The following is a 144179-nucleotide window of genomic DNA, read 5'->3' on the forward strand; positions in this document are numbered from 1 at the left end:
ATCATATCAAAGACCGAGTACATCGAGATGAAATACTACATTTAGTAAAGAATTATAAGCCAAATAAAATTTTAAAAAAATCTGCTTTGAAGATAAGGATAGTGCTGACAGATCAACTTCCAATTCATTGCGCGCCGTGTCGTTTCCCTTCCCCCGCAGAGCAGCGTGAAATTGATAAACATATTTCGGAATGATTAGATAATCAAAGGATATGCCTTTATCCATTTTTTTGCAGCAATTCCACTTTCTGTTTAATGGACTTCGAAACATACTTTCGCTTTGTAGATTCTTTACATATTAGTAAATATATATCGGAAATTCTATTTGACATAATCGGAAGTTCAAGCTTAATTTTATAAAATTGCTCTAACAGTCTGCAAAAAATAATAAGCAGGATCCAATTCGAAGATTAAAGAACAACGCAATCTGCAACAATCACTGAAATAGATAATTAGATAATTTTAGCTTATACATTAAACGCGCATGCGTAAACGTATTATGCGCATGCGCACATGTATATTTGCAGCCGTAAAGGTCTTACGCGCACGCGTAAACGCCTATGTGCATGCGTGAACGCGACGCATGCGCAGAAAGTTTTTAGTCTTGAGGTCCGGATTATGGGTGTCCGAATTATTGACTGTAATTGCCAGTTTTCAGAAGTTATAATTCAGTGTAGTGTAATATTTAATTTATCTTTCACATTAAAACTTCAAAAATAATGAGTATCCTTTTTTATATCTTTATTTCATTTTGATTTTTATAATAATTAAGAGATAGAAGTCTTCAAAGGAATATAACTGCAATTTGTTTTAAAATTTGTTAAGATCTATAAAGAAGGCAATACAAGAACATGTCATATATGCATAAGAATTTTGGTCCTTGTTCAGTAGCAAGAGGTTTAAAAAAGGAAGAGAACGTTCTGACTAGCTTCCCAATGTAATCTATATATCTTCAAGATTTTGCCATCAAGTAACTTCCTGAATTCTAAAAATTATGTCACCTGTACTTCACAAGGTGACTAGTCCTGAGTTTTAGACACCATACACCAGTGGCGTAGCGGCAGGGGGCAAAGGGGTGCATGATGCCCCGGGCGCCGCTCGTAGAGGGGCGCCAAATGGTGTCCAAACAAGATTTTCCGGAAAATTTCAGTTTTTATTTTGTTCGATTTCTGGAAAATATATTTAAAACTAATAACTATTGTAATATAATTAATTATTTATTTTCTTGATTTGTCTGATAAAATGTGTAATAAAATGTTTGCAGTACATCAACCAAAACGTTCTTTCTGACCATTTTATTTCTCCAAAGTAGAGACATATTTTTATTTTTTTACACGAAATGCACGCATATCTCTCGCTTTTTATTTTAAAACGATAATACGACCTTCTCCCGAATTTCTCAAACATATCTAGTTTCCAAAATCCGATTCCATAATCTGGAAATGACATTTTGGGAAAATCCTAACGCTTCCGCTACAATGGATTGCATTTGACTCTCCTGTAAACGACTGATGGCCTTCTAGTCTACTGTTTCTACTAAGTCATCTTGCTGAGACATCGGACTGACTGCTGCAAACAGTCAACTCTTGTCAATTGTTTTTAATTTCCTACTACAAAAGGAATGCTGCAGGTCGCTTTTCACTCCTTATCTTAAACTCATAGTTTTCGACGTCACAGACTAAATTTGCATATTCCCAACTTTTTAAACGTTATAATTTCCCTTTGTAATCTCTTCTATTGCCTTTTGTTCAAAAAGGTTATCGATTATATGGTTTTCATTCCGAACCCACAATATCCCCTAATTGTTTTGAGCAGTGAATGTTACTTCATGACGTTACTCCGCAGTAGAAAGAAACGGAACCTAAAATTCCACTACAGATCTATAGAGAAAATGTTTTTCCAAACCTAAGAGTCGCACTTTAAATACTACTTACTATTTCGTTATTAAATGCTAGATATGAACGTTCGTTCAGCAAATTAAAATAAATTTTCACATATTTACAATCAACGATGGGCCAAGATCCCCTAAGTCATGTAGCATTTTTAAGTGTGGAAAGAGAAAAATTTGAAAGGATCGACTTTGATGAAGTAAATGATAAATTTGCTTCATCCAAGGTAAGAAAAATGTATACATAGTAATTAATTGTATTCATGTATTATATTATTATTAATAAATATAAGTGCCCATGTCGAGGTGCACGTGATTGAAGCGAGATGAGAGCAAATTAAAATTTTTAAGTTGGCTGGTGGTGTGTCTGACAATTTTAGATCTTTGGCACTCCAAGCACAAACGTGTCCGGTTGGCTATGTCCTTTTGCGTGCTAGGCCATACGAAACGTTGCTGTATCAGTTTCCTCGAAGCCTTGATGCCAGGATGTGACAGACGATGTAACTGACTAAAAATGTCATGGCGAAACCTGGAGGGAACATAAAGTCGAAATCTTGAATCCTGAACATCACAATAAAGTGATTTTCCAGGTGACAGCTGCATAGGCTGCAAGTTGAGATTGGTGGAAGATTTGCTTTTCAAGAGGGTTTGTAGTTCTGAATCCCGGTGTTGTTCATCCGCAAGGGCAGCAAAGTTTATTGGCGAAGGAACGGCTAGTTGTTCAATACGAGACAAGGTGTCTGCAACAATATTCTGCGAACCCTCAATATAACGGATATCTTTTGATATATATTGCTCGTAGCATATGTCGAAAATATTTCACAGCTTCATAAATTCCTAATAATTCGCGATCGTTAGTGCTGTATCTGGTTTGTGCTGGTGAGAGTTTTTTAGAAAAATATGAAAGTAGTCTCCATAATTCTTGATATTTCTGTTGTAAAACTGCTCCTATACCTGTTGTTGATGCATCATCGTGTAGAGGCATTAGGTTATTTTTTTGGAAGCAGAAGATATGAAAAACATGCAACAGCCTTCGCCGGGAATCGAACCGCGGATCTCTGGAGTACCGGCCCAGCGTGCAGAACCACTACACCACAAAGGCACGCTAGGAAAGCGGGAGAAATACCTTATAAACGTAGAGTGATAATTGTTTAGATGCGGAAGGATACTGCAAATTTGGTGCTGAAATTAAATCATTTTTGGAACGCTTCGCGAGATTCTGTGATCCAGGTTATAACACGTTTATCGTTTTTCTTGCTTCCAACCGAAAAAGAATTTAGAGGTGCTTTTGTATGGTCGCTGCATGAGGTAAGAAACGTCGATAAAAATTGAGCATGGCAAGATTCTTAAGTCCTTCACTGAAGATGGTTCGGGTATATCGTGGATAGCGGTGACTCTATCTGGAAGGGGTCGAACGCCATCAGCGGAAATTTCATGACCAAGAAAGGATACTCTTGGTTGGCCAAAAACGCATTTGGAAGGATTAAGACTGACATCGTACCTTTGAAAACGTTCAAAAACTGTTCTCAAATGTGATAGGTGTTCTTGCTCTGAAGAGGACGTCATCAAAATAAGGTACACAAAAGTCGAGGCAGATTAACACCTGATTCATGAAGCGTTAAAACGTTTGAGCAGCATTGCAGCAGTTTTTGGAATATCAGCTGGGTGATACGCCCGCTCAAGATCAAGGGTTGTAAAAATAGCTTTTCCGTCTGAAACTTGCATACAGTCTTGAATGTGCGGGACTGGGTAACGATCAGGAATTGTAGCTGCATTTAACCGACGATATTGGCCACACGTGCGCCAGTTACCATTTCGTTTCCGAACTAGATGGAGCGGACTGGCCCATTAACTTTCTGAACGACGGCAAATTCCCTGTTCCATCATGTATTGAAATTCCTCTTTGGCGGCTTTAAGCTTGTCCGGAGGTAAGCGTCTTGGTTTAGCTACAATTGGAGGTCCGGTCGTTTCAATATAATGTAGTACATCGTGTTTGGATTCGGAACTACCCATAACTGGGCGCGTGTTTGTAGAGAATTCTCTGAGAAGTTGACGCCATGGGGAGTTACCCGAAATCAGTTTAATGCTCAAATCTTGACTATTGTGAATTACTCCCGGATAAGTTAAGTTGGTTGTGGAATATATCAAACGGCGATTCTTAAGATCGACAAGCAAAGACAATTTTTGAAAAACGTCAGCGCCACTAATAGGACTTGAAACAGTAGGACTTGAAATGAATGGCCATTGGATGTTGCGGCGCAATCCTAAATCAACAGATATCAGGCGTTCACCAAAAATTTGAATAGGAGTTCCATTTTCTACATAAAGTTATAGCTTGGTAAGGCCCTTTTGTTCGTGAAAATGTGGTGGAACGACAGAAACATCAGTCCCGGTGTCTACAAGAAACCTTAAGCCCGAATTCTTTTCGACACAGTGGGTGGCATTTGTTTGCCTTGTTTCCAAATTTGTGGTGGTAAAAACAAATAGCCGTGTTACGAATACCCGGCTTTCATAACGTTTCCTCAGTGGGCTACGACGTGTATTTCGACCACGGGATGTGGAGCGGTTACGCTGAAAAGGTTCAGCTTGGATGGCTACTAACTGAGCAACCTGTTTGGACAAATCATCAATTTGAGCCTGTAACGCCACAGTACCTGGACCAGGAACCTGCACTGCGTGTATTTGCGCTGGAATGGCCAACTTGTGAATTTTATCAGCGATTTCGGGAAGATTTTTAAGTGGCTCCCTGCTGGCCGCTAAAATGGTTTGCATGTTAGATGGGAGTCTATGTATCCATAATGTTTCAAGAATGTTATCCGTTAGCTTACCGGTGGCTAAGTCTGACATTTTAGACAGCAATTGAGAAGGCCTCCTATCACCCAATCGTAAATCGTGCAACAACTGCTTGATTCTGTCTATGATTCTTCACAAACAGAAATTAATATTTTTTAAAGATTTGTATTTGTCCGTCGCCGGTGAATTCAAAATTATTTCACGAGCTGATTGCAGTACCTCTGATTCTAACACGGAGATCGTTGTATAAAATTGAGTTTCGTCGGCAGTAATGTGACTTAACTGCGCATCCAATTGAATGAACCATAACGATGGGTCTCGGCGACAAAAAGGTGATGGCTTAACTGCCACTCGCGCCAATTGTGAAGCAGCATCGTTGTCAACCACTTTATATCAATCAAATACGCACAATAATAATATGTATAGAAAAATAATCAATATGTTTATAGTGACACAGTTTCTTGGTACTTGAAATCAGAGAAATTGGCGGCTCAAATGCTGTACACGATACATATATCCACTGAAATTATGACAGAAATATGTTGACTCACCGGAATGCTGCACAACTCTTTAAATGACAGGTGAAATGTCTTACTTCATCACACTGGATAACTTACTGCTGCTCAGAATTTTGACATATGAACTCCATATTCGTGCAACATTGAAGGTTGCTATTCGTAATAAGTACGTGTCACCAATTATGATAGTACAATTTTTTGAGACAGATCATTAAATAATTATAACAGTTGAATAGAATAAATATTATTTTGTTCTTTGTTGCTATGGGTTACCAGACTGGCAGAGTTGAGTTGTAGTAGGCAAGTTGCTACATATCTATTTATCTATAATGTATATTAAACTTTTAATTGTTTAAAACCTGCACTTTTTAAAAACACTTATAACACCTTTTGAACTAATTCTAGATCATCGTATGTCTGATTTTTCCTAATCCAAGGATAGTGTAGTTAGGTAGTGACTATTTTTAATATATTTTTGAGTATTTTATTGCAGATTCAGCATTTTATTATTATTTGCATTATTTTCTTATTACGAATATATTCTATACATTATATTGCTGAAATTTTTTATTGTGGGGGGGGCGCCGAAAAGGTATTTTGCCCCGGGCGCCAGTCATGCTTGCTACGCCACTGCCATACACTGACAATACTGAAAGAGAATTGTCATTTCATTAAGCTCCAGACTTTGAATGCTGTTTTCAACTTTGAATTAACAATTTATTTTATTAATTTGATCTGAAGTGTATGAAATTGGGAAAATTTATCTTATATTAAAATAAAAAAAGAAAAACAATATTTTTATTTGCATGCATATAAGACCTGGGCAGTTTGGAAACATACACTAAAGTTTTAGCATTTTCCTAAAATATGATTAAGTAAAAATAACCTCGACTTGACAATATTCTGATTTAATGAACAATTTCATGAATTATGTCACACTTGGATTACTATTACTTGTTTGAAATGATATTTTTGCATCCTTAATTGACAAACTTAATGACTAGAGCACATGGAATTAAAAAAAAAATTACTGAATTTAATTCAGTGAACTTTTCATTAAGTCACTCGGGGGCAAAATTAAGAGAATTTGCAAATTATGTTTATTTTTAAGAAAAGTTGTGAATCTAAGGTACTAATTATGCGCCAAAGAATTATGCAAATATTCAGAGTCGAATACATAATCGTACATGTGCGTATCTGCGGAGCTATGATCGTGAAAAGAATGTCAGCGCACGAGGGGTTTTCAACAATTCATTACAATACTGGATATTAATCTGCATTGTGATTGCACCTGTATATATTTGTGTGTTTGATACCTCCTTTTTTAATATCTAAATTGTATTACACTTCATTTGCATTCTTATTTCATTGCCCCTTTGCTGTGTATATCAGAGACTTCGAGGATTTTTTCATCCCTCCATTTCATGTGTTCTATAACGACTAGTTGGCACCACATTACAGTAAATCACCTATCTGCATGTTGTAAAATTTTTTATCACCAGTCCGGACTAACGTCCACTTGTGCGATGGAATCAAAGAGTTAAATGCAATGGTAGCCACAGTAATTTGCTATAGAGTTTCGCCTATTACGGTATGTATGTATAAAGCCAATGGCCTAGAAGAGTTCTCCCAGATTCGACCAGTTAGTTACATGCCTGTTTCAAAGCCACGCTCGGCGATTAACGGTAGATTGTCGCCAGATCAATCAGAAGCGCAGGTAGTTAAAGAGCTCAATGTGACACCCAGTGTCGTCAGCAATTTATTGAAACAGTTTCAGGACTTTGAAAAGTTCGACCAAGATCCACAACCAAGGTCCAAAGCCGACCAAAATCCGCAACGACGATTGAAGCTCACCATTTGCCTCTTTCAGCGCTGCGACACAGAACTGATACAGATTCACAACTCTCACCTGAGCTATATGCTGACGCTGAAATCCGAGTTTCACGGTTTACAGTTATCTGAAGGCTTCATGAGATAGGGCTGTATGCCAAAAGACCTGCTATTTGCGTTCCGCTCACTTCAATACACAGACTTCAGTGCGTGCTTTTTACACGAGCTGAGATATGCCTGACCATTGATTCTTATTGTGTCTGCATTTGGAAAGAGCCTGGAACACGATACCATCCCTCCCTCATCATAGGAAAGGATCATTACGATGGTGGAGGTGTAATAGTAGGTAATAGTAGGGTAGGTATTATGCTGAACGGCCCCACACCCACTTCATGTGTTTGACAAAGGCTTTCTGATTTCTATGAGGTATAGAGAGGCAATCTTAGATCGTATGTTTCAGGAGCGCAGTTGGTCCGGTGTTCCTGTTAATGGATGACAAAGCTCGTCCACATAGGGCTCAGCTGGTCAACAGTAACCTGGAAAGTGAGGATATTTGCCACCTGGCTAAACAACGCAACACCTAACTGAAATAATATATCCCTATAAAGCATGTCTGGGACGCTCTTAGGACGGCAATTTTCCCCCTCCAAGAACCATCCTGGAGTTGAAAACTGTCTTGTTGCAGGAATGAGACCGACTGCCATAGGGGCTCTTCATCTGCGTCCTGTCTAGTATGCCGTCACGCTACATGACCTGTCTGGCTGTAGAAAAGACCATAACTCATATTAGATCTTAGAGAGATGTTAATTTATTTTACCGATGTTTATTTAGAGCTTTATTGATAATCATGAGACATAAAATGACTTGGAATGTCACATTCCTTTCTCTGTTATAAATGCATATTCATAGTGTAATTTTAAAATAATTCATATTCAGCGATTTTAAGTGATTTACAATAAATTTGACAGATGAACTCCTGTGTAAATAGAAAGTTTAAGAAACATTAATGAAGTTCTCCTGTATTTATGTCTTTATTCTAAACAACGCAACACCTAACTGAAATAATATATCGTTAGTTTCGCTTTCAGTTTCAGCACAGTTCTAAAAAATTAAGTTATTTCAACTTTTTAAAAAAATTAACAGTATTCAGGATCTTACCTGTTTTTGAGGTGATCCTCTCTACTTCTCAAGGTTCCATATGATTTCGATCTTGTGCGAAAGTGATTTTCAGTACCGATATTAGTCTTAGAAATATTTTATTCTTTTCGGAGATGAACGCAACTAGAGAGTTTACTGCATTTAGTTTTATTCCGTCACAAATAAGGTGATGAACGGTTTCATCACGTTTAAATATTTGTGAATGATCTCATGTTATACCCTGTTAATTAAATAAAGGGAAACTTTTTTAAAATTATTTCGTGTGATATTTGAATATGATGCAAATGTTATGCCATTTTTTAATCATATTTAAAGACAATATCCACATTTTTTTTTTTTTTAAAGCTAACTTTTAACATTTACCGTTATTGAATCTAAGAATCTCTAGAAACTATGCATTTTCGTCTCACACAAATATAATAAATAATGTAACTTTTCAATAACAGACTGACAATACTTTTTATAAATTTTAAATAAGTTTGAATAATTCGTACATTTATCAGTTAACCAGATTTTTAAATCGCTATAATTTAAACACTTTTTTTTTTAATATGCTTGGCACTTTTTTCATTTTTGGCATTGCGAACTTGGTATATAACATTATTCGAATTATCGAAAACAGTTTTAAAAAATTATATTTGAGAATGCAGTTCATGATATAAAGAATTATCGCATTTGGCCTTTGCCTGTTTTCATGACTAGCACGTCCAGCTGTCATGAAGACCAAACATTAGCTTATTCTTGCTGACTTTTTATGGCAGTTTATGTAGCACCGATGTGCGTAATAAAAAAACTGCCTATTAAATTATTCATAAGTCAAATGAAACAGTTTACACAGTTCTTTTTAAGGTGTACAAATATTAAACTATGCACGATTAGCTAAAAAATTATTTAATTTAGTAACTGAGTTTGTACATGCACTTTAACACATTGACTGCCATCATCGATGTTTCATAGCGGCCTTACTTTTCAAAGCCATGCTCATCGAATGTGACTCAAATTTTGTATTGTTTGAAGCTGTGTGAGTCATCGGTGCTTCACAAATGGATCAATTTATATGGTTAAAATTATTTCTACATTCAGGAAGTTGTTCGTATTCTTGGTTTCGGCTTCTGGAATCTTTTTTTCATGGATTATTACCTGATTTTAATATAGATTTTGCTGCAATAAGTAATCATTATTTATGAAGTAAAACAACGAAGTTATAATTAAATGGGATTGTATTGTTTATTGAAAGAATACAAGACTAGCGATATTTTTTAAGATGTGTACACATTCACTAAGTTATTTATATTTGGTTATGTATTATGTTTTATTATTTGTATTGTAATACAGTATTTGTCTAATTTTACCAATTTTTCCTATTGATACATAGAACTCTTGTGTTAATTTACAATGAACTGAAATGTAATAAATTTATTGTTTAAAATATAAATAGGATTTATATTTTAAACCTGTATATATTTATTAAATATTCATAAAAATATATTCAGATTAGGTACTGAACTGATTTTTAAGATAAAGGCGACACGAAACCACTATAATTTAAAAAATGATCCGACAGACTATTTTACCAGATTTTGCTGTGGCACTGTGTTAAATAAAGATTACACACCCACGTGTTAAATATTCTTTTCAAGTACCCTAAAAAACTTTGATTTTAGAAAATATCAATTAAGTCCGTGAAGTATTAGCAAGTTTGTTATATATATAATACCGCTGCCATGGCTGAAGCCATGGCATGCGAATCCCCAAGAGCAAAATAATGATATATTTCATTATTTCGCTCTTATTATCCATTAAAATGGGGGTCTCGCCTCAACCAGAGGTTCATTGTAGCCCAAATAAGTCTGTAGAGTTCCAAAAAAAGGTGAATTTGAAGATTTGATAATGTCCTTATTCTTCAGAAACACAATTTGGGTACAGTAAAATTAAATAATCATGCTAGAAAATTAATTTCTTTAAAGTTGCACAGTAAACACCACGTGATGCGAGGTGGCCAATAGCGAGTGAAGGAAGTCATAAGACTGCGAACTAAAATTTTCACTGAAAGCAAAGTCTTTGTTTTAAAAAACACTACACAGTACTAAATAAATTCTTGGTTAAATGAAAATAATAAGTAAGAAATATAAGTTGCAATCAAAGTCCATAAGCTTTGTCAGAGTTTAGTCCATAACGTAAACTGATCTTGAGTAATGAAAAGTAATAAGATACGTAAAATAAGTAGAAATAAAAGATATACACTGTACACTACCACCATAATGCATTATGATGTATAGTTCGCCGTCTTTTATCTGTGGGTTCTTTAATGGCTAGGTATTGTGAGTTTTTCAGTTTTTCAAAGAAGTTGTGGGCTGTAGTTAGTATTTGATCATGAATCGGGAGAATCTTTAAATCCTTATGGATTTGCGCCTTCCGCACAAACCAAGGTGCATTTGTTACGCTACGGAGAATCTTATTATGTAAGACGTTTCTTTTCTAGCGTTCAGTTTATCCGACAGTTGCTCATGCAGGAACTGCATAGAGTAGAATTGGTCTGATGAGGGTGATATAAAGATTTCTCTTAGTATTCAGATTTAATTTAGATTTCCTTCCAAGCAGGGAGTAAAGAGACATAAATGATGCATTAGCTTTATTGATGGTATACTGGATATGGTCCTTGAAATTTAAAGCTTTGTCGATGTACACTCCTAGGTATTTATATGAGCTTGCTACTGAACAGGTGAATTATCTATTTTAATATTGGAATTAACTGGAAAATTTTTTCTGTATCTGCGATATAAAACAACACAACATTTATCTGCGTTAAGTTTAATTTTCCAAATTTCACAGTATTTGTTGATTAGATTAGCTTGCATTTGGAGTTTGTCAAGACCATTTTGTGGATTTCTAGAGCTGGTTAAGATAACTGTATTGCCCGCATATTTATAAATACTTGAGTGTAGTGGGACAGGCATGTCATTTATAAAAATATTAAAATATTTCGGTCCTAAAACAGACCCTTGAGGGACGCCTCGGAAAGTCTCTTTCTTGATGAGTGAATTTCCCCGCATCTTTACTTGAATCGTGTGACGGTAGAGATAAGAGTAGGTAAGTTTAATGAAGCTATTGGGCAGAAGGAAATTTGACAATTTGTGGAGTAAGCCAAGCATGCCAGACTCGGTCAAATGCCTTCTCAAAATCGAGAAAGTATGCTACTACTCCATTCTTTTTTCTAAATTCTTGGGTGATAAACTTTACCAGGTGGAGTATCTGATGAGTAGTACAGTGTCCCTTTCGGAAACCAAATTGGTTCCTATCAATGCCAGTTTGGTAAGTCTTGTACTGATGACACGTTCAAAATCTTTGCAGAGAGCCGGTAATAGGCTGATGGGTCTATAATTTTTGGCATATTTAAGGTCTTTTCCAGGTTTCAAGATGCTAATAATTACTGAATGCTTCCACTGAGAGGGAAAATAGCAGTGACGAATGCATGCGTTGAAAATATTGGTGATAAGTACTATACATCTGTTAAGCAGTGCTTGTAGCCCTTCATTTGAGATATTATCTATTCATTTGAGATATTATCTATCAACAAACGTAAGCCTTGGCTTTACGTTTGTTGATAATTTAGTGGTTTTATTATGGCTTTTAATTATGATAGCATTTTCGCCTCCTCTGTTGTGGGGTTTATCCTCTCTGATGATCTGATAGCCATGAATTCTGAATCTGTCACAAGCTCGAAGATGTGTTTCATTGACTAACATGACATCAATGTCATGTTTTTGGAGGTCGGAGATCGGAGATCATCATTCGTTAAGTGGTGTTCAATCCGAAGGCCTTTACCACTACATGTTTATCCATCCCCTAAGGACCTGTAAAAGTTATTTTTGGAGGTAAGAGATGAGCTGAGGTTGTTGCTTACGGATACCGTTAGCATTGAAGAAATTAATTTTTATAAAGCTTTTGCTAGCTGAAATAAGATTAGGAATATTATAAATCGGCTTAAATTTCATAATCAATATTTGACAGATAATCAAAAACGGCCATGCCGACCTCTAGTTTTTCAAATATTCCTTTAGCATTTTTAAAATTTTAGAAGAAATCTTTAATTTGTAACTTTAACCTCTCATAAAATCCTAATTGGCTAGTTTTTGATCCTTTCGGTTGGTTTTCATCTCTGGATGGCTGTTGCCAGGCAGGACTACGTTTAGAGATCTCCTTCGGATTGAGCGCCGGGAATTCATTTTTGTCGTAATGGAATTGACTCTTCGTCGCTTCTATTTTGGCTTTAATTTCTTCAATCTGTTTCTGTATATTAAATGAGTGCTTAGGGCAACCTTTAAAAGAAGAAATGTGATCTGCTCTGCAGAGGGCACAGACTGGAGGTTTATCTTTATCATTTTTTGTTTGGGAGCAAGTATAGGACTCGTGAGGTTTTGCACATTTTAAACAGTATGCTTTGTATTTGCGGCGATCCCGTGTATGCCCGTACCGCTGGCACTTATGGCATTGCATGGGGCCAGGGCGAGATTTGTAAGGTTTCCACGAACACGTCGAGTCCTCTTAATTCCTTTATGTCATATATAGCTTTACCTTCTTTATTGCGGGTGCATTCAGCTAAGTATACAGGTAAATGGATAATTTTCCCCTCAATAACATGAGTGATTTGACGGTTTTTTGGATGGGTATTTCCATTTCTTTTATTTCAGATTTGATACGTTCAATATTAGCAGTCTTTGGCAGTTTCTCGATTATAGCTTTAATGGGTTTCTCGGTGTTCATTTTAAAAGTATGGTAGGGAAGTTCAAGTTTATCTAAAAAATCAGTGAGCATTCTGTAATGTTCAGAGTCGTAAACTCTGATGGTAAGAGTTCCACCGGATAAATTTCCGCGGAATTTTTTGATTTGTAACTTTTCTTCAATAGCATCTTTTAATTTGTCCCAGTCGCCTGCAAAGTCGGCTAGGAGGGGAATATGCCCTTTTGTTGGGGCTATAAAATCACCCTGCTCGTTAGTAGAATCCCTATTGTCTTTGAGATTTAATTCCTGGAATTTGTTTTTCTGTGCTGGCTCATTAACCTCTGCGTTTGAAAGAGTGCGTTTATGTGTTATGCGAGGTGTAGTAAAACCTTCTTTATCCATTATGTTTTTCTTACGCTTAATTTTAGCGTTAGTAGATTCGATAGATTTATTAGTTTCCATAGTAGCTGGGAGTAATTAGTGGGTTCATCCTCAGTTTGAGTTCAATAACGTACTGGCTTAGTGCTGCGATTTGATTTTTGAGATCATTAAGATAAGCTAATTATTCCTCGGACTGATTGGGAACATCTCTAAGTGAGTAATATTCGTCCTCTAGTTTTTGCATAATAAGCGTAAGATTACATGGATGTAATTCTATAGTATGATTTAAACACCATTGTTCGGTCCTTCTGAAAGCCTCCTCTCTCTCCATGATAATCTGTTGATCCGTTCACCTAACCAAATGGCTAAAGATTGAATGAAAAACATACTTCTGGGACTTAATAGCCCTTCTGCGCTGTTACATTTATTTTGTGCTCCAGAAAAATCTTGTTTACAAGCATTTTACATTATAACATAAAACTCAACTTGTGTTAAGAATCACTGAACTGTTGTCTCATCGTACGTACCAGGACCACCAGTATGTCTGATTGCGATCAATTTCCCCCTTTCAATCTTCCACGAGATTTTCCTTCTCCTGAATGAACTACAACAAGTGCCACTTCAGCATTACCAGATAGAGCCTGGTATGTCATACCGAAGGTATCATATTTTGCCAAAAAAATAACGTTCTGCTCAATTTATTTGCAAAATAAGATGGAAAGGTGGGAAAGAGCACATGTGGTGTAATTTTCTTTAATTACCCTAAAGAAATCACCAGTGGCGTAAGGGGGAACATCTGTCCCCGGGCGCAGCATCCAAAGGGCACCAAATTCATGCTACGAAATTTTTTAATGAAATGTTTTCCATTTTTGGCACACCGAAAGGGGCGCAAATTCTTCAGTTGTCCCCGGGCGCTGGAAACTCTAGCTACGCCCCTGGAAATCACATATAGTGCAGTCAAATTGTCTTTCTACTATGACATTAATGTAAATTATTTTAAGATATGAAGTCTAACATATCGTATGTCTTTAAAAGTTCTTATGCCTTATGTAACTGCCAGCCATTTAGACATATATACTTGCACTTACAAACATGTTCTGAATAAGACAAATATTCATGTTTTTGTATTTTTAAATTTAAAATCAGTTTTAACTCATGAAATTATAAAACCTATGAAATTAATTTTGTAACACTTGCATTCTTTGATTTTATTTCCAAATATCAGTTAATAATAATCAGTAGAATGACTTTTCTTTCACATGTACTATTGTTCATTATTTTGAAAAAAAAAAAAAAAAAAAATAAAGTCTAAGAGTTTTTGGTTAAAAAAAGATATTTAAAATGTTTTGAAAATGAACTCATATAAGTATTCGAATACTTTGAAGAAAGAGTCAATAAAAAATAAATAAATAAAATAACGGGACATTCAATACTCATAATGGTTAGATATCGTTTAGCTAAAGTTACACTTTTCACATGCATTTATCTATATTTTTTGAGTAACTGTTGTTCCATTCCTTCACAAGAATAGCTTTAAACAGAACTTTTGAAGAAATGTTACATTTACTTATTCTTTTCTCCAACTCACTCAATACATGTTCAATTTGATTTAAGTCTGAAGACTAAATGAAGGAAGAAGTTGTGATAACTTCCGGACAGTTGTATGAAAACCACATGTGAACATTTAGGGCTGCATGTTTAGAATCATTATCCTGATAAAACATGAATGTATTTTGCATTCCAATTTTCTTGCAGATGCTTTCAAATTTTCATAATAGTTATATACTGATCTATATAATTTTCCACTATAAATGATACAAGATTCTAGTAAAATTTGCTGCCTTTGATATCTAGAATACTTGAGAATTGTGTAGCGACTCTTCATTGACTTCTAAAAGTCTAGAGCGACAAGTCCAAAGTAGGGTTTAAATATCCTTTTATTTAACTTGAGACCATTTACAGTTGGCCAATCCTGGGCTTACATGAAGTCTCCACTTGGGCTTTAACTTAAAATAGAAAATAAGAAACTAATGCTAACTAACTAAAAACTAGAAAAAGCTGTACAGAAATAACTAACGGAGTTGGCCTTTAATTAAACCTCACTGGATACTAACAGGCATGTAACAATACGGCTGAACGTAGTAAGATTTAGCTTAAAGGCAATGACGTGGCCAGAAAGGAAGACATGCATTACTAAGCTTTTCCACAGAAGTAACTTCCGTAGAAGAAAAAAAAATTTACGTGGTCATTATTTTACCCTGAGACTTCTTATTAAATACTGGTTCCACCTCGTTTATATAAAACGGGATTTTGAAAATTCATTTTGGTAGGGAGTTGTAGGTGAGAAACAAGAAAATACAGGAAAGCTGTTTAAAATAAAAAATAAAAAAATAAATAAATAAAAAATAAAATTTAAAAAAAACTACAAACGTAAATTTTCCATTCCAGGAGCAGCGAGAAATATACAAACCATTTTGCTTCCAACTTCATGCTTAACAGTATGCAGAACCATATTTAGACTTAATAAGGTCCTAAGCTATTTGAGATATGGCGCTCTTTATAAGTCTGTTATACAGTACAAAATCCGTAATCCGGACTCGTCGGGACTTTGGTTATTCCGGATTATAGATCATCAATTTAAATCTGGTATGATGGCATGCAGAAATTATAGAATTAAAAATATGAAACCGTAATTTATGGAATAAAGAGCAATTATGATCTAATCCATATCAAAATTTACAAAAAAAAAAAGCTTAATACTTATTTGTTTACTTTAGTAAACATTTCTTTCAATGTAAGTTGTTTAAGTTGCTTCGTTTTTTGTGCTAATACTTTCTCTATAATTCTATAAACAGACATAATTTCTTGTTCATTTACAAGGTTCCACTGTTCAAGTCCTGTAATTGCTGTGTCGAGAATACCGGCTAACTTGTCAATCGAAATTTTTTCGTTTTCAATAACATTCTTTGTTACTTTCTTCGCTATCGGAAGTGCGTGTGGGTAGAAGCTTTACTGGCTTTAAGCGCATGCGTAAGTTTGTGGCTTTGAGGTCCGGATTATAGATCATTCCGGATAATGGACGTCCGGATTACGGACTTTGCACTGTAATATATTTTAATATTATTTATACTATATCTTAATTTTTGGGCCCCCACCCAAGAAAGTGGGGGCCCTCAGCTATAGCTCGTGTAGCTTATACATAAATCCAACCCTGACAGTATGCAGTAAGATTTTAAGCTAAAAAAATTTTAATTAGGAAACACTCCTACAGAACAGCAAGCAGCAGATTGCTTTCAAAGTTATGAAATCTGACATAAAAAAGTGTAGATTAATCTATACAATATGTTCAACAAAACAGTAAACTACCTGCAGAAAGTCTGCACTCATAGCATTCTACACAGAGCTTCAAGTAAAATCAGGAAGGCAAAACAAACTAATAGAAATTGATGAAAGCTTTTTTACAAAGCAGGTTGAACACTGATTTTTTGTTAAATAAAGATGTGTCAGGTTTTCAGAGTTCCACAGGAACAACTAACAGAAATTTGGTAGCATCTCCCTAACTTTCACAGTCGATGAGATAATATGTAAGTACTGCAGAATGTTTTAGTGAAGAAATTGAATAGCCACAAAATATAATAACTACTACTGAAATATAAATGAATTTTTCTATAAAAAATAAACCTTTATTTATTCCCCCCCCTTTTTTTAAGCCTCAGGTTCTTAAAATACCATTTGAACTTTACCTACAACCAAGAACTAGCAAGTCTACTCTAGGAACAGGATTTAAAAATTTAAAAACCTTGCTCCACAGAACATCCCAGCTGGTTTTTTTTTTTTTTTCTTGAAATAAAATACCAAGTATTTTCCTGTGATAAGAGATAACATATCATCATCACAGTCATTAAAATAACTCTGATTTTTTTTTTCTATTATGTCATTCACATTTAATGATTTGAGCTTAACTTAATTGCAAAACAAATATTAGATACTTATGCTTCATAAAACGGAACTCTTAGTATCTAAGCCTGAATTTAAACCAAAGTTTTCCTAAAATACCTACACACTAATGATTTAAAAAATACTGATAATTCTTATATTGATTTAAGAATGTATAAAATGGAAAATTTATTGGAATACTGAATGCATAATTCACTTCAATACATAATTTATCTTCTTTTAATATGTTACATTATTCCAAAAATTCATATATACAGTTTCATTTTTTAAAAGTATGTACTATACTTAAGAAAGATCTCTCAAATGATGTTGAATTTTAATGATGGCTGTTACATTTTTCAGTCAGTTGTACACTTCTATCAGAAGCAAAAATGTTTTATTCACTACATTCTGCCCTTTTGTAGTTCTTTGAATACTGTATATATATTAATAAAAGAATTTGAAGGACCAAAGTCCACAGCTATCCTATAACAGTTAATATGCATGTATGACACAAGCTCTTGATCATCCAAGGTGACCTTGGTGTATATTACTTTGAATAATCAGTCTATCATATAAAAAAAGCTGAAATTTATTAATTCTTGAAACTATTTTTAGCATAAAGAATATCAAAATTTTCTCAGTATCTTGCAGAGAAGATCACCCACCCTGTGAAATTCCTAAACAAATATGAAGTTAACTGAATAATATTACTACAAACTGAACATAAATTTTAGAAGTTTTTTCCCACCAAAATATACTAAGGAATGGGTACTTGCCATTTTATTTACCATGTTCAGATTCTAGGCACCTAAATAAATGTAATGAATTAATAGAAAAATCAAATTAAAATTCAGTTCAAATTTACATGGACTAGATTATTGAACTATTTGAAATTCAATTCTGTTGTAAAATATATTAGCATTTAATTCTTATATTCTTTGGCTAATTACATTTTTTAAATCTTCATATAAAAATTTAGAAATGAATACAGATTAAGACAACTCTGACCAAATGAAATTTAATAGCATGAATAAAATGTAACAAGAAAAAAGTACAATTCAAATGAAATAGAATTTAAAAATTCTGAAAATCATTAGAGATTGAGGGAATGGAATTTACCTAATTTAAGTTTAATGAATTAAATACATTCCATTTATTTCTGAGAAACATTTTCCTTTGTTAAGACTAAAAATTAAAAAAAGGAGAGTAGGCAGCAATGAATTATTAGTCTTCAATATCAAAATGTCCTAATTTCCATACTGGCTTTAGTTATCTATTAAATGAAAGTCCACAGGAGACATTCAGATAAATTTCTAAAATTACTACACTCAAAAGTCTTTAATCCGGACTCCTCGGGACTTTGGCGATTCCAGATTACAGATCATCAATTTAAATCTGGTAAGATGGCATGCAGAAAATATAAAATTAAAAATATGAAAACTTAATTTATGAAATAAAGAGCAATTATGATCTAAAGGGTATCAAAATATACAAAAAAACTTAATATTTATTTGTTTACTTTATTAAACATTTCTTTCAATGCGTGCATGAGTAAAGAATACATTACGCATAGTCGAAATTAGAAAATTGCAATCAGAAAACTATTTGATGTTTATCCGTAAAATAATGACGAGAAATTTGATTTAAATCATATCAAAAACGGAGTACATTGAGATGAAATACTACATTTAGTAAGAAATTATAAGCCGAATAAAATAAAAACATCTGCCCTGAATATAAGGATAGTGCTGAAAGATCAACTTCCAGTTCGTTGCGCGCAATGATGTTCCTCCGCCCCCCCCCGCAGAGCAGTGTAAAATTGATAAACAGATTTCGGAATGGTTAGAGAAACAAAGGATATGCCTTCATCCATTTTTTGCAGCAATTCCACTTTTCGTTTGATGGACATCAAAACATGCTTTCGCTTTGTAGATCCTTTGGCAGCTCAGAATTGGAAATTCTTTTTGACACAATCTAAAGTTCAAGCTTACTTTTATAAAATTGCTCTAACAGTCCACAAAAAATAATAAGCTGGATCCAATTAGAAGATTAAGGAACAACGCAATCTGCAACATTAACTGAAATAGATAATTAGATAATTTTAGCTTAGCTTATACCGTCCGTTATACATTAAACGCGCATGCATAAACGCATATGCGCATGCGCAGAAAGTTTGTAGCTTTGAGGTCCAGATTATAGATCATTCCAGATTAAAGACTTTTGACTGTATTCTTATAATAGAAAAAAGGTGGTCACTATGCTGCAGAAAAGTTTCTCGAGCAGAAAGGTGATGATAAAGAAAAGCTAATTTATTTTATGAACTTGAGCATACTCTCTATAGCCACACTTGGAAATTTTCATTTTTGGGGGGTTAAAAATCTATTATCACCTGTGCTATTAAAACGAAAGGTAAAGTTCAATAGGAAAATTTTTCACAGATAACAGCAAGTTTAACGAATTAATCAAATGAAAGAAAATCCAGATTGACTTAAAATTTACACACATGCTCAAACATTCATACCCAGAATTAAAAAAAAAAAAAAAAAAAAATTTGTCAATAACGAAATTCTGAATTTAGTTTCAGTATTGCATGATAATCAAAACCAACACTTAAATGTCACTAACATATTTAATGAACTTTTGTCATTATGCAGAATGATACTGGCACAGCTATAACACATGATTTTTACTTGAAAGAAATGCTCAAATTACTCAATTTTTTTTAGTATGATTAGTCTTCATACTAAAAAAATGCTGGATAAATAGCTCAACCACCATACTCAAATAAAAACTGCTATTGATTGGAAACTTGCCTTTACTAGAAAATCCACGAGCATAGCCTTTACACTTTAATATCATAAATTACATAAAATAAATAAAACTATTAAAACTAAATTCCATATTTATTCAAATTGATAGGACCATCTGCTACTACTTTTTTTTTATCCTAAAAACAAATAATTATTAAATGATATGCATGGCTGGAAATTTATGAATACAGCAAATGAATAATTAATAAATTCATTTCAATCTTTATGCTCTTTAATAAATTGATTTCACATTTTGTTCCAATTGATCGATTTACTAGGAGAAAATTTAAATTATGGACATATCCCATATAATTAGCAGAATTCAGTAGTTAAGGCCAAACATTTCGCCAATCTGTTTAAGCCTTGAATTTACCAATAATGATACTATAATTAAGGCCTTTTTACGAAAAGTTAACTTCTATGCAATCAAATAAAGCATGTTAACCTTTAGAACAAGGCACAGAAGTCAACCTTGAAATCTGAAAAATAGCAAGACTTCTGGGAGAAAGTAGAGATGCTTTTACGCTGCGTGGCAACATTAAAAATATATTGATTTATAGATATATTTTAATGCCTTTATTTTTTAAATTGCTTCCAAATGAATTCGTTCTTAATTATATCCAAAAAATTAAAGATTAAAATTGCGATTTAAAAAGCCTACTAGACTTTTCGAGAAATGAAATACTCAGCAGAGAATTGCACAGCTTATGATAATTATAATTCTGAAGAGAAATTCTTGCAATTAGAAAAGCCACTACCTTTCAAATTGAAACCTTTTCCCGACTGCGATATTTTAAGTTTAGAAATGAAAAGGCAGATGTTATTTATGTCTGGATAAAAGGTACAGAGTTAAAAACTGCAATCAAAAAGTAAAATTAGCTTCTATAATTAACAAACATTCGAAAGTGAATTGTTGGGCATTAAAATAACACAAACAAGAACTAAGTATTATACTTATTCAAAAAAGGTACAAAGAACACTATATAGACTAAATAAAAATAATATTCACAGGAAAAGTGCACAGGGCTCTACTCTTATATGCGCCTTCAGTTCACCAAATGTGGCGATATGTGTTCTGCGCTGGTTTTTGGCGCGATTGCGTGTTGTATGGCAACTCTTTTGCTGGAGTGTTTTAATTGCTCGTTGGTTCGTGTCGTGCGTGTTTTAAAACGGCCTATGTTGCAATGAGAGACGTGGTTGCAAGAGGGTCTGGGAGGTTATTTTTAGTGGCTGTGCATGATAGAAGTAAGGAAACGCTGATGTATTAAAGAGTGGATTGATCCTTGTGCAACTTTTTTTCGGATGGCCGTAAATCTTACAAGGATTTAGGAAAAGAAGGTTTTTGAACCTTTATTTACGAACATTTATTTGTATGAATTTTCTGGATAGTGTGTCTGGTTGTCATATAAATACGATAATGATTACGTGGCGGCATTAAAATGGTATTTCTGCTGTTCGAAAAAGCCTTCATTCATGGTAAGTGCATTTTATTTTATTCTTAATGTTATGTTCATTGTTTTTTGAATTGTTTGAAAATTATTTTAGTTTATTTAATTGATGAGTGCATAGTGCCTAGATTGCGCAATTCGTAGATGTTTCTTTAATTTGAAACAGAACGCTATGTACATGGTATTCTTTGAAATTTATTGTTGTTGTGTTAATTTATTAAAGCGAGGTGTGCGTAGTTCGTAGATTCTTTCGCTGCCTAGATTGTGCAATTCGGAGATGCTTTTCAAAGTTAAAACATATCACTGTGTGCAAGGATTCTTGTAAAATATTTTTGGTTAGAAACTTTACGTTTTTGCTTTCTAATTTTTTTTGGGGGGGGGGAGGAGTTTTAGCTTAAATTGTGTGTTCAAAATGTGGTTTTTGCATATGCGAAAACCTCGTTTTTAGAAACATTTTAGGCTTAAAGTTCGAAATGTAGACCAAAAAACTTAGAAAGTAATATGGCACCGTGAAGTTTCTCGCCAAAAATTATTGGCGAGAAATTTGGCTACCTCAGGGTGCATATAAGAGTAGTTCCGAAAGTGAATTTTTGGGCATTAAAATAACACAAATAAGAACTAAGTATCATACTTATTCAAAAAAGGTACAAAGAGCAAATTCTATATAGACTAAATAAAAATAATATTCACAGGAAAAGTGCACAGCAAAAATGGATGAGAAAAATACACATGTAAGAATAAATTTTCAAACTGATACATTTTCAAAAGAACTGCATGACGAACAGCAACAACGAACTAGCTGCACACAGAAATGGCATTTTTCTTGAATCATTAAATTTGGCACATAATCAGATAAAATAAATATTTTCACACGTAAAAAGCAGACTTTTATCCTACAATATAAAAAAAATTCAGTAATTAAGATCAGAAAATCTTTTACCAATCTGTTAGGCCAAGAACTTACCCGCATTAGTTTTAATGAATATTCTCAACAAATCGCATCTCAATCTGTCAAATAAACTGTGTTAATATGCAAAACAAGCTTTTAAATAATACAAACAAGAATTGACATATTTATTCAAAAGAGGCATAAAGAAGAACAATTTTTACGCAAACTAAGTAAAGGCACATATACTTGAAATTTTCTCAAAAATTTACAAGCAAAAACTTGATGAATCTCTACATGAGCTAAAGAAAATATCGCATTCAACTTGAAATGAGTTCAGTCAGAAATTTACCAGCAAAATAAAAAGAGACATGGAGGGAAAAAAAAGAATTAATTTTTATATCTACTAAAAAAATGCAGAATGAGCAACAGCAACACAAAACAAAGTAGACAATTAAAAATAGCAATTTTAATGAATCGATCATTAATAATGAAATTCTGGGCATATACCACATAATCAGAGATAAAGCACAAATTTTCATACATAAACAGCAGATTTTATCCTACAGTATGATTCAGTAATTAAGAGCAGGTAATATTTTACCAATTTGCTAGACCAAGATCTTACCATCATTGGTTCTAATGTATTTTTCAACAAACAGCATTACACATCTGTCAAATAAACTGCATTAATCTGCAAAACAACACATTAAATTAATACAACTAATTAACATATTGGCTCAAAAAAGGCATAACGAAGAGCAACTTCTACACAAATTCAGTAAAAATGGCACATTTACTTGAAATATCCTCAATTAAAAGTTTACTATTAAAGCTTTTACGTGTGTTAGAATTTTCGTGGTTACTTAAAAAAAATGGAAACAGTAATCTCTACGCGACTTAAATGAAAATGGCACATTTATCTAAAAACACGGTAATCGTAATCGGCCAGAAATCTACCAGCACATAAAACAGAAAATGAGAATGAAAAAATATACGCATGCAAAAATTACTTTTCATATTTAATAATAAATATAAGATATAAAGCAAACACTTACCAGAGAAATAGAAACCTTGGTTATTTGACGAATAACCTGAAATTTGCCATTGCGCGCATCTAAAAACAAACAACTTCAAATTAATCAAGCAAAATGTGTAAATTTGGAAAACAAGGTATTAAAAATTTATGGTAGAATTTTAGCATACTTACGGATCAAAAACAGACCACTCTTCAGTCTTCAACCACAGTTCCAGAAATAAGAATGTGCCGATGACGCCAAATTACTTGGCGAGAAAGTTAGTAGATCTTCATGCAACCCAGAGAATCTCGTAACTCCTCCCATTTTTACCCTTTTTTTCTCGTGAAGATAACCTGTCAACAACGAATTCTCACCTTGTCTGTCTGTGATGATAGTTCTATGGTATTGCGCTTATCTGCCATAAATATGATTGAGCCAGATAAACTACTGATGTCAGTGGTATTCTGGCTATAAGTTATCAGTCATCCAGTCTATATATAATACTTGCGTGTAGTCTTTTCTTCATTAAATATATTTAGTTAAAGGAAAGGGTCTTTATTGGGTCAAAATAATACAAGAACCACCGATTATGGATTATGACGAAAGTTATTCCATATGTGTAAAGTATACAAAATATCATTTAAACAAAAAGCTAGTTTAAACATGCATATGCGTATTCACACAAGTGAGAAACCTTATATGTGTGAAGTATGTAAGAAATCATTTAATCGGAAAGCTTATTTAAACAAGCATGTGCTTATTCACACAGGTAAAAAACCTTTTATGTGTGAAGTATGTAACAAATCATTTAATGTGAAAGGTAATTTCAACATTCATATACGTATTCACACAGGAGAGAAACCTTATGTTTGTGAGGTATGTAAGAAATCATTTAATCAAAAATCTAATTTAAACACGCATATGCATATTCACACAGGAGAGAAACCTTATATGTGTGAAGTATGTAAGAAGACATTTACTATAAAAGCTCATTTAAACCTGCATATGCGTATCCATACAGGAGAGAAACCTTATATGTGTGAAGTATGTAAGAAGACGTTTAGTGAAAATAGTAGTTTAAAAACGCATATGTTTATTCACACAGGTGAGAAACCTTATATGTGTGAAGTATGTAAGAAGACGTTTAGTCAAAACAGTAGGTTCAAAAAGCATATGTTTATTCACACAGGTAAGAAACCTTATATGTGTGAAGTATGTGAGAAGACGTTTAGTGAAAATAGGAATTTAAAAAACCATATGCTTATTCACACAGGTGAGAAACCTTATATCTGTGAAGTATGTAAGAAATCATTTAAACAAAAAGCTTGTTTATACAGGCATAAGCGTATTCACACAGGTGAGAAACCTTATATCTGTGAAGTATGCAAGAAGACGTTTAGTGAAAATAGTAATTTAAAAAAGCATATGCTTATTCATACAGGTGAGAAACCATACATGTGTGTAGTATGTAAGAAGTCATTTAATCGAAAAACTGATTTAAACATGCATATGCGTATTTACACAGGTGAGAAACCTTATATGTGTGAAGTATGTAAGAAGCCATTCAGTGAAAAAGGTTATTTAAAGCAGCATATGCTTATTCACACTGGTGGAAAACCTTATATGTGTGAAGTATGTAAGAAATCATTTAATAGAAAAAATAATTTAAATAGGCATATGCTTATTCACACAGTAGAGACACATTATATGTGTGAAGTATGTAAGAAAGCATTTAGTTATAAGTATAATTTAAACAGGCATATGCTTATTCACACAGGGAAACGTTATGTTTGTGAAGCATGCAAGAAGCCATTTAGTCGAAAGTGTAGTTTAAATAACCATATGCTTATTCACACAGGAGAGGAACATGCTTATTCACACAGGTGAGAAACCAAATATGTGTGAAGTATGCAAGAAGGCGTTTAGTGAAAATAGTAGTTTAAAAAAGCATATGCTTATTCACACAAGTGAGAAACCTTATATCTGTGAAGTATGTAAGAAGTCATTTAAACAAAAAGCTTGTTTAAACAAGCATTTGCATATTCACACAGGTGAGAAACCTTTATATGTGTGAAGTATGTAAGAAGTCGTTTAGTGATAAAAGTAATTTAACGCAGCATATGCTTATTCACACTGGTGAGAAACCTTATGAAGTATGTAAGAAATCATTTAATAGAACCTTGTATGTGTGAAGTGTGTAATAAGACATTTAGTGACAAGTCTAGTTTAAAAAGCATGTGCTTATTCACCCAGGTCAGAAACCTTATATGTGTTAAGCATGTAAAAAGACATTTAATGTAACCAGTACTTTAAAAAAGGTAGGTGAAAGTGCAGAATCACCCACTTCTTAGCGCATTTTTAAGAATTGCACCTACTCACTATCCATGTACACATCGACCTATTTTCACTTAAAAAAAAAAAAAATCCCAGAATTGCACAAAAAAAAAAAAAAAAAAAGGCATTCTGTACTCCCTTGACTTTATCCATGTACACATCAACCTATTTTCACTTAAAAAGTCAAAGAAAATTGACAAACCTCCAATTCTTGCTCTTGTAAAAAAGGCCAAACAAATAAGTGGGCGATTCTGTACTTTAGCCAAAAGGCATATGCAGAGTCGTAGCTAGGGTTTTCAGCGCCCAGGGACAACTGAAGATTTCACGCCCCCTAGTGCTTGCCAAGGATGGAAAATATTTAATTCTAAAATGTCGTAACATCAATTTGGCGCCCCTTGGATTCTGCGTCCGGGGACATATGCCTCCCTTGCCCCCGTCTAGCTATGCCCCTAGGTATATGCTTATTCACACAAGTCAGAAACCCCATATGTATGAAGTATGTAAGAAGACATTTAGTGTAAAGGGTAGTTTAATTAGGCATATGTGCATTCACACAGATGGAAAGGGGAAAGTGTGGAATCGCCCGCTACTTGGCGCACATCGACCTATTTTCACTTTAAAACAATCCCAGAATTGCACAAAAATGGCATTGCACACCCCCTTGACTTTATCCATGTACACATCCACCTATTTTCACTTAAAAAGTCAAAGAAAATTGACAAAAATCCAATTCTTCTTGCTCTTGTAAAAAAGGCCAAACAAATAAGTGGGCGATTCTGCACTTCACTTGGGGGAAAACCTTATATGTGTGAAATATGTGAGAAATCATTTTTTGAAAAAACTTACTTAAACATCCATGTGCATAATCTTATGTGTGGGGAGTATGTAAGAAGTTATTTAATCGAAAAGCTGATTTAAACATGTACATGCGTATTCACACAGGAAAGAAACCTTATGTGTATGAGGTATGTAAGAAATCATTTATTCAAAAAGCTCATTTAAACATGCATATGTGTATTCACACAAGAGAGAGCCTTCATATATGTGAAGTATGTAAGAATATGCTTAGTGAAAAGGGTACTTTTTCATTTTTCCAGCACAGGCGATAAAGCCACCAAAAATGGTACAACCGATGCCAAACTTAATATCCTCGCTGGTAACTTTTCAAGCTAAAACATAGAAAAGGCAAAGTCAAGGGTTAAGTCTATCAAAAGCTATCAAAGTAAAGCACTGCGATTTTAAATAATATCTGAGTAAGTTATTCGTGCGAATTGAAATAATTCTTGCATTAACTTGTATTGCATATATAGATTTAACCTGAAATTAATGTAGATAATTATTGACAGAATTAGATTCTTGTAGTGTAGTTTATGTGAGATGAGATCACTTAGGGTCACATGATATGAACCAGCGAATCAGGATGTTGTACCATGAAAGCATAGTAAATTTTTAAAATAATGTCTTTTTAAAGTTATTGTCTTTATTTATTACCATTTTACAAAATGTTCAACGATATTAAAATGTTTCTGTTTTCAAAATAAAAAAATTCTTAGAATTAACATTTGTTAACATGTTTTACGTGTATAATGTATTGTTGCCAATAAAGTCTGCTTGGGGTGATCTGCGCCAGCGAAACAGAAAAGTACCTTGAAAAGCATAGTTTTAAGAAGCATATGCATATTCACTCAGGAGAGAAATCTTGTACGAATGAAATCCGTATAATCAAAAAAGTCATTTAAGTATACATATGAATATTCACACAGAGAAACCTTATATGTGCGAAGTATATAACATGTTTACTCAAATGGGTAGTTTAGCAATCATATGTTTATTCACACTGACGAGAAAATTTGTGTGTGTTGTACAAAAATATTCTTTCATTTTTATAAAGAGTATATGGATATCAACATCAGAGATAAATGTTACGTGTTAGGAGTTAACAGGTCACTTAGGGCAATGAAGAAGTTGAAGAAACATATCTCTTACCTGTACAGAAGAGAAACCTGCTGTGTTTTGAACATATGTTAGAAGCAACTTCTCTGTGCAACTTGAAAACCTCAGTATTTGAGGTCAAGTCTGGATTTTTCTCACCAGTTGACAGAATTTAAATACAGCAAAATTGTTAGAATTTAGAGTGGCAAATCTGAATAGTATAAAGCCTACTGGTGACCCTGTGAGAGAAGCATGATTTCTCATTTCATGAAAATAAATTATGAGCCATTTATTTGTTTCCTCAAGATGAAATATTTTTCAAGATATTTTTACATGATAATAAGTGTTTAGTGTTTATATCTGCTGTATAATGAAGTGTGAATAAGAACTTCGAAAACTGAAATTCTAAAAGGTGGCTAAATGTTTTATCTAATACACAAGCTGTAAATTATATGTGTTTTGTGTTAAACTTAACTGTTTCTGAATTTCATGTAGTATGAATTACAACTGTGCCATTACAGATAGAATTGTTATTCTTGGTGCATCTCATGAATAATCTATGAGGTATTTCCCCTCATCGTAACAAAGTACTGAAGTATAATATCTATCCAGCTGCAGTATCAAATGTGTCAGTGTATAACATTCCCAAAATTAGTGCAGTGTTCCACAGTAGTGTTAGGCGAAATGAAATTTCAGACATTTTCAGTCAAATCTTGGTCATACCAAGTTGAACAATCCCAGGTGCATATAAGAAAAAATTTGGGAAACATGATTTCTCTGCAGGTATAAAATCTATATAATAGATATTTATTTTAAAAACTGTTTTATATTTTTTCATGTAATAGTGAAAGAAAGCTAAAATAATTCATTTTTATTTCCCACTGTCATATTTTAAGATGAAATTATTTTCCATTTTGGGAACTTTGGAAAATTTTGACTCTGAAAAATTAAAGGAATATTTTGGCTTTGAAAAATAAAATACAGTCAAAAGTCGTTAATCCGGACTCGTCGGGACTCCCGCGATTCCGGATTATAGATCATCAGTTTAAATCTGGTAAGATGGCATGCAGAAATTATAAAATAAAAAATATGAAAACGTAATTTATGAAATAAAGAACAATTATAATCTAAAGGGTATCAAAATTTACAAAAAAAAAAAAAAAAAAAAAAAAAAAAAGCTTAATATTTATTTGTTTACTTTATTAAACATTTCTTTCAATGTAAGTTGTTTAATTTGCTTCTTTTCATGTGATAATACTTTCTCTTTAATTCTATAAACAGACACAATTTCTTGTTCAGTTACAGAGTTCCGCTGTTCAAGTCCTATAATTGCTGTGTCGAGAATACCGACTAATTTGTCAATCGAAATTTTTTCATTTTCAATAACTTCTGTGTCACTTTCTTCACTATCGGAAGCAAATTATAATGACGAGGAATTTGATTTAAATCGTATGAAAGACGGAATACATCGAGATGAAATACTACATTTAGTAAGCAATTATAAGCCAAATAAAATGAAAACAGCTGCCCTGAAGATAAGGATAGTGCTGACAGATCAACTTCCAATTTATAACGCGCCATGGCGTTGAAAGCATCTGCCCTGAAGATACGGATAGTGCTGACAGATCAACTTCCAATTCATTGCGCGCCATCCCCCCCATCCCCCACCACAGAGCAGCGTGAAATTGATAAACAGATTTTGGAATGGTTAGGTCATTTTTTGCAGCAATTCCACTTTTGTTTAATAGACTTCGAAACATACGTTCGCTTTGGTAGATCCTTTACATATTAGTAAATATATATCAGAAATTCTATTTGACATAAGCGAAAGTTCAAGCTTACTTTTATAAAATTGCTCTAACAGTCTGCAAAAAATAATAAGCCGGATCCAATTCGAAGATTAAGGAACAACGCAATCAGCAACATTAACTGAATTAGATAATTTTAGCTTAGCTTATACCGTTCGTTATACATTAAACGCGCATGCGTAAACGTATTTTGCGCACACACCTATTCGCAGCCGTAAAGGTCTTACGCGCATGCATCAAGGTGACGCATGCGCAGAAATTTTGTAGCTTTGAAGTCCGTATTATAGATCATTCCAGATTATGGGTGTCCGAATTAACGACTTTTGACTGTAATATAATAAATGCTATAAAGCACATATTATAAAAAAAACGAACAAGTTAATAATGATATAATTGGTAGATTTCAGCTAGGTGCTTTGGAAAGTAGGGAAGTTTCAGAAGCAAAACCAAAAAAGTTACTGTAATTATTTTAAGATTATTTTCATTTCTTTTTAATATTTGCTCATGATAACTATATCCTGTATAATTGTTTCTGTATATTTGAATGTGTATCAGTTTTCTCGGCTACAATGTAGAATTGGGTGCCCTTTTGATTAGTGGCAAATTTTGTTCTGTTTTGCCGATGAGATCCCCATTTCTGTTTACCATGATAGTTTTAACTTTATTTTAGCTTCCTCATTTTTTTAAAGTGAAAATAGAATGAATTGTACATGAACAAATTTAAGGCAGTGCACAATGCCTAGGTTGTGCAACTCTCTGGTAGTTTTTTTAAGTGGACATAGATCAATGTGTACATGGATACCGAGTAAATGCAATTCTTTGACTTCTTATTATGGTTTTGTGTAGCAGCCACCTTGAAATTGTGACTTCTTGGTGCCGATGTTGGTGTCAAAAAAGAATCTCTAAAAATGAAAAAAAAAGGGGGGAGGGGACCCAATTGTAAACTTTTACCATTTTGCCATTTTCTCTATAAAATTCAGTCTACACTTTTCTGATTTCTCTTCTTTTTTTTCTTTTTTCAAAATTCAAAAATATTCTTTCTGTTTCCTCAATAAACATTTGTAGAGATGCTTTTTCTTTTTGATTTTAGAACTTGTATCCTCAGGCTTTGAAGGCATTATACATGGGCATATAATTCCTAAAAGGTGTGACAAAATGGCTAAGTCTTCTTATTGGTATTATCATTTAACCTTTAACTGCTGTGACAGTTTTTTCGACGTAATAACTGTGAACAGTCTCACAGACCGCTTTTAAGAAACACGTGAAAATACATACTTTTATGCCTTTTTAAGGAATTATGCATATTTATGGAATTCTAATTCATTTAAATCAATATATTTTAAACATAAATGATTTGATTTTATGCAGTTAAATTCTTATAAAAATATGACTATTTTCTTCACTTTAAGGAAAAAAGTATTTAAAGAACAAAGATTTTAATAAACATACATGAAAATGTGGGACTTTATTAAGTAATACTGTCAATTAAACCATAATTCTACAAGAGTGAATTCAATTATTAATAAATAATAAATTAGTATATCTTTGTTTACAAGAATGAATCATACGATGATATACAGTCAAAACACATTTTTTGAGAGCACTGAAGACACACTGGTTCCTTGCATTCCAAGCATTTGTATGTTGTTTTTCTGCTCTTACAAGGTGGGCACAGATTACATGTTTTTCTTTCTTCTAATTTCGCTTCTAATTCTGATAAATCCATTTCCTTAATTCCCTTCTGTCCAAGGATTCTTCTAATTGATATCTTCAGTTCCCTTGGCAAGAAAGCGAAACTTATCCAAACTTTCAGATGTGGTTTAATAAACTGATTAGCTAATAAAAGCATTTTTTTTTTTTTCTTTTCAGTTTTGTAGCATCAGGATATGACTGGAACAATATGTATGAACATAAATTCTAAGTATTTTTGTAGGATGTTTCAGACCTCAAAAGCTTTGATATTACTTTTCTCGTTATTACTTTCTCGGAAGCTGAACTATTGTGTTATATTTTGGTGTTCGTACTGCCCGACTTGCGTTCACGTCGCGTTCACGCATGCGCATAGGCGTTTACGCGTGCGCGTAAGACCTTTACGGCTGTGAATATGCGTGTGCGCATGCGCATAATACGTTTACGCGTGCGCGTTTAATGTATAACGAACGCTATAAGCTGATCTAAATTTTTTTAATTCAGTTAATGTTGCAGATTGCGTTGTTCCTTAATTTTCGAATTCGATCCGGCTTATTATTTTTTTGCAGACTGTTACAGCAATTTTATAAAAGTAAGCTTGAACTTTCGATTATGTCAAATAGAATTTCCGATATATATTTACTAATATGTGAAGGATCTACAAAGCGAAAGTATGTTTCGAAGTCCATTAAACAGAAAGTGGAATTGCTGCAAAAAATGGATAAAGGCATATCATTTGATTATCTAATCATTCCGAAATATGTTTATCAATTTCACGCTGCTCTGCGGGGGGAGGGAAACGACGGGGCGCGTTATAAATTGGAAGTTGATCTTTCAGCACTATCCTTATCTTGAGGGCAGATGTTTTTATTTTATTTGGCTTATAATTCTTTACTAAATGTAGTATTTCATCTCGATGTACTCCGTCTTTGATATGATTTAAATCAAGTGTCTCGTCATTATAATTCGCTTCCGATAGTGAAGAAAGTGACTCTGAGGTTATTGAAAACGAAAAAAATTTGTTTCACAAATTAGTCGGTATTCTCGACACAGCAATTATAGGACTTGAACAGCGGAACTTTATAACTAAACAAGAAATTATGTCTGTTTAATAGAATTAAAGAGAAAGTATTATCACATGAAACGAAGCAACTTGAACAACTTACATTGAAAGAAATGTTTAATAAAGTAAACAAATAAATATTAAGCTATTTCTTTTTGTAAATTTTGATACCCTTTAGATCATAATTTTTCTTTATTTCATAAATTACGGTTTCATATTTTTAATTTTATAATTTCTGCATGCCATCTTACCAGATTTAAACTGATGATCTTTAATCCTGAAAAATCGGTAATCCGGAATCGCCGAAGTCCCGACGAGTCCGGATTAACGACTTTTGACTGTATTAAGGTATATCAGTTAAATGGATGTCTCAGTGCTCTACATATTGCAATCACAAGGCATTTTTCCTCCTTGTACAATCTCATACCTGGTACTGCATAAGTTGTTATTTGCTAGCGAATGTACTGTAAAGAGCAGACATAGGTTATTTTTTTAACAAGATATATTGTTACTTACATAGTGGAGATAATAATGCATATGAAAATGTGTGTGAAATCATATTTTTGCATTGTTTCCTGAGGAATGGAATTACAGTTTCCCTTCTAAAATTTCATAATTATATTTACATAATTATACATTCATTTATGTAATTATATTTATCCACTGTTTCACAATTGTTGAAAAACAATGCCATTTTTTGTAATAACTGAGGTAGACATGTTTAACAAAATGACAGCATATATTAACCCGCGATCACGCGATCCTGTTATCTCATACCCGGGGGATATTCTTTGACCCTTATCTCCAAACCCCTTTCTTGGAAATAGGCAAAACCTTTTGTAGCTGAATTCAAGGTGACATTCTTGAAGCTGGGAAATCCGTGGAGTGATTCTTCGAATACTTTTCTAGAAATTGTACCGTTTGGGTATGTGACACTCGAGCGCCTTCTCTCGTCTCAGATTTTCATGCTAACTTTCTTAGTTATTCAGCATGGCGCGACATCTAAGTTATGATATAGAAATGGAAAGGTTGAAAAATATGCTAGACATTTCAACAGATGATGAATCGTTTAGCGAAGTTGAGGAAGAATTAATAGATGAAGATCGTAATTCATCAATTGACAGTGTTACAGATACTGAATTAGCGAATTAGAAAATCAATCAAATTATGATATGTCCTACTATCACTTATGCACAATGATAATAAAATTGATGAAACCACTGGAGTACTAAAAAAGCCGGAGATTATTTCATTTTATAATCTAACCAAAGGAGCAGTTGATGTTGTAGATGAAATGGGAGCAGCATATTCTACAGCTAGAGTATCGAAACCGTGACCTATGGTAAATTTTTTCTCAATTTTAAATGTTGTAGCAATCAATGCAATAATTTTACTTTCTACAAAAGAACCACCAACTCGGTTTAGAAACAGGTGTTCTTTTCTCATATCATTAGGGCTGAAGTTAGTAGAAAATTGCTCAAATCAACGGCAGCAATAAATCATACTCCCTTTGAAACTAAAAGAAAAGATAATTTCACGAGATTGCAGCATGAAACCACCATCTAAAAAGATGAAAAATATTTAAAGAAGATGCGCTGAGTGCCTTAAGGACAGAAAGACACAGTTTCTGTGCGAGAAAAGTAATATCAGTATTTGTATGAAGCATATGTGTTAAAGCTGTCAGAGATGTGAAAAATAATTGTAAGTTAAGTACTTCATTTATTATATTCTTTAAAAATATTCTAAAGTTCATTGTTTTCTATGTTAAGCTACATTTATAATCATAATTATATCATTAAAGCAATTTAAAACGTGAATTGCTTTCGGGTATGACATACCCAGTGTGCTTTCTCGTGTTCGTAAGTTTGGCACACGTGCTCGCGGGTAAATAAAGATCCTGATTTATCATAATTATGCAGAATTTCACAGGTATTACAACATGGTAAAACAGAATAAGCAAGAAAAAACAGACATTTTGCATATAGCTGTTTTCAAGAATTACAAAAAATTCTTATTCTTCTCAAATTAAGGACAGATATGAATTTCTCAGTGTAATTTCCTTAAACTGTAAGGCATATTTGGCATATTATACGTGCTATTCACTAAATTGTCAAGCACAACTTCAAGGATTCTGTCTTTCTCATCTATCAGATCAAATATGAGTTCTTGTACAATTTGAAGAGTACTCTTTGAAGTACTCTTTGAAGAATATGACATTTAGGTCTTACTCATTATCTTCCCTTGCTAGTGTTTGAGACACTTCAGCTAATCCATGGTGGTGGGTACTGTCATTCATTTTTAAAATGAGCATACTTTTGGAATTTCGTGCGCTTATTAAATTCATACAGTCTCGTGCGCTGGAGATAAAAATGTTTTTCTTTCCATACAGTGTTGCCATTGCTCGCTTTGAAATCATTAAGTTTGTTAATGAAAAATTTGTTAAAGTGTTACAAAATTTGGAATCGATAATAAAACAAATTCAAATTAAGGCTTCCAGATGTCAGTATTCGGTGGAAGATTACTTTATTCAAAATTTTGTGGCTCCCGGTATTGTTGTTTTATCACAATGCAAGAAACATACATTTATTAAAATTCTTCATCATATTTCTTTATATATAACACAGGGCGATAATATTTGGTGGCAACAATTGGAAAAGTAAACCGACATTTAACGTTTTCAATGCAAAATGCCAAAACGAAATGAATAGCCCTTCTATGCTAATACTCTTTGGGTTAAAAATAAGTTTCTTTGTTAAAAAAATGTACAAAAAGAAGTAGTTGTAGGATTTGCTTTAAATATGCAAAAATATATGAAAGAAATTCGTGTTTTAATGAGATCTATGTGCTTATGTTTTGCTGCATAACAAATGAAATCTTAGTGTAGTATTTGATACTGCTCGACATAAAGCATGTTAAACATTTAATAATATTGCATTAACTGTGCATTAAAGGAAAAAAAAAATCACCTGACATAAGTATGTGGTGCTGAATGGCAGAAGAACATTCAAATATTGTCGAAAATTCAGTTCCAGCTCCGGTTCAGAATACAGTCAAGTATTTTTGTGGAAACTCTAGTTCTAAATTTTAGTCACTCAAGAGCTCAATAAGTTCCTCTTAGTACAGCACAAAGTCTTTAATCCGTACTCGTTGGGACGTCGGCGATTCCAGGTTAGGAGTTTTTCCGGATTATAGATCATCAATTTAAATTTGGTAAGATGGCATGCAGAAATTATAAAATTTAAAATATGAAAATGTAATTTATAAAATAAAGAGCAATTATGATCTAAAGGGTATCAAAATTTACAAAAAAAGCTTAATATTTATTTGTTTACTTTATTAAACATTTCTTTCAATGTAAGTTGTTGAAGTTGCTTCGTTTTTTGTGCTAATACTTTCTCTTTAATTCTATAAACAGACATAATTTCAAGTTCAGTTTCAGTGTTCAAATCCTGTAATTGCTGTGTCGAGAATACCGACTGGTCAATCGAAATTTTTTCGTTTTCAATAACCTCTCTGTCACTTTCTTCACTATCGGAAGCGGTACATCGAAATATGCTTTCGCTTTGTAGATCCTCTGGCAGCTCCAGAATCGGAAACTCTTTTTGACATAATCAAAAGTTCAAGCTTACTTTTTATAAAATTGCACTAACAGTCTGCAAAAAATAATAAGCAGAATCCAATTAGAAGATTAAGGAACAACGCAATCTGCAACATTAATTGAAATAGATAATTTTAGCCTAGCTTATACCGTCCGTTGTACATTAAACGCGCATATGCGCATGCATAAAGGTATTATGCGTTTACGCATGCGCAGAAAGTTTGTAGCTTTGAGGTCTGGATTATGCACGTCCGGATTAAAGACTTGTACTGTATTTATATAGTAAATGTTTAATCTCATTAAAGTTGGTCAAAATATTCTTTTTTTTAATCCAAGTTACCTTTTTGAAATCAAAATTTCATAAAAGGTATTAGGAAACTGCATTTCTGTGTTTTTTAAGTCATCTACAGTAAATTTTGCAGTTACTTTTTCTTTTTTCAATAATAAAATTGTTAACAGAGGAAAGTGTTTCGAATGAAACATTTTCTGTCCTATTCTCCCAAATATTGATCATTTTAGTAAAAACAATTTTATTATTTGATATATATATTGCTAACGTTTCCTCAAAGAGACAAGCTGAAATAATTTAGTAACTCATAATTATCTGAAAAAATGAAGTAATCAGAAATAAAGTATCTGACAAAATGTAAAGTAAAATGGAAAGAGAAGAAGAACATTAGAATAATTTACACTTTCTTGGGTCATATGTTACAAAAGACTCTGATTAAAATTGTAAAAATACATCTATGGGAATATATGCATTTTTTTCTCAAATCAATTCCTATTTTTCCTTTTCTATGGATTCTCTTTTGACAAGTTTCACTAAGTGCATAGGAGAACAATTTTTCCAAACGATTGTTAGAAGATATATAGAAGAAAGTCTGTGTGTTTGTTCGTTTGTAAATAACCAGTCGTTACTATACGTATTGTCGCCAAACTTTCTACAGTTCTTTTCTGGTCCTGCAAGAGACTATGTCCACTTTTTCCAAAAAAGAAGCTAAAATCAGAGATACTAATTAAAAATGCTAATTTTCACCTTCATTTTTGAGAAGTCGCAACAGTTCTGATATCAGCAACAATGGCAATAGGGATATATCAGCAATAATGGCTGCATGCCATTGTTCCTGATATAATGAGAGAATTAGTTTTTTTCCTATCGAAATTTTTATGTGGGTTCCATATCACTTAAAATAATAATGTATTTGTTTTTATTTTTGCTGACCCAAATGGCAATTCCATAGGGTATATCTACTATATGATTCTATGATCATGTAGTTAGTTGTGGTACATGTATTGAATATTACTTTGCTCCTTTGGCATTTTTTATGCTTAACAATAACACAGTATATTCCTTATGACGTGTAATATACTATTACAGAGTTACCAACTCCCGATTTTCGACCGCTCTCCCGCCAACCCGATTTACAATATATTTCTCCCGACTTTTTGTTATTGTTAAAATTTTTCACGATTTTTATAGAACTTGGCCTAATACTTCGTTATATGAACAAAAAAAAAAAAAAAAAAAAAAGTGATTTTGGATGTCTGAAAGCAATTGAATTTTCTCTAGATTATATCTAAAACAAAACCTCGCGAATCAGATGAGAATTTCTGCTTTGTGAGGGAGAGCATACGTCGTTCTACAGTGGGCATCGACCTCCACTGCGTGTCATCTGGCATATATTAGCCAATGAGCACAAAGCAAGCTAAAGGCTGTTATGTGGATGTTTTTTAGTTATTTCGTTTATCTTGTCCTGAGTCGTGTGAGTACACGTGCCTTCGGGAAATAGTTTTAGAAATTCTTTCGTTATGTCTGCGAGAAAGGTGAAATACTCCTGTACGTTTCAAAAACCGTACACAATTGACGTTCCTTCCATTATTTCCTCAAGGAAATGTAATTAATTTGCGATGTGTACCGCCTGTCGTTGCGATTTTTCGATTTCGCATGGTGGAAGGGCAGATGTTCTCAATCATGTGCGTACACAAAAACACAAGAACAACATGAGTTGTTTTGAAAAAACGAAAAATTTTTCTTCGGAAGCAAAGGACCAAAAAGTTATTAATGCAGAATGTCTGTTCTTTGACTTTTTACTGGAGCACAACCTGCCACTGAATGCATCGGATCACGCTGCAGCTTTATTTCTAAAAATGTTTCCCGATTGTGAAATCGCTAAGAAATACTCAAGTGCAAGGACCAAAACAGATGCAATTTATTAAAGAAATATCTTCAGTTATTGATTGCATTAAAACAGCTCCGTTCTGTCTCTCTGCGGATGGAAGCAATAATAATGATTCAAAACTGTATCCAATTGTTTCTTTTTTTAATCCAGAGTCTTCAGAAATTGAGTGCAGTTTACTTTCTGTCCCCACTTTAGAAGGACATTCGACAGGCTTTAATATAGCACAGCTAATTATTAAAACTTTAAAAGAAAATGCGGTCCCTCTGGATAATTGCTTAGCACGGTGCCGATAATGCACCAGTAATGGTAGGCTTGAAGACTGGTGTTGCAGGCATCTTAAGAAAAGAAAATTCGGATTTGCAGATTATGAAGTGGACCTGTCACCTCTTAAATTTAGCAGCTGAAAAAGGGGGAGCTTCTTTACCAATAAATGTGGATGAACACGTTGATATTTATTATTATCTTGAAAGGAGTTATAAAAAAGGAAGGAAAAATTGAAACAGTTCCAACAGCTGCATAATACTGAAATGAGAAAAATTTTGAAACATGTGGTGTACACGCTGGCTGGCTTTAAAGAAATGCTTATCTAGAATCCTCGATCAATGGAACCCACTTCTTGCATTTTTTTAAAGAAGAAGTAAATGCTTCGAGAGTTAAGATAAAAGGCTCTCTTAAAAGTTATAAAATACATAAATTAAATGGAGATGTAATTACAACTTCCATTGTTAAAAATAGGTTTGAGTAAAATAAAGTAATTTCTGCACCATTCAGCAATTCAGCTGGCAGTTCTCAAAATATTACTGCAAAATACAAGTGTAAAGCTGATACAAATTTCTCTCAAAATAAAAAAAAAATTGCTCAACACACGAAACATTTTCCGATTATTGTAAGTTTATCTAAGCACGAGTCTGCCACTGTTCATAACATTCTGAATACGAAAGCAAAATCTGCCACTGTTCACAACATTTTGAATACGAAAGCAAAATCTGCCACTGTTCATAACATTTGTACGAAAACTGATTAAAGTGTCTTTTTTTTTTTTTTTTTTTTTCCTTAAATGATGCAAGTAATAAAAATGTTTTTTATATATAAGGTATTTTTGTGTTGCTTGCATTTAAGAATTAGTTACTATTTAAAGTTAATTCATTATTAAAAACTATATTTTTATCATTTAAAAGTCTTTTTAACATTGTGGAAAATCTCCGATTTCTTAAAAAAAACTCTCCTGATTTTTAAGTATCATAGGTTGGCAAATATGCTATTATACGAATTTTCAAGTGATGTCTTGAGTAAAATAATACATAACTCTCAATATAACAACTGGCATCGGGTACTTCTGCTACTATATTAATATACAATGCTCGAAATTGAAAATGCAACACCAAGAAGGAGTGGTCAGAAATTTATGCACATTTTAGAGTAGACGCATGTCACTGAGTCATGCAAATGATGTGAAAGGCGCAGCTCTGCGACGTACGTGAAGTAAGATATAAGGGAAGAAACATGCAGAGTAGGTAATATTCGTGTCGTTATTTCTGCCAGACGAATTATCGAAGAAAGTTGGTTTTTTGTCCCGGAGGATACGTGTAATAAGAGAGAATGCCAGGCCGCCGTCAACGAAGGCAATTCTAGCAGATAGACGATTTTATGAGGGGTATGGTGATCGGACTGAGAAGGGCGGGTTGGTTCTTACGTCAAATCGCAGCTGATACCCACATAGTTTTGAGCACGGTGCATTAGCTATGGCAAACATGGTTGGAACAAGGAAATGTGGGAAGAAGAAGGGGTACAGGTGCACCAGAGTGATGCGTGGATTGACGCATCAGCCGACAAGCTGTGGCGGTCCCGCAAGTCTCTTGTATCGCGATTCTGCAGCATGTGCAAGATACCCTGGATGTTCCTGTGTCGACCAGAACCATTTCCCATCGATTGGTTGAATGTTGCCTGCACTCACAGCGTCCGTTAAGAAGACTGCCATTGACTCCAAAGCATAGACGCCGACGTTTAGAATGGTGTCGTACTGGAGCGATGTGGATGACAGAATGGCGAAACATCGTGTTCTCAAATGAGTCACGCTTCTGTTTATCGAGTGACAGTCACCGAATACGTGTGTGGCGTCGACGTGGAGACAGATGTAATCCGACAGTAACTGTGGAACGCCCCACTGTGCGACTACATGGCATAATGGTTCGGGGCGCTATTGCCTACGATTCCGGGTCACCTCTAGTTCATATTCAGGGCACTATGACGACCCAACGATACTTTGATAACGTACTGTGGCCGGTGGCAATCCCCTACCTTCAGGGGCTGCCTAGTGCAATTTTTGAGCAGGCTAACGCCCGACCATTCAGTGCTCGCATCTGCCAACACGTTCTGCAAGGTATAGAGATGCTTCCCTGGCCACCGTACTCTCCTGACCTGTCACCAATCGAACATGTGTGGGATGTGATTGGGCGTCGTTTGCAGATTCTGCCCCTGCCTCGTTCAGAAGACGAATTGTGGCAAACGGTTGAAAGGGAATGAAGAGCCATCCCTCAAGACACCCACACTCATATTGACTCTATGCCTAGACGTGTTTCTTCGTGCATTGCTGTCCGCTGTGGTCCTACATCCTACTGAGCCGACGCCGTTCTCGCTCTGTATTCTGACTATCATTTTGAAATAAAGATCGCTTATTGCTGCTTGCTATCTCTGTCTTTTTTCCAAATTTCATCACTTTCTGACCACTCCTTCTTGGTGTTGCATTTTCAATCTCAAGCAGTGTAAAACAGAATTTGCATTTAGCTAAAAATAATGCATTAGATAAAACTTAAAAACTTTTCCAGTGTTCATCCCTACTTAAATATTTTAAGTGTTAATTTCATGCAGTATGAGATTTTTTCAACAGATCTTTCTGTAGGTAAGCAGATCTTTCTGTAGGTTGTATATATTTGTGCAAAATATTTCTCAAAGTAAAACTTGTTCATTCAGATACAAAATTTGTTGTTTGTATTCTTCTGAAGGGTACATATTTCATTTTGGTATATACTCAAAAAATATGCAAAGAAACTGACTGGTCTTGGACTAGGGGGAAATGCTGTAACACATGTTTTTAGTCTGGTGGAAGTTCCCTCAAATCATTGACATGTATTTTGACATCTATTTTATGTTCCATTCGTTATTGTCAGAATTGAATGAGCTGAAATTTATGCCATTTGAATAATTTATGAGAGCAAGTTTGGAAATTGTCTCATTGTACCTCTAAAGAAAATCATAAAAGAAGGGCATGAAAATATGTGACACCACATTTCATAAGGAGTATGCTATTTGTAGTAGTTCAGTGGAATCACAGTCCCGTTGTAACTATGGAAACTAACTTGTCATTGATCCACTTTCCGTGGCCAAGAGATACTCAGGGGAAAAAGTGCCTTTAAAGCAAACTAAACCCATACTAAATTACAACAATCATATGGGTGGCTTGAACCTTATGAACAGTTTTGTTGTGCTGTGTGCTTTGTTCAAGCACAAGCAGAAGGTAAGAAAGGTGGTGGCCTATTTTGACGAATTCACATAGTTGAATCAAATGCATGGAAACTATAATATTGATGGATATAATATGCTGAATATGTTTGTCGACCATTTTTCTCTCATGATTTAGCCTGAAGCAAGACAAAAAAGGATCCAGCAAACCACGCTATTGAGAAAAGTTGAACAATCAAAAGAAAGAGATGCAAACACTATGATAGTCAAACGATAGATGGTTGTAATAAATGTAATGTGCTTTTGTATAGCAAAGGTTTCAAAGATTTCAGTATGAATAAATATAATATGATCAGTATAATATGATTTCAAAGGAAAGTAATTAAACAATTTTTTTTCATTTAATTAAATGGAACTCGAGAATTATTCAAAATGTTATTCACCAGTCTCTTTTAAATGTTCTGTTTCAGCTTGTTTTTAATCTATTTAGAAATATGCATCCTTAACTTCCACCCAAATTTTGCTTATCATATAGGTAAATATCCTTAAAGAGCACATAATTTCTAGTGAACCTTAACAAATTTTAATTACAGTTTTGTGCTTCTCATAACTTTAATTCAGAATGCTATTGTGTTGTCTTCCATGTTTAAAAATGAATTAAAAATATGTATACACAAATTTGGATAATTTCTTGACTTTAATTGTTGGCTTTATGTTCTGTTCGGTTCTGAAAATTCAAATAAAATTTCAGAAGTAACATTATTTTGTAGTTCTAGATATTTTCTTACTTGTATTTACAGTTTGCAAAAGAAATGGCATTATGATGATTAGTATAAAGAAGTGTTGTGAAAATCAGCTGAAGTTCCACAAGAACAGAAGTCATGCAACATGAAACATTTGAAGATTAAATTTGAGAGATCCCTTGCAAAGGCAACATTTTGTAGTAAATTCCTTCCAAGTCACTCTTGCATGCAAATTGTTTATTGCATATAACATTTTTGTGTGAATTTTCATGAGAGTAAATAAGCAGATATATTGCTAAATGACCTTTGAATTTAAATGAACTGCTATATTTAGCACATGTTTATGATGTCTCACCAGTGTGGGTAAAAATATGTTTCAAACAGACGTTTAACTGTGAATAACTAGTTACAAATATTACATTTGTGTCATTTGTCATTCTTATGGATCAATATTTGTCTTTTTAATGCACTTAGTGTGCAGATGATTTATAAACATTGCATATATATAGTTTGTCCCCAGTGTGTTAAACATGTTTATTTTAATGATGCCTGCATGCAACTTGTTCATGTGGTTTCATTTTAGTATACTTAGGATGTGAATTTTAATATGACTTTTGAGTATAAATGGCATGAGCATACTCATGTTACCTGTATGAAAAGCAATATCTGCCTTTAACCTACTTGTATGTGCAAATAACTTACTATAGATACCAATCTTATGATTTCTTATTTCATTTGAATTAAAAATATGAAAAATGTTTTTCTAGAGTGCCATTCCAATAAAACTGACATTTATGTATACCAGTAGTATTCAACTTTATCACAGTGTGACCTCATAAAAATGCAAACAACCTCCAAAAAATTTTACTATCCAAATGAGAGTTCCAATGACATTGCTTCGAATTAGAAATTGGTTAGAAAAATCTTTGTGAAAAAATTATTTTCCAATTTTTGTTAATGAATTTGCTCCTATTTATCTCAAATCGACAAAAATAAAAAATTAAAATTTGAAAGTTTTCAGATTTTAAATTACGTTGAAAGGGGCATTTTTTTGTCTGTTACCTTTATTTATTATTTATTTATTAAATATCATGTTCTTCACACTTAAACCATAAAATTCAGTTCAAGAGCAATATTGCAAAATAGTTTTAAATTGAACATATCTTTAGAATTTCCGATACAGAGTCTCGCACGCTGGAGCTAAAAATGTTTTTCTGTACAACATTGCCAGTGCGCTTTGAAATCCTTGAGTTTGTTAATTAAAAATTCGGTAAAGTTTTACAAAATATGAAATCGATTATAAAACAAATTCCAAATTTCAAATTTGGGCTTCCACATGCCCGTATTTGCAGTAAGGTTTACATCGTTCAAAATTCAATGGCTCTGTGTTATGTACCATTGTTTTATCACAATGTGAGAAATATACATACATTTATGCAGATTTTTCATTATTTAATTTCTTCCAATATAATGCAGGATTCTAACATTTGGTGGCAACAGTTGGGAAAATGAAAGGGGCATTTATAGTGAACCAACGCAAGATCGCAAAATGAAAACAATAGTCCTTCAGGGACAAAGCCCCTTTGGTCTAATAACCTTAGTAGAGACCAGCGTATTGAAATATAAAAAAATGACTATTTTGAAACATGAGAGCATGCTGTGTGTACTCTTGCTATTTGAAAAATTCATCCAAATCTATGCAAGCATTTTGCATTGAATAATAAGTATAAGTGTTTTATTAGTCAACTTGTAAGTTGGATTTTTTTAGACTGGACATTTGTGATTGTTATCAAACATCAGTTATAATCTCTAATAGTTTTTTTTTTTTTTAATGTTTTCTATTTTTGCATACTGACACTTTACGGTCTTTTCCATTGCCGTAAACAGTAAAATATATTATTAGAAAAGGCATTTTGTCTCTTAAGCATAATGTGTGAATCCTTTTTTCACATCTTCATAGCTCTCCACTGATTGGATAGAAGTAGTTGTTGACATGAACTAAACAGAGGCATTTTCAATCATATTAACATTTCTCTCTTCTATATTTAAAACAAATAACTTGAAATTATGTTTACCTTTTCTTTCCAATAACAGCTTGCAATATGCCCATTTAAACAAATAATAACGCACATTTCTCACATACGATTTTTATAAGAAGGGCAGGGCCAGATTGAAGCACAGATGACCGAGGCAGTTACCTGGCTATTTAAAGGTATACTGTATTTACTCACATATTCTTCCCCACTCCCCAGCTTTTTGTGGAGCAATTCATAATGACAGCGATGAAGCTGTACACTCCGACGTTAATTTCCCCCTCACCCGCGCTAACTGTCATTGGACTTGATCCAAAAAAAAGGAGAAACATTCTCTCCTTGTATGACTCACTTCTCGCGTTATGCAATGGATAGTAAACAACGCTTGTAATCATCGATATATTTTTTTTCTTCATATACCTAATAAATATGTTATTTTGTGTTTGTTAATATAATGATCGTGTTCCTTACATCGGCAGCTTGGATTACACTTTATTAAGGAAAGAACTTTAATTCTGTTTTATTCATCTGCTCGTCTCGATTTAGCGAAGTTGTAACAGTAAACAAAAATGAACCACGAATACCTTCAACATTTTTATCTTTTCAGAATATCATCTAAAGACTTCTGATTGATTGTAGCAATGTAACATGTATGCATTAATAAATTATTTTGTGTAAATGAATGAAAAAAATAAGCAACAAACGCTTAAAGAAAAGGTACGAATGTAAAAAGGGAATTAAAACATACTGTTTACACATTAGGTAGAGATTTCATCACCAAATGTAAATATACAACCAAAATTAGCATAAAATGCAATCCTGGAGTCATACCACAGTTGCTAAAAAAGGGTCATGCTGGACCTAGGCATCAACTTGCAAGCAGCGATACCATTATCTTAGTTGCGTGTCCAGCCTCAGCCTTGAAGGTTTAACAAGATCATCTTGAAAAATTGAGCTGGAGGTACTTTGGATAAAAAGGAGGAAGCACAAAGCCACCTAAAAGGCTTTTAAATTTATCATAAAAATCATTCTGAGATGATAAACAATAGTCATTGCTTAAAATTGCAGCTGAGAAAGTTATAAAAATCTTGGATAGTAAGACATTTCACAGTATTTACAAAATTATAATGCAGAAAGAAAAGAAACTTGGATGAACAGTTGTACGAAAAAGCTTGTTTAAATATGCATGAGTAAAAATATAAGAAAAGTGAGAGAAAAAAGTAGGACTCGAACTTTGGATCTAAAAGTTCAGAGGCGAGAACTTTTTCTATTGCTCTAAGAGAGTGCAGAGAAAAGTTGAAAAGCAGTGTAGTCATTCAGACTTCATGAATTTTGTGCTTTCTAGGAAACTGTTGATGATTTTCATGAGGTAAGAAAATTATAATTTATCATTTTGGGGACAATGCCAGGATGCATACTTTTTCGGAGGCTTTATTGATGTCGAGGAAGCAGCCAGTGACATACATTCTATAAAAAACAAAAAAAAAATTAACACACCAAGAAGGAGTCGTCTGGTGGAGACAAAAATTGTTGGATAGGAAAATTATATACAGAATAGAAAATTATTAAAATTTCAGAACAATTGAATGATTTATTTCAGAGTTACAAAGTAACAAGCTTAATAAGGTGTTGACCCAACTCTAGCCAAGGCCAGCTAGATATCTACAGGCCTGCTCCACCGATTTGTGACGTCACAAGCAAAAGCAATCATTTCCATGGTAGATATGAGTGACTGTTTCATTTATCTCGTCCATAGCTTTTTACTTCAAACACAAAAGTGAAGTTCATTTTTACAACTAATATTTTGAATTTTAGGATTAATAACTTACTATATTATATCGTAATGATATTTAAATAGTTTTCTACCAATTTATCAAACAAAAGATAAAATAAGACTAGCGGGCAAGCCCGCCAGCTGAGCGGGCTGAAGCCCGCTTTTCATTGTTCAATGTTCATGAGTTCCCATGTTCAATTTCAAAATTCGTAAGTTGGACCGAACTATCAGTGTTGAGCGGTTTTGCGCGGACGTCCCCCGCTTTATTCACGTATGCATCGAGAAGATACTGCATACATGATACACATGCGTAAAATCACGAAAACACCCATGGAACCAGCGTGTTCGCTGGGATTCGAAAGCTGGACCGAACTACCAGTGTTGAGCGGTTGTGCGCAGGCTGCGCCCGCTATATTTACACATGCATCCAGAAGATACTGCATACACGATACACATGCGTAAAATCACGAAAGTACCCATGGAGCCAACCCGTTCGCCGTTATTCGAATGTTGGACCGAACTACCGGTGTTCAGTAGTTTATTATTCACATATGCATCCAGAAGATACCGTATACACGATACACATGCGGAAAATCACGAAAACAGCCATGCTGCCAGGCCACTCGCCTTTATTCGAAACTTAGACCGAACTACCAGTGTTCAGCGGTTTTTTCCGGGCTTGCGTTATTGACGTATGCATCCACAAGATACTGCCTACACGCTACACATGCCGAAAATCACGAAAATACCCATGCAGTCAGCTCCTGCGCCGGGATTGCAAAGTTGGACCGAACTACCAGTGTTTAGCGGTTTTGCGCCGGCTGCGCCCACTTTATTCACGTATGCATCCAGAAGATACTGCATACACGACACACATGCGTAAAATCACGAAAACACCCATGGAACCAGCTTGTTCGCTGGGATTCGAAAGTTGGACCGAACTACCAGTGTTCAGCAAATTTAGCGAAACTGATTAAAATAAACTGAAACGTATCTGAATTTTTATATGGAAATAAAATTTGGAAAATTAAATGCACACAAAATTATTTATAAAATTTATACAATATGTTCATGAATATGAACTAAACACAAAATGTTTTTTATTTCGCAATAAAAGGAAAATATGTTTACTCTCAGATTAATTTATATTTCTTAAATTAAGCAAACTAATTTATACTACTTGAATATTAAAAAAACATATATAGTATTTCATAACAAAATTATTATCAACATATTAATTCTAATATAATAAAATATTGCTTTATAATTATGTTTTTCTGTGCAATGATATCGAAGCAAAATTTCTTTTCTTTATGCCCATAAAGATTTTTCAATATTTCAATCCGAGATCCTAAGATGCTTTTTAATAATAAATACAGGTGAACATTAAGTGAAATACAAAAATCTTTTTAATATGTTATGTTAGTTAATACATCTTAAGTTTAATCTACATATTGAAAAAAGTTTGATTCTAAAGATGTTTTTATTATCCAGTAAATCTTATAACATATCCAAAAATATATTTCAAATTCTCCTAAAATCACAGCAAGATCATAACTATGAATCATTTCCGATGAGCATGATATCATGCTCTAAAAATTCTTATGAAAGGAAGAACATCTAATTAAATATCATTTATTTGATGATAGAGAAGAGTAAAACACACACACAACATTATTCAATGAGAAATCCTGCAAGTCATTACGATATTACAAGATACTAATTAGCAAGTTGAAATTATTAGTTCACGTCTGCAATTAGTTGTCATTTGAATTTTTTAAAAATCAATGACAAAAAAGATTCGTTATTGTAGCATCTGATGAGAGATCCACAAAAATAAACGAATTAGCAAGTTTCTATGACTCAATGCTATTACAGTATCATCTATATCGCTTTGTATGCCAGCATGGATATAGTTAGTTTACAGATGCTTATTATTTAATTAATTTAGGTATTTTTTCCCTTTCTTTTAAGAATATTTAAACTCTTTGTACACCACATACTACTACATAAGGCTTACAGAAGCACGGGAGGGGGGACAAAATAACATAAAGCAAAATAAAGTTACAAATTCATATATGAAATAAATATACAAAAAGAAGAGAATGTTCATTTTTGTCTTGAACAAACACATGGAGAAAGGTAGGAAACTTAATGTTTTAAGAATTTAACTGAAAAATGAGTTCTTTAATAAGCTTTCAGCAGAAGGATAATAGATGTTCAACATTTTGCCTTCCCCAAAGTTAAAGGAATGCAACTGTGTATCAGGTAGCCCATATCTCAACTTTGTTCCTTGAAGAAAGATTTAAGCATTCTTCAAGCAGTGTCGCTGTGGTGTTAACTTAGACATTTGTAGCTAGGTGCATGACAGAAGGTGACATCAACACCTTTATTATTAAGATACTTCAGAACTGCTTGAGAAGTGACAATTAATTTATTACACAAGATATTCATAAGAGAATATACGGATGAAAGGAATCTGTGCAAATACCAAAGTTATGATCAGATAATCCACGTAACTGATTCGCAAATACACAGTAATTCAGCTTGGGAAACATTGTTTCATTGGCAGTTTTTTATAGAGTTTAGAACCGTGATTAAAAACAACTAGTCCATCATTAATTTTACAAAATATCCTAAAACTCTGAGATTAATTTGTATTGCTTAATTTATTAGATTGATTTATATTGCTTAAACATTAAAAAGACAATGTAGTATTTCATAACAAAATTAATATCAATATATTAAATTTAATAAAATTTTGCTTTACGATTATAATTTTATATTCAAAACTATTGAAGCAAAATGAGCTTTTTTTTTTTTTCTTACTCAAAAAGGCTTTTTAGCTATCAGTCCAAGATCCAAAGATACGTTTTAATTATAAACATACAAGTGAACATTTAGTGAAATATAGGAAAATTAAAGTTTGATTCTAAAGATGTTTTAAAGCAGAAAAATTATAAATCTTGTAGATATTCCAAAAATATATTATAAATTTCTCTAAAAATCAAAGCAAGATCGTAACTATGCAATCAATCCAAATGAACATTATAAAAATTCTTAAAGAGAAAACATCTGATTGAATTTACACTGTAAATTTATTTAATGACAGTCAAAGAGAAAAACGTCCATGCAGTATTAAGCAATAAGCAATAAAAGAATATGTTTTTACCTTGTCTTAATTTCATGGTTCTTAGAGACTTTTTGATTTTACCACCCCTTTAGAACAGAAAATCTTGCATAATTTCTAGATCATTATAGCAATGTACATACTTATATTATTAAATCAAACTGTGTCATGCAAGTAAGCCAGTTTGATTTAATAATATTTGAGAAATGAATTGTCGCCTTAAAATGTACTCTATGAAAACATTATTCTTAGTTTAATTTATGTAGTGCATCATATGCTTTGCTTTAATCAAACAACCTAATAATCATTTTGAAATGATAATGAAAATTATCACATCTGTTCTGCCGGCTAACTTAAAGCAAAATTGGCAATGCCAATTTTTTTATTGTTTGAATGTAGTTTTTATATATGAAATGTAATCAAATAATGTTCAAATTAGATTTCAAAACAATATTAAATTATATATGAATGAAATGAGAGAAATGACAATACACACACACATATATACAAAAAATCCATTTATTTGGTGGAAAAAATAGCCACAAGAGAGTCACTATTTAAAGCTTCTAAATTTTATTCTAATTAATGTAAAAGAATCTGTATGTGCAAACTGCATTTCGAAGAGCATTTTATTGATACATTTTACAGTCATACTGTCAGAGTAGAGGAAACAAAAATTTCATGAGGCAAATCATTACATAAACCTGAAGCAATACTTACCATATTTAGCAAATTCTTACGCTTTTCAGAACTACAATGATCAGCTTTGATCACTGAAATAGTGAAAGACCTTAATCGCATTTATTGCATCAATTATTTGACATTGTCATACAATAACTAATTTTTATAAGTTATGGTAATAATATGCTGTTAACAGGGCGGTGAAATAGTGGGACCTAACTAGGGTCGTGTGGTCACAGAGACCGTGTCTCATTATGATTCATATAAAAAGTGCTAATAAAAATATTAAAATGCTGTTTTACCTATACATTCTATAAACACTTATCTCCAAACAGAAAAGAAAAAAATCGTTTTACAAATGAATCAATCAACAAAAAGAACATCTTTTCTGCAACATGAACTTTTCTATGAAACATCACTTGCAAATGTATATTATGCAAAATAATCCAGAATAACTATTAGTCTTATGAATAATAATTATTTTCCATTAATATAACATATGATAGATACTTCCTCTTCATAAGCTTCACAGCCTTTTACAGGCCAAGTCTGTATCTCCAAGTTTCCTCCACCTGATCACGTTCAGTGCAATAGCCCTCCAATTAACCTTAAATCCTTCTCGACATCATCTATCCATCTAGCGGGTGGTCCTTCTCTTCGTCTTACTCCCTCAATTCTCGAAAAGGTTACCTTTTTCATGCATCATCATATCTAAATACACGGCCCAGCTATCTGATACAAGATGCTTTTACCATTCTCACAATATCAGTTTCACCATATTTCCTATATTTTCCATATATTTCATGATTATAGAGCAGTGATCGCCAAACCGTCGATCATGAGTTACTAGTAGCTCGTGGGGAGATTTTTGGTAGATCGCCTTAACGCTCTAGTTGGCTAACCTTGATTCCTCCACTGAGCTGACACTGACGATAACTGCTTATTTCACCAGCACAATTGCCATTGTCAGCCTGATCTCATAGTTGATTGTATAAGCGTGAGATTGTGCATGTTATGCTTTTCGTGTGTACGTTAGACATTTTCTAACTTATATAGTTTGATTTATGCATTGATACCAAGCTAGGTTTATTTTAACGATGACCCGTTCAGGAAAAAAGCAAAACACTTATCACTTTCATTCAAAATGGAAAACCGATTACTTCTTTACCCAGATAAAGGAAAAAATGTGTATGTTGACTGTGGCATGCAAGTGTATCAGTTAGTAAGAAACAGTGAATTAAAAAAATGCTTACAAGATTTCAATTGCTTGTCAAATTACCTTTTTTATAGAGATTAATGGTGAAGAGTTGTCTACTTGTCTTATGGAGCATTTTGATTTTCAAGAGGCAAATGCTGGAGTTGGAGCTGGTTGATTTTCAAGGTGATACATCTGTAAAATCGCTTTCTTTATATTATAAGTAGTTATCTCTTCTTCTCCATCTCTATCCAAAAGCAGACCCTTAAAATACTCATGCCAACAACCCAGAACAGGAGGTTCGAGAGGTATGTGGTTCGAGTACCGGTGAGGGCAAAGCTCATTTTTCGTGTCTCCTGCTTCAAACCTAATAGCCTAATAGCTAATAGCTTTACAGTGTAAAGCTATTAATAACCTAATAGCTTTACAGTGGCGCCCAAACTAAAAACACGTGGTGGAGGATGATTCTCCATCACCAGGATTTGACAACTGGGTCCCCTAATCCCTAGTGTCCTTTAAAAGGGGGATTATATAAGGTATTTCTCCCGCTTTTCTAGCATGCCTTCATGGTGTCGTGCTCAGCACGCTTGGCACATAATCGAAAGGCCTGTGGTTCGAGTTCCGGCCAGGGAATTGCTCATTTTTCATGTCTCCTGCTTTGAAATAACCTAATGTCTGTACAACTTACACCGATTTGTTTAGTACACAAATAGCTTTTCAAAGTTTCTCTGATACCCAGAAACAGATACCTTTACTGCTGGGTTCTCGGACACATAGAGGTAACGGGTAACGAGCTGGCAGACACCACAGGAAAGTCTGCCGTGGGACTGTCTAAATCAGCTTGTTACTTTGAGAGATATTAAAGTGATTATCAAGGGTAAAATCTTGAGTCTGTGGTAAGGGCGTACAAGTGAATAATAAAATGAGAAGCATAATGCCGATAATTAAGGGACTCAAAGAATAATCAGCAGGAGGAAAGTGAACCAGTATATTCCAGTTGTAATATTACTCAGATTTTGCAAGAAATGCTCACGTTTTGATAGACTTCAGGAAATACTATTTCAGTTTCTCAGGTACTTCACTCGACTTTTTATTGGAATACCAATTGGATATCAATGAAAGTTTCCCGCCACCGCAAATATCGTTTGAGCAAATAGTTCGCGTTGGCATGTTTAATCATAATTCAGAAGTCAAACAACAAAAATCAGCGTTATATTTACAAAATTTTCACAGGACTAGTTTCGATGGTTTTACCGAACCACCATCTTCAGCTGCAAAACCGCAAATGAACAAGATAGGAAATAATGATTAGATAAGATAAGAAAACCTGGACAAGAATAAGCAAGTGGCGCCATCTGTTGGTGAAACCAGAACTAAAACATAATTTCTTTAAAGGCCGAAGGCAAATTTGGATTGGAATTAGGATCGTTAACTAGAACAGAAAGATTTTTATGAATGTGAAATGCCTCTAGAAAATCCAGTTCTCCAATGGAAGATGTTTTTTGAATAAGTTTAGCAGCAGAAAAATTGAAAGTGTGATTTTCGGACCAACAATGTTGAGCAACAGAAGACTTCTGTGTTTCCTTTTTTCTAACATATGCCTCATGTTCTTTGACGCGAAATTTTAAGGCTCTCTTAGTTTGGCCAATGTAAATTAAACCACACTGGCAAGGAATCCTATAAATACCCCAGGAATTCATATCCGGAATGGGGTCCTTGAGTATAGAAGTCCGAATTTTATTGATGGGAGAATAAACAACCCGAAAGTTAAATTTCTGCAAAATATGTGCAACTTTATAGCTAATTGATGGAAAGAAGGGAATGACAACCGAATTTTTATAATCTCCTAAAATAAGAGTGTGGCTTTTAGTGTGTTGAGATGAGAATTTTGTAACTGCTTGATTAATAATGTTGGGTGAAAAGCCCCTGTCAATAGCTATTGCTTTTAAATAATTTAGTTCTTCATCAAGGGCTAGTTTGGAGGAGCAAACTTGAAGAGCACGGAAAACATAGGAATAAAATGAAGCTAACTTTTGTTTAGTCGGATGACATGATTTAAAGTGTGGTGGAGGGCAAACCGTTGTTGTTTATTCTCCCATCAATAAAATTCGGACTTCTATACTCAAGGACCCCATTCCGGATATGAATTCCTGGGGTATTTATAGGATTCCTTGCCAGTGTGGTTTAATTTACATTGGCCAAACTAAGAGAGCCTTAAAATTTCGCGTCAAAGAACATGAGGCATATGTTAGAAAAAAGGAAACACAGAAGTTTTCTGTTGCTCAAGATTGTTCGTCCGAAAATCACACTTTCAATTTTTCTGCTGCTAAAATTATTCAAAAAACATCTTCCATTGGAGAACTGGATTTTCTAGAGGCATTTCACATTCATAAAAATCTTTCTGTTCTAGTTAACGATCCTAATTCCAATCCAAATTTGCCTTCGGCTTTTAGAGAAATTATGTTTTAGTTCTGGTTTCGCCAACAGATGGAGCCACTTGCTTATTCTTGTCCAGGCTTTCTTATCTTATCTAATCATTATTTCCTATCTTGTTCATTTGCGGTTTTGCAGCTGAAGATGGTGGTTCGGTAAAACCATCGAAACTAGTCCTGTGAAAATTTTGTAAATATAACGCTGATTTTTGTTGTTTGACTTCTGAATTAGTATTTATTCGGCGTGTTATTGTGTCTTAATGTTTAATCATATTTTGTGAAACGATTTTTGGCATTTGAAAGAAAGAGACTTGATTTAGAACACTGAGTTGTGAAATATGTAAAAAAAATATCGTAATTATTAAGTACAAAGTGTTTGAAATGGAACTACTACGCTATCAGATTAAAACTATCATTTACTTCCAGTTTTAAAAAGTAACAAAAAGTCAGCTACTGAATGATCATATGACATTCTGTAGCTGACTTTTTGTTATCACTTTGAAGGTCAGTACTGGATTTATATATAAGCTGAACAAGCTATAGCTTAGAGTCCTCCAAAAAATTGTCATAAATCCCATATAAAAAAACTGACTGATATTCCTCATAAAAGGCCCCATATCTCAAATAGCTTAGGCTCTCGTCAAATCTAAATTCGGTGATGCCGAAGGTTTGGTACCGAAATTTCAAAAACAAGCATACGATATTCAAGAGGCAGAGCACTCGAGCCGGCCTACTGATGCTGATGAGGCCGGCCAGCGAGAATATATGGAAGAAGATAAGTATGCAACCAATCGAGAGCTTGTTAAGGAGTAAGTGCCATGTCCATTGGTCGCAGTATGCATCTCATACACTTGATGTAAAAGTTCACTCGCTGGGTGTGCCGCATGAGATGATTCAAGCAGATAAGGACAGACGTGTTTGGAACTGCACTAATCAGCTCTAAAATCAATGCAAGAATAAAATTCTGGACCGGATGCAAAAAATGACATATTTATTTCTGTCTATCATCCTACCTGTTAAACTCAATTCCTTCAAAAATTTCGGTACTGTTCTGTTCTTAGGACCAGATTCAGAAATGTACACATGAATGTATGTGTGTATACATATACATTTCTGAATCCAGTCCCGGTAACAGAACAGTACCAAAATTTCTTTATAAAACACAGCTGTTACTAATAAATTAAGGTGACCAGACGTCCCGCTTTTGGTGGGACAGTCCCGATTTTTAACAGCTTGTCCAGCGGCTTTTTCAAAGTCCCGATTTTGAGGAAGAACGCACGACAAGCTAGGAAATATATTAAAACAAGAACTTAATTGGAATGTGCAAAAATCATTCGATCATATTACTCCAAATTTCCCATATAGTAATATTTTTGTAAACGATCTTTTTAATCAGACATCATTATTAAAAAATATATTGTAAAGGAAAAGGTTAAATCTTGGACATCAGTGAAAATCACAGTAGAAAACAAATGGTTAGAAATATTTCATCATTTTGAAACCAACCATGTTCCATACAACAACGCACTAAAAACTTTAGAATACCCCAGGAACTAATGCTGTGACTGAGCGCTTTTTTCCTACGGTAAATCAAGTGTGGACATCAGAAAAATCACAATTAATTGTTGAGACTTTGAAAGCCATTTTATGTGTGAAATATAATTTAACAAATTCTTGTGAAAACATTTATGACCTTTCAAACAACGACAGCAATTTACTAAGCAAAATTCACTCAAACAAGAAATATGCCAAAGAATAAAATAATACTACACATAATTTCTTTTAATGTATTTGTAAATTGTACTCGTCAAGTTATTTCGTTATTTTCGCAGGATTTCAAGATTTTTATATGATCCTGGATTTACATTCTATGTGGATTATGTGATTTATCTTCGGTTTACGTGCTGTGCAGAATTAGTGCTCCTATTTCTCGTGATTCTGTGTATTATTTTGTGATCAATCTTGTGCAAAATTTTATTTCGTGTGCATGGAGGGAAATGAATTCCCCCCACTTCCCATTAATGAGAGTACAGTGCTGGCTGAAAAAAAAAAATGTTTGATCACCCTAACAGACGATATGATCAAATACGGAAATTCTTTACTTAAGGATAACTGGCTTGACCTTCTTGCTAAGGACTAGTACACGGCTGATGATATTATATGTGTTATAAGTAACATGGAGGCTATAAAAGCCGATATAAAGTCACGCGGCGAGATGTGTGCTATGCTTCTTAAGGATTTCAAAGATGAACTGGAACAAACTACTGTTAACAGAACTTTGAGGTGCATCGTGCTCTAGCGGAAGGATTAATTCAAGTTATTAAAGGTAAGTACGAGAGTTTTAGTACCGTAAATTCTAAATTTAGTAATTTTCCTCGTAGGGAGTATTTAAATATGAAAATTAATTATGATTGCTTAATTGTTAATAGTGCTAATTGTTCTAATCAAATGACTGCTGAAAATAATGATAAAATTGATATGGCTAAACCTAAGCTCAAGGGGCCATCTAAAAATGACTAAACGCTCAATTAACGACGATAGAGATGAGGACGGTTTTAATCTGCCAAAGAATACCGCCTGACTCAGTAAACTCATCAAATGTATTGCTGATGTTCCTTTGGCAAATAAAGTTTGAAAAATTAAGTATTAATGATGTTAACTCTAATAATGGTAATGATAATGATGTACAAGTAATTATTGAAAATGATACTGACATGGATGTTACTGTTAATGTAAAATCTAGTAAGCCTAAACCAATAATGAGCCCGGCATTAAATACAGTGAGTTTATGAAAGAAGATGTGAAATGTGAATTTGCGGACAAGGTGAATGGGAATTTTCTAAAGACTTTTCCAGACACAGAAGACGACCACCGAAATATTACTCGATGTCTAGATCCCCCAAAAATTAATCATTATGTGATCCTGTCAAAAATGGGCAAACCAATTAAAGTCGTGCTCAGAGGTATGTCCATCGATTCTCCAATTCAGGACATACAAGAAGAACTCGTTCGTCTAGGATATAAAATGCGTCGTGTGGCGCAAATGCACCGAATCCAAACTAGAAGCCCCATGCCCTTGTTCCAAATTCATATTCAGAATACCCCAGGGCCAGATAAAATTTATATTACCAAATTCCTTGGTTTTTATGTTTCTGTAAAAGTGTATCAGGTAAGTGGAAGTGTTGTGCAGTGTCACAACTGGCAACACTTCCATCATTCCTCGGACAATTGTAAACTGAGGCCAAGGTGTGTTAAATGAGCCTGAGCCCATAAAACAGAAAATTGTTCCAGTAAATTTATTGAAAAATGACGTTGCTGCAACTGTTTACAAGAGGGTCAGAAAGACATCGGAAAAATCGATTTCGCGTAAGAAAGTATGTCCGTGAACGTCATCTACATGAACAAAATGGACAAGTAAAGTTATCACAAGGGAATAGTATAGTTAAGTGGTAAAGATGCGTCCTTTATTCCAACAAGGTGATTCACAGCGCCGTTGCATTGACTGTCGAACATTTTCAAAAACGCCTGGCATATCACGGACAGTTCCTACGGCAGCCACTATTTGTGCAACAAGGTCCATGTCACTGTCGACGAGAATCTCCTACACATGTTCTTTCATGGCCCCGCACAAAAAGAAATCCGTGGGCGATAAATCAAGTGACCTGGGTGGCCAAGTGGTCGGTCAACTTCTGTCGATCCATTCAGCTTCGATGTTCGGTTTAGGTAATAACGCACATTAGTTGTGCTAGCGATTGGAGCCCCATCTTGTTGATATCACATATCTCGGCGTCTCAAAAAAGACTAGATATTTCCAGCCGTTCATTCTGCGCGATACAAGTAAGGTCCCAATAAACAGTCACCGATGATTCCAGCCCCCACATTTATCACAAAACGATATTGCATAGCTTGGCGTTTCATACTATACGGGTTGTCGCAAGCCCTCACGTATGAATTGTATGTATTGAACACACCTTCACGAGTGAATGGAGCTTCATCTGTAAAAATGATAGAAGCTTGAAAACTTGGGCACATGGTTCTTTCTGCATGAACTGCTGAGCAAATACCATACTCTTCGGTAATCTCTAGGATGCAGTAGCTGCAACCTTTGCAGATGGTAAGGATGCACACATTCCTCGAGCAGTATCAGCCAAACTGCTCAGTGAGACATCCCAAGCTTCTGGGCAACAGTTCGTGTGCTAATTTCCGAAATATCTTCGACGGACTGCAGGACTTGTTCTACGACGTTGACCATCCGCGCCAGTCGTCTTCTCCCCATATCCTGCCTGTTGCTGCGCAGTGAATCAAATTAACGCAGACTGCGATGCCCACGCACAAACATTTGATGATGCGGTATTCCTCTGTTGGGTATCGATCTAAGACTCTAGAGCCTTATATAGGTACAGTCGGTCACAAAAGTATTCGAACACCGGTACCCATTCAGAAAATTTACTTTTCCGTTGAGAAACAAAATTGTCTCCAGAGTCTATCTTGGTTCGATAGAAAAAAAAACAAAAGGATGGCTCATGTCCAAAATTGGCTAGGTGCATGAAACAAAATACAACATGACCTATCTGGGTGAGATGGGAAACAAAATGGCTGCTCACGTAATCCATTATTGCGCTCATAGAAAAAGCAAAGTGTAGCTGCGGCTCATCTCGGTTCGCGAAGAGTGAAAACCCAAAACGGTCTGCAGTGTCTATCTTTGTTGAATGAGAAAACAAAAGGATGGCTCATGTCCAGTTTATTTAGGTGTAGGAAAAAATATAACGTGACCTATCTGGATGAGATGTCTCCAGCGATCCAGTATAGACTTTTTCCCCATCTGCAATAGGTGACATCTATAAACAATTCCATTGAAATCTCCTCGAAATATAAGAAACAGCTAGCTCGTGAAATTGTAAAGTATTCCCAAAGAATTCCACTTCTTGAAGAAGGAAAAACACCCTAGCTGCAGATGAGGTAGAGAGAGAAAAAGCATGTTGCACCATGGAGAGCCCGCACGGTTCTGAACAGAAAACGTGGAATGCTTTTATAGAAAAGAGTTGAAAGTGAAAGTAAAAGCCGATTGGAAATTTTTCAATTGGTTGCCGACTGGGAAAAAATTTTCAGAGCTCAGAAAAAAAATCTGAGATGTAAAAAAAAAAAAAAAAAAAAAAAAAATCTTTTTGTTAACTTTATCATGTCTTCTAGACATGATAAAAATTAACCCTACCCCCCTTTTGTGTGGGAATGTTGTCTCCCTGTTTCTAAAAATAGACCATGACTCATTCTAGGAATTATATGTTTTAGAAAGGATGAGTCATAGTCTTTGGGTTTCTCCATTCCAAAGTAAACAAAGTGAAGACATCAAATTAATAGAAAAAAAAGGAAGAATTTTTTTTCTTTTCTTTTTTTTTTTTTATAGCTCTGGAAATATTTTTCCCATTCAACAGCCAAGAAATATTTCCAGCCAATACAATTTCATTTTTACTTTCACTTTCAATTCATTTCTTATATCTATAAAAACATTTCATATTTCTGTTCAGATCAGTGGGGGTTGTTCAAGATGCAGCAACTCTACTCCATCCCACAACCAGGAAAAAAAGATGTTCTTTCATGAGATGTTCTTTTGGCTTTCGAAAACAATGATGACATGATGATTGTAATACATTTCGGTTCTCATGTCCCATGCTTGAACTCAGAATTATTTCCAGAACTCTGAAAATTTTTCCTAGTCAGCTCGATAGCCCAGCTTTCGTATATTTATTTTTTAAGCCACTCGAGTTTCGACTTCCCATCCGTGTGTGCTGTGCTTTCAACCTGGAGACACATTATCTGAGCTCTAAGAAAATGTTTCCCAGCCCACTCAATCCCTGAAATGGATTAAAAAAAAATCTTTCATACATTTTTAAAGCTCAAGAGTGTTAGGTGTCATGGAAAGAACCTTTTTTTTCCCTGAGCTCTAAGAAAATGTTTCCCAGCAGACTCAATCGCTGAAATGGATTAAAAATAAATTCTTTCATACATTTTTAAACCTCAAGAGTGTTAGCTGTCATGGAAAGAGCCTTTTTTTCCCCTGAGCTCTAAGAAAATGTTTCCCAGCAGACTCAATCGCTGAAATGGATTAAAAATAAATTCTTTCATACATTTTTAAAGCTTAAGCGTGTTAGCTGTAATGGAAAGAGCCTTTTTTCCCCTGAGCTCTGAGAAAATGTTTCCCAGCAGACTCAGTCGCTGAAATGGATTAAAAATAAATTCTTTCATACATTTTTAAAGCTTAAGCGTGTTAGCTGTCATGGAAAGAGCCTTTTTTTCCCTTGAGCTCTGAGAAAATGTTTCCCAGCAGACTCAATGGCTGAAATGGATTAAAAATAAATTCTTTCATACATTTTTAAAGCTTAAGCGTGTTAGTTGTCATGGAAAGAGCCTTTTTTTCCCCTGAGCTCCAAGAAAATGTTTCCCAGTCCACTCAATCGCTGAAATGGATTAAAAATAAATTCTTTCAAATATTTTTAAAGCTCAAGCGTGTTAGCTGTCATAGAAAGGGCCTTTTTTTCCCAGCCCACTCAATCGTTGAAATGGATTAAAAATAACTTCTTTCATACATTTTTAAAGCTCAAGCGTGTTAGCTGTCATAGAGCTGCAGATGAGGTAGAGAGAGAAAAAGCATGTTGCACCATGTAGAGCCCACACGGTTCTGAACAGAAAACGTGGAATACTTTTATAGAAAAGAGTTGAAAGTGAAAGTAAAAGCCGATTGGAAAGTTTTCACTTGGTTGCCGACTGGGAAAAAATTTTCAGAGCTCAGAAAAAAATTATGAGATGTAAAATAAAAAAAAAAAAAAAAACTTTTTATTAATTTTTATCATGTCTTCTAGACATGATAAAAATTAACCCTACCCCCCTTTTGTGTATGAATGTTGTCTCACTGTTTCTAAAAATAGACCATGACTCATTCTAGGAATTATATGTTTTAGAAAGGATGAGTCATGGTCTTTGGGTTTCTTCATTCCAAAGTAAACAAAGTGAAGACATCAAATTAAATTAATAGAAAAAAAGAAAGAGGTTTTTTTTTTTTTTTTTTTTTTTTTTTTAAGTTTTGGAAATTTTTTTCCATTCGACAGCCAAGAAATATTTCCAGCCAACACGATTTCATTTTTACTTTCACTTTCAATTCATTTCTTATATCTATAAAAACATTCCACATTTCTGTTCAGATCAGTGTGGGTTGTGGACGATGCAACATCTCTACCTCATCTCACAACCAGGAAGAAAAGATGTTGTTTCATGAGGAATTGTTTTGTCATTCGAAAACCACGATGGCGTGATGATTGTAATATATTTCTGTTCTAATCCGTGGGGTTTGTGGAAAATACATTCTCGGTACGCAATCCCCCACCCAGGAAGAACAGAAAATGTTTTAAAAGGAATACTTTGGCCTGACTTTTGAAAAAAACAATGATCACAGGGCTGTTGGGATAAGATTGAGAACCCATGATGATGTTGTGCGATGGGGCTAATCGTTTTTACTTAAACGGATCTTCTTCTAAACATCCAAGGTATGATTGTTTCCCTAGATGCAAGAAAACAATACTTTTTTTCTTTTTTACAAGAAAAGTATCCTCAATAATGTTACTGAAAAGATTAAAGCGATATTTTGTCATGGAACTATTAGACCGCTCGTCTATAGTCATGTTGCACCTTGGACAGCCCGCACGGTTCTGAACAGAAAACGTGGAATACTTATATAGAAAAGAGTTGAAAGTGAAAGTAAATCGCGTTGGCTGGAAACATTTCTGTTGCTGTCGACTGGGAAAAAAATTCTCAGAGCTCAGAAAAAAATTCTGAGATATATAAAAAAAAAAAAATCTTTTTGTTAATTTTTATCATGTCTTCTAGACATGATAAAAATTAACTCTACCCCCTTTTATCTGGGAATGTTGTCTCACCCTTTCTAAAAATAGACCATGTATACCAATATACTACAAACGGACTTGAACGTGTGTTCTCAGTATGTAGCTATACAAATTTGAAGGTAAAATTAAAAAAAAAGACATCTTTTTGGGGAAAAGGGAGTAAATTTGTATAGGAATATACTACAAACGGAATTTAAGGCCTGTTTTCAGTAAATAGCTATACAAATTGGGAGGTAAAAAAAATAAAAAAAAGACATCTTTTTTTTTCGGAGGAGGGAAGGCAGTGAATTTGTATAGGAATATACTACAAACGGACTTTAAAGCCTGTTTTCAGCATATAGCTATACAAATTGGAATGTAAAAAAAATAAAAAAAAGACATCTTTTTTTTTCGGGGGGGAAGGTAGTGAATTTGTATAGGAATATACTACAAACGGACTTTAAAGCCTGTTTTCAGCATATAGCTATACAAATTGGAAGGTAAAAAAAAATTAAAAAAAAGACATCATTTTTTTTCGGGAAATTAAGTGAATTTGTATAGGAATATACTACAAACTGACTTTAAAGCCTGTTTTCAGCATATAGCTATACAAATTGGAAGGTAAAAAAAAATTAAAAAAAAGACATCATTTTTTTTCGGGAAATTAAGTGAATTTGTATAGGAATATACTACAAACTGACTTTAATGCCTGTTTTCAGTATATAGCTATACAAATTGGAAGGTAAAAAAAAAATAAAAAAAAGATATCTTTTTTGGGGAAAAGGAGTGAATTTGTATAGAAATATACTACAAGAACATCAATAAAAGAACATCATGGGTCCAAGAATTGAAACTGAAAGTCCAAAAACGAAATGTTAACGACTGGGAAGAAAATTTTCAAAGCTGAAAAAAGATTTAAAAAAAAAAAAAGACTTCCTTTTTCTTTCTTAATTTGATGTCTTCATTCTTTTGACCTTGTAGAAATAAAAAAAGTGAAGACATCAAATTAAGAAAGAAAAAAAGGAAGGGTTTTTTTTTTTTTTTTTTTTTTTTAATGTGTTAAAATTTTTCCAGAGCTCTGAGAATTTTTCCCACTCGGTTTCTAGAAGCAACTCGTTAATGTATTTAAACCACTCGCGTTTCAGTTTCAGATCAGTCTGTGCTGTGAACTCAACGTGGATACACGCTTCTCACTCTCCTGGGAAGAGCTTCTGTGAAGGTATGTGAACATTTTTTTCTTACTCTTTTGTATTTCATAGACTACAAATATTTATTGAGTCACCCATTTTATAGAAATGTATTCTTATTTCCTTTCAATACTTTGAGGTAGGGTAATATTTTTCCCCGTGCTACTGTTTTTGCTTTTCAAGGCTAGAAATGTTTTACTCAATAGCTGTTTTTATAGAAAACATGCTATTATTTCGTATACTGATATATTTTGTGAAACTTTAACAAATCCTTTTCAACAAAGCAAGATCTCGTGATCCACAGCTGGCTAGACCCGTCAGTGTAATCGGATCACGATTGTTCCATCATATACTGATATATTTTGTGAAACTTTAACAAATTCCTTTCAAGAAGCCAAGATCTCGTGATCCACAGCTGGCTAGACACGTCAGTGTAATCGGATCACGATTGTTCCATCCTATACTGATATATTTTGTGAAACTTTAACAAATTCCTTTCAAGAAGCCAAGATCTCGTGATCCACAGCTGGCTAGACTCGTCAGTGTTATCGGATCATGATTGTTCCATCCTATACTGATATATTTTGTGAAACTTTAACAAATTCCTTTCAAGAAGCCAAGATCTCGTGATCCACAGCTGGCTAGACTCGTCAGTGTAACCGGATCACTATTGTTCCATCATATACTGATATATTTTGTGAAACTTCTTTAACAAATGATTTTCAAGAAGGCAAGATCTCGTGATCCACAGCTGAGTAGACTTGTCAGAATTAACGGATCACGATTGTTCCATTGTATACTGATATATTTTGTGAAACTTCTTTAACAAATGACTTTCAAGAAGGCAAGATCTCGTGATCCACAGCTGACTAGACCCGTCAGAATTAACGGATCACGATAGTTCCATTGTATACTAATATATTTTGTGAAACTTTAACAAATCCTTTTCAAAAAAGGCAAGGTCTTGTGATCCACAGCTGACTAGACTTGTCAGAATTAACGGATCACGATTGTTCCTTTGTATACTGATATATTTTGTGAAACTTCTTTAACAAATGACTTTCAAGAAGGCAAGATCTCGTGATCCACAGCTGACTAGACCCGTCAGAATTAACGGATCACGATAGTTCCATTGTATACTAATATATTTTGTGAAACTTTAACAAATCCTTTTCAAAAAAGGCAAGGTCTTCTGATCCACAGCTGACTCCATCAGTCAGGATAACGGATCAGGATGGTTCCATCTTATACTGATATATATTTTGTGAAACGTTAACAAATGACTTTCAAGAAGGCAAGATCATGTGATTCAATAGAATTGTTCAATCGTATACTGGTATATTCTGATAAAACAACAGAATGATCCAATTTTGAATACGATCCCAATATGTTTTTATAAAATCCATTTCATATTTTGTTAAACGTGAACGACTGACTTTCAAGCTGGCTGCATGGGTGTTTTTTTTTCGTGGTTTTTCCCCATGTGTAACGTGAATACGAGCCAGTTTCCCTTCCAAAGTCCTCCACGAAGGCATTTCTTAAGGCAAATAGCCCTCAAATGCTTTACCGTCATCCGAATCGACTTGACCTCTCTCCAACTTCCACGGTGTCATTTGAACGATCGAGTCGGCTGTTGGAAAAAAATGTCTGACAGCTGAAAACAATACCTCCACACACCTTCACAAAACCTCTTTCCAGGAGGAAGAAGAGTGTATTCAGCTCCAGTGCACAGCACAGACTGATTTAAAGCTGAAACGCGAGTGGTTTAAATAGATGAGAAACCTCTATAGAAATAATTTGGATATATCTGGTTTTGTGAATCAAGCCGACTGGGAAAATAATTCTCAGAGCTCAGAAAAAAATTCTAAGATGTAAAAAAAAAAAAAAAAAAAAAAAAAAAAAAAATTCTTTTTGTTAGTTTTTATCATGTCTTCTAGACATGATAAAAATTAACTCCCTTCTCTTTTTGTCTGGGAATGTTGTCTCACTATTTCTAAAAATAGACAATGACTCATTCTTTCTAAAGAATAGAATTCCAAGAAAAGATTGGATGAGTCATGGTCTATTTTTAGAAAGTGGGAGACAAAATTCCCATACAAAAGGGGGGTGAGTTAGATAAAAATTAACAAAAAGTTTTTTTTTTTTTTTTTTTTTTTTTTTACATCTCAGAATTTTTTTCTGAGCTCTGAAAATATTTTCCCAGCCGATCTCATTTCGTTTTTCGACTTTCACTTTCAACTCTTCTCTTTTCTATAAAAGTATTTCGAGTTTCTGTTCAGAACACTGTGGGCTGTTGAAAAGGCAACACGTCTCCCTCTCTACATTAATTGGGAATCCAAGATGTTCTAAAAAAGAATTCTTTGAGAATCTCTTAACCTTTCTGAACTTTAGACGAGCTAGCTGGATATTTCTTCATTTCTTTTTCAAGTATGGGTTCAAAGGATTCTTTTAAATAGTTGCAAGTAAGACGTTGTATTATTTTCTGTTGATCATGAATCTATTAAAAAATTTCAATGCCTAATTTTAGGGCTACCTATACCCGGCATGATTCATATGTTTTACTCTACGTTTTAGATAAGACCCTCTCTTAAAAACATGATTTTCCTATTCAAAGTTGAAATGAGTTTCCAAAAGCATGATCCTTTTAAAAAAAACATGTGTGTTTGTGTAGGTGTCGTGGGACGGTTAGCTTTCTTTCTTACGAGATAGTCATCTCCACGAGATGTGTTTTGGATATCTTCTCCACCCTCTCGTGGTCACTGAAATCTCGTGATGGCTCAAATGAAAAGGGTTCGTTTATTTTGACTCACAACCACGTTATATTTTTTTGGATATCTCCTCCAACGACTCGTGGAACTCTTTTCCCTGAAATGAGGTATGTTTAGCAGCGCACGCCCTCTGAAGTGAAGCTCGGAATACTTTGACAAATCCTCTCGAGTGGATTCTGAAACCATTTTTAAAGGATCTCAGAGAAACACCCATGAAGACGATACCAACGTGTCGTTTTTCAGAAACCATGAAGGTGGCTCATGGTGAGAGATGAGGTGGTAAAATAGTTTTTTTTTCTTAGAAAGTTGAAAAAAATGAAGAGTAGTAAGACACAGTCTCTTTTTTCGAAACTGAGTAGGAGGGTCATTTTGAGATGAGCTGGAAAATATTTTCTGAGAGATTTGAAAAAAAAATTTTAAAAATAAAAAATATATTATATAATATATATATTATATAATATATATTATAAATACATTTTTATCATGTCTTCAGACATAACAAAAATGAACGACATCTCTCTTTTTTTCTTTGAAACCTCTCTCAACCTATCTCGTTCTGTTTCTCAAGTAACATTGCTTTCCTGAAAAGCTAATTTCTTTAGACACCTAAGACAACAGGTAGAGACATACTTCGAACCAAAAAGAGAGTAGAGATCCTTTTGAATAATGTCGAATAGACAAAACACGAGTAGCCATTTCAGTTCTATGCTTTTTCCTAGGGACGATCCACGAAGGGTCCTGTTTTGTTCACGACCCGTGGTTCACCCATGAATTAAACACGTAGGCTCGAAACATCTCTACCTCCACGGTGCAGTTTGAAAGGAAGGTGACCCACCCATCACCCCAGCTATGAAATGAAACGTCAAAACAGTGCACCCGTTCTAGAATAAGAATCCTTGTAGACATTTGGGGGCTCTACAGCACAGACTCAACAGAAACAAAACGATAAAAACTTCCATAGATCCCAGAGAGTGGATGCTTAAAAATAAGGTGATGTCTCGTCGATCAAATCAGCTGTAAATAAATGTCTAAGAGCTGTGAAGAATGGATGGTCTACCTTCACAAAAGCTCTTTCTAGGAGGGAAAAGTGTGTATCCAAGCAGAATACACAGCACAGACTGATGTTAAGTCGAAACTCGAGTGATTTCAATACACAAGTATGAATTCGTTCTAATAATCCTTTAGATAGGTCTCATTTGACTCATCGAGTCGAGGGGGAAAACATTGACGTGTTGCCTTTCCAACAGCCCACACTGTTCTGAACTGAAACGTAGAATGCTTTTATAGATAAGAGAAGAATTGAAAGTGAAAGTAAAAAACGAAATCGGATCAGCTGTGAAAATTTCTGAGCCGGGAAAATGTTTCCCATTTGAAAAGCTAGGACCCCTCGTTTGGATTTCATCAACGGACATTGAAAGATATTTTCCCATGACGATATCTCTCTATCCCACACCTTCTTCTAAAGTGAAGTTAAAGAGATTTTTCATACCGGGTTTTCAATTTTCACCTCAAATCATACCGTTGACGACGTGTGACACCCAAACCGTGACATAAATTTCAGTTTCCATGACAGCTAAGGGTCTTGAGGTTTAAACAAATGTATGAAAGAATTTATTTTTGATCCGTTTCAGCGATTGAGTGGGCTGGGAAAAAAAGGCTCTTTCCATGACAGCTAACACGCTTGAGCTTTAAACATGTATGAAAGAATTTATTTTTAATCCATTTCAGCGATTGAGTGGGCTGGGGAAAAAAAGGCTCTTTCTATAACAGCTAACACGATTGAGCTTTAAAAATGTATGAAAGAATTTGTTTTTAATCGATTTCAGCGATTGAGTGGGCTGGGGAAAAAAAGGTTCTTTCCATGACAGCTAACACGCTTGAGCTATAAAAATGTATGAAACAATTTATTTTAAATCCATTTCATCCATGACAGCTAACACGTTTGAGCTTTAAAAATGTATGAAACAATTTATTTTAAATCCATTTCAGCGATTGAGTGGGCTGGGGAAAAAAAGGTTCTTTCCATGACAGCTAACACGCTTGAGCTTTAAACATGTATGAAAGAATTTATTTTTAATCCATTTCAGCGATTGAGTGGGCTGGGAAAAAAAAGGCCCTTTCCATGACAGCTAACACGCTTGAGCTTTAAAAATGTATGAAACAATTTATTTTAAATCCATTTCATCCATGACAGCTAACACGCTTGAGCTTTAAAAATGTATGAAACATGTCTAGAAGACATGATAAAAATTAACAAAAAGTTTTTTTTTTTTTTTTTTTTACATCTCAAATTTTTTTTTCTTAGCTTTGAAAAATTTTTCCCAGTCGGCAACCAAGTGAAAATTCTACAGCCAAGACGATTTGGCTTTTACTTTCACTTTCATCGCTTTTCTATAAAAGTATTCCACGTTTTCTATTCAGAACCGTGCGGGCTATCCAAGGTGCAGCATGCTTTTTCTCTTTCTCTATCTCATCTGGACCTAGGACCACTCTTCTAGAAAGAGCTTCTGTGAACACAAGTTTCTTTCTTTCCACTTTTTAATGTCTCACAGAATAGAAATCATTAATACGTTTAGGGGAAAATGTTTCCTGTTTGAAAAGCTAGGGTTTTCGTTTGGATTTCATCAGCAACCGTTTATCAGGTTCTAGCGAAATTGGATGGTCCATCCATGGATCAGAATTTCCCATCTGTAATTTGGATGGATCAAGATTTCAACATAGTTTAAGAAAAAGCCTTCAATCCTATTTGAAAGGAGATGTCATGATATTGAAAAACATTTTTCCATGACGGACATTGAAAGACATTTTCCCATGACGGACATTGAAAGACATTGAAAGACATTTTTCCATGACGAAATCTCTCTATCCCACAGCTTCTTCTAAAGTGAACTTAAAGAGATTTTTCATACCGGGTTTTCAATTTTCACCTCAAACCATACCGTTGACGACGTGTGAGACACAAACCATGACATAAATTTCAGTTTCTATGACAGCTAACACTCTTGAGGTTTAAAAATGTATGAAAGAATTTGTTTTTAATCCATTTCAGCGATTGAGTAGGCTGGGGAAAAAAAAGGCCCTTTTCATGAGAGCTAACATGCTTGAGCTTTAAAAATATAGGAACGAATTTATTTTTAATCCATTTCAGCGATTGAGTGGGCTGGAAAACATTTTCTTAGAGCTCAGGGAAAAAAAGGTTCTTTCCATGACAGCTAACACGCTTGAGCTTTAAAAATGTATGAAAGAATTTTTTTAATCCATTTCAGCGATTGAGTGGGCTGGGAAACATTTTCTTAGAGCTCAGGGAATGTGTGTCTAGGTTGAATGCACAGCACACACGGATGGGAAGTCGAAACTCGAGTGGCTTAAAAAATAAATATACGAAATTTGGTTCATCGAGCTGACTAGGAAAAATTCTCAGAGTTCTGGAAATAATTCTGAGTTCAATCATGGGACATGGAGAACACAAATGTATTACAATCATCATGTCATCATTGTTTTCGAAAGCCAAAAAATTCCTCATGAAAGAACATCTTTTCTTCGTGGTTGTGGGATGGAGTAGAGATGTTGCATCTTGAACAACCCACACTGATCTGAACAGAAACATGAAATGTTTTTATAGATATAAGAAATGAATTGAAAGTGAAAGTAAAAATGAAATTGTATTGGCTGGAAATAATTCTTGGCTGTTCAATGGAAAAAATATTTCCAAAGCTGAAAAAAAAAATAAAAACTCTTCCTTTTTTCTATTAAATTGATGTCTTCACTTTGTTTACTTTGGAATGGAGAAACCCAAAGACCATGACTCATCCTTTCTTAAACATATAATTCCTAGAATGAGTCATGGTCCATTTTTAGAAACAGTGAGACAACATTCATACACAAAAGGGGGCTGGGTTAATTTTTATCATGTCTAGAAGACATGATAAAAATTAACAAAAAGGTTTTTTTTTTTTTTTTTTTTTTTACATCTCATAATTTTTTTCTGAGCTCTGAAAATTTTTTCCCAGTCGGCAACCAAGTGAAAACTTTCCAATCGGCTTTTACTTTCACTTTCAACTCTTTTCTATAAAAGTATTCCACGTTTTCTGTTCAGAACCGTGTGGGCTCTCCATGGTGCAACATGCTTTTTCTCTCTCTACCTCATCTCCAGCTCCATGACAGCTAACACGCTTGAGCTTTAAAAATGTATGAAAGAATTTATTTTTAATCCATTTCAGCGATTGAGTGGACTGGGAAACATTTTCTTAGAGCTCAGGGGAAAAAAAGGTTCTTTCCATGAGAACTAACACGCTTAAGCTTTAAAAATGTATGAAAGAATTTATTTTTAATCCATTTCAGCGATTGAGTCTGGTGGGAAACATTTTCTCAGAGCTCAGGGGAAAAAAAGGCTCTTTCCATGACAGCTAACACGCTTAAGCTTTAAAAATGTATGAAAGAATTTATTTTGAATCCATTTCAGCGATTGAGTCTGCTGGGAAACATTTTTTCAGAGCTCAGGGGAAAAAAGGCTCTTTCCGTGACAGCTAACACGCTTAAGCTTTAAAAATGTATGAAAGAATTTATTTTTAATCCATTTCAGCGATTGAGTCTGCTGGCAAACATTTTCTTAGAGCTCAGGGGAAAAAAAGGCTCTTTCCATGACAGCTAACACTCTTGAGGTTTAAAAATGTATGAAAGAATTTATTTTTAATCCATTTCAGCGATTGAGTCTGCTGGGAAACATTTTGTTAGAGCTCAGGGAAAAAAAAGGCTCTTTCCATGACAGCTAACACTCTTGAGCTTTAAAAATGTATGAAAGAATTTATTTTTAATCCATTTCAGCCATTGAGTCTGCTAGGAAACATTTTCTTAGAGCTCAGGGGAAAAAAAGGCTGTTTCCATGACAGCTAACACTCTTGAGGTTTAAAAATGTATGAAAGAATTTATTTTTAATCCATTTCAGCGATTGAGTCTGCTGGGAAACATTTTCTTAGAGCTCAGGGAAAAAAAAGGCTCTTTCCATGACAGCTAACACTCTTGAGCTTTAAAAATGTATGAAAGAATTTATTTTTAATCCATTTCAGCGATTGAGTCTGCTGGGAAACATTTTCTTAGAGCTCAGGGGAAAAAAAGGCTCTTTCCATGACAGCTAACACTCTTGAGGTTTAAAAATGTATGAAAGAATTTATTTTTAATCCATTTCAGCGATTGAGTCTGCTGGGAAACATTTTCTTAGAGCTCAGGGAAAAAAAAGGCTCTTTCCATGACAGCTAACACTCTTGAGCTTTAAAAATATATGAAAGAATTTATTTTTAATCCATTTCAGCGATTGAGTCTGCTGGGAAACATTTTCTTAGAGCTCAGGGAAAAAAAAGGCTCTTTCCATGACAGCTAACACTCTTGAGCTTTAAAAATATAGGAACGAATTTATTTTTAATCCATTTCAGCGATTGAGTCTGCTGGGAAACATTTTCTTAGAGCTCAGGGAAAAAAAAGGTTCTTTCCATGACACCTAACACTCTTGAGCTTTAAAAATGTATGAAAGAATTTTTTTTAATCCATTTCAGGGATTGAGTGCGCTGGGAAACATTTTCTTAGAGCTCAGGGAATGTGTCTCCAGGATGAATGCACAGCACACACGGTGGGAAGTCGAAACTCGAGTGGCTTAAAAAATAAATATACGAAAGCTGGTTTATCGAGCTGACTAGGAAAAATTTTCAGAGTTCTGGAAATAATTCTGAGTTCAAGCATGGGACATGAGAACCGAAATGTATTACAATCATCATGTCATCATTGTTTTCGAAAGCCAAAAGAACATCTCATGAAAGAACATCTTTTTTTCCTGGTTGTGGGATGGAGTAGAGTTGCTGCATCTTGAACAACCCCCACTGATCTGAACAGAAATATGAAATGTTTTTATAGATATAAGAAATGAATTGAAAGTGAAAGTAAAAATGAAATTGTATTGGCTGGAAATATTTCTTGGCTGTTGAATGGGAAAAATATTTCCCGAGCTATAAAAAAAAAAAAAAAAAAAAAAAAAAAAAAACCTCTTTCTTTTTTTTTATTAATTTGATGTCTTCACTTTGTTTACTTTGGAAAGGAGAAACCCAAAGACTATGACTCATTCTTTCTAAAACATATAATTCCTAGAATGAGTCATGGTCTATTTTTAGAAACAGTGAGACAATATTCCCACACAAAAGGGGGGGTAGGGTTAATTTTTATCATGTCTAGAAGACATGATAAAAATTAACAAAAAGTTTTTTTTTTTTTTTTTTACATCTCAGATTTTTTTTCTGAGCTCTGAAAATTTTTTCCCAGTCGGCAACCAATTGAAAAATTTCCAATCGGCTTTTACTTTCACTTTCAACTCTTTTCTATAAAAGCATTCCACGTTTTCTGTTCAGAACCGTGCGGGCTCTCCATGGTGCAACATGCTTTTTCTCTCTCTACCTCATCTGCAGCTAGGGTGTTTTTCCTTCTTCAAGAAGTGGAATTCTTTGGGAATACTTTACAATTTCACGAGCTAGCTGTTTCTTATATTTCGAGGAGATTTCAATGGAATTGTTTATAGATGTCACCTATTGCAGATGGGGAAAAAGTCTATACTGGATCGCTGGAGACATCTCATCCAGATAGGTCACGTTATATTTTTTTCCCACACCTAAATAAACTGGACATGAGCCATCCTTTTGTTTTCTCATTCAACAAAGATAGACACTGCAGACCGTTTTGGGTTTTCACTCTTCGCGAACCGAGATGAGCCGCAGCTACACTTTGCTTTTTCTATGAGCGCAATAATGGATTACGTGAGCAGCCATTTTGTTTCCCATCTCACCCAGATATGTCATGTTGTATTTTGTTTCATGCACCTAGCCAATTTTGGACATGAGCCATCCTTTTCTTTTTTTTTCTATCGAACCAAGATAGACTCTGGAGACAATTTTGTTTCTCAACGGAAAAGTAAATTTTCTGAATGAGTACCGGTGTTCGAATACTTTTGTGACCGACTGTCTGATTATATTATTACAACCACGAAATCTCGAAATGGATGGGTTTTACAGTTGACTACGGTAAGACGCAGGGAGACCTGTCATCCCTAGCTCCTCCTAGGAATTCTGAAGATACTATTACAACTCTAAAATCTCAAAAATGATAGGATTTACAATTGACATCGAGTCCCGAAACCAATCGAGCTGACCCTAGAGAGATTGGAAAGGAAGATGGATTCGATGGGAGGGAGATTATTCTTCTTTCGGGATGGAAACAATATTCGTACTACTTTTCTTTCAAGAGGGAAAGGGGCATCCAATCCGACAACCTGTTGAGTGGACCCTAGAGAGGTTGAAAAGGCAGACAGATTCGACTGGGGTCGGTTTCGGATTAAAAAGAAGAGCCGTTCCGCTTTTCTTCCAACATGGAAAAGGGTATCTAGTCTCACAACTTACAAACGCATCTTCTTTCAAAAAGTTAGAAAGGATTTTAAAATAGGTTGGAAACTATTTTCTTCTTCAAAATTCGGAAAAAACAACAACATACGCTTGGGTTCCAAAAAACAGTTAAAGAAGGCTAAATGAACAGCCCGTCTAAAGTGAAATTCCGAAGAGAATAAATGGGTAAGGACTCATCCATCGAGTTGGCTGGGCAATGGTTTTTTTAGAAATTGAAACGGTCCACAAATAAACAACGTGGTAAACAATATCAACAAAATGGTAAAGCAAATCTATTGAGCTGGTCTCTCAAATCTCACCCCGCAAAATATTTTAAACGTAAACGAGTCAACAGCATAGTAAATACCATCAATAGAATAGGATAATAACATCGGCTAGAAGGGGAAAAACCTGTCAGAGAAGCAAAAACACAAAAGAGTGGAAGAAAAAACGTTAACATACCTTCACAGAACCTTTTTCCAGGAGAGATAGAAGCGTGTATCCACGTTGAGTGCCCCGCACAGACTGATTGGAAGCTGAAACACGAGTGGTTTAAATACCTAAGTGAAAGTTCTTTCTAGAAACAATTTGGAAGTCTTATTTTGATCATCGAGTCGACTGGGAAAAAATTCTCAGAGCTCAGAAAAAAAAAAAAAACTTTTTGTTAATTTTTATCATGTCTTCTAGACATGATAAAAATTAACTACCCTCTTTTTTCTGGGAATGTTGTCTCCCACTTTCTAAAAATAGACCATGACTCATCCTTTCTTAAGAATACAATTCCAAGAAAAGAATGGGTTGGGATCTATTTTTAGAAACGGTGAGACAACATTCCCAGACAAAAAAGGGGGGTAGTTAATTTTTATCATGTCTAGAAGACATGATAAAAATTAACAAAAAGTTTTTTTATTTTTTTTTATTTTTTTCATCTCAGAATTTTTTTTTTCTCAGCTCTGAGAATTTTTTCCCAGTCCACTCGATGATCAAAACAAGACTTCCAAATTGTTTCTAGAAAGAACTCTCACTTAGCTATTTAAACCACTCCAGTTTCAGCTTCAGATCAGTCTGTGCTGGGCAGTCCACCTGGATATAGGCTTTTGGATACAAGAATGGTTTTTCTCAACTCGCAGAAATTTGTTTCCAGCCGACTCGTTTTCACTTTCCCATTCAACTCGTCTCTTATCTATAAAAACATTCCGAGTTTCAATTCAGTTCGGAACGGGCTGTTGGAGATGCAACACAAGATCCTTGTTATTGATAACAATATTCAGATTTCCAATCTATGCGTGCTGTTCAAGGTGGAACATAACGGTTTGAATCTCTTCAACTTAAAGAAGATGACGTATTCCATCCTTTTCAAATCTTTGATTACAAGTGGGGTAAGTTTATGCCTTTCCTTCATACTGTCCAGCTTTACTATTTATTTGTCATTACATAAGTGATTTGCTTGACCATTTACATGATTTATTATTAAACATAGCAAGCTAGCCATTATAAAAACTATGCCCCCCTTCATGGTATTTATCTTTCAGACATATATATTATTGATTAAGTTATTTCTTTATCAATATCTCCTGATCCTGGCACCCATTCAAAAAATCATTAATAATAATTTAATATCATTAATACAATTTTGAAACCTTCTAGTATAAACCTTTTTTATCAATTTTTAGTAAAATAAGAAAGATCCTAAATTCCTTACCTTTTAAATCTAGTGTGTCTCATAGGACAAACCGGTTTGTCCTATGAGACACACTAGATTTAAAAGGTAAGGAGTTTAGGATTTCTTTTATTTTACGGTCAATGAAATTTTAAAAGTTTTATGGAATTCTTATATTTTTTTAATCAATTTAATTTTTAGGTACCAAAATAGGATTAGATTAAAAAATATAAGACGAAGTGAAAAATAATAGATAATTATTAATAATGAAGGGTAGGAATCAAGATGAATACTGAGGAATCTACAACATTATCTGAAAGGAAAAGAAAAAGAAAAGCATATTTGAAACATTATTGGTCACTGTAACGAGTAAAAGAAGCAAATCGATGGAGAAAACGAGAAAGGCGAAAAGATCCAAACGTCCGATTCAAAGAAAATGAATACCAACGAATGAGATGATGAAAATGTCGGGATAATGGTCTTCTTAAACATAGACATAAGCCTGACAACACAGTATTCAAACAATGTCCGACAATGGAGGAATGTCAAAACATTATTAAACGTATGAATGTTTCGGAACGAACACGAGCTAAGTATGAATTTTATTTTAATGAATCTATGAATGGTATCGAAAACATGGTGACGGTATAAAGTATTATTATAAAACAGCATTAGACCAATATGAAAAGTATCTGACTGAGGAAAAGAGGAAATCGTATAATAAAATAAAAAATAAAATCGTGTTTTTGTATCGTTTGCTCGGTGAAAAAAGGGAGCGCCCGAAACAAATTCATATTAAAAGGTGTTAAGGTCCTCTTCTTACATTAAATGACCTAAAAAAACTTAGAAAAATAGTTATAGATCGTTATGAATATGAAGAGATGCCTTTATTTATTCTTGTCATTCTTGAAACTGACTTAAAAGCAAACGAAATTTTAAAACTTCTGAACGAAACAGATCTTCGACGACATTATGCAGAAAAGAAAATGGCATCGTCCAATATATGGGATCAACGTAATCGGTATTTGTATGAATTTTTGGCTTGGGTTATTGCCGGCCCACTTTTCCCTCGATCATTAGATAGTTGCTCAAGAAAGTTAAAACGATTCTTCCGAAAGTATTTCCCGTATCGACTCTTTAATCCTTCCTATACCATCATTAAACGTTCTATGAAAATTGCAAAGTATCGGAAACACATGCGAGAAGAAGCTAAAAAGGAGATGGGATCAATAATAACGTAACAGCTTATTCTTTTACGTATCTTTATCTTCCTAATAGGTAAGTATTTTTCAGGTTTGGACGAGAATGATCTTGTGTTGCATCTCCAACAGCCCGTTCCGAACTGAATTGAAACTCGGAATGTTTTTATAGATAAGAGACGAGTTGAATGGGAAAGTGAAAACGAGTCGGCTGGAAACAAATTTCTGCGAGTTGAGAAAAACCATTCTTGTATCCAAAAGCTTATATCCAGGTGGACTGCCCAGCACAGACTGATCTGAAGCTGAAACTGGAGTGGTTTAAATAGCTAAGTGAGAGTTCTTTCTAGAAACAATTTGGAAGTCTTGTTTTGATCATCGAGTGGACTGGGAAAAAATTCTCAGAGCTGAGAAAAAAAAATTCTGAGATGAAAAAAAAAAAAACTTTTTGTTAATTTTTATCATGTCTTCTAGACATGATAAAAATTAACTACCCCCCTTTTTTGTCTGGGAATGTTGTCTCACCGTTTCTAAAAATAGATCCCAACCCATTCTTTTCTTGGAATTGTATTCTTAAGAAAGGATGAGTCATGGTCTATTTTTAGAAAGTGGGAGACAACATTCCCAGAAAAAAGAGGGTAGTTAATTTTTATCATGTCTAGAAGACATGATAAAAATTAACAAAAAGTTTTTTTTTTTTTTCTGAGCTCTGAGAATTTTTTCCCAGTCGACTCGATGATCAAAATAAGACTTCCAAATTGTTTCTAGAAAGAACTTTCACTTAGGTATTTAAACCACTCGTGTTTCAGCTTCCAATCAGTCTGTGCGGGGCACTCAACGTGGATACACGCTTCTATCTCTCCTGGAAAAAGGTTCTGTGAAGGTATGTTAACGTTTTTTCTTCCACTCTTTTGTGTTTTTGCTTCTCTGACAGGTTTTTCCCCTTCTAGCCGATGTTATTATCCTATTCTATTGATGGTATTTACTATGCTGTTGACTCGTTTACGTTTAAAATATTTTGCGGGGTGAGATTTGAGAGACCAGCTCAATAGATTTGCTTTACCATTTTGTTGATATTGTTTACCACGTTGTTTATTTGTGGACCGTTTCAATTTCTAAAAAAACCATTGCCCAGCCAACTCGATGGATGAGTCCTTACCCATTTATTCTCTTCGGAATTTCACTTTAGACGGGCTGTTCATTTAGCCTTCTTTAACTGTTTTTTGGAACCCAAGCGTATGTTGTTGTTTTTTCCGAATTTTGAAGAAGAAAATAGTTTCCAACCTATTTTAAAATCCTTTCTAACTTTTTGAAAGAAGATGCGTTTGTAAGTTGTGAGACTAGATACCCTTTTCCATGTTGGAAGAAAAGCGGAACGGCTCTTCTTTTTAATCCGAAACCGACCCCAGTCGAATCTGTCTGCCTTTTCAACCTCTCTAGGGTCCACTCAACAGGTTGTGGGATTGGATGCCCCTTTCCCTCTTGAAAGAAAAGTAGTACGAATATTGTTTCCATCCCGAAAGAAGAATAATCTCCCTCCCATCGAATCCATCTTCCTTTCCAATCTCTCTAGGGTCAGCTCGATTGGTTTCGGGACTCGATGTCAATTGTAAATCCTATCATTTTTGAGATTTTAGAGTTGTAATAGTATCTTCAGAATTCCTAGGAGGAGCTAGGGATGACAGGTCTCCCTGCGTCTTACCGTAGTCAACTGTAAAACCCATCCATTTCGAGATTTCGTGGTTGTAATAGTATAATCAGACAGTCGGTCACAAAAGTATTCGAACACCGGTACCCATTCAGAAAATTTACTTTTCCGTTGAGAAACAAAATTGTCTCCAGAGTCTATCTTGGTTCGATAGAAAAAAAAACAAAAGGATGGCTCATGTCCAAAATTGGCTAGGTGCATGAAACAAAATACAACATGACCTATCTGGGTGAGATGGGAAACAAAATGGCTGCTCACGTAATCCATTATTGCGCTCATAGAAAACGCAAAGTGTAGCTGCGGCTCATCTCGGTTCGCGAAGAGTGAAAACCCAAAACGGTCTGCAGTGTCTATCTTTGTTGAATGAGAAAACAAAAGGATGGCTCATGTCCAGTTTATTTAGGTGTGGGAAAAAAATATAACGTGACCTATCTGGATGAGATGTCTCCAGCGATCCAGTATAGACTTTTTCCCCATCTGCAATAGGTGACATCTATAAACAATTCCATTGAAATCTCCTCGAAATATAAGAAACAGCTAGCTCGTGAAATTGTAAAGTATTCCCAAAGAATTCCACTTCTTGAAGAAGGAAAAACACCCTAGCTGCAGATGAGGTAGAGAGAGAAAAAGCATGTTGCACCATGGAGAGCCCGCACGGTTCTGAACAGAAAACGTGGAATGCTTTTATAGAAAAGAGTTGAAAGTGAAAGTAAAAGCCGATTGGAAATTTTTCAATTGGTTGCCGACTGGGAAAAAATTTTCAGAGCTCAGAAAAAAAATCTGAGATGTAAAAAAAAAAAAAAAAAAAAAAACTTTTTGTTAATTTTTATCATGTCTTCTAGACATGATAAAAATTAACCCTACCCCCCTTTTGTGTGGGAATATTGTCTCACTGTTTCTAAAAATAGACCATGACTCATTCTAGGAATTATATGTTTTAGAAAGAATGAGTCATAGTCTTTGGGTTTCTCCATTCCAAAGTAAACAAAGTGAAGACATCAAATTAATAGAAAAAAAAGGAAGAGTTTTTTTTTTTTTTATAGCTCTGGAAATATTTTTCCCATTCAACAGCCAAGAAATATTTCCAGCCAATACAATTTCATTTTTACTTTCACTTTCAATTCATTTCTTATATCTATAAAAACATTTCATATTTCTGTTCAGATTAGTGGGGGTTGTTCAAGATGCAACATCTCTACTCCATCCCACAACCACGAAGAAAAGATGTTCTTTCATGAGGAATTTTTTTGGCTTTTGAAAACAATGATGACATGATGATTGTAATACATTTGTGTTCTCATGTCCCATGATTGAACTCAGAATTATTTCCAGAACTCTGAGAATTTTTCCTAGTCAGCTCGATGAACCAAATGTCGTATATTTATTTTTTAAGCCACTCGAGTTTCGACTTCCCATCCGTGTTTGCTGTGCATTCAACCTAGACACGCATTCCCTGAGCTCTAAGAAAATGTTTCCCAACCCACTCAATCGCTGAAATGGATTAAAAAAAATTCTTTCATACATTTTTAAAGCTCAAGCGTGTTAGCTGTCATTGAAAGAACCTTTTTTTCCCTGAACTCTAAGAAAAAGTTTCCCAGCCCACTCAATCGCTGAAATGGATTAAAAATAAATTCGTTCCTATATTTTTAAAGCTCAAGCATGTTAGCTCTCATGAAAAGGGCCTTTTTTCCCCAGCCCACTCAATAGCTGAAATGAATTAAAAACAAATTCTTTCATACATTTTTAAACCTTAAGAGTGTTAGCTGTCATGGAAAGAGCCTTTTTTCCCCTGAGCTCTAAGAAAATGTTTCCCAGCAGACTCAATCGCTGAAATGGATTAAAAACAAATTCTTTCATACATTTTTAAACCTCAAGAGTGTTAGCTGTCATGGAAAGGGCCTTTTTTTTTCCCCAGCCCACTCAATCGCTGAAATGGATTAAAAATAACTTCTTTTATACATTTTTAAAGCTCAAGCGTCTTAGCTGTTATAGAAACTGAAATTTATGTCATGGTTTGTGTCTCACACGTCGTCAACGGTATGGTTTGAGGTGAAAATTGAATACCCGGTATGAAAAATCTCTCTAAGTTCACTTTAGAAGAAGCTGTGGGATAGAGAGATTTCGTCATGGAAAAATGTCTTTCAATGTCTTTCAATGTCCGTCATGGGAAAATGTCTTTCAATGTCCGTCATGGAAAAATGTCTTTCAACATCATGACATCTCCTTTCAAATAGGATTGAAGGATTTTTCTTAAACTATGTTGAAATCTTAATCCATCCAATTTACAGATGGTAAATTCTGATCCATGGATGGATCATCCAATTTCGCTAGAACCTCATAAACGGTTGCTGATGAATTCCAAACGAAAACCCTAGCTTTTCAAACAGGAAACATTTTCCCCTAAACGTATTAATGATTTCTATTCTGTGAGACATTAAAAAGTGGAAAGAAAGAAACTTGTGTTCACAGAAGCTCTTTTTGGGTTTTCTCCATTCCAAAGTAAACAAAGTGAAGACATCAAATTAATAGAAAAAAAGAGTTTTTTTTTTTTTTTTTTTTTTTTTTTTTTTTTTTTTTTGAGCTTTGGAAATATTTTTCCATTCAACAGCCAAGAAATACTTCCAGCCAATACAATTTCATTTTTACTTTCACTTTCAGTTCATTTCTTATATCTATAAAAACATTTCATATTTCTGTTCAGATCAGTGTGGGTTGTTCAAGATGCAGCAACTCTACTCCATCCCGCAACCAGGAAAAAAAGATGTTCTTTCATGAGGAATTCTTTTGGCTTTCGAAAACAATGATGACATGATGATTGTAATACATTTGTGTTCTCATGTCCCATGCTTGAACTCAGAATTATTTCCAGAACTCTGAGAATTTTTCCTAGTCAGCTCGATGAACCAAATTTCGTATATTTATTTTTTAAGCCACTCGAGTTTCGACTTCCCATCCGTGTTTGCTGTGCATTCAACCTAGACACGCATTCCCTGAGCTCTAAGAAAATGTTTCCCAACCCACTCAATCGCTGAAATGGATTAAAAAAAATTCTTTCATACATTTTTAAAGCTCAAGCGTGTTAGCTGTCATTGAAAGAACCTTTTTTTCCCTGAACTCTAAGAAAAAGTTTCCCAGCCCACTCAATCGCTGAAATGGATTAAAAATAAATTCGTTCCTATATTTTTAAAGCTCAAGCATGTTAGCTCTCATGAAAAGGGCCTTTTTTCCCCAGCCCACTCAATAGCTGAAATGAATTAAAAACAAATTCTTTCATACATTTTTAAACCTTAAGAGTGTTAGCTGTCATGGAAAGAGCCTTTTTTCCCCTGAGCTCTAAGAAAATGTTTCCCAGCCCACTCAATCGCTGAAATGGATTAAAAATAAATTCGTTCCTATATTTTTAAAGCTCAAGCATGTTAGCTCTCAGGAAAAGGGCCTTTTTTTCCCCAGCCCACTCAATAGCTGAAATGAATTAAAAACAAATTCTTTCATACATTTTTAAACCTTAAGAGTGTTAGCTGTCATGGAAAGAGCCTTTTTTCCCCTGAGCTCTAAGAAAAAGTTTCCCAGCCCATTCAATCGCTGAAATGGATTAAAAATAAATTCGTTCCTATATTTTTAAAGCTCAAGCATGTTAGCTCTCAGGAAAAGGGCCTTTTTTTCCCCAGCCCACTCAATAGCTGAAATGAATTAAAAACAAATTCTTTCATACATTTTTAAACCTTAAGAGTGTTAGCTGTCATGGAAAGAGCCTTTTTTCCCCTGAGCTCTAAGAAAATGTTTCCCAGCAGACTCAATCGCTGAAATGGATTAAAAACAAATTCTTTCATACATTTTTAAACCTCAAGAGTGTTAGCTGTCATGGAAAGGGCCTTTTTTTTCCCCCAGCCACTCAATCGCTGAAATGGATTAAAAATAACTTCTTTTATACATTTTTAAAGCTCAAGCGTGTTAACTGTCATAGAAACTGAAATTTATGTCATGGTTTGTGTCTCACACGTCGTCAACGGTATGGTTTGAGGTGAAAATTGAAAACCCGGTATGAAAAATCTCTTTAAGTTCACTTTAGAAGAAGCTGTGGGATAGAGAGATTTCGTCATGGAAAAATGTCTTTCAATGTCTTTCAATGTCCGTCATGGGAAAATGTCTTTCAATGTCCGTCAGGGAAAAATGTCTTTCAATATCATGACATCTCCTTTCAAATAGGATTGAAGGATTTTTCTTAAACTATGTTGAAATCTTGATCCATCCAAATTACAGATGGGAAATTCTGATCCATGGATGGATCATCCAATTTCGCTAGAACCTGATAAACGGTTGCTGATGAAATCCAAACGAAAACCCTAGCTTTTCAAACAGGAAACATTTTCCCCTAAACGTATTAATGATTTCTATTCTGTGAGACATTAAAAAGTGGAAAGAAACTTGTGTTCACAGAAGCTCTTTCTAGAAGAGTGGTCCTAGGTCCAGATGAGATAGAGAAAGAGAAAAAGCATGCTGCACCTTGGATAGCCCGCACGGTTCTGAATAGAAAACGTGGAATACTTTTATAGAAAAGCGATGAAAGTGAAAGTAAAAGCCAAATCGTCTTGGCTGTAGAATTTTCACTTGGTTGCCGACTGGGAAAAATTTTTCAAAGCTCAGAAAAAAAAATTTGAGATGTAAGAAAAAAAAAAAAAAAACTTTTTGTTAATTTTTATCATTTCTTCTAGACATGATAAAAATTAAACCTACCCCCTTTTGTGTGGGAATGTTGTCTCCCTGTTTCTAAAAATAGACCATGACTCATTCTAGGAATTATATGTTTTAGAAAGGATGAGTCATAGTCTTTGGGTTTCTCTATTCCAAAGTAAACAAAGTGAAGACATCAAATTAATAGAAAAAAAGAGTTTTTTTTTTTTTTTAAGCTTTGGAAATATTTTTCCATTCAACAGCCAAGAAATATTTCCAGCCAATACAATTTCATTTTTACTTTCACTTTCAGTTCATTTCTTATATCTATAAAAACATTTCATATTTCTGTTCAGATCAGTGTGGGTTGTTCAAGATGCAGCAACTCTACTCCATCCCACAACCAGGAAAAAAAGATGTTCTTTCATGAGGAATTCTTTTGGCTTTCGAAAACAATGATGACATCATGATTGTAATACATTTCTGTTCTCATGTCCCATGCTTGAACTCAGAATTATTTCCAGAACTCTGAGAATTTTTCCTAGTCCACTCGATGACCCAAATTTCGTATATTTATTTAAGCTACTCGAGTTTCGACTACCCATCCGTGTGTGCTGTGCATTCAACCTGGACACACATTCCCTGAGCTCTAAGAAAATTTTCCGAGCCCACTCAATCGCTGAAATGGATTTAAAATAAATTCTTTCATACATTTTTAAAGCTGAAGAGTGTTAGGTATCATGGAAAGAGCTTTTTCTTTCCACAGCCCCCTCAATCGCTGAAATAGATTTAAAATAAATTGTTTCATACATTTTTAAAGCTCAAGCGTGTGAGCTGTCATGGATGAAATGGATTTAAAATAAATTGTTTCATACATTTTTAAATCTCAAGCGTGTTAGCTGTCATGGAAAGAACCTTTTTTTCCCCAGCCCACTCAATCGCTGAAATCGATTAAAAACAAATTCTTTCATACATTTTTAAAGCTCAATCGTGTTAGCTGTTATGGAAAGAGCCTTTCTTTTCCCCAGCCCACTCAATCGCTGAAATGGATTAAAAATAAATTCTTTCATACATGTTTAAAGCTCAAGCGTGTTAGCTGTCATGGAGAGAAGCTTTTTTTCCCCAGCCCACTCAATCGCTGAAATGGATTTAAAATAAATTGTTTCATACGTTTTTAAAGCTCAAGCGTGTTAGCTGTCATGGATGAAATGGATTTAAAATAAATTGTTTCATACATTTTTAAAGCTCAAGCTTGTTAGCTGTCATGGAAAGAACCTTTTTTTCCCCAGCCCACTCAATCGCTGAAATCGATTAAAAACAAATTCTTTCATACATTTTTAAAGCTCAATCGTGTTAGCTTTTATGGAAAGAGCCTTTTTTTTCCCCAGCCCACTCAATCGCTGAAATGGATTAAAAATAAATTCTTTCATACATGTTTAAAGCTCAAGCGTGTTAGCTGTCATGGAAAGAGCCTTTTTTTCCCAGCCCACTCAATCGCTGAAACGGATCAAAAATAAATTCTTTCATACATTTGTTTAAACCTCAAGACACTTAGCTGTCATGGAAACTGAAATTTATGTCACGGTTTGTGTGTCACACGTCGTCAACGGTATGATTTGAGGTGAAAATTGAAAACCCGGTATGAAAAATCTCTTTAACTTCACTTTAGAAGAAGGTGTGGGATAGAGAGATTTCGTCATGGGAAAATATCTTTCAATGTCCGTCGATGAAATCCAAACGAGGGGTCCTAGCTTTTCAAATGGGAAACATTTTCCCCTAAACGGAGGAATGACTTCTATTCTGTGAGACGTCAAAAATTGGAAAAAAGCTTGTGTTCACAGAAGCTCTTTCTAGAAGAGTGGTTCTAGGTCCACTAGAGGTGGAGAGAGAAAAAGCATGCTGCACCTTGGACAGCCCGCACAGTTCTGAACAGAAAACGTAGAATACTTTTATAGAAAAGTGTTGAAAGTGAAAGTAAAAGTCTTGGTTGGAGAATTTTCACTTGGTTGCCGACTGGGAAAAATTTTTCAAAGCTAAGAAAAAAATTTTGAGATGTAAAAAAAAAAAAAACTTTTTGTTAATTTTTTTTTTTTAATTTAAGGTTTGGAAATTTTTTTCCATTCGACAGCCAAGAAATATTTCCAGCCAACACGATTTCATTTTTACTTTCACTTTCAGTTTATTTCTTATATGTATAAAAACATTCCACATTTCTGTTCAGATCAGTGTGGGTTGTGGACGATGCAACATCTCTACCTCATCTCACAACCAGGAAGAAAAGATGTATTTCATGAGGAATTGTTTTGTCTTTCGAAAACCACGATGGCGTGATGATTGTAATATATTTCTGTTCTAATCCGTGGGGTTTGTGGAAAATACATTCTCGGTACGCAATCCCCCACCCAGGAAGAACAGAAAATGTTTTAAAAGGAATACTTTGGCCTGACTTTTGAAAAAAACAATGATCACAGGGCTGTTGGGATAAGATTGAAAACCCATGATGATTTTGTGCGATGGGGCTAATCTTTTTTACTTAAACGGATCTTCTTCTGAACATCCAAGGTATGATTGTTTCCCTAGATGAAAGAAAACAATACTTTTTTTCTTTTTTACAAGAAAAGTATCCTCAATAATGTTACTGAAAAGATTAAAGCGATATTTTGTCATGGAACTATTAGACCGCTCGTCTATAGTCATGTTGCACCTTGGACAGCCCGCACGGTTCTGAACAGAAAACGTGGAATACTTATATAGAAAAGAGTTGAAAGTGAAAGTAAATCGCGTTGGCTGGAAACATTTCTGTTGGCTGTCGACTGGGAAAAAAATTTCTCAGAGCTCAGAAAAAAATTCTGAGATATATAAAAAAAAATCTTTTTGTTAATTTTTATCATGTCTTCTAGACATGATAAAAATTAACTCTACCCCCTTTTATCTGGGAATGTTGTCTCACCCTTTCTAAAAATAGACCATGTATACCAATATACTACAAACGGACTTGAACGCGTGTTCTCAGTATGTAGCTATACAAATTTGAAGGTAAAATTTAAAAAAAAGACATCTTTTTGGGGAAAAGGGAGTAAATTTGTATAGGAATATACTACAAACGGAATTTAAGGCCTGTTTTCAGTATATAGCTATACAAATTGGAAGGAAAAAAAAATAAAAAAAAGACATCTTTTCTTTTCGGAGGAGGGAAGGCAGTGAATTTGTATAGGAATATACTACAAACCGACTTTAAAGCCTGTTTTCAGCATATAGCTATACAAATTGGAAGGTAAAAAAAATAAAACAAGACATCTTTTTTTTTCGGGGGGGAAGGCAGTGAATTTGTATAGGAATATACTACAAACGGACTTTAAAGCTGTTTTCAGCATATAGCTATACAAATTGGAAGATAAAAAAAATAAAAAAAAAAGACATCTTTTTCTTTTTCGGGGGGGAAGGCAGTGAATTTGTATAGGAATATACTACAAACGGACTTTAAAGCCTGTTTTCAGCATATAGCTATACAAATTGGAAGGTAAAAAAAAATAAAAAAAAAGACATCTTTTTTTTTTCGGGAAATTAAGTGAATTTGTATAGGAATATACTACAAACTGACTTTAATGCCTGTTTTCAGTATATAGCTATACAAATTGGAAGGTAAAAAAAATAAAAAAAAGATATCTTTTTTGGGGAAAAGGAGTGAATTTGTATAGAAATATACTACAAGAACATCAATAAAAGAACATCATGGGTCCAAGAATTGAAACTGAAAGTCCAAAAACGAAATGTTAACGACTGGGAAGAAAATTTTCAAAGCTGAAAAAAGATTAAAAAAAAAAAAAAAATACTTCCTTTTTCTTTTTTAATTTGATGTCTTCATTCTTTTGACCTTGTAGAAATAAAAAAGTGAAGACATCAAATTAAGAAAGAAAAAAGGAAGGGTTTTTTTTTTTTTTTTTTTTTTTTTTTAATGTGTTAAAATTTTTCCAGAGCTCTCAGATCAGTCTGTGCTCTGCACTCAACGTGGATACACGCTTCTCACTCTCCTGGGAAGAGCTTCTGTGAAGGTATGTGAACATTTTTTTCTTACTCTTTTGTATTTCATAGACTACAAATATTTATTGAGTCACCCATTTTATAGAAATGTATTCTTATTTCTTTTCAATACTTTGAGGTAGGGTAATATTTTTCCCCCTGCTACTGTTTTTGCTTTTCAAGGCTAGAAATGTTTTACTCAATAGCTGTTTTTATAGAAAACATGCTATTATTTCGTATACTGATATATTTTGTGAAACTTTAACAAATCCTTTTCAACAAAGCAAGATCTCGTGATCCACAGCTGGCTAGACCCGTCAGTGTAATCGGATCACGATTGTTCCATCATATACTGATATATTTTGTGAAACTTTAACAAATTCCTTTCAAGAAGCCAAGATCTCGTGATCCACAGCTGGCTAGACACGTCAGTGTAATCGGATCACGATTGTTCCATCCTATACTGATATATTTTGTGAAACTTTAACAAATTCCTTTCAAGAAGCCAAGATCTCGTGATCCACAGCTGGCTAGACTCGTCAGTGTTATCGGATCATGATTGTTCCATCCTATACTGATATATTTTGTGAAACTTTAACAAATTCCTTTCAAGAAGCCAAGATCTCGTGATCCACAGCTGGCTAGACTCGTCAGTGTAATCGGATCACTATTGTTCCATCATAAACTGATATATTTTGTGAAACTTTAACAAATTCCTTTCAAGAAGCCAAGATCTCGTGATCCACAGCTGAATCCATTAGTCAGGAAAAACGGATCACGATTTTATCAATCGTATACTGATATATTTTGTGAAACTTTAACAAATCCCTTTCAACAGGGCAAGATCTCGTGATCCATAGCTGGCTAGAGCAGTCAGGATCAATGGATCACGATGGTTCCCTCGTATACTGATATATTTTGTGAAACTTTAACAAGGCAAGATCTCGTGATCCACAGCTGGCTAGACTAGTCAGGATTAACGGATCACGATTTTATCAATCGTATACTGATATATTTTGTGAAACTTCTTTAACAAATCCTTTTCAAGAAGGCAAGATCTCGTGATCCACAGCTGGCTAGAGCAGTCAGTATAATCGGATCACGACTGTTCCCGCGTATACTGATATATTTTGTGAAATTTTAACAAATGACTTTCAAGAAGGCAAGATCTCGTGATCCAGAACTGACTCAATCAGTCAGGATTAACGGATCACGATTGTTCTATTGTATACTGATATATTTTGTGAAACTTCTTTAACAAATGATTTTCAAGAAGGCAAGATCTCGTGATCCACAGCTCACTAGACTTGTCAGAATTAACGGATCACGATTGTTCCATTGTATACTGATATATTTTGTGAAACTTCTTTAACAAATGACTTTCAAGAAGGCAAGATCTCGTGATCCACAGCTGACTAGACCCGTCAGAATTAACGGATCACGATAGTTCCATTGTATACTAATATATTTTGTGAAACTTTAACAAATTCTTTTCAAAAAAGGCAAGGTCTTGTGATCCACAGCTGACTAGACTTGTCAGAATTAACGGATCACGATTGTTCCATTGTATACTGATATATTTTGTGAAACTTCTTTAACAAATCACTTTCAAGAAGGCAAGATCTCGTGATCCACAGCTGACTAGACCCGTCAGAATTAACGGATCACGATAGTTCCATTGTATACTAATATATTTTGTGAAACTATAACAAATCCTTTTCAAAAAAGGCAAGGTCTTGTGATCCACAGCTGACTCCATCAGTCAGGATAACGGATCACGATGGTTCCATCTTATACTGATATATATTTTGTGAAACGTTAACAAATGACTTTCAAGAAGGCAAGATCATGTGATTCAATAGAATTGTTCAATCGTATACTGGTATATTCTGATAAAACAACAGAAAGATCCAATTTCTAATACGATCCCAATATGTTTTTATAAAATCCATTTCATATTTTGTTAAACGTGAACGACTGACTTTCAAGCTGGCTGCATGGGTGTTCTTTTTTCGTGGTTTTTCCCCATGTGTAACGTGAATACGAGCCAGTTTCCCTTCCAAAGTCCTCTACGAAGGCATTTCTTAAGGCAAATAGCCCTCAAATGCTTTACCGTCATCCGAATCGACTTGAACTCTCTCCAACTTCCACGGTGTCATTTGAACGATCGAGTCGGCTGTTGGAAAAAAACGTCTGACAGCTGAAAACAGTATCTCCACACACGTTCACAAAATCTCTTTCCAGGAGGAAGAAGCGTGTATTCAGCTCCAGTGCACAGCACAGACTGATTTAAAGCTGAAACTCGAGTGGTTTAAATAGATGAGAACCCTCCATAGAAATAATTTGAATATATCTGGTTTTGTGAATCAAGCCGACTGGGAAAATAATTCTCAGAGCTCAGAAAAAAATTCTAAGATGTAAAAAAAAAAAAAAAAAAAATCTTTTTGTTAACTTTTATCATGTTTTCTAGACATGATAAAAATTAACTCCCTTCTCTTTTTGTCTGGGAATGTTGTCTCACTCTTTCTAAAAATAGACTATGACTCATTCTTGTGGAATTCTGTTGGGATTTTACTTTCGATTGGGTTTTGAATTTGTTTCAATTCCCCAGTTATCTATAAAAGCATTCCGCGTTTCACTTCAGATCCGTGTGGGCTGTGGAAGAGGCAACACGTCTCTCTCTTTACCCAATCTCATGATATTCTTTAAGAATTTCTTAGCCATTTGTCAAAGAAGGGGAGTATAATTGAAGAATTTATGAATTTGGGAACATGTCACCCATGGCAAATCTAAAATCTTGGAAGTGGATACTGGAAAGCCCCGCTCTGATTATAATTCTGAGTTCTAGCATGGGACATTTTTTAAATCAATAAGCTAAACTATTTTTCTAGTCTCATATTCTCTCGTGACTAGGGTTCCAGATTTGGGTAGAGAGAGACATGTTGCCTCATCAACAGCCCGCACTGTTCTGAACAGAAACGTGGAATGCTTTTATAGAAAAGTGAAGAGTTGAAAGTGAAAGTCGAAAAACGAAATGGGATCGGCTGGGAAAATATTTTCAGAGCTCAGAAAAAAATTCTGAGATGTAAAAAAAAAAAGAAACAATCTTTTTGTTAATTTTTATCATGTCTTCTAGACATGATAAAAATTAACTCCCTTCTCTTTTTGTCTGGGAATGTTGTCTCCCACTTTCTAAAAATAGACAATGATTCATTCTTTCTAAAGAATAGAATTCCAAGAAAAGATTGGATGAGTCATGGTCTATTTTTAGAAAGTGGGAGACAACATTCCCATACAAAAGGGGGGGTGAGTTAATTTTTATCATGTCTAGAAGACATGATAAAAATTAACAAATTTTTTTTTTCTTTTTTTTTTTTTTTTTTTTACATCTCAGAATTTTTTTCTGAGCTCTGAAAATATTTTCCCAGCCGATCTCATTTCGTTTTTCGACTTTCACTTTCAACTCTTCTCTTTTCTATAAAAGTATTTCGAGTTTCTGTTCAGAACACTGTGGGCTGTTGAAAAGGCAACACGTCTCCCTCTCTACATTAATTGGGAATCCAAGATGTTCTAAAAAAGAATTCTTTGAGAATCTCTTAACCTTTCTGAACTTTAGACGAGCTAGCTGGATATTTCTTCATTTCTTTTTCAAGTATGGGTTCAAAGGATTCTTTTAAATACTTGCAAGTAAGACGTTGTATTATTTTCTGTTGATCATGAATCTATTAAAAAATTTCAATGCCTAATTTTAGGGCTACCTATACCCGGCATGATTCATATGTTTTACTCTACGTTTTAGATAAGACCCTCTCTTAAAAACATGATTTTCCTATTCAAAGTTGAAATGAGTTTCCAAAAGCATGATCCTTTTAAAAAAAACATGTGTGTTTGTGTAGGTGTGGTGGGACGGTTAGCTTTCTTTCTTACGAGATAGTCATCTCCACGAGATGTGTTTTGGATATCTTCTCCAGTCTCTCTCTTTACCCAATCTCATGATATTCTTTAAGAATTTCTTAGCCATTTGTCAAAGAAGGGGACTATAATTGAAGAATTTATGAATTTGGGAACATGTCACCCATGGCAAATCTAAAATCTTGGCACTGGATACTGGAAAGCCCCGCTCTGATTATAATTCTGAGTTCTGGCATGGGACATTTTTTAAATCAATAAGCTAAACTATTTTTTAGTCTCATATTCTCTCGTGACTAGCGTTCCAGATTTGGGTAGAGAGAGACATGTTGCCTCATCAACAGCCCGCACTGTTCTGAACAGAAACGTGGAATGCTTTTATAGAAAAGTGAAGAGTTGGAAGTGAAAGTCGAAAAACGAAATGGGATCGGCTAGGAAAAATTTCTCAGAGCTCAGAAAAAAAAATTTTGAAATGTAAAAAAAAAAAAAAAAAACTTTTTGTTAATTTTTATCATGTCTTCTAGACATGATAAAAATTAACTCCCTTCTCTTTTTGTCTGGGAATGTTGTCTCCCACTTTCTAAAAATAGACCATGACTCATCCTTTCTAAAGAATAGAATTCCAAGAAAAGATTGGGTTCTGGTCTATTTTTAGAAACGGTAAGACAACATTCCCAGATAAAAGAACACACATGTTTTTTTAAAAGGATCATGCTTTTGGAAAATCATTTCAACTTTGAATAGGAAAATCATGTTTTTAAGAGAGGGTCTTATCTAAAACGTAGAGTAAAACATATGAATGGTATAGGTAGCCCTAAAATTAGGCATTGAAATTTTTTAATAGATTCATGATCAACAGAAAATGATACAACGTCTTACTTGCAACTATTTAAAAGAATCCTTTGAACCCATACTTGAAAAAGAAATAAAGAAATATCCAGCTAGCTCGTCTAAAGTTCAGAAAGGTTAAGAGATTCTCAAAGAATTCTTCTTTAGAACATCTTGGAATCCCAATTAATGTAGAGAGGGAGACGTGTTGCCTTTTCAACAGCCCACAGTGTTCTGAACAGAAACTCGAAATACTTTTATAGAAAAGAGAAGAGTTGAAAGTGAAAGTCGAAAAACGAAATGAGATCGGCTGGGAAAATATTTTCAGAGCTCAGAAAAAAATTCTGAGATGTAAAAAAAAAAAATCTTTTTGTTAATTTTTATCATGTCTTCTAGACATGATAAAAATTAACTCATCCCCCTTTTATCTGGGAATGTTGTCTTACCGTTTCTAAAAATAGACCAGAACCCAATCTTTTCTTGGAATTCTATTCTTTAGAAAGGATGAGTCATGGTCTATTTTTAGAAAGTGGGAGACAACATTCCCAGACAAAAAGAGAAGGGAGTTAATTTTTATCATGTCTAGAAGACATGATAAAAATTCACAAAAAGATTTTTTTTTTTTTTTACATTTCAAATTTTTTTTTTCTGAGCTCTGAGAAATTTTTCCTAGCCAATCCCATTTCGTTTTTCGACTTTCACTTTCAACTCTTCACTTTTCTATAAAAGCATTCCACGTTTCTGTTCAGAACAGTGCGGGCTGTTGATGAGGCAACATGTCTCTCTCTACCCAAATCTGGAACGCTAGTCACGAGAGAATATGAGACTAGAAAAATAGTTTAGCTTATTGATTTAAAAAATGTCCCATGCTAGAACTCAGAATTATAATCAGAGCGGGGCTTTCCAGTATCCAGTGCCAAGATTTTAGATTTGCCATGTGTGACATGTTCCCAAATTCATAAATTCTTCAATTATAGTCCCCTTCTTTGACAAATGGCTAAGAAATTCTTAAAGAATATCATGAGATTGTGTAAAGAGAGAGACGTGTTGCCTCTTCCACAGCCCACACGGATCTGAAGTGAAACGCGGAATGCTTTTATAGATAACTGGGGAATTGAAACAAATTCAAAACCCAATCGAAAGTAAAATCTCAACAGAATTCCACAAGAATGAGTCATAGTCTATTTTTAGAAAGAGTGAGACAACATTCCCAGACAAAAAGAGAAGGGAGTTAATTTTTATCATGTCTAGAAGACATGATAAAAATTAACAAAAAGATTTTTTTTTTTTTTTTTTTTTTTTTTTTTTACATCTTAGAATTTTTTTCTGAGCTCTGAGAATTATTTTCCCAGTCGGCTTGATTCACAAAACCAGATATATTCAAATTATTTCTATGGAGGGTTCTCATCTATTTAAACCACTCGCGATTCAGCTTTAAATCAGTCTGTGCTGTGCACTGGAGCTGAATACACGCTTCTTCCTCCTGGAAAGAGGTTTTGTGAAGGTGTGTGGAGATATTGTTTTCAGCTGTCAGACATTTTTTTCCAACAGCCGATTCGATCGTTCAAATGACACCGTGGAAGTTAGAGAGAGGTCAAGTCGATTCGGATGACGGTAAAGCATTTGAGGGCTATTTGCCTTAAGAAATGCCTTCGTGGAGGACTTTGGAAGGGAAACTGGCTCGTATTCACGTTACACATGGGGAAAAACCACGAAAAAAAACACCCATGCAGCCAGCTTGAAAGTCAGTCGTTCACGTTTAACAAAATATGAAATGGATTTTATAAAAACATATTGGGATCGTATTCAAAATTGGATCATTCTGTTGTTTTATCAGAATATACCAGTATACGATTGAACAATTCTATTGAATCACATGATCTTGCCTTCTTGAAAGTCATTTGTTAACGTTTCACAAAATATATATCAGTATAAGATGGAACCATCGTGATCCGTTATCCTGACTGATGGAGTCAGCTGTGGATCACAAGACCTTGCCTTTTTTGAAAAGGATTTGTTATAGTTTCACAAAATATATTAGTATACAATGGAACTATCGTGATCCGTTAATTCTGACGGGTCTAGTCAGCTGTGGATCACGAGATCTTGCCTTCTTGAAAGTCATTTGTTAAAGAAGTTTCACAAAACATATCAGTATACAATGGAACAATCGTGATCCGTTAATTCTGACAAGTCTAGTCAGCTGTGGATCACAAGACCTTGCCTTTTTTGAAAAGGATTTGTTAAAGTTTCACAAAATATATTAGTATACAATGGAACTATCGTGATCCGTTAATTCTGACGGGTCTAGTCAGCTGTGGATCACGAGATCTTGCCTTCTTGAAAGTCATTTGTTAAAGAAGTTTCACAAAACATATCAGTATACAATGGAACAATCGTGATCCGTTAATTCTGACAAGTCTAGTCAGCTGTGGATCACGAGATCTTGCCTTCTTGAAAATCATTTGTTAAAGAAGTTTCACAAAATATATCAGTATACAATAGAACAATCGTGATCCGTTAATCCTGACTGATTGAGTCAGTTCTGGATCACGAGATCTTGCCTTCTTGAAAGTCATTTGTTAAAATTTCACAAAATATATCAGTATTCGAGGGAACAGTCGTGATCCGATTATACTGACTGCTCTAGCCAGCTGTGGATCACGAGATCTTGCCTTCTTGAAAAGGATTTGTTAAAGAAGTTTCACAAAATTTATCAGTATACGATTGATAAAATCGTGATCCGTTAATCCTGACTAGTCTAGCCAGCTGTGGATCACGAGATCTTGCCTTGTTAAAGTTTCACAAAATATATCAGTATACGAGGGAACCATCGTGATCCATTGATCCTGACTGCTCTAGCCAGCTATGGATCACGAGATCTTGCCCTGTTGAAAGGGATTTGTTAAAGTTTCACAAAATATATCAGTATATGATGGAACAATCGTGATCCGATTACACTGACGAGTCTAGCCAGCTGTGGATCACGAGATCTTGGCTTCTTGAAAGGAATTTGTTGAAGTTTCACAAAATATATCAGTATAGGATGGAACAATCGTGATCCGATTACACTGACGTGTCTAGCCAGCTGTGGATCACGAGATCTTGGCTTCTTGAAAGGAATTTGTTAAAGTTTCACAAAATATATCAGTATAGGATGGAACAATCATAATCCGATTACACTGACGTGTCTAGCCAGCTGTGGATCACGAGATCTTGGCTTCTTGAAAGGAATTTGTTAAAGTTTCACAAAATATATCAGTATATGATGGAACAATCGTGATCCAATTACACTGACGGGTCTAGCCAGCTGTGGATCACGAGATCTTGCTTTGTTGAAAAGGATTTGTTAAAGTTTCACAAAATATATCAGTATACGAAATAATAGCATGTTTTCTATAAAAACAGCTACTGAGTAAAACATTTCTAGCCTTGAAAAGCAAAAACAGTAGCACGGGGGAAAATATTACCCTACCTCAAAGTATTGAAAAGAAATAAGAATACATTTCTATAAAATGGGTGACTCAATAAATATTTGTAGTCTATGAAATACAAAAGATTAAGAAAAAATGTTCACATACCTTCACAGAAGCTCTTCCCAGGAGAGTGAGAAGCGTGTATCCACGTTGAGTGCACAGAGCACAGACTGATCTGAAACTGAAACGCGAGTGGTTTAAATACATTAACAAGTTGCTTCTAGAAACCGACTGGGAAAAATTCTCAGAGCTCTGGAAAAATTTTAACACATTAAAAAAAAAAAAAAAAAAAAAAAAAAAAAAAAACTTTTTTTTTTCTTTCTTAATTTGATGTCTTCAATTTTTTTATTTCTACAAGGTCAAAAGAATGTAGACATCAAATTAATTTGATGTCTTCAATTTTTTTATTTCTACAAGGTCAAAAGAATGAAGACATCAAATTAAGAAAGAAAAAGGAAGTTTTTTTTTTTTTTTTTTTTTTTTTTTTTTTTAAATCTTTTTTCAGCTTTGAAAATTTTCTTCCCAGTCGTTAACATTTCGTTTTTGGACTTTCAGTTTCAATTCTTGGACCCATGATGTTCTTTTATTGATGTTCTTGTAGTATATTTCTATACAAATTCACTGCTTTTCCCCAAAAAAGATATCTTTTTTTTATTTTTTTTTTACCTTCCAATTTGTATAGCTATATACTGAAAACAGGCATTAAAGTCCGTTTGTAGTATATTCCTATACAAATTCACTGCCTTCCCCCCGAAAAAAAAAAAGATGTCTTTTTTTTTATTTTTTTTACCTTCCAATTTGTATAGCTATATGCTGAAAACAGGCTTTAAAGTCCGTTTGTAGTATATTCCTATACAAATTCACTATCTTCCCCCCCGAAAAAAAAAGATGTCTTTTTTTTTTTTTTTTTTTACCTTCCAATTTGTATAGCTATATGCTGAAAACAGGCTTTAAAGTCGGTTTGTAGTATATTCCTATACAAATTCACTGCCTTCCCTCCTCCGAAAAGAAAAGATGTCTTTTTTTTATTTTTTTTTACCTTCCAATTTGTATAGCTATATACTGAAAACAGGCCTTAAATTCCGTTTGTAGTATATTCCTATACAAATTTACTCCCTTTTCCCCAAAAAGATGTCTTTTTTTTTAATTTTACCTTCAAATTTGTATAGCTACATACTGAGAACACGCGTTCAAGTCCGTTTGTAGTATATTGGTATACATGGTCTATTTTTAGAAAGGGTGAGACAACATTCCCAGATAAAAGGGGGTAGAGTTAATTTTTATCATGTCTAGAAGACATGATAAAAATTAACAAAAAGATTTTTTTTTTTTTTTATATCTCAGAATTTTTTTCTGAGCTCTGAGAATTTTTCTCCCAGTCCACAGCCAACAGAAATGTTTCCAGCCAACGCGATTTACTTTCACTTTCAACTCTTTTCTATATAAGTATTCCACGTTTTCTGTTCAGAACCGTGCGGGCTGTCCAAGGAGCAACATGACTATAGACGAGCGGTCTAATAGTTCCATGACAAAATATCGCTTTAATCTTTTCAGTAACATTATTGAGGATACTTTTCTTGTAAAAAAGAAAAAAAGTATTGTTTTCTTTCATCTAGGGCAACAATCATACCTTGGATGTTTAGAAGAAGATCCGTTTAAGTAAAAAAATTAGCCCCATCGCACAACATCATCATGGGTTCTCAATCTTATCCCAACAGCCCTGTGATCATTGTTTTTTTCAAAAGTCAGGCCAAAGTATTCCTTTTAAAACATTTTCTGTTCTTCCTGGGTGGGGGATTGCGTACCGAGAATGTATTTTCCACAAACCCCACGGATTAGAACAGAAATATATTACAATCATCACGCCATCGTGGTTTTCGAAAGACAAAACAATTCCTCATGAAACAACATCTTTTCTTCCTGGTTGTGAGATGAGGTAGAGATGTTGCATCGTCCACAACCCACACTGATCTGAACAGAAATGTGGAATGTTTTTATAGATATAAGAAATAAACTGAAAGTGAAAGTAAAAATGAAATCGTGTTGGCTGGAAATATTTCTTGGCTGTCGAATGGAAAAAAATTTCCAAAGCTTTAAAAAAAAAAAAAAAAAAAAACTCTTCCTTTTTTTCTATTAATTTGATGTCTTCACTTTGTTTACTTTGGAATGAAGAAACCCAAAGACCATGACTCATCCTTTCTAAAACATATAATTCCTAGAATGAGTCATGGTCTATTTTTAGAAACACTGAGACGACATTCCCACACAAAAGGGGGGTAGGGTTAATTTTTATCATGTCTAGAAGACATGATAAAGTTAACAAAAAGATTTTTTTTTTTTTTTTTTTTTTTTTTTACATCTCAGATTTTTTTTCTGAGCTCTGAAAATTTTTCCCAGTCGGCAACCAAGTGAAAATTCTCCAGCCAACACTTTTACTTTCACTTTTCTATAAAAGTATTCTACGTTTTCTGTTCAGAACTGTGCGGGCTGTCCAAGGTGCAGCATGCTTTTTCTTTCTCTACCTCATCTGAACCCAGGACCACTCTTCTAGAAAGAGCTTCTGTGAACACAAGCTTTTTTCCAATTTTTGACGTCTCACAGAATAGAAATCATTCCTCCGTTTAGGGGAAAATGTTTCCCATTTGAAAAGCTAGGACCCCTCGTTTGGATTTCATCGACGGACATTGAAAGATATTTTCCCATGACGAAATCTCTCTATCCCACACCTTCTTCTAAAGTGAAGTTAAAGAGATTTTTCATACCGGGTTTTCAATTTTCACCTCAAATCATACCGTTGACGACGTGTGACACACAAACCGTGACATAAATTTCAGTTTCCATGACAGCTAAGAGTCTTGAGGTTTAAACAAATGTATGAAAGAATTTATTTTTGATCCGTTTCAGCGATTGAGTGGGCTGGGAAAAAAAGGCTCTTTCCATGACAGCTAACACGCTTGAGCTTTAAACATGTATAAAAGAATTTATTTTTAATCCATTTCAGCGATTGAGTGGGCTGGGGAAAAAAAAGGCTCTTTCCATAACAGCTAACACGATTGAGCTTTAAAAATGTATGAAAGAATTTGTTTTTTAATCGATTTCAGCGATTGAGTGGGCTGGGGAAAAAAAGGTTCTTTCCATGACAGCTAACACGCTTGAGCTTTAAACATGTATGAAAGAATTTATTTTTAATCCATTTCAGCGATTGAGTGGGCTGGGGAAAAAAAAGGCTCTTTCCATGACAGCTAACACGCTTGAGCTTTAAAAATGTATGAAACAATTTATTTTAAATCCATTTCATACATGACAGCTAACACGCTTGAGCTTTAAAAATGTATGAAACAATTTATTTTAAATCCATTTCAGCGATTGAGTGGGCTAAGGAAAAAAAGGTTCTTTCCATGACAGCTAACACGCTTGAGCTTTAAACATGTATGAAAGAATTTATTTTTAATCCATTTCAGCGATTGAGTGGGCTGGGAAAAAATAAGCCCTTTCCATGACAACTAACACGCTTGAGCTTTAAAAATGTATGAAACAATTTATTTTAAATCCATTTCATCCATGACAGCTAACACGCTTGAGCTTTAAAAATGTATGAAATAATTTATTTTAAATATATTTCAGCGATTGAGTGGGCTGTGGAAAGAAAAAGCTCTTTCCATGATACCTAACACTCCTAAGCTTTAAAAATGTATGAAAGAATTTATTTTTAATCCATTTCAGCGATTGAAGGGGCTCGGAAAATTTTCTTAGAGCTCAGGGAATGTGTGTCCAGGTTGAATGCACAGCACACACGGATGGGTAGTCGAAACTCGAGTAGCTTAAATAAATATACGAAATTTGGGTCATCGAGTGGACTATGAAAAATTCTCAGAGTTCTGGAAATAATTCTGAGTTCAAGCATGGGACATGAGAACAGAAATGTATTACAATCATCATGTCATCATTGTTTCGAAAGCCAAAAGAATTCCTCATGAAAGAACATCTTTTTTTCCTGGTTGTGGGATGGAGTAGAGTTGCTGCATCTTGAACAACCCACACTGATCTGAACAGAAATATGAAATGTTTTTATAGATATAAGAAATGAACTGAAAGTGAAAGTAAAAATGAAATTGTATTGGCTGGAAATATTTCTTGGCTGTTGAATGGAAAAATATTTCCAAAGCTTAAAAAAAAAAAAAAAAAAAAAAAAACTCTTTTTTTTTTCTATTAATTTGATGTCTTCACTTTGTTTACTTTGGAATGGAGAAACCCAAAGACTATGACTCATCCTTTCTAAAACATATAATTCCTAGAATGAGTCATGGTCTATTTTTAGAAACAGGGAGACAACATTCCCACACAAAAGGGGGGTAGGGTTAATTTTTATCATGTCTTTTTTTTTTTTTTTTTTTTTACATCTCAGATTTTTTTTTCTGAGCTCTGAAAATTTTTTCCCAGTCGGCAACCAATTGAAAAATTTCCAATCGGCTTTTACTTTCACTTTCAACTCTTTTCTATAAAAGCATTCCACGTTTTCTGTTCAGAACCGTGCGGGCTCTCCATGGTGCAACATGCTTTTTCTCTCTCTACCTCATCTGCAGCTAGGGTGTTTTTCCTTCTTCAAGAAGTGGAATTCTTTGGGAATACTTTACAATTTCACGAGCTAGCTGTTTCTTATATTTCGAGGAGATTTCAATGGAATTGTTTATAGATGTCACCTATTGCAGATGGGGGAAAAGTCTATACTGGATCGCTGGAGACATCTCATCCAGATAGGTCACGTTATATTTTTTCCTACACCTAAATAAACTGGACATGAGCCATCCTTTTGTTTTCTCATTCAACAAAGATAGACACTGCAGACCGTTTTGGGTTTCAACTCTTCGCGAACCGAGATGAGCCGCAGCTACACTTTGCGTTTTCTATGAGCGCAATAATGGATTACGTGAGCAGCCATTTTGTTTCCCATCTCACCCAGATAGGTCATGTTGTATTTTGTTTCATGCACCTAGCCAATTTTGGACATGAGCCATCCTTTTGTTTTTTTTTTTTTTTTTTCTATCGAACCAAGATAGACTCTGGAGACAATTTTGTTTCTCAACGGAAAAGTAAATTTTCTGAATGGGTACCGGTGTTCGAATACTTTTGTGACCTACTGTACATAGGAGCCTTATATAGCTATATAGGAGCCTTATATAGATCTTCCTAAACTTGTCTAGCTCGGCCGCTATTGCGAGCCGTTCCATATGCGAGATGCATATCCGCTAGCTCTTAATGCGTAAAACGATTTAGCTCAACACTAGTAAGTTAGCTCCCACACTGATGACAGCGGGAGTGGTCGGGCGAGCCGTTCACTGGTTGGGTAGACCCAGCGCCCTCGCGTACATTTGCGTACACACTTTTCTGTGCTTTCCTGACGTCTACGAAATTTGAACGACAAGTTTTGAAACACCCAACACCCAACATACTTCCTTGTCGTTTATAAAATAAGACACACGAATCATCCATGCTTTCTATATCAATAATCCATGCTTCCAAGCTAAGGGAATCCTCCTTACGCTCGACTCAATTTGAACATAGATTATATGATTGTTCGATATTATGCAGATTTTTTTCGTCAATAAATGCAACTTATCAATTGAGAACCTGAAACAGAATCACGTATTTCATCTAAAATGTTAATAAATTATATGCCTGAAAGAATTTTTCTGCCCATAAGATCCTTTTCACTATTTGATACTGATACTTATCGAATATCATTTTTATGTCCAATATCAGTTTTCATAAACGTTCCCTTAAATTTACCATCACCTTCTTTAATGCTAGATGGGCAAAATCCATTTATCTTAACAGTATTCTGTACTAAAAAATGTCTCTTTCCTTGAATTTTAGATTTAAACATACCAGATACATGGCAAATAAAAGAGTAATATGCAGTATTGCTGGATTTTTTTATGCTTTCGACAATAAATTTTGAATGCTTGTCTTTCTCAATACTTCCTTTCCAATAATAAAAGGCCTCTTATGATGAAAATTCTAAAAGTTCATCTATTCTTATATCATGATCAAGTTCGAAATGTTAAATAATATTTTGCTTATCAAGATAGGCATTGCACAGTATACATTTATGGAATTGATACTGGGGCACTGAGGCTAATGTATGTTTCTGCCGTCCATGAGATTTTAAATGGCATAGATTGTTGAACTGACGTGTACAACTACAACATTTAAATTCGCATTACTTCCTGCGCTTTAAGTCCTGCAATTTTGCGGGATAACGATTTGCTATGTGTCTGCTTAAATTTAAAATTGTAGAATATCTTTTCCCACAATCCACAAAAGAAAAACTTTTCAACTGTTGATTTTCCATTTCAGGAATATTTGGGCTTCAAAAAGAAATTTCAATTCTTTCGGAAGGTATGGCTGATCTTCCGATGCGGGAAAACTATTTTGCCCTGAAAACAGCCGCTTAATTAATTCAGAAGATATATTAAAAAGACATAATATTTCACAAACTACGAAATACAAACAATACTATTGACTAGCCCCGTGTTGTACATATGTGATGCACGGGGAGTCTGTATGTTCTCAAAGGAAAAAAAAAAAAAAAAAAAATACTATTGACTACAAATTTCCCTATATTCAAAATCTCTTTTCCCTTCTCCCTTTCCCAGGTAAGGGAAAAACCCGGTTATGATCAAAAGTGATTCTTGAACCAGCGGCTTACTCAAAGGAAGAGGGTCAGACAATCTGTTCTGTTTTTGATAATCATTTTATCTCTGCGTTGTTATCAATATATAATAGAGTGTTCGAATTTTAGTAGACTTAAACTGAAGCATTTGAACAAGTGTGACTTGCCTCTTGACCGTTTAATCCGGAAAGAGGCTAGTTCTAATGTATTTCTATACCTGAAAAAAAAAAAAAAAAAAAAAAAAAAAGGTTAATATTATATAATTTGATTTAGCTTTTATTAGAGTGTAATTTTATGTGCTTCTTCGTTTGTTGCATATCATTTGCTGACTTTTAATACCTTTCTTCTTAGTGTTCATTTTATTATTTCATTTGGGTTTTTTAACTTCACTATTGCTTCTATTAGATTTGTGCTTCATATTAACTTTAATTGGGACGAAAGCTACCCTTGTATAAAGTACCTTGTTTGGAGTATATAACCTTGCTGGTTATTCACCATTAACTCTACTAGCACCAACACCAAGATCTGAACTATCTTTTCATTTAAATCAATTAAAAAGTCATTTAAGCGAAAAGCTTATTTAAATATGCATATGCTTATTTACCTAGTTAGGAAAAAAATGTAATAATCAAATTTGTGTAATAATCAAAAAACTCATTTCAACATGCATATGAGCATTCACACAGGAGAGAACCCTTACATGTGTGAAGTATGTAAGAAATCATTTAATCGAAAATCTACTTTAAACATGCATATGCGTATTCACACAGGAGAGAAACCTTATATGTGTGAAGTATGTAAGAAAACATTTAGAATAAAAGTTATTTTAAAGAACCATATGCTTATTCACACGGGAGAGAAACCTTACATGTGTGAAGTATGTCACAAGAAGTTCAGTGCAAAACATAGTTTAAACATGCATATGCTTATTCACACAGGTGAGAAACCTCATATGTGTGAAGTATGTAAGAAGTCATTTAGGCGAAAGGGTAGTTTAGACCAGCATATGCTTATACACACAGGAGAGAAATGTTACATATGTGAAGTATGTAAGAAATCATTTTATCGAAAAACTTATTTAAACCAGCATATGCTTCTTCACACCGGAGAGAAACCTTATATGTGTGAAGTATGTAAGAAGATGTTTAGGGTAAAAACTAATTTAAACATTCATATGCGTATTCACACAAGAGAGAACTCTGATATGTGTGAAGTATGTAAGAAGACATTTACTGAAAAGCATAGTTTAAACAAGCATATGTGCATTCACACAGGAGAGAAACCTCATATATGCAAACTATGTAAGAGAATATTTACTGTAAAGCGTAGTTTAAAGATACATATGCTTATTCACACAGGTGAGAAATCTTATATGTGTGAAGTATGTAAGAAATCATTTCGGCAAAAAGGTCATTTAGACGTGCATATGCGTATTCACACAGGAGAGAAACCTTATGTTTGTGAAGTATGTAAGAAGGCGTTTAGTCGAAAGGGTTGTTTAAACCAGCATATGCTTATTCACACAGGAGTGAAGCGTTATATATGTGAAATATGTGAGAAGTCATTTCATCAAGAAAGTCATTTAAACATACATATGTATATTCACACAGGAGAGAAACCTTATATGTGTGAAGTATGTAACAAGACGTTTAGTGAAAGTGGTAGTTTAAATGTGCATATGCGTATTCACACAGGAGAGAAACCTCATATGTGCAAACTATGTAACAGGGCATTTAGTGTAAAGCGTAGTTTAAACATGCATATGCTTATTCACACAGGTGAGAAATCTCATATGTGTGAAGTATGTAAGAAAACATTTAATCGGAAGGGTAGTTTAAACGAGCATATGCTTATTCACACAGAAGAGAAACGTTATATATGTGAAGTATGTAAGAAATCATTTTATCGAAAACGTGTTTTAAACAACCATATGCGCATTCACACAGGAGAGAAACCCTTTATGTGTGAAGTATGTAAGAAGACATTTAGAATAAAGGTTATTTTAAAGAACCATATGCGTATTCACACGGGAGAGAAACCTTATATGTGTGAAGTATGTAACAAGAAATTTAGTGAAAATGGTAGTTTAAAGAGGCATATGCATATTCACAGAGGGTAGAAACCTCATATGTGCAAAATATGTAAGATATTTAGTGTAAAGGATAGTTTAAACAAGCATTATTTTCTCACAGGGGAGAAACCTTATATGAGTGATGTATGTAAGATGTCATTTAATTGAAAAGCTCATTTAAACAGCCATTCACAAAGGGCAGAAACCTAATTAGAGTGAAATCTGTTAAATAATTTTTTTTTTAAATTTGCATACACATATGCATACAGCCGAGAACCCTCATATGTAGTAAGACGTTTACTCAAATGTGTAGTTTAACAAGCATATGCTTAGTCACACTGGAGAGAAAATTTGTGTGCGTGGTATGTAAATATTCATTTATTTTCATGAAGAGCATTTATGAGTTACATATGTAACAAGTCATTTAGGGTGATAAAGAAGTTGAAGAAACGTATCTCTTAGCTACACAGAAGAGAAACCGCCTGTCTTTAGAATATATATTAGAAACAATTTTTACTTAACCTTTGCAGTAAGCAATAATCTGCGTAGCTAGAAAATCTGAATATTTGATGTCAAGTCTGGATTTTTCTCACCAGTTGACAGAATTTAAAAAGAGCAAAATTCATAGAATTTAAAGAGGCAAATTTGAATAGCATAAAGCCTACAGGTCACCCTGTAGGAGAAACAGGAATTCTCATTTGGTGAAAATAAATTATAAAGCATTAATTTGTTTTCCCAAAATGAAATATTTTTCAAGTTATTTTTACATGATAATAAGTGTTCAATGTTTATATCTGCTGCATAATGAAGTGTGGATAAGAACTTCAGAATCTGAAATTGTAAAAGGTGGCTAAATATTTCATCTAACGTGTATGCTCTAAGTTATATGTGTTTACTGTTTCTGAATTTCATGCTGATACAAATTGCAGTGTGCCATCACAGGTAGAAATATCATTCTTCATGCCTGTCATGAAAAATTTATTAGTTGTTTTCATTCGTCATGAACAATTACTGAAGACCATGCCTATCCTGCTCCATTATCAAATGCGTCAGAGTATAATGTCCACAAAATTAGTGCAGTGTTCCACAGCAATGTTAGAAAGGCGAAATGAAATCTCATACTTTTTCAGTCAAATTTTGAACATACCAAATTATAGGAATGCCAGCTGTTTAATGCATATAAAAAGAAATTTGAGAAACATCATTTCTCTGCAGGTAAGAAATCTATATATAAATTGATATTTATTTTGAAAACTGTTTTGTATTTTTTCATGTAATAGTAAAGAAAGCTAAAATAATTCCTTTTTATTTGTTGCTGTCATATGTTATGAAATTATTTTCTATTTTGGGAACTCGGGAATATTTTGGCTCTGAAAAATAAAATAGTAAAAGTATGGAAGTTTCAGAAGTGCTGAGCAAAACCCAAAAAGTTACTGTAATTATTTTAAGATTAGTTTCATTCGTCTTCTCGTATATTTTATTAATGATAACTAGATCCTGTGTAATTAATTGTTTTCGAATATTAAATGTGGAGCAGTTTTCTCTGCTCCACATTTTCTGTAAAATTCAGTTTACACTTTTCTGATTCCTTTTATTCTATTTTTTAAATTAAAAAAATCTTCTGTTTGTTTGCTGATAGAAAGTTTATAGGGATGCTTTCTCTTTTCGATTTTGGAACTTGGAACCTTAGGATTTGAAGGCATATGCATATGATTCCTAAAAAGTGTGACAAAATGATTTAAATATTCTTGGTATTATTGTTTAGTGAACATATTTATTGAAAAATTTGTGATGAATATCTTATTTTTTGAATAACATTTAAAGCAAAATTGCTTGAATTTTCTACTTTTGATTCTGAAAGGTTATTCTCTTAACATGTTTATGTTCTCTTCACTTTCTCTTCTTTTCATTAGACACAAGTACAGAAAGTTGCAAAATTGGTTCTAATGTTATCATATGGGCAGCTATCTGCTAATAAAGATAATATGCTAATAAAGATAATAGTTTTACTGCTAATAAAGATAATATGAAGTTGTGTCAGTGGCCTGCAGAGTCAACACTGGTATAATCTCTGTGGGTTCTAAATTCTGCTGCCTAATCTTTTGTTAAATTCTAAACTTTTTGCAGTCTCTAAAATCTGTGTTCCTGTACTAAATTTTAAAATTATATCATCCCAAAGTTTGGCTGTTTTCTGCTTTACTAAATTTTAAAATTTCTCCAGCTGGCCTTGACCATATCATTTATATTTATGTTAAAATTATTGAAGAAAAAAATAAGTAGTATCTTTCATACATTCTAAGTACATGTAGCTTTTTAGAATAACATCAATTTTTAATTAAGTCTGAAAATTCTAATATGAAGAAAGGGAAAAGAAAATGATGAAACTGAAAAAGAAAAAAAAAAATATTCTTCAAAATACATTATTGGAATACAGACAAATTAGGAGATGAAGCAGAAACTAATAAGAACACTGATTTATTTATAGAGACAAACAAACTTAGAAAATGTGCTAAAAGAAGATAACTGTATATGAGCTAAAATATTAGGAGATTTTTCAGATTAGAAAAAAGCATGCAAATATTTTACTGTGTGTTATTGCTACGAAACATATGTTTTGTGTAGCTTTTAATGTATAACAATCCTAATATTATTTTGGAATTAATGCTATAAATTATATGTGTAATGATCCATTATTTGAACCCTTTGAGAGCAGGGGTCTCATGTATGCATTCCCTACAAAAGTCTCTCATAGCTGGGTATCGAGCTCATGCGTCACTGGAGAACTAATGTAAGGGACTGGTGATGCATATATGCATTTTAAGCTGAAACACGTTTTAAAGGCTACTAGATGACATCCTGTGTCAATTGTTTTTTAATTGTATATAGTTTTAGGATCCTGACCTTCAGTTTGATCACATTCTGTGTAGCATTGGTGTCAGCTGTTGCAAGAGAGGAGGCAAAGCGTAATGCAAACAAACAGAACTCATCTTTTTAACTCGCCACGAGATATAAATGTTCGTGTTTCAGATATCTCTTTAAATTCTTTTTGTTATTTATTTATTTATTTTATTTATTTATTTATTTATTTTGCTACTATGTGGAGTCTTTTAGGGTTACTATGTGGGGTTCTATTATGCTTTGCATTCCTTTTATTCCTTCTATTTCATGTACTTCAGGGAGCACAATGCCTTTAAGCAAGAGAAGAAAAGATAAATCTGAAATTTTTTAGAAGACCATAAAAAAAGAAAAAAAAAGTACCATAATGTGCTGTCTACTGATATACAACAGTACTATGTCCGAGATCTGGACTCATCGGGATTTCCATTATTCCGGATTTGGGATTTTTTTCGGATATTAGATCATCAATATCAGTGTTATTCTAGTAAGATGTCAAGCACAAATTATAAAATTAAAAATATGAGATTGTGATTTATGAAATAATGAAGTATTTATGATCTAAAGAGCATCAAAATTTACAAAAGCTTAATATTTATTTATTTGTTTACTTTAAACATGTCTTTCAATATACATTGTGTTTAATTTAAACACTTCTTTTAATATAAGTTGTTTAAGTTGCTTCATTTTTTTGTGCTAATATTTTCTATTTAATTCTGTAGGCAGACATATTTTCTTGTTCTGTTACATAGCTGAAGTGCTGTAATTAGTGTGTCGAGAATTCTGACTAATTTGTCAATCAGAAGTTTTTAGTTGTCGGTAACCTCTCTGTCATGTTCCTCACTATCGGTAGCAGTATTTTCTGAATCTAGAACCAATACTGTAGATTTCACGATACATTAATTGATTGATGACTGAGGAGCATTGTCATCACAAGGAAAAACGTCATTTATACATCTTCATTTATTACCTGTTCTCCACATTTCTTTTCAGAATCCATTAACTGGAAAACTTCACCTTTGGTTTGTGATATCCGAAAACCTTTAAAATTCGTGCTTACCATCATAAAATTCAGCTATCGTTCACTATGTATCATGAGATTGGCGACTAAAGACAAGTTGTTTGGCTAAATATTATCTTGCTTCAATTGAGCACTGAGACAGTTACGCCTGAATTGTGTTAGTTTAGTTATTTATTATACTTATGTCTATTTCTTGCACATGCTTAAGGCTTATTTAAGTCCTTAATAAATAAATTCCCATAAGGCTTATGGAGGGCCGGTGCAAAATATCTGGCTGATGCAGTCTTTGCGGGCCTAAATTCTGCTACCCAGCATCTTTCTTTGTCTTCGCTAAATTGTGCTGCCTGTTGCGCCCATATGAGCCCTGGCACTGGTTCTGGGTATATGTGAATGAGAAATCAGTTATTCGTGATTCAGAGAGCACTAAATGTAAGCTTTTGACCTACGAGTATCATAAACAAAATCCATTTTTAGCATATGGAAAGAAATTTTTCCTCATCCACATTTCTTAGCACATTTAACTTAAATCTCTAATCATCACCAAACATAATGCCACCATACAAGGCTACCATATTCTTCATTATTCAATTACTAACATAAAAATAAAATTGTTTAGGCATTGCTATATGAGTCATTACTCAAGTTGTCATGTGATGATAAACAAGCGGTGATGAAAGCAAAATATAATAAATAATGATTTGCCAGGTTGGCATAAGGGATATAAAATATTAGTAAGTGTAAATTCAACAATGTATCTATGTAGAATGTTTCGTTTTCAGATGTAAACCAAGCAGGCAATTTGGCAGCTACAGAGTCAAATTATTCAAGAAACAAATTTTTGCTAAAATGGTTGTTTCTTCAATAACGAGGTATTTTATTTAGTGCCAAAGAGAAATTAAGAATAGGAACCCTCCACATGTTTTATTATGCGAGGGGGGTATAAAATGCGCACTCGTAAACCATACAAAAAGAAATGTTCTTTGTGGCTGTGAGGTCCGGATTTTAGATCACTCCATATATTGGACGTCCCAATCCCGCACTTTGTACTGTACAGTCAAAAGTCTTTAACCTGGACTCGTCGGGACTTCGGCGATTCCGGATTATCGGTTTTTCCGGGTTATAGATTATCAGTTTAAATCTGGTAAGATGGCATACAAAAATTATAAAACTAAAAATATGAAACTGTAATTTATGAAATAAAGAGCAATTATGATCTAAAGGGTATCAAAATTTGAAAAAAAAGAAAAAAAACCCTTAATTTTTATTTGTTTACTTTATTAAAAATTTCAGTTGATCTTTACATTATGGTAACTTAGTGATTTTTTGGCGCAAATTTGGCGACCAACTCTCCTACAGCAACCCTCTATTTTTTTTTTCCTGCCGCCATTTTGTCTTCACGAAGTAAAGACATGTTTCTTTTCTTTTTATCTACTGAACACTTTTTCCAACAATCTACTAGCTGAATTACACTTATGCTAGAAATTTTATCTAACAAAACTGCTTAATCATGACAAATATTCACTGCAAAATTGGGAAAAAGTGCACAATATCATACTCCTTACGCGTTTTTCAAAATAACACATACACATAAACCATGTACACGTCGACTTATTTTTACTTAAAAAAACATCCCACAATTACACAAAATGGCATTGTGCACACTCTTCACTATATCCATGTACACTGCTTTTTTCTCATAAATTAGAACAATTTCACGAAAATACATGACAATTTTCTGAATCTTTAAACCCGGTAAAAAGAACATATATGAAATTACCTGATCGCGAAAAAGTATATACCCTTTCCAAATATGAACATTTCCACATATAAAATAAATAAAATATCCAAAAACTTTTACCTCTAAATCATCTATTATATTATAAACGTCACCAACGAATTCATACCGCAAGCATTACAAATACTTAGTGTCAAATATTTAAATTATTTCCATGCACGTTTACTTCAACTAAAATGTATACCAAATTCCTACAAACATAAAATTCACAAAATAACTATCATTTAATTAAAATATCACTAAACCATGCACACATCGACTTATTTTTACTTAAAAAAAAAATCCCAGAATTGCACAAAAATGGCATTGCGCACACTCTTCACCATATCCATGTACACTCCTTTTTTCTCATAAATTAGAAAAATTTCACGAAAATGCATGACAATTTTCTGAATCTTTAAACCCGTTAAAAAGAACATATATGAAATTACCTAATAACGAAAAAGTATATACCCTTTCCAAATATGAACATTTCCACGTATAAAATAAATAAAATATCCAAAAACTTTTACCTCTAAATCATCTATTATATTATAAACGTCACCAACGAATTCATACCGCAAGCATTACAAATACTTAGTGTCAAATATTTAAATTATTTCCATGCACGTTTACTTCAACTAAAACGTATACCAAATTCCTACAAACATAAAATTCACAAAATAACTATCATTTAATTAAAATATAATTAAATTCAAAAACACTACTTAAAATATAAATAAGCACATACATTAAATTAATAAAAATTAGCTTACAATCCTAATTACTTTAAACTAAATCATTGCTAATAACAATTTTCCCAATAATACCAAATTACTTTACTTCCACCTTACATTTAGAACAATGCATAAAAATAATATCCTCAAATAATTAAAAATACTAACTTACCTAATCTTCTTCAGAATCTTGATTATGTGTCCGATAAACTTTTCTTATTTCTGTTTCAGGATCTTTAAAATCATACTTATAGTTCACAGCAAGGTACCAGGTAAAATAAATAACTTAATGAAACATCTTTACTTCTCTCTCGCACACCCTTAAAGAAACACTTATTACTACTCCTTTCAATCTCACTAAATACCCATTTCGAATTCACTTTAGTTAGGGCCATGGGATCCAAAAATTAATGAACACTGTTTCACACAACACAGAATAAAGCCAAATACAAAATTTCCAGATTTTTCCCCGATTTCCCCCCTTTTCCGATTAAAGAACCGTAATTCATCCATTAATATCACATGACATATCCCATGATCTCTCATTTCCCTCACACAAAATAATGCGGAATCGGAACTGAGTACTGCTCACATTATTACCAAAGTCCTAGGTAGTAACCTTTATCGCCTCCAAAATGTCGCCAAACTACCAGTTACCATATTCTAAAGATCAGCAAAAATTTCTTTCTATGCGCGCATGCGTAAAGCATATATTGCGCATAGTTGAAATTAGAAAATTGCAACCAGAAAACTGTTTGGTGTGTATTCGTGATATTTATAATGACGAGGAATTTGATTTAAATCGTATCAAAGACAGAGTACATCGAGATGAAATACTACATTTAGTAAGGAATTATAAGCTGAATAAAATAAAAACGTCTGCCCTGAAGATAAGGATAGTGCTGACAGATCAACTTCCAGTTCATTGCGCACCGCGACGTCCTCCCCCGCAGACCAGCATTAAATTGATAAGCAGATTTCGTAAACGCATTGCGCAGAAAGTTTGTAGCTTTGAGGTCCCTATTATGGACGTCCGGATTAAAGACTTTCGACTGTATTAAAATACAGTACAATGTCTGGACGTCGGCGATTCCGGATTTGGGATTTTTCTGGATATTAGATCATCTGTATAAATCTAGTAAGATGGCATGTAGAAGTTATAAAATTAAAAATATGAAATCATGATTTATGAAATAATGAAGTATTTATGATTTATAAAAAAAAAGCTTAATAATTATTTGTTTACCTTATTAAACATTTCTTCCAATGTAAGTTGTTTATGTTGCTTCTTTCTTTTTTCTGATAATACTTACTCTTTAATTTTGTAGACAGACATAATCTCTTGTTTAGTTTCATTGTTGAAGTCTTGTAACTGCTGTTTCGAAAATTCTGACTAACTTGTCAATCGAAATGTTCTCGTTTTTGTAACTTCTCTGTCACTTTCTTCACTATCGGTAGTGGTATTTTCTGGATCTAGAACCATACTACAATTTTCGCCATTCATTAATTGATTGATGATTGAGAAGCATCTTTACAAAATCTGTTAATTGGAAAATTTTGCCTTTGGCTTGCGATATCCCAAAACCTTTAATATTAGTGGCTATCATCTTCAAATTTAGCTATCCTTCATTAAACATCATGAGCTTAGCGACTAGTGACAAGTTGTTCCATTAACTTTTATCTTGCTTCTATTGAGCAGGGAGAATTAGGCCTGAATTGTATTAGTTTAGTTATTTATTATACTTATGTCTATCTCTTGCACATGCTTAAGGCTTATCAGAGTTCTGAATAAATATATTCTCACATATTATTAAGCCTTATTGAGGGCTGGCACAAGTTGTCATATTTTGATAAATATATGGTAATGAAAGGAAAGTATAATAAATAATGATTCGCCAGGTTGGCATCAGATCAACGAGCTATATATGTAGAATTTTTCGTTTTGAGATATGTGTCAAGCAGCAAAGGAGCTAACTTACTGGTCCTCCAAATTTATGCTGAAATGCAGAACCGTAGCTAGGGTTTTCAGCGCCCGGGGGCAGCTGAAGATTTTCCACCCCCTTCTATGTGCCAAGAATAGGAAATATTTCATTCTAAAATGTCATAATATCAAACTGGCGCCCCTTAGATACTGCGCCCAGGGACACATGTCCCCCCTTGCCCCACCCTAGCTACGCCCCTGCTAAAATGATTGTTTCTTCAATAACAAGATATTTTATTTAGGCTTTACGCATGCGAGAAAAAATGTTGTTGGTGTTTTTGAGGTTTGGATTGTTGATCATTCCGGATAATGGACGTCCAGATTTTGGACTTTCTACTGTACTGGGAAGCACTACTTTAAAGAATGTGTTGAATGTAAATACCACCAGAAACAGTGAAACAATTCATAGCTGCAAATCTCACAAATTAATATGTTCATTTATGTATGGAGGTAGTAACCATTCTTCTTATGTCTGTTATTTCATATTATTTTTATGGTTTTAACACTACTTTTTCTGAATTTTTTATCAAGGAATAGATGGAATTATTTTCATGTAATTAAGCAATTTGTCAGCTACAGGAATACTCATCTGCGGAAGTGAAACTACAATATCAGATACAATGTAGGAAGAGTGATTGAGTAGACATTATATCAATTTGAACCTCTTTCCATGTGACCTTTAATTGTTGGCTTTAGGTTGTGTTCAGTTTTGAAAATTCATATAAAACTTCAGAAATTAAAATTAAGGTTATTTTTTAATTCTACATATTTTTTATTTGTATTTACAGTTTGCAAGAAATGGCATTATGGTGATTAGATAAAGAATTGTGAAAATCCACTGAAGTTTGACAAGAACAGAAGTCATGCAACATTTGAAGAGTAAATTTGAGAGATCCCCTTGCGAAGGCAGCATTTCTTAGTAAACTTCTTAGCTAAATCACTCCTGCATGCAAATGATTTATTGCATATAACATTTTCATAACAGTAAAAAAGTACATGTATTGCTAAATGACCTTTGAATTTAAATGAACTGCAATATTTTAGCACATGTTTATGATTTCTCACCAGTGCAGGTAAAAATATGTTGTTTCTAACACACATTTAACTGGGAATAAGTAGTTACTTATATCACATTCATTTCATTTCTCATTGTTATGGATCAGTATTTGTCTCTTTAATGCACTTGTTTGTGCAGGTAAACATGTTATTTTAATGATGCCTTCATGCAAATAAATTTATCACATACAACTTGTTCATGTGTGATTAAGATGTGTGTTTTAATATGACTTTTGAGTATAAATGGGTATGAGCATACTCATGTAGTTTCTTACCCTGTGTGTAAACCAATATATGCCTTTAACATACTTGCATGCTCAAATAACTTACTGTGTATACCAATCTTATGATCTTATTTCATTTGGTATGCATGCCTTTCTAGAGTGCATTCCAATAAAACTGGCATTTATGTATACTAGTAGTACTCAACTTTATCACAGTGTGACCTCATAAAATTGCAAACAACCCCATAAACCAATTTTACTATTCAAAGGAGAGCTCTGACCACATTGCTTAGAATTAGAAGATTTGGTAGAAAATGTTCATGAAAAGAATTATTTTGGAATTTTTCTTGATAAATTCGCTCCTATTTGTCTCAAATCCACAGCCAAAATCAACAAAAATTAAATAACCTTAGTAAAGATCAGTGTGTTGAAATATAAAAAAATTTACTTTGTTTTTTCGACATGAGGGCATGCAGTTTATACTCTTGCTATTTGGAGAAGTCATCCAGCTCTATGAAAGCATTTTGCATTGAATGATAAATATAAGTGCTTTATTGGTTAACTTGTAAGTTGGATTTTTTAAAACTGGGCATTGATGATTGTTATCAAACATCAGTTATAATCTCTAATATTTTGTGATTTGTTTTCATTTTAGAATGTTTTTTATTCTTGCATACTAATTTGTTTTTTTCTGTTGCTGTTAAAAGTAAAACATATTACTAGAAAAGACATTTTGTCTTTATAGTATAATGTGTGAATCCTTTTTTCACATCTTCATAGCTCTCCACTAATTGAATGGAAGTAGTTGTTGACATGAACTAAACAGAGGCCTTTTCAATCATACTAACATTTCTCTCTGCTATATTTAATACCAATAACTTGAAATTATGTATACCATTTCTTTCTAATAGCAGCTTACAATATGTCCTTTTAAAACAAATAACACACATTTCTCACATATGATTTTCTATTTTATGTGAAGAGCAGGGCCAGATTGAAGCATAGATGACCTAATCAGTTACCAAAATACTGATTTAAAGTTTTTCTTTCCCCGAAGCAACAACTAGGTATATATATATAAAGTATACTGTATTTACTCACATATTCTTACCCCTTCTCCAGTTTTTTTATTTTTACAGAATATGCTTTAAAGACTTCCAGTTTATGGTAGCAATGTAAATTGTATGCACAAATAAGAAATTATTTTGTGTAAGTAAATAGAATGTTATATATAAAGTATACTGTATTTACTCACATATTCTTCCCCATGCTCCAGTTTTTTTATTTTTACAGAATATGCTTTAAAGACTTCCGGTTTATGGTAGCAATGTAAAATGTATGCACAAATAAGAAATTACTTTGTGTAAGTAAATAGAATGTTATTTAAGTTGATAAGTCCATTGAAAGAAATGACATAATATACTCATGTTAAAAAAATAAGCAATAGATGCTAAAAGAAAAGGTTCGACTGTGAAAAGAGAATTAAAGTATACAGTTTGCAGATAAGGTTGAGATTCCACCACCGAATGCAAATAGACAACCAAAATTAGCATAAAATGCAATCCTGGAGTCGTACGAAAATTACTAAAAAAGGGCATGCTGGATGTCAGCTCATAGGGAGCAATACCATTACCATTATTTTAGTTGCGTGTCCAGCATCAGCCTTGAAGGTTTAACCAGATCAAAGTGAAAAACTGAGCCAGAGGTACTTTGGATAAGAAGGATGAAGCACAAAGCCACCTAAAAGGCGAAGATTAATCTTAAAAGTCACTGAGATGATAAACAGTAGTCATTGCTTAAATTTAAAATTACATTTGAGTAAGATATAAAAAAATCTCGGGTATTAAGACTTTGTACAATATTTACAAAAACATAATGCATAAATAAAAGAATCTTGGATAAATAGTTGTACAAAAAGGCTTGGTTAAATATGTATAAGTAAAAATGGGAGAAAAGTCAGAGAAAAAAACGGCACTCGAACTCTAGATCTGACAGTTTCGAGGTGAGAACTCTATCTGTTCTGCTAAATGTTGAAAAGCATGGTAGTAATTCAGACTTCAGGTTGATTTCGGTTGATGTAAAGTACAAGGTCATCTGTACTTCTGCAAATCTGCATGGTAATAATTTATGATCTCTAAAAGTTAAATAAAAGTTATAATCCTTAAAGTTAGAATCAGCATGGTTGTGAAACAATTTTTGGCGAGTTTTTGAAACCTCCTCTTCAGTGGTGGGGATCGTGAGGTCAGCATGGATAATACTGTTTCATAGAAACCATGGGGCAATAGAGATGATTATTATGAGACTGACGTGCTGCCTACTGCACTACCGAGGCTCATGAGAGATGATGAGAAAAAACTTATTTTATTGTATTTGTAACTTGTTTCTGTTTCGGCTTGAGGTCCCCACCCATGGTGGGGCTGCATACAGTTTGGCAGGCTTAATCATTACTTAGATAAATAAATCTTTTATTTTCAATGCTTAGGTGAGAGTTTCTTTTTAGTTGAGGATAAACTGCCATGGAAGCTTTGTGTGCCTTGATTCAGATGTTATTTATATGCTTGTCAAAGTTTAATTTATTGCCCAGATACATGCCCATATATTTTACTGAATTGTTGAATAAGACTTGTGTATTTTTCAGTTGTAAATTGTAGCTAGTTTTATTAATATGGAAAAAGAACTGCAACAGATTTAGAAGGGTGTTGCTTATGTAGGAGGGTTGCATCAGTTATGCCCTTCATTATGTGCATTCTCAAGAATTTGAAAAACAATGTCAGGGCTGCATGACTTGCGTAACAGAGCTGTATCATCTGCAGATTAGGCGACAGGATTACGATGAGGGTTAGACAAGTCATTTATAAATATATTGAACAGTAGAGTATAAAGAACGAAGCCTTGTGGAACACCACCTTAAATTCACTTATGAGGAGAAAGAATGTTCTTGATTTTAATCATGAATTTAACTACTGATGATTTTCATAAGGTAAGTAAGAAAATTATAATTTATAATTATGTAGGCCAAGATGCCATAATTTTTCAGAGGCTTTTTTGATGAAGAGGGAGCAGCCAGTGACAAATTCTTTATTATTAAAATTTATACTGATGTGTTTGATAATGGAAAGAATTCAATGAGTAGTAGAATGTTTTTCATGGAATCCAAATTCAGTAGGAGAAATTATAGAGTTAGTATTCATGAAGTTTTGAAATCTGGTAAAGATGATAAGCAGCGATAGTTCCAGGTAACCCAAAATATGTGTTCCTAACATATATTTACTGTACCCCTTGCTGAGAAAAAGCTGAATCGCAGCTGGCTGAATGATAAGTAATGCGTCACTTGTTTGGTCATGTGACAAAATGATTGCATGGGAGATGAAAAAGTACTGTGGGACATTTGTAGGGGTTAATTTAATTTGTTCATTGCTGGGTAACAAAACTGGATAAAACAAAATAAACTTTGTATGCCTATACAATTTCAAATTAATAATAAACTTTTAAAGGATATAGCTAGCAAAGAATATAGAATACAGAGCTTTTCAGACATAAAATGTAAAAAGACATAAAGGTTTGACAATGGATGTGTGCTAATAAAAGAAATTTTGTTGAACAGATTATATAATAATGTACAAGAAATTTCATTAGCAAAACATTTTGCAGTATTCGATTATATACTAGTATATACTATCGTATAGTATTGATTATATACTATCGTATAGTATTGAAGTATTTTTAATTGGCCTTTCGAATACTGCAAAATGTTTTTCAAGTATCAGAAGTGGTGAAATAATATAAGAGATTTTATTCACTTTTGGGAGAAAGAAAGCTTGAGATGAAGGGATTTTTTTAAAAATTTATTTTATAAAATAAAACTGTTTTTGTATTTTTTAAAATTTTCATCAGAAGAATGGTTTAATATTTCATTGGTATGTTTATATTTTCTGATATTATAAAATGGCACACTTAACATTTACACTGATGACTGAAATTCTGAAAAAGAATATTGTTTTTGACTATTTGAAAATAAAAAGTAACTTCTAATGATGTCTGTTAAAAAAACTGTTGTTTAAAAAGGTAGGTGAAGATAAACTTTAACATTATTTTTTCACTAGTAAAGTAGCGAAAAGCCATGAATTTTGGTTTTGGGTATGGCATTCAGCTGCATACTAGTTATGCAAATAGCATGAAAAAATAAGCATTTAAAAACTTGGAAACTGTCATGCTATTTCTGTAAAAAGTTGATTTAATGAATTAATAATTTCAATTATTGTTTAATTCATCATGTCATATAGTTATTGAATAATAATTCATCTCCATGAGAGAATTTATAGTATTGATTAACAGTTAACTAAGAGATTTCAGAAGAGAGTCCTTTATATAGTTCAATGTTCATAAGACAATACAATTTTTTTGTATAAAAAATATTAATGCATGTATTCACTACCTTTAATATATGATAAATAATTCCCAAGAGTCATTAACATGGTGCCGTCAATGGAGTTGACCACCCATTCATTATATAATTTTATTCTTTTACCACATACCAAAAGATTGCAAGTAAAAAAAAAAAAATGTGGCTACAAAATAGCTGGATTGTCCTGTCACAAAACATGGAAATATATCCAAAGCAAAAATAATTCTGTTTATGTGAAGTATATGTATGATACTTTACATGATTATATTTTAAACTTTCCCTCACACCAGTAGATTACAATTAAAAAAGGAAGAGAAGTACAGTTAAACAAAAAGCTGGATTGTCCTGATGTAAACATTAACAATATATCCAAATCTAAAATAATTATATATGCATGACACTTTGTTACTTCAATATGTTACATATAAATACCAGACTGTATTGGATCAAGTTTATAAGTAGTTTTAACAGATGGAAAATTAAGGTTGACACTATGATAAGCAACTGCAGTTTTTCATCATCGTAGTAGTAGGGATATCTGAAAACATAGTTAATGACATCATGTATATACGTTACAATAAAGTGAAATATAGTAAAACCCCCTTACTACTAGACAGTTACAGGACCTCTAAATATGTGTGCAATGGTCTTCTGCTTCAAGGATGTGGAAAGTAAGGAACTGCCTATAATGACATATATCTGATAATGTGCAGTGTTTATTGCTGGAGGCTTGATTGTAACTTAGCATCATCTTGGGAAAAAAGTTTTTATCCTGACTTCATGTGCCTGGTAAGGTACATAAAGTTGTTTTGAGTGATATCTGCTGTAAAAATAGAAAGAAACTGGGTACTTCCTTATTTAAGTTTTGATAATTAACTGCAATGGCCTCTTTAATAAGGAAGTACTAGAAACTAGACATGATGGCATACTTTACATAACTCAATTTTAATGTATGTAGTGCAAAACGTTCCAAGTCTTACAAATTAATTAATGTTTATCAATGCTTTCTGATTTATGACAATTATCTTAATTAATGTTCCGTGATTTATCACAAATGCAGGCTTACATAGAGCAGTCAAGTGGATATTATTGTATATAACCATAAATTATTAACTCTCAGATTTTATTAAGTTTGTGAAGAAATATTTTCATGGAAGGCCTTTATTAAATGATATTTGGCTATGTCTGCTTTTCAGATTACAAAATACAAGAAAGGCTAAGCTAACGACTATCCAAACTAAGATCAGCTTACAAATGTTTTATGGCTTTAACTATGGAGCTAATAGTGATGCATGTTTAGTAAAAATTGTATTTATAATAACATATGCAATAAATGTATTATATCTACATAAATATATTTTACGGAACATTTGCTTAGATACAGGTAGGATAACTTTTCTTGTTAAGTGTTATTTTTGCACTGACTTTTAATCAAGTTTGTCCTGAAGTAATGTGTTATAAACTTTGTTTTGAGATTTAGAATGATGACAAACAAACCTGGGCAAAACCTACATTTTCCAAGATCTGAATCTTCCAAATTTCTTCAAATAATGCCTATATGCCTACATGAAGTAAAATTCTTAGGAAAAAATTCTAAATGCATTTTAATGAAAAATTAATAATAAACACCAAAGAGTAACACTAGTTTTCAGAAAATGACTAATGAAGTGATCATTAAATATTAATTAGGAAATGTGTAAACTGACATGAAAATGTATGTGTGTCACAAAAATGCATAAAAGCTAACAAGATAGGTAAACTGTTTCATTAAAGAATAAAAATTTCTCTTAATGATTTACTTCAAATAAATTAATAAGATTTATGTGTACATTTGAGAAAGTATGTTCAAGACATTCATACAGCTAACATGTTTTATTGATATCAACATTTAATGCACTTACCATATGACTATTAATATACACAGTTTAAAAATTACTTTGCAGAATGAGGTGGATGAATTTGAACAACATAGGGACATTTCTTTAGATCAAATATTAGAAGAAAATGATAATTCCATTTTCTCAAATTTGTAGTTTTCCACAGTCATTTCAATTTTATTCTAGTTAACATTAATATAAAAAGCTGTTTGTAATCATAAAATATTGATGGACATTAAAAGTGTAACATTGTAGAAGACACCAGATATTAAAGCCATATTTATTACACAAATAACTTTTAGTACATAGGTAAACTGTACAAGAGTAAACAAACCAGTTAAAGTACGTGGTTTAAAAAATCAGACTTGGAATATACCACCTTGTACATCTATTACGTAAAACTGCTAAATAAAGAGACACTGGATGTGTGCCTGGAATATGTGAGAAAATATTGCAATTATTATATGTTTAACTGATGCAGCCATTTGTAGCTTGTGATGTGATAGTTTTTTTGTAATCATATGCTTGATATATTGAGTACGTAAAAGATCAGATGAAATCAATAATAAAGGAAAAAATCTGATGTGTGCACCACATGACTTCCTTGTACAGAATATTAAATTATACTTATTTTTTTCTTGCATTTCATTTAAACTTATTGGATTGAATTAAATCTACGATTCGATAGCGCATAAACCACAATAGAATAAATGCACTCTTTAAAATTCACTATATTTGTTTACCAAAGCGATACTCTGGCCCTAGGTCTATTTAACAACGCTACATTTCAATAATTTTTTAACTCAGAATGCACAAAATTTATATCATAAGAATTATCTAATCGTTGCGACATGTTCTATTTAAATACTATAATAAATCTAGAACGATGTATTATTATGTAAACTGGCCAAATCTATCCTTTTTATTAAATTTTATGGGCCCTTTTTCGTTTCAAAGAAGCTTGAAAGCCTTCTAGCTTAAAGAATTACGACTTTAACTAACAAATTACTGTATTTTTCCTATTTCAACTGCTTTTTGGCCAATTTTACCAAGAGTAAGAACTGGCCATTTTGCTTTCACCTTTTCAAACCATTCATGAATGGACATCACACAGGACAGACGCCATGTTGAAAAGACTAGCATCTGCCCCCCCCCAAATTTTTGGACTCAGATCCCCCTCAGTTAGTTACATTTCATTGGACATTGCTTCCTGACGTGTGTTTTGCCCCCTTGGCGTAGTCTCATGCATGGTTAATTTAATTATTATCTCTTTCACGCTTTTATGTTGCTACTTACAACCCCTCTTTCTGGAATTTTGAGAAAACAGCTTCTAGCAGAAAGAAGTCTTGAATTCAGGTATGTTTTTTCATTTCATGTTTTCGTAGTTATTAATTTTGGTCATAAACTGACCCAATAGGAATCTTTTATTCTCTTTCTAAAGCATAATTAGCTGTTACTGCCTTTTTAAAGTTATCACTCCTCCAGTGGCGTAGCTAGGGTGGGGCAAGGGGGGACATCTGTCCCCGGGCGCAGCATCCCAGAAGCGTCAAATTGATGCTACAAATTTTAGAATGAAATGTTTTCCATTCTTGTAATACAGAAAGGGGCGCAAAATCTTTAGTTGTCCCCGGGATTAAGAACCTTAGCTACGCCTCTGCACTCTTCAGACCAAGAAGATTCACATATAAAGTTTGTGATTATGTTGACTAAAAGCAATTTCGCCATTTATTTTGATGCTGTAAATTTGCCTTACCAGGCTTTTTGTGTAGTTTTTCCTGCATAAATTATATCTCATATACTTGTTAAATACGGACGCGTCGGGAAATGAAACTCGAAAAGTGAGACTTGGATACAGTTAACATCTGGACTTTTTTAATAAAAAATTTGTCGGCTATCGGTCTCAGTGTCCTGTTTGATGAAACGCGTTCTGGAATTTAGCAGAGTTCGAGTCTCGGCATGCATTCCCTTGAAACGTCCATGGTGATATTCGAATTAGGCTAATTATTCCATTTACCGCTGCTTGTAGTAGTTATTGTGTTTTTATATGTTTTTGAAGTTTTTTCTAATATGTTTTTAGATAGCTTACACTTTATTCTACATACATATTAACTTTTAAGTTTGAATCAAGTACTGAAATATTTAAAAACGAATTTTTGAAAGTTGTGTTTAAAATTCTAAATTGTGCTCCTTTTTTAAAATTATACATGTGTATTACAGCACAATTTCTATAAAGGAATTTTATTTCAATTATATTTCAGAATACACCATAGTGATAAACACTTTTGACTCCTTAAAATTTTTATACATTTAATTCTAATATTAAAATTGTATTTAATCTTAATAATTAATTTTGCTTGTATTTTCTAGTGATTAATTTTTAAAATTTATTTTTAGTTCTGCACAAGATTTTTTTTTTATTTACTGTTAATTTAATTTATTAGCCTAAAGGGTCGGTAGCCTAGAAAGGCTGTTAGTTTCGAAGCGGCATTTTGCGCTGTTTCACTATAAATGTCCGTGTCTCCTTGCAAATTGTGGTTACCAAACATTATCGCCCTGTATTATATGTAAAGAAATTAAATAATGAAGAATCTGCATGAATACATGTATGTTTCTCGCAGTGTGACAAAAACGACAGCAAATTTTGAATAATGTAATCATCCACTCGAACATGGTCATCTGGACGGCCGAATTTCGAATTTGTTTTAATCTATTTCATATTTTGTAAAACTTTATGGTTCAAAGCGAGCACTGTGCTATGGTTTTATCTCCAGTGCGGAAATTCTAAAGATATGCTGTTTTCAAATGTATGTGATTTACGGGCGAAGAACATGATAGTCAATAAATATAGGTAGCACACAAATCTTTAAAAAAGGTTCCTTTTGCGCGTAATATAAAATCTGAGTGCTTCTAGATTTTATTTTATCTTTTTTTTTTCCTTCATTACGCTCAGAAAACGATTAGAAATTTTATGCTCCGAATTTCATGAATTAGTAAAATAACTAATTCATTTTAATGTCAATAATTTAATGGTCATATAATGAAATAAATATGATCGTTGTGTAATGTTACTATAGTTTGGAAAATCACTGCCTCAAAATGTTCATTAAATTAAAAAAAATTATCAGATCTTGTTTAATTTTACCTTATTTTTTTCAAAGCATCGCGTACTATCAATCTTATTTGATTTTACTTTATTTTTAAGCAAAATTAAGTTCATAAATTTTACCGTTTTACCAAAGTTTACCAAAGTTAGAGTTTTTACCGTTTTACCAAAGTAAAGGTGTTTGTACAAGAATTGCGCTTGAAAAAAATGCGCGAAATGCAAAATCCTATTTGGAAAAAACTGTGGCTTTCATAATCTGATCACTATACAACGTATCGCATTTAATAATTAAAAAGAGTTATGTGATACAAACGCCATAGTTTGCAGAAACGCCATAGAAAGCAGTGTTAAAGTAAACCAGATCGTCCCTACTCTTTCTTGCCGACATGTCGGTGACGCGAGCCCCGCCCACTGGGTTAGTCTATCTCTTATAAGGTCCATGATCTTATCATTTATACCACTTCAATCCCTGTGTCTTGAAATGTGGCTTGAAATGAAGCATGACCTAACCTCCGATCACGTTCCTCTGGTTGCTACCCTAAGAATCTCTAGCAGCAAAACTCCTGAATTCAAGAACTGCACTGACTGGAACATATTCAGTCTGCTCCTTGCTCAGAAAAAAATTAGTAACTGTTGTCTTAAGACTCCAAGCGACATTGATAAAGCTGTTAATACGCTCACCAAGGAAATTAATGATGCTTATAAGAGTTCCAGCCGTAAAGTACCGGCTGTACAATACGCAGGCTTACTTCCAAGGTACATTAGAGATAAAATCAAAGAACGAAATAGAATACGTAAAAGCTGGAATCTCACTTGGGCCCCAGATCTTAAGAATTCATTAAACAGGCTCAATAGAGAAATCAAGAGAGATATTATTCAACACAGAAAGGAAACCTGGGAAAATAAAATTCTTGATTTCAACGAGCCGAATGGCTTCTTTTGGGCTTTCGCGCGCAGACTCAAGCAAAACCCGACTTCCAACAGGCCAATTTATACGGAAAGCAGTATTGCTATTACTAATAAAGAAAAAGCAAAAGTTTTGGTTGAACATCTTGAAAAACAGTTTGTTCCTAATTCCGACCCATGCGATACAGCTTCGCCTACGACGTCAGAAATTTCGTTCATAACTGGATGCACGTCCCTACGGTTAGAAACTGTGCAAACTTTACCTCTCCGAAAGAAGTTACAAATATAGTCAAAAGACTCAAGATCAGAAAAGCATCCGGACATGATGAAATTACAAATATCACCATTAAGCATCTCCCACCTAATATAATCTGCAAATTCACCGGCATCTTAAATGCTTGCTTAGGATACTCCTATTTCCCCAACTGCTGGAAACAAACAAAAGTCATTTTACTTCCCAAGCCAGGAAAGGACATTACAAAACCAGATGGATTTCGGCCTATAAGCCTGCTTCCCGTTTAAGGCAAAATTCTAGAACGAGTAATACTGAACAGGGTGGTTCCTTACTTAGATACTCTGTCACCCGAACAATTCGGGTTCCGAAAAGGACTTTCAACCGCTAAGCAGTTGGTCAGACCGACTGAATTTATTGGAGAAGCTATCCACAATAAACAATGTGTCGCCTTACCCATGCTAGACGTGGCGAAAGCTTTCGACCGCGTCTGGCATGAGGGGTTTATTTATAAGTTAATCTACTTCAATTTCAGCAGAGAAATCATTCTACTTCTTCACTCATTTATCACTAGGAGAAAATTTTATGTTAGTTTCGGTAAGGACACCTCTGACAGCAAAAGGATTACTGCCGGCGTCCCGCAGGGATCAAATTTAGGCCCGTTTATCTATTTATTTTACGTGGCAGACTTTCCTAAGGTCCATATCCCTGATAATCACTTTCTCGGCTGCTACGCGGATGATACCGTGCTAGCAGTCAAATCTATGAGAGCGGAGCTTGCCATCTGTAAACTGCAGGATCTCATGCCACAGATAGAAACATGGTGCACCAAGTGGCCCATTGTTATAAATGCTCAGAAATCTCAATTGTTAATCGTCCGCAGAAAATTCTCCAGAACTCCTATAAATGCTAGATTACAACTTTTTAAAACAGAAGTTCCAGTAGTCAAAAAGGCCAAATATTTGGGCATTACCTTAAATAATAGACTCACCTGGACCGATCACGTTACTAACGTGAAGAGAAAAGCTGTTGGTGTTATGACACAGCTTACGCCGTTAATTGGGAAGTACTCGTGCTTAGATCTGCACAAGAAAAGACATATTTATATTGTAATAATTAAGCCTGTATTTACCTACGCCTCGCCAGCTTGGGCTGCCTATACTAAGAAGAATGTGTCAAAATTACGGGTCCTGCAAAGTAAGATTTTAAGGGCCATTACCAATGCCTATTATTATGTCTCGAACGAGACACTGCATAAAGACTTAAAGATTGAATACGTGGACCACTATTTGCATAGAATGAACACTAATTTCTTCACCGTCTATTTTGAAGATAGAACAACGTCTATTTTGAAGAAAGAACAACGTAGGCTTCCGCATAAAGCTTTTATGTCCCGAGTAAATAAATTCCACATTTCTGGGTTTAGCTGAATAACAAATCAGTGATTCTAATGCAAACAATACTGAATATTTATCTTTTGGAATATGAATACTTTTTAAACATTAATTTTTTGTATACGGATAAAAAACACAGCACAAACACACTTCCCAGCAATTTATAATACCTCCATACATTCGTCGCTAATCGACGAAGGTTGCTGTGCTGAAAAAATATGTATTACGCGTGCGTGAAGCGCAAGGACGGAAACGCTACTGGCGATACTTGTACCAGTTGAAGTGCTCACGTGTTGTTTGGTGCCAGCTGGCCGAAACATGGAGGTAAGAAAGGAAGGAGTGGCTAACCGGCGCTAGAAGTGAAGCACTGCTTCGAAGCTTCGGTTACCAGATTGGGGTGTTCTTTGTTTACATTCAGAAACTCGCTTGACAGTGTTCTGATAGTAATTCGACACACGACAGTTCCGTAGAAATCGAAAAAGGGACACTTTCGCATGAAAGAAACATTCATAGTGTGATGGATAATAGCAATTTGCATAGTGACATTTAAGCAAAAATCACATCTTGATTATTTTTCGATAACTAACAACAGCGATTTTGATTATGAATTTGTTTTATAAAATTCTAAGCTGTTGAACTACAATAATATAGATTTCAACAAAAAAAAATTACCTTAAAGAATGAAAAATACCTTACGGTACCTTTAAAATTGTATACGTCTTTCGATACCCTTGATAGAGTATTCGCTACTTTTATTTTATGTTCCAAATGCCAAAATGTTTTAAATAAAATAAATTTTGTTCACATCCATATATTATTGTAACATGTATCTTTTAAAATTTTTCACAGTAGAGGCTTTACTGCTGCTCATTTTAAACTCATAGTTTTAATTTTATATATCTGAAAAATAATCACTTTGGGCTTACACGTTTTACTTATTTGGGTTAATTAAAAATAAAATTACCATCAAATGCTGCAATCCTCATCAAAATTAATAAATATACACACAGATATGACAATAAGTTAGCTTTCCCTTGATTTGGAACCACACATTTGTAATAAAGTAATAAAGAGTTTTGGAATATGTATTGTTCAAATGAAGGGTAAAAAAAATCTGATAAGTATATTTAAAAGAATTATTCCCCTTACATTTTATGATAACTCAGTTACAAGTTTTAAATAATACTTAAAAAAAAAAAAAAAAAACTTATTTTATTCCCTTTCAGAAATGTTCAAAGAAAGTTAAGTACACTATTTCGCTAACTTCTAATAATTCTCTAATTTAAAATGAACCGAATAGAGCATTAATTATAAATTGACTTACATTTTTCGATTTAAAAGATGCCTCAGAAGCCAAAAAATCATGTCATATTTAAGAAAGTATTTTAGGAAGAAGCTCTATAAATAGAAAAGAAATAATGCATAATTTTAATATTAATAATACAATAAACTTTGATCTTAATTTTTGTACCTTAACCGAATAAAATCGAATTACCTCTAATTTTTTTTCTAATGTAATTAACGAAAACTTGTGAAAATATTTCATTCAAATTAAACCATTCTGAGAAAACTGTTCTGTGAAAAGTATAGGATTTAATTCCGTTCAGAATGAAATGTTGTTTAAAAATATGTCGTTTTCATATACTTAGAACTCTGAAGTATTGTAGAAAAGAAAATATATACATTTATATGTATATTTACGACGTAATTACAAAATATTTACATCAGATCGCGTCAAAACCCATTGAACTTAATGGTAAATGACCCAATGTTTTGTTCACAACGTAGGGGTCGCCAGTGCTTCAGAGCAGGGTACGGGAGAAACCTGTTTCGGGCCACTCCATCTTACTTCCTACCTCTATGGAACGAAAAGGAAGTGGCGCAGTTTCAGTATTAGTTCTTTTCGGCCCGAATTTCTTTTGGCGACTTTTAGACACGATTAATGAAAAAATTATGATAACCCTGTTATTTATGATATTCCCAAAATGTTCTTTGGGCGGCACCAGGTGACTACTATCTGAATACTGAGCTATAATACATGTCGCCATTTTTGTCCACATAACTTGTTTTTGTCCACTAACCACATAACTAACGCCATTTTTGTCCACTAACTAACGAATTTGTTAGATATCAGAGCTTTGATGGCGGGAGGAATAAATTGCAAGTTTTCCTGAAAGTTACTTTTGTGTTAGAATAGCACAAAATAAAACTTTTAAGACATCCTTTTTATAAAAACCAAAATTTGATTGCTAAGACTTATGCTTTTAATATTACATCACATGATTCCTGACATTTTTTTAAATGTGAACTCTGCATATTATAAACTCTGCCCGTATTCCCCCCAAAAAACATAGACTTTAAGTAAGCATGAGGTAAACTCTTTGTGTTTTCTTTGCTAAGGAACCACATGCAAATTTAGACTTCTTACAAGTTTCTTAAAATGGACCATGATCAAAATTACCATTGTCTATAAATGCGTTTTTGCTACATTTCTTAAATTAGAACTATAGGGATGGGTAATTTTGTGAATTTATACAGCAAAATTAGATTTTCATTATTCCTTTTATAACATTTTTATAACTTAACCTGACTATTAAAAATATAATGTTCCTAGATTTTGGAATATATTGAACATAATTTACAGTTCTCAAATCTTGTAAATCTCACAATCTGTATATAAATCTCTGTATACGAATAACCTTCTTTGAGTATCATTACTTTTACTAACAGTATGTTGACATAACTGTCAACTTTTTATTTTAACTTTTTAACAAATTTTTTACATTACTCAGACATTTTATTTAACAGAAATCTGAATTAATTGAAATAAAAACTCTGTATAAAATAAAGAGTACAATTTTATATATACAAATTTGACTAAATCGCAAGTACTTACCGATTTCAACATCTTCATTATAAAGCTTTTATATGCAATAATACAGTGTAACTAAACTTTAGGCAGTCATTAAGTGAATTATCGCTTTGTCTAAGGGAACAACTGAATCATGAGAAGGGTGTGAAAGATACTTTTTGAAAACTAAGAACAGAAGGAACACATTTTGCTTACAACTCAGCCAACCACTTGTGGAAAGATAAAAGTTAAGTTCAAATGTAAAATGTAAATTCAAATTAAACTAGTTGCCAAAAAAAAAAAATCAATTTAATGCGAATTTGGCTCAAAACTTAACCGGCATAGAATTCAACTATCGGCAATTATAATGCAAGACTGAAGACTACAAATCTTATCTAGCAACTTATTAACGTGGCCTCGAAAGGCAAAACACGCTTTGTTTCACAAACTAAATCCTCACCTTAAATACATAAAGAACTAAGTTTGCATTCTGGTGGAAAACGGACGGGAAAATTTACAGTAAAGATCCCAAACATAATATAATTCTAGTTACTTAAGATAAAGGAACCTTACATTATACTCTGCTGCCTGATTAATTATTCACTACATGAAATAGTGTAATACATTTTTACTTGCATCATATACAAATTATTTATTTTACTTAAATGTTGTCTAAAACTGAACAGGATTTTGCAAACATATTGACCATGATTTATTTTTTAAGAAATCAATTAATTTTGTGTGTTAAGAAGCATCACTCAATTGCAGTTGAAAAAACTGTTTCAGAATGAGAAAAGTGAGGTAACTACAAATATTATGATCATAACTTTAAACCATTGCCATGTAAAGCTTTCATATAAAAATTATGTGGATAGTTACAGGTTAGAGCAATGTGACGCATGGAAGAATAAAAAGTAACATCATTTATCAAAATATTTATTTTAACTCATTATTTTTTCTTTATCAAAACAAGCTAAGTTTTGTTGCCCGATAGCTATTGTAAAAGGGCAAGCAAAATATAGAATCTGCAACTAGTGTTTAGTAGTTTATCACTCCACCAGTAGCCGGTTCTAACGACTGTTTGAATCTTTCATAGAAATCATCAGTTATGAGTTGCTGTGTGTTATTATCAATGGTACAAAATATGCTCTTTATGATAATTTAACTTAAGCTTTTAACTTATAACCATAAATTACTTGTATTAAACTGAGGGATTAAAAAATACGTGCTTCTTAATAATATTATTAATATTTATAAAATTTAATTTATAAAAAGTATTTCTAACACTGTGTATAAAACTGTAGCCACTGGTACAAAATTTACGCGCTATGATAATTTAATTCGATTTACGTGAACATGAAACATTTTTTTATTTCCTTTTAATAATAGAACCTAAGAAAAAAAAAATACAGTAACATATATTAGCTTTAAATGAATTTATTAATATTTTGTAAATTTCATTATTCATAACATACGATTCATTCATGGCAACGTTTCAGGTCTGCCTTGTCTCAGGTTTCAGGTCTCAACGTTTCAGGTCTGCCTTGGAGAAAACCTTTTGAGTAGGCGCTCAATCCCGGAACGAATTCTATTGTTTGCTGGAAGAGTCCAAGATTTGTAGGTATGGTACGTGAAAGTAGGGATGAGCTTAGAGGAGGAAGAATAAGGGATTTTGAGTATAGGGAATTTCAGTTGTTCCGGGATTGAGCGCCTACTATGAACGGGCTCCTGCTTTGTGAGGGTAGCTAGCGTTTCGTTAGCAAGTGTATTATTTATTATTCTTATTGATCTGCCTCTTTTTTTACAGTTGCAATTTTCTACAATACCTTAGGTAAATTAAACTTTACAGTTACGTATTGTAACTTCATGTAATACTCTGTTACTTTACCGTAATAAGAGTTCTAATAAATATTAAATTTCGTTGGAACAAACAAAATTATGTAATTTCGCCAAAACGTTATGCCTTTAAGCAAATTTTAAATAAGCATACAGTTTTACATTGCAAACACGTATTTTTCTACGAAGTATTTTTTTTTTCTTTTTTTTTTTCATAAATTGATAAAAATTAATTTGTCCTACAACAAAATGTTCAATAAAACATGGAGGATAAAAATAAGCAGTGAAACTCCTTCCACGGTTCGGAAATAAGTCAGCGAGCATATCCCCTTTTTTCCCTGCTACCCACTGAAAGCCATTCCACTGTCTAATTATTTCCATTGGAAACCATTCCAGAACCTTTCCTTTCTATTCCTCTCACCTGCGTATATTGAATTCGTCCAGCTAACAATAGCAGGCATTCTGAGATTGACGGTCTAGTAAACCTTTTGTCGCCAAATAAACGAATCGCCAAAAGGACTAATACTAAGGCTGTTCCAAGGAAGTTTACAGACTGGTAGTCAACTTGAAACAAGGTGAGTGATACAATTTTTATCTGCATGCTATTTTTAATTGCAAATTAAAATGAAGCTGTAAAACGAAATAGAAAAATTAGAGATTCGGTCCGAACTAGCGTCACAAAATTAATTAAGAAAACTGAAGACGAATTACAGAATCAAAATCCAAATGTAGAACTGTTGCATGAATCGCTTTCAGGGTTAACAAACTATTCAAATATGATGAAATTATTAATGCTCAAAGCACTGTGCAAGAATTAGAAACAACAGAACGTAGAAAATGCTTTAGAATACAACGAATCTATCGTTAAATGTAAATCCAAAGTTGCTACATTCAAAAAGTTGTTAAAACCGAAACAGTTTCACAAGTTCCTGAAATCAAAACTAATCAGAAAACTAAATTACTTCGCATTACTTTAAAAACCTTTAATGGCAATTCACATCAATTTACCGAATTTGAGGTCCAGTATAAAGCTGCCATTCACGAAAACAATAGGCTTAAAGATATTGAGAAATTTAACTTTTTAAGACCTTTACTCACCGGATCAGCTGCAAAAGTTATTAGCGGATTAACATTAACGGTAGGAAATAAAACAATTTACTCAAGTTTATGATTTCACCTTCGGGTGTGGTGTATTTTTAAAACATACACTTTTAAATTTTACAGATCATTAATCGTCTGTGCTATAATGATTAATTACTGGCTAGAACTGTTAGTAGTCGATGCCAGAAGTAAAGATACGATCCAAGATTATAAGAAAGAATTCACCTTTGACCTTTCAACCTGTTAAATTGTTCTACGCTAACGGCCTTTTATCATGGACCTTATAAGAAATAGACCAACCCAAACGGGTTTTCTCCCTTTCCCTGGCGCATTCCCGGCTGTCACCTTGACCACATGCGGAGGAGTAGGGACGACTTGCAGAAACGTAACAATATCTGGCTATTGCAGCACGTGTAATTTTCAAGGAAAAGGTGGTGATAGCAACTCATTTCACAAATTAGAATTTTTAGGTATTGTTATTTTTGAAACTAAGACTGATTTTTTAAAAATTTAGCATGTTTATCAATTGTCTGCTAACTTGAATTTACATGCACTAAAAATCACGTTAACAAAATATCACGTTTACGGCAAAGAATCTGTTTACGGCTCGGATCATCGTCGATGAACCGCGAGCTTGGCGAGTAAAAGTGCAACGGCGCCAACGGGTTCTCTGCGGATGAAAACCCAAAATTAATGCTTTAAATAATTATAAAGCTGTCAGGTCTGGATATATTTTTAGCTTTTCTTATGCTGTAAAGAAATTGTTATCTACTTCTTTTAAAAAATAATATTTTAAATCAGAACTAATAGAAAAATTCAAACAAACAATTTTCTCTTAAAATTTTTATGCTTTTTATTGGTGTAAATAAGTAAAACATACTAAAATCCAAAAAATGGATTTTTGAAAGTTTTTGTTTAAAATTCTTAATTGTACTGCTTTTTTTAAACGTATATCTGAATATTATACCATAATATTCTGCAAAGAAGTTTTATTTCAATAATATTTCACAATGCATAATAGTGATTAACACTTTTAACACTTTAATATTTTTTATGCATTTATTCTAATGTTAAAAATTGTATTTAACTGTAATAATTCATTTTGCTAGTATTTTATAGTGATTATTTTTTTAATTTAGTTCTAGTTCTGCTTAAGTTTTCTTATTTAATTGTGAATTTATTTTATTAGCCCAAAGGGGCGGCAGCTCAGAAAAGCTATTCGTTTCGAAACGGTATTTTGCTTTGTTTCACCATAAATGTCCGTTTCACTTTGCAAACAGATGCCACCAAATATTATTGCCTTTTATTATATTTAAAGAAATTAAATAATGAAGAATCTGCATGAATGCATGTATATTTCTCTCGCATTGTGAAAAAACACAACGGAATTTAGAGACATCAAATTTTGAATAACGTAATCGTCCACCCGAATGTTGGCACCTGGACAGCCTAATTTCGAATTTGTTTTAATCCATTTCGTATTTTGTAACTTTAACGATGTTTTGATTAACAAACTCAACGAGTTCGAAGCAAGCAATGGCAACCCTGTACAGAAAATAACATTTTTATTTCCAGCGTGGAAATTCTAAAGATATGCCATTTTCAAATATTTTGTGATATTGCTCTTGAATTGAATTTTATGTGGCTTATTTGAGAAAAACTTGCAATGAGGTTTACTTTTGTGTGTTGCACACGAAACGTTACAAAAATGCTCCTTTGGGCGTAATATATAATCAAATCTGAGTGCTTCTAGAGTTTATCGTTTTTTCCTCATTACACTCAGAAAAGTTTATGCTCCAAATTTTATTAATTACTAAAATAAATAATCATCATGTAATGTTAATAATTAATGAGCATATAATCAAATAAATGACCGTCTTGTTTTGTTATAATAATGTTAAAGACTACTGCCTGAAAATGCATAAAAAATCAAAGAAAATTATCAGATCTTGTTTAATTTTACCTTATTTGTTTCAAAGCATCATGTGCTGTCAATATTATTTAATTTTACTTTATTTGTACACAAAAATAAGTTCATAAGTTTTGCGTTTAGAATTTTTACGGTTTTACTAAAGTAAAGAAATTTATACAAGAATTACGCTTGAAAAAAAAATGCACAAAATGCAGTAAAAAGTGCTTTTATGAGATATATTAAATTTTATTTGCAAAAATTATGACTCATAATATCATTACTTATACAACGTATCACATTTAATAATTAAAAACAGTTCTGTGATACAGACGCCATAGGTTTGCGTGTTAAAGTAAGCCAGATCGCCCCTACTCTTTCTTGCGGACATGTGGGTGACGCACGCTCCGCCCACTGTCCCAGTGGGTGGGTTTCGCGTCACCGACATGTCGGAAAGAAAGAGTAGGGACGATCTGATTTACTTCAACACTGAAACTTATGGCATTTGTATCACATAACTCTTTTTAATTATTAAATGTGATACATTGTATAGTGATGAGATTATGAAAGTCACAGCTTTTTCCAAATAGGATTTAATATACCTCATTAAAGCACTTTTTACTGCATTTTCGCGCATTTTTTTCACGCGTAATTCTTGTACGTATCTTTAGTTGGTAAAACGGTAAAAATTTAAAACCAAAACTTATGAACTTATTTTTGTGTACAAATAAAGAAAAATTAATTAATATTGACAGCACATGATGCTTTGAAACAAATAAGGTAAAATTAAACAAGATCTGATAATTTTTTTTTAAAATTTAATGAACATTTTCAGGCATGATTTTCCAAACTATAATAACATTACAAAACGATTATATTTATTTGATTATATGATCATTAAATTATTAACGTTAAAATAGATTAGTTACTTAATTATTCATAAAATTTGGAGCATAAAATTTTCTGAGCGTAATGAAGTTAAAAAAAAAGATAAAATAAAATCTAGAAACACTCAGATTTTATATTACGCCCAAAGGGAACCTTTTTTAAAGCTTTGTGTGTTATCTATATTTATTGAACATCATGCTCTTCGCCCGTAAACCACATGCATTTGAAAACAGCATATCTTTAGAATTTCCGCACTGGAGATAAAACTGTTATTTGCGGTACAGTGCTCGCTCTGAACTCTTTGAGTTTGTTAATCAAAGAGTCGTTATAGTTTTACAAAATAGGAAATAGATTAAAACAACTTCAAAATTCGGCCGTCCAAATGTCCATGTTCGGGTGGAGGATAACACTATTCAAAATTTGGTGGCTCTAGATACCGTCGTTTTTGTCACAGTGCAAGAAACGTACATGTATTCATGCAGATTCTTCATTATTTAATTTTTTTGCATATAATACAGGACGATAATATTTGATAACAGTAATTTGCAAGGAGACACGGACATTTATAGCAAAACAGCGCAAAATGCCGCTTCGAAACTAACAGCCTTTCTTGGCTACCGCCGTTTTGGGCTAATAAATTAAATTAACAGTAAAAAAAAATCTCATGCAGAACTAAAAATAAATTAAAAAAAAAATCACTATAAAATACAAGCAAAATCAATTGTTACGGTTAAATACAATTTTAATATTAGAATTAAATGTATAAATATTTTTAAGGAGTCAAAAGTGTTTATCACTTTTGACGCGTTTTTGACACTTTTGTCAAAAGTGTTTATCACTTTTTAAATTATGAAATATAATTGAAATAAAATTCCTTTATAGATATAGTGCTATAATACTTATCTACAAGTTTAAAACAGCAGCACAATTTAGAAATTTAAACAAAACTTACTAAAATTCCTTTTCAAATATTTTAGTTAATTTCAGTTATATTTTAATTAATTTCAGTTAATAACTCAATTGTTTATTTTGATTTATGCTTTGTTTCTGCATAGATTATGTATAATATGTAGCATGTATGTATATGGTACAGCTCCAAGTTTTATGAATTAATTTTTAATAGTGGAATAGACCTGTAATTTGGAGAAATCACTTTAAAAAAAAAAAACCAAGCCTAATCACTTACCTCTTGGATGGTTCGGAAAAAGTGATTTTGATAGGAATTTGATTTAAATTGGAACTAGTACAAATAGATGGCTGTCCTTTTTTATGAATGCAATTAACATTTAGTTCTTTGATATTATCTTGAAAGATTTATTTATAGTACAACATGCATGTAAGTTCATCTTTATATTCAAATTTTCTAGCATTTAAGGAATTTTAATTCATTTCCCTGTTTTGATAAAATTGAGATATGCAGATTTTATTAGTGAATGGAGTGAAGAGAGATGACTATGAGTATTTGTCTTTTAAAAATTTATATAGCTGATGCGATGGTAGCGGCATGGAGTTTTACAAAATAATTCTTCCCTTAATATTTATTTTACTAGTATAAAAATCTAAAATTTACATTCATAAATCTATTGAATTCCCCCCCCCTTATGTGGATTTTATATTAGTTTGATAATAAATTTGATTCAGATTAAGTAAGCCCACCAGCGGCCGAGCGGTAAAGTAGCTGAACACTGGTAGTTCGGTCCGAGGTTCGAATCCCGCGAACGGGCTGGCTGCATGGGTGTTTTCGTGGTTTTTCCCATGTGTAACGTGTATACGAGCCAGTTTCCCTTAGAAAGTCCTCCACGAAGGCATCCCTCCCCTTAGGCAGATAGCCCTCGAGGCTTTGCCGTAATTAAATAACCTAACCTAACCTAATCAGATTAAGTAAATGGATTTCATTTTTATCAAAATTACATAAATGAAGTTCGCATGTGGTGATTCTCAATGATATTTTTAGTTACATAAACGAAGTACAAATTGTTTTAAAAATTATTGAAGATATACATTTTTACCGCCTTTAAAAATACAGTATGAAAAATTTAATGTAAATCATACGACCTACTCACGTTTATTAATTTATATTTATTTTAAGACAAACTATTATTTCGGTAAACTCCGGGATTAGGGTAAAGAAAAAGAGATCGACTATTTCGATCACGTGACCTTCCGAAACTGATTTCGCTTCAAGGCCATGATACAGTCAGCTGTGGCAGCACCTCCTAGAACTAACTCAAGGCCACGGCGCGCAGTTCGTGACGTCACAGCAGTAGGGATACTTTCGTCCTCGCCAACTTTAAGGGTGCCTTCTTAAATGTCCATTTGACAGGCTTATAATTAAAATGAAATTTTTATATTTAATTCTCATCGTTTATAAATCTGGAAAATACCTTGCTTTCATTAGAATGTGAAGAACCGAGATTTTTATTTTTATAATGTTTTGGATACGAATAATTAAAATTTTTAATTCCATTAATATTATTACTGATTTTAGCAAATTTAATCGCTGAGAAGCTCTTGTTAATGAAAGAAACTTCACACTTAATGAATCGGAATTTTATTTGTACGCAATAATTAAACAGAAAAACAATTTAAGACATGAAGGCAGGATATAGATCCTAAAAAATTGAGATAATAACTGAGATATAACTGATTTAAATTACCTGGAATCATGTAGCAACATAAAATCATTAGTTGAAAACAAATATAATTAATAAGAGATGTTTATTGGTCAAGGGTCGTATTAATTATACTTACAACAATTTATGCCTTGATATCATCTTTTATAATAATAAATACTCACGTTTGAAAAAAATAAAGCTAAGCTTGCAACGATTTAAATAAGTTTTCATAATTATTTGAGACATTAGGTGCACAGAGAGAATTAAATATTATTTTGCATTTTAAATGGCAAATATCAAACCTCTGATAGAGGTCTGATATAGATATAAACAGTTAACCTCTGATCTTTACAGGGAAATTTTATAACATGGCTTAGCAGTATTATGTGGAAGGCAAATGTAACAAATCCTAAACTGGGATATTGAACACAACAAATGAAAAACACAATTATCATTGCATTATTACTGCCGAATAAAATGACTAACATATAATGCCCTTAGGATGCACTAAATTATACATTACAATTCGAAATACTTTAGATAATATGTATATGCTTATTTTCAATTGCTTCTATGAATCGCCTTTATCCATTTATTTAAGAATTCTTTCTCTTTCGGAAAAGAGAAAACCTGTACTTTAGGACCATTTGGATAGTTCCCTTTACAACTTTAAGGTAGGTACACAGCATGTGTAAACCATATCAAAAATTTGAAAAACAAATAATAAAGTGGAATAGTTATAATATGGAAATATCTGAAAAAAGAAAGAAAATGTCGACTGTTCTTATGGACGAGTTCTGACCGAGTGACCGTCAAAACTCCAGAAATCCACCCACCACATTCCTGGGTGGGGAGAGTTAAATGAAATGCAATCCCTACTGATACTGACGTCACACCACCGCCTGGGAAACGCGCCGTGGCCTTGAGTTAGTTCTAGGAGGTGTTGGCTGTGGCCACATGCGCATGACGTCATGTGGGTGACAGTAGAAGCAGGCCTCGGGTGACAGTCGTTAGCTCTTGGCGTTTGTTTACATTCGTTGCATCAACAGTTTGATTTGATTTGTGTTGTTAATTTGCTATTGTACCTAGTCGGGAGTGGCAAATTGTGCTAAAGCGTTGTGTCACAATTATACACGCCAATACGTTTTTCTGCAGAAAACACTCTTTACAACCAGATAAAATAACTGACTATTTTTTTAATGAATTTATGCAGTTTTCATACATAACTGTGATGTAATTATCATAATCTTCATTTTGTGAATGAGACTTACATCATAGTGAGATATTTAAACTCAGTGTCATGTTTACCAATACTGAGTATCTGAATGATTAGTTGATAAATTCGCTTATCCAACTTCATTCACATGTTTTGGTTACTTTATTTACATCTCAAACGTAATTCTATGTATGGAAGAAATGTCTGGGTTAAGGATTGCGAACTATTGGATTGGATTTGATTATTCAAATATGACAAAGCACACCAGGGCTATCTGCCTAAAGGGAGGGATGCCTTCGTGGAGGACTTTCTAAGGGAACTGGCTCATATACAATAATACAAAATACTTTTTGATTATGTTATTACCATGCTTTTAGCAGTTATGCCTTCATGTGTTCTATTCAACTATTCTATATTTATTTAATGCAGATAATACAACACAAGAATATTGAAAGATACCTCGTTTTATAATATTAATTTCCCTTAATTAACTTAAATATCGTTTTTCATTTTCTAATGCTTTTCTTTAAGAAAGTGATGTAATGTTTACAATTATTTTCAGCATTCTTCCGAATTCTGTGCATAAAATAAACATTTGCTTTAACAAAATGCTTAATCAGAAAGTATATACCCAGTATTTCCGGTATGTTATTATAACTATCACATATAAAATGATTATTTTGCTTTAGTTTACATTTTTTCGATTACCAAAATCATGTTGCAGACGCGGCGACCCATGTGTCTTGTCACCCGGGTGATGTCACTACCAGCAACCAATAGCATGCAATCAAGGATCAAGGAAGTGCAATTTACGGAGTTCATAGGCAATTACGCCTTTACCTCCACATCTTCAAAGGAAATTAAATCATCCGAAAGAGGGGATTGTCAAATAGGGTAAAATTTTGATAAGCCGAATGACTTGGAGTAAGTGCCTTCACACTGAGTCATAAAAAGGCAAAAAACTCAGAAGGTCTTAATTTTGCGCCGAAAAAGGGCCAGAATAATTTAGATAGGGGCAGCCATAAAAATTTTGACTAGAAAAATAAAAGATAAAGTTTCCTTGAACCTTGATAATCATTTTCTTTGCATACGTCAGATGAAGAATACGCAGGGGAATTCCGATGTGCTTTCTTCGAGGTGGGAGGGAGAGGGGGAACCTGTTTACAGGTCGAAAAAGTAGTTCTGCCAGTGATCAGCTGGGAGGGAGAAGTTTCATTTTTGACCGCTATTCAATGCGGTTTTTAAAGGCCAAAAGGACGCTGTTAAGCGCCTAAGAAAGTTCCTTTTTAAAGGAAGAGAGAAGCTATAATTTAAAAAAATCTTTTTCAGTTTTATTTCATTTGATAGCTTAAAGTTTTCTAAATCAGTCCTATTTGACTGTGATGTTTCTTATTAAAGAAACGTTAAAGGAGGTTCCTCGAGTTAATGCCGTGTGCATTAAAGAACTTTAGAGGCGGGGGGGATTAAGGAACGAGAGGTAGTTATTCACGTGGCTATCAGTGTGCTCATATCTAGCCCGTTTAAATGGCAGAGCTGAATATTCCCTATTAAGAACCGCTCTGGGTCTTTTTCGGGAAGAAGCAACAGCAGGATCGTATACGGGTAGCATATGAAGCACAGGATTTGCAACACGTTGAATATTTTTGAAAAATGTTTCCGAAAGTCGCTGTATATAGCGATTAATGGGCATAATTTTGAGGTCGTTATGAATCTCTTCGTTCCGTACAAACCACGGAGCTTTTAGAATTTGCCGAAGCATTTTAGATTGAAAAATTTGGACATGTTTTCTGTTAGTCAGTGCACGTGGGCCCCATACGGGACACGCATACGTAAGAACCGGCCTAATAATTGATTTGTAGAGCAAGATTTTGTTATCAGTTGACAGGTTGCTATGACTAGCTAAAAGGGGGCGTAGGGCGGTTTTGACAGCTGTCGCACCCGCTATGATTTTGCGGATGTGAGGCTGCCAAGTTAATTTTGAGTCTAGTAAAACACCTAGATATGATATTTGTAAGAAGAGACCCAGGGAATGGGTTCACCGAAGAGCATTAAATTAGGTAAATTTGGGATGTTTCTTCGGATGAACATAGTGGCAGCACATTTTGCGACATTAATTTTGATTTTATACAGACCGAGCCAGAGTTCTAAGCTCGAAAGGTAACTCTGCAATTGTGAGATTACCTGGAGGGTGTTGGAGTGTTGTGAAATGATGGTTGTATCGTCTGCGTATAACGCAAGATCGATATTTGGGGCCTTAGGAATATCATTTACATAAAGGTTAAAGATTGCAGGGGCGAGGAGACTTCCTTGAGCCACCCCAGCATAGATTGGGCGGGGAGAGGAGAATTCGTGATTAACTCGCACGCGGAAACTGTTTCCGGTCAAGTACGAGTTAATAATTTTAATGAGATCCCGTCATGCCAAGTCCTGTCAAAGGCTTTGGCAACGTCTAGATAGACAATTGCAGTTTTCTCTCGCTTACGAAAGCCTTCATGAATGAATTCCAATACACGGAGTAACTGGTGTACCGTGGAGTGTTTAGGTCGGAAGCCGAATTGTTCCGGGATTAGTAAATTTTGATCCCGACAGAATTCATTCAGGCGATTAAGTAAGACAAATTCATAGATCTTAGAGAGAGAAGATAACAGACTCATGGGTCTGTAATTGACGGGCAAGCAAGTTTAAATTTTGTCCCGGTTTTGGAATGGGGACGACTGCTGCAATTTTCCAGCAGTCGGGGAAATAGCTTCTCCTGAGCATTAAATTTATGAGTACCGTGATCCATACGATAAAATTGGGGGGAAGTTTTTGATCATGCGATTCGAAATAGAATCTATGCCAGGTGCCTTGTCAGGTTTCAATTTGTCAATGAAAACCATGACTTCAGTAGGGTCCGTTGGCCTGAGTTCAGTTGTGATAGATTGTGTTAAAAAATCTTTAACCCGTGCTTGTATGCGCCCCTGTGTAACCGGGCGGTTACAGTAGGAGTCGTGGTTTGTTGTGAATTGAGTTGCAAGGCTGTCAGCTATGACATTCGCCTTTTCTGAGTCAGTGTAGGCCATCTGTGCGCCATCGGCCGTTTGAAGGGGTGGAATGTGTGTTTTATGTTTGCGTAATCGGGCGGCTGCGCGCCAAATCGATTTGTCTTCAGTCGTTAGGGACTCAATGTATGTTTTCCACTCCGCTTGTTTTAATAAGCGGGTTTCGGTCCTTATCTCGTTCTGTATCTTGCGAAATTGGGCACGGAAATTGGGATCTCGTGACCTTTGCCAAATTCTTCGCAAGTAATTTCGCTGCTTAATTTTGAATTTAGTCTCAGGTGGGAGCCTAGCACCTGGGTGTTTGCGTGGTTTTGACGCTGCAGCTCTCGCTTCTTTCAGTAAAGACTCCAGACTTTTGATATGCCTGTCAAAGTCCGAATTGCTGGAAATTTTGATGGGAGGGAGTGAAGTTTTTTCCAAAATAAATCTAAAGTCGTCCCAATTTGTTGAGACTTGCTCCTCTAATTTTGAGTATCGATTTTGAATATCTAGGGTTATCAAAACAGGGTAGTGGTCAGAGTCCAATTCCTGAATCACTTTTATCTCATGCCGAAAAAATATATTATAAAAGGCAGCCAGATCAAGAACTGCAGCTGACCCTCTAACAGGGTAAAAGTCGGGAGGGTAGGAGCTATGATCTGTACATGGTTACTCTGGCACCATGAATTTAGACTAATACCATACCTGTTCCTATTAGAACAAAACCATGCGGTATGGCGCATGGTCACCAGCAATTATTAGGTGATTTGAAATATTCAAAAGTTTATCAAAATCACTGACAGGAAAAGCTGGCCTTCCACGTGCTGTAGACAGTGGAGGTAGATAAGCTGAGACTATTGTCAGCGGGGAGGAATTTTGAAGGAAAATTTTGATGATTGTCGCTTCCAAAAAATTTAAATCAGGGGACGGTATCATGTGGTGCTTCAACGAACGCTTCACATAGATACAAGTGCCACCACAGGGATTTCTGCCCTGTGATACCCTGTCAGTACAATGAATGTCATAATTCCCAATTTTGGGAGTATTCCCTGGGGTAAGGTGAGTCTCTTGGACTAAAAACACGTCAATATCGTGCTCTACTACAAAATCACGAACTTCGTGAATTTTTGATGTTAATCCATTGGCATTCCACGTGCAGTTCTCTGGTCAGTTCTCTGGTGGTATTTGAACTGTTATTCATAAAATTGAATTTTAAGCCGTTATTAAAGGTTCATCACTGAAAAACAGAAGACATGGGTCTAATAAAGCCAGATTAGGTTGAAAGCTCAACATAGCTTTCATAAATGTAAAATGCCCTCATTAAAGCATCTGCTTGCCTGAGTTTAGGCATTGCTTTTTTGAAGGCAAGGAGCAGAATATGCTTGTCTACCGCTGGATCGCGGGAGATTTCAATTAAGCATTTTAGTGTAGATGCAAAGACATCGTCTGAATCAGTGCTACACTCTGCTGTGGCTGACACTGCTGGGGCTGCAGGGGCTTCTGCAACCGACAGTCTTGGATTCGTGAATTTGAATCCGTGCTCTGTGGTGTTCTTCACCATCTGTGCATAAGATGGTGAACTGACGTTGCTTGGGGGAGCAGGCATGGGACGTCTTGTCTCAGCAGTTGCTGGGGGCTTAGAAGAACCCTGCGGGGGCTGTCTGTGCAGCTGCCCTAGTCCTAGGCGCGGAGTTTTTACCGCGAGCCCGTTTATTACCTGGGTATCGGGGACAGGATTTATATGAAGCAGGATGTTCTCCACCGCAGTTGCAGCAAGTGGCAGGTACGTCTAAGCCTTTGGTACACTCACGTGCCCAATGGGGTCCAGAGCATCTGACACAACGGATTGGAAGGGTGCAGAGTTCCGAAGAATGGAAAAAGCCCTGGCACCGAAAGCACTGAGTAGGGCCCTTGCGGCCGCGGTAACGCTCAATGCTGATCTCTGTGCCCCACATGTCAGTGACGGCAAACAGATGATCGAGGAAGGGGTGTGGGATAACTTGTAAATAAACAAGTGGCACTGGATGTCTGGAGCCAGGCTGAGTAAGCCGAACGATGCGATGCACTTTAAATCCCATCGCCTCCACTTCCTCTTTGATATCCCCGATATCAGTTTCAACAGGGAGGCCTCTGATGACAATTTTGACTGGCCGGTCCTGCTTTAGATCGAAAGTTTTGAACTGGATGCCGGCTTGCTTCATGCAGCGGGTGACCTCCCTGAACTCCAGCTCTGTCTGAACAAAAATTTTGAGATAAGGTCCAGTCAGGATGCTCCGTAAATTAGGGGCAATTTCTCTCATGAAAGACACTTGTGTCTTCCAGTTTTTGCTGCTTTTGAGATGTATTGCCGGAATCTCAGACTGCGGTGGGGGGGGTACGTTCCGTGCCTGCTCGGAATTAACTCCCTCACTAGTACTTGCAGTAGCAATTTCTGCGTCATTGGATTGATCGCTGATTAACCCTCCAAGTGGCCGAGCCGTATATATACGTTCAACCAAAATTGTGCTCTAAGCGGCCAGCAAGCATATATACGTCCAACCAAAATACTCTTCTAAGCGCCCAGCAAGCATATATACGTCCAACCAAAATCTTGCTCTAAGCGGCCAGCAAGCATTTATACGCTCGCGTTAGGATTTCTTTCCCCCGGCAATTTCGACGGGAGTGATTGCACTAATAGGCTCCCTGCTGGGAAGGGTTTCGCTTTTCTGAAATTTAGCTTGTTATTTTGGGGTTGCTGCACATAACTGTTGAGTCGCCAAAAATCTATGTTTTGTTCGAATTTTTAATACTGCTATCGAATTAGCCAAGACAGAAGAAATACTTTCAACACGTACTGAAAGTAAAAATAGAATTTATTTCTTCATCTAATATCTAAAATGGAGAATAAAAATAATTAAATAATAACCGCTCTTCAACTAAAATCTGGTTTGACAGTTTGAAGCTAATATATAAAATCCAGAGTACTTATTCAAAGTTCGTATTTTTTAATTAGAATCGAATATCCGCAACGCAATAAGTTGAACAGAATCATTAAAATAAATTTCAAAATTTTAATGATTTAACGTACCTTAACATTTAATGAAGATTTGTTTTAATAGAAGCATATCGGTATTGTATTGAAAATTTATATATACAAGAGATGGTTTAATGACAGACTTTTGACAGCATAAGACTGATATTAACGTTATAAACATAGAAACATCTTTATTTTCGGAAATACCAGAATAATAAACATGTTACAAGAATTTTAAATAATTGTAAGCTTTAAACTGATACTCGTTGAAAGCAGGGCTGACGTCACAGCAGGAGCGGCAGCAATGAGCGGCAGAATTAAAAGGCGGGAAAATTTTTAGAATTTAGAAAAACACTGAACAGCAAAATTTAGGGATGACAAAAATTTTGGAATTTAGGTAATACACAAGGCAGAGGCATTTGGAAGCTGAAAATGTTTTTTAATTTAGTAATGCACCGGAAAGCAAAATTTAAAACCTTCAAAAGTTACACCGATCGACAAAATGCCTAGTGCCGGCCATGGTTGCAACGCCTCGACGTATGCTATCATATGTTAGAGGTTCTGAACTTTATTATGTAAGCACAGTAATGAGCAAAGTGATTTTTTATTAAATATAAAAGTAAACGAATAATAAAATAAACATTATCATTCTTTTCTATTCAACTTTTCCTTAACTTCATTTATTATTAAAATTATTGGTATTATTATACCAATACCAGCTACTTATGGATCTTTCACTACATATTTTAAAGGCGATAGCTGAATTCCTCTTCCGCAGTAATCTATAGTATAATAAACATATATTTAAATAGCTTATTGTTTCGTATATGTTTGGGAAAATGGACTAATTTTCATAACAGCAATCTTACAAATAATAAGCAATTTAAATCCGAGTAAAAAAATTTTATTATTCCAAACGGCGTTAGCCCAAAAGGGCTATTAACTTCGTTTTGGCATTTTGCGTCGATTGACTTTCTGCATTGATTCACTTTTCAAACTGTTGCCATCAAATATTATAGCCCTGTATTATATTTAAAGAAATTAAATAATGAAGAATCTTCATAAATGTATGTATGTTTCTCGTATTGTGATAAAACAACGGTACTTAGAGCCATCAGATTTTGAATAACGTAATCTTCCACCAAATATGGGCATCTGGAAGCCCTAATTTGGAATTTGTTTTATTATCGATTTCATATTTTGGAATAAATGAAATTTTTAATAAAT

At 33.9% G+C, this 144179-nt stretch overlaps 1 protein-coding gene and 1 long non-coding RNA gene across 2 annotated transcripts; one reads left to right on the plus strand and one right to left on the minus strand.

Annotated features, from left to right (window-relative positions):
• Window positions 1–22821: 22821 nt before the first annotated feature.
• Window positions 22822–23574, minus strand: LOC146994070 (uncharacterized). The gene is made up of 2 exons (XR_015043999.1): window positions 23431–23574; window positions 22822–23066 (listed from the first exon to the last, which is right to left on the minus strand). It is a non-coding gene; the product is annotated as an uncharacterized LOC146994070 (long non-coding RNA).
• Window positions 23575–23677: 103 nt separating this feature from the next.
• LOC118205602 (uncharacterized) lies at window positions 23678–113822 on the plus strand. Its single transcript, XM_085826302.1, has 5 exons — window positions 23678–25275; window positions 56073–56222; window positions 56267–56611; window positions 101462–104113; window positions 112095–113822. The coding sequence occupies exons 1-4, from the start codon at window positions 24007–24009 to the stop codon at window positions 102944–102946; spliced, it is 3249 nt and encodes a 1082-aa protein (XP_085682428.1). The 5' UTR covers window positions 23678–24006; the 3' UTR covers window positions 102947–104113; window positions 112095–113822.
• Window positions 113823–144179: the final 30357 nt, after the last annotated feature.

This window comes from Stegodyphus dumicola, chromosome 11 (genome assembly GCF_044657685.1).
Source record: "Stegodyphus dumicola isolate Sdum_Otavi_A_Nest chromosome 11, ASM4465768v1".
Lineage (NCBI taxonomy): Eukaryota > Metazoa > Arthropoda > Arachnida > Araneae > Eresidae > Stegodyphus > Stegodyphus dumicola.

Coding starts and splice junctions, on each gene's coding strand:
- LOC118205602 (XM_085826302.1), top strand. CDS start 24,007: ATGTGTAAAGTATACAAAATATCATTTAAACAAAAAGCTAGTTTAAAC. Junction 25,276..56,072: donor AACATGCTTATTCACACAGG/TGAGAAACCAAA, acceptor TGGCAAATAAAG/TTTGAAAAATTAAGTATTAA. Junction 56,612..101,461: donor TTTCTGTAAAAGTGTATCAG/GTAAGTGGAAGT, acceptor TAATAATCAAAT/TTGTGTAATAATCAAAAAAC.